Genomic DNA, 144179 nt, shown 5'->3' with positions numbered 1-144179 from the left:
ACCAGAGGAAGATCAAAGGTAAGTGACTAACTTGAATGCTATTTCTAACTTTTGTGACACCTCTCCTTGGTTGGAAAATGGCTGTATGGTTTTCTGTGGGTAGGCGCTGCCCTAACATAATCGCATGGTGTGCTTTCGTCGTAAAGCCTTTTTGAAATCTGACACAGCGGTTAGATTAACAAGATGTTTATCTTTAATCCTATGTATAAAACTTGTATTTTTCATCAATGTTTATGGTGAGTATTTCTGTAATTTCATTTGGCTCTCTGAAATTTCACCGGATGCTTGTTTTAAACAATGATTACTGTACATAACGCGCCAATTTCAACTGGGGGTTTTGGACATAATCGAACAAAACACACATTTATTTTGTAACATGAAGTCCTGTGAGTGCCATCTGATGAAGATCAAAGGTTAGTGATTAATTTAATCGCTATTTCTGACTTTTGTGAGCCCTCTCCTTGGCTGGTAAATGGCTGTATGGTTTTCTGTGACAAGGCGCTGACGTAACATAATAAGATGGTGTGCTTTCGCCGTAAAGCCTTTTTGAAATCATACACTGTGGTAGGATTTACAAGAAGTTTATCTTTAAAATGGTGTATAATACTTGTATGTTTGAGGAATTGTGAAATTTGGATTTCTGTTGTTTTGAATTTGTCGCCCTGCAATTTCACTTGCTGTTTTCGAGGTTGGACGCTACCGTCCCGCCGGTGTCAGACAGGTTAAAGCATCAGACAAGTTCAGTACGTATATTTGATTTTATAAAAACACATGGGGCAATTGGCAGAAAGAACAGATGACTCTTGGTTGACCAAGATGTATTTTAGTTGGGGACGGAACTAGAACATGATTTTGGGGCTCCCAGGTGGCGCAGAGGACACTGCATCTCAGGGCTTGAGGCGCCACCACAGACACCCTGGATCAAATCCAGGCTGTATCACAACCGACCGTGATTGGGAGTCCCATAGGGCGGCGCACAATTGGCCCAGCGTCGTCCGGGGTAGGCAGTCATTGTAAATAAGAATTTGTTCATAACTGACTTGCCTAGTTAAATAAAGATTACATTTTTTTACACATCCGCCAAGGCACCAACTTTGAGAAGGTTTTAAAGCAAATGTTTCAAACCAATTCATGAATGTAATTGAATCTAGGTATGTCTTGCCTTTAATGTAAGGGCGTGAAAAAAAAATTGGCTGAACATTATACAATGACTTAACAACAGCTCTAATCATTTGCCTCCACAGGACATCTTCACAGGCAGTTCTAGAATATACTATATATCCTAGAAACCTGGTTAAACTATCATTATGACATCATGGATGAATTCTAGAATATACTATATAGCCTAGAAACCTGGTTAAACTATCATTATGACATCATGGATGGCCAGTCCTTGTATTCATAGTGTAGTGAATTCAGGAGGTAGCCCTGAGCTGAAGTCAAACTTGGGTCCAACGACTGTCAAGTCAACACCATATAATTGTTATGCCAAGATGTCTGAACTTCTTGACGAGGTCGCTAGGTGTTGGGTTACGGTTTCTACAATAGCGTTCTCTATGAATGTGAGAGTGGTTACACTTCTCCCATCCCTCAGCTGTTTATCAAACCAAGTCTCTGGGCAGCCATTTTGTTGCTGTTTAAAAAAAACACACAACCCAGCAATCTGCAGTTCAAACAATAGCATGGCAGATTTGTCATTCCACCACTGTTTTGGTAATACAATGATTATGGGGTTGGAGAAATGTTACATGGTTTCTAAACATTAGAGTAAAAAAAAAACTTATTTGGGGATCTGATGGGGTACAACAGTTGAACTAAGCTCATGAAGCATGTGTTATATTGTTCAAGAATCATTTAAAAGTCACAATATGGATGTAGCAATTGCAGATTTCCGCTTTAACACCAAACATCAGTTTAACAACTGCAGAGTTTGTGCCTCTGTTTTTAAGACAGTACTTACTAGTGTTAATCGGGGAACGGTTTCTCAAAACCGTCTTATGGCTGAATTCATCCTTAGAACCATTGGATGCCTTAAGATGCGTTTGGAAAACCGGGCCCAGATATCCAGGTTCCTCCTCTCCTTTTACTGTAACATCCTCCTCTTTCACTCTGAACGCGTCCTCCTCTTCTTTCACAGTAACGGCCTCACTCTCTACTTCTTGTTTTACTGTGATATCCTCCTCTTCTTTAGCAGGGGAGTAGCTTAGTGACCGCATGGTCGAGGATGTTAGCTAGCTAGGCTAATGTTAATTTAACCAGCCCGCTAGCTGACTAATAACAACACCGTACATATGAAATTAAATCGGATAACTAACTAGACGACAGAAGTGGGTTTAAAACACAATGGCTAATATACACTAAAACGTCTAAAGAGCTTATTGGCTCGGCTACTTTGTCTAGCAAGCTACCGAGGTGTCTGACGAACTGTTGTTGCTGCTGTTGAAAGAAGCGTTCCGTCCACTAGATTATACGTCACACCAACAGCATAAACTTAAATTCCCAGACCGCCATCTGTTGACTGGAGTGGGTAAACGCAGTTGAGTAAAATGTATATTTTATCTTCAGACAAGTTAAAGTGTAGGAAGCATTAGTTTTTACCCACCAGTGTAACAATACAGTGTGGTTAAAGACTTAGTAAGCTAGTTGTAGGTAGTCACGAGACGGTTACCTGTAAGTACAAACACTTATGTTTTCGCGTAATTACAAATTAATTAACTATGGGACTCCCAATCACGGCCTGTTATGATACAGCCTGGATTTGAACCAGGGTCTGTAGTGACGCCTCTAGCACTGAGATGCCGTACCTTAGACCGCTGCGCTGCTCGTGTGTTAACATTACACTAGGTGTAATACACTCAGTGATAAAGGTATGGGATTCTGGGTAATCCCCAGCAGATTTTTGGAGAATTTGAAAATTGAGTGGTCCTGGGATAGAAATGTATAAAGTTGACATTACATCATAAAATCCACGTTTTACATCGTACATTAGAATGTTATGTTTTAGTAACTACTGTTGTTGGTTTGGTGTCAAATAAGCCTCTTTATATGTTATTTGCCGAATCTCAGTTTTCCATGTGGGTTTTATGCTAAAGTTCCCTCTTTCAAGTTGATATCTAACTGGAAAATGCATCTTCTTTAGGAGTGCTATTTTTACCCTGTTGACTACTGATCATTCATCCACACTGTGTGTCTCATCAATGCAGGTAATTTATGGCAAATGTATAAAGTATATGTTTTATAAACTCATGAACACCAGCCAGTTTATTAGCCCGGTTTTGTTAGTTTAGGTGTATTATACTTCTTCGCCAACAGAGAGGGACATTTAGTCATTTTCCAGTTTTATTTGATATATTTTGATACTAAAATGGGTTACAGTTTATTCTGATGTAGTGAATATGAGACACATGGAAACAATTGATTAATTTAATATAGTAAATTAGGAATTAGTAGGAATTGTTAAATCCACTATACGATCACAATGACTTTGATAGACATTTCAATTGTTTTTTTTGTTAGTATATTATAGTGCAGATTTATGGAAAATTGCTGTGGGAGTGCTATTTATATCCCGTCACTACTGATCATTCATCCATACTGTGTGTGTCCCATCATTGCAGCTTTGGAAATAAATTAACTATCCATTCATTGCTGTGTTGACTCACTGACTTGAGAGAAGGGACGAGGAAGGTCACACTAGCTCAATATCTAGCTCAAGCTTGCAAAAGTTTTTACATTTAGATTTTTGGGGATTTTTATTGAATATTGAATATTATTAACATACAATATACTTGCAGTGAAGCCACTCAACAACTACATCACACCAGTCACCCAACAGACTCCCATTCAGAGCGACACACAGAAGCATCCAGGGTCAATGCCCTGCTCACCGATCTACCACCAGGCCAAAAATCGTGAACCCGAACCCTCCAAGATCCCCAATAGCTGTCCCTCAACCATTCGAGAACCCTCCCACAGTCCCCCCTCAGGAAGAAAAATTTAAAATACAATTAATTCCATTCCCCACCCCCAAGAACCCCCCAATGCACCAACAACCAAGAGAATGAACTAAAGAGAAAAAAGGAAAAGACAGAAGAAAACAGCAAACAACAATTTAAAAATAATAAAACAAAATAATACATTTAAAACAAAGGACATCAATGACAACTAAAATCATAACAGCAATGCCAACTGTATATGTTTGTGTGCATGTCTGGCACTATTACATGTATGTGTGTGTTCTTGTCTGTGTTTAATTGAATGAGAGTGTGTGTATATGCATGTGTTCAAACACCTACATGGCATCAGCCTCAGGCAAACCGGCATTAGTTGTAAAAACGCTGCCACTTAGTGTCATTCAAATGTACTTTTTATTATGTTTTTTTTTTTTTGACTTTTATCTTTTGACCATCATTCTATCTCCTATCATCTATCATCTATCTATCACGAGGAAGTCACCTGGAAAGCATTTCAATTTACAGGTGTGCCTTGTTAAATGTTAATTTGCGGAATTTCTTTCTTTCTTAATGCATTTGAGCCAATCAGTTGTGTTGTGACAAGGTAGGGGTTGTATACAGAAGATAGCCATATTTGCTGAAAGACCAAGTCTATATTTTGGCAAGAACAGCTCAAAAAGCTAAAAAGAAATGACAGTCCATCATTACTTTAACACATGAAGGTCAGTCAATGCGGAAACTTTCAAGACCTTTGAAAGACTCTTCAAGTGCAAGTCGCAAAAACCATCAATCACTATGATGAAGCTGGCTTTCATGAGGATTGCCACAGGAAAGGAAGATCCAGAGTTACCTCTGCTGCAGAAGATAAGTTCATTATAGTTAACTGTGAAGACACCACAACTGTGCCTATGAGATGGTTTGGTATGAATCGGACTGCAGAGTGAAGGAAATGCAGCCAACAAGTGCTCAGCATATGTGGGAACTCCTTCAAGACTGTTGGAAAAGCATTCCAGGTGAAGCTGGTTGAGAGAATACAAAGAGTGTGCAAAGCTGTCATCAAGGCAAAGGGCGGCTACTTTGAAGAATTTCAAATATAAAATATATTTTGATTTGTTTAACACATTTTTGGTTACTACATGATTCCATATGAGTTATTTCATATTTGTGTTGTCTTCACTATTATTCTACAATGTCGACAATAGTTAAAATAAAGAAAAAAACATTGAATTTGTAGGTGTGTCCAAACAATTGACCGGTACCTTGTATGCATTGTGGAGGAGAACTGATCCTCGATCTGTACAAAGACATAACATCTACAGCAGGAACAACTGTCTGTGTTAAAAAGGCCCAGCTGGATTGAATTGAGCTATTTAAAATGACATATTTGAATGTTAAAAAATGTGTTATGTTAGTCAATACAAGACAGGGTCTGTGGAGGCTTGGCATATTAGTGGGAGATTTGGGGGAATAGTGATAGATTTTTGGAGGGACCCTTGTCCATACAGCCAATCAGTGAGCAGCTTCCCTTCCCCCACACCGCAGGCAGTTCTGTTACTCACAACACTTCCCCTGCTTTCCATAACAGTGGTGTAGCTTCCCCTGCTTTCCATAACAATGGTGTAGCTTTCCCTGCTTTCGTCAACAATGGAGTAGCTTCCCCTGCTTTCCTCAACAATGGAGTAGCTTCCCCTGCTTTCATCAACAATGGAGTAGCTTCCCCTGCTTTCATCAACATTGGAGTAGCTTCCCCTGCTTTCATCAACAATGGAGTAGCTTCCCCTGCTTTCAGAAACAATGGAGTAGCTTCCCCTGCTTTCATCAACAATGGAGTAGCTTCCCCTGCTTTCATCAACAATGGAGCAGCTTCCCCCGCTTTCATCAACAATGGAGCAGCTTCCCCCGCTTTCATCAACAATGGAGCAGCTTCCCCTGCTTTCATCATAGCATAGACCCATGTGATTTGGTTACTTTTCAGTCACATGTGCATACGGGAGAGGGGTGTTTGATATCTGCAGGTCAATGCAACTGAGAAATATGATCCTTGTAATTATTCTATGTGAATTTCAGCAGTGGTAATGATTGTGAAATATTTTGTTCATTTCATGAGAGCAACATGATAATTAATGATTTCCGGACACAACTCATGTTATTCTGGTTAAACAATGAGAGACAAGTTGATTAAGGAGTGGGGATTTTTTTTTACAATTAGGAAATAATATGTTATGTTTTACTCGTACCTCAGCCAGCATTGTGAAAGGTCATGAAATAATATGTCATGTTTTACTCGTACCTCAGCCAGCATTGTGAATGGTTAGGAAATAATATGTCATGTTTTACTCGTACCTCAGCCAGCATTGTGAATGGTTAGGAAATAATATGTCATGTTTTACTCGTACCTCAGCCAGCATTGTGAATGGTTAGGAAATAATATGTCATGTTTTACTCGTACCTCAGCCGGCATTGTGAATGGTGTCTGAGGTGGTGACATACTAGACCGGGGCAGTAAATCTAATACTTAGTTGTTTTTAGTCATGCATGAAAGGGCTGAGGTGGTTCTGTGGTTATAAGTTACTGACCTTGGAATACATTTCTGGCCATGTTGACAGGGTCTGAATCAAACCTATTGTCCACCTGGTACACTGTCAGGGTCTGAATCAAACCCAATATTAAAAGGGGAAGATTGGTCAAGAGGGTGATGATTATTGTTGTTCTACTGCCTGATTGTTATGCAACAACACTGTTTACAAAAGCTTTGATAAAGAACAAGAAGGCCCACACACTGTTTACAAAAGCTTTGTTAAATCAGCACAACAGTTTTCAGCTGTGCTAACATAATTGCAAAAAGGTTTTCTAATGATCAATTAACCTTTTAAAATGATCATCTTGGATAAGCTAACACAACGTGCCATTGGAACACAGGAGTGATGGTTGCTGATAATGGGCCTCTGTACGCCTATGGAGATTGTCCATAAAAAATCTGCCGTTTCCAGCCACAATAGTCATTTACAACATTAACAATGTCTACACTGTATCTCTGATCAATTTGATGTTATTTTAATGGACAAAAAAACGTGTTTTTCTTTCAAAAACAAGGACATTTCTAAGTGACCCCAAACTTTTGAACGGTAGTTTACATCATGATGTATTGTTACACCATGTAGGAGCAGTATAGACCTAGGCTGTTCATTATATACATCTACATGATGTATTTTTACACCATGTAGGAGCAGTATAAACCTAGTCTGTTCATTATATACATCGACGTGATGTATTGTTACACCATGTTGGAGCAGTATAGACCTACAGTAGCTAGCTACATATTTAGATTTAGTGTTACATAATGAAACTGCCTTAAATGGGCTGTAGTAAACATGTTTTATTTGCACTAATTAAACAACACATTCCTGTCTTTGTATGTCTCAATATAATGGTATTATTTAATTAAATCCATTAAAAATATTCTTTATCTGCGTTTCCCCTACAGTCAGCAAACGGCGATGTGCGTCTTTCAGGCGACGCTGCTAGCGTGACGTATAATCTAGTGGACGGTTCTTCAGAAACAGCTCGTCAACCACCTCGGTAGCTTGCTATCCAACATAGCCGAAAGATTCAAGCTATTTATACGCTTTCGGTCTATATTAGCTACTGTGTTTTAGACACACTTCTGTCGTATCTACTTGTTAACCTATTTAATATTACGTTATTTTGTATTAGTTAAGTTAGCACTGGCCTAGTTGCTAATGATAGCTACCTAACATCCCCGACCATGAACTCCCTAAACTACTCCCCTCCTGTTAAAGAAGAGGAGGTCTGCTGGACGGAGAAAGAAGCTCTGGGGCTGAACATTGTTGTGAAAGAGGAGGAGGAGGATGTTACAGTAAAACAAGTAGAGGGTGAGGCTGTTACCGTGAAAGAAAAAGAGAAAGACGTTTCAGTGAAAGAAGAGGAAGACGCGTTCAGAGTGAAAGAGGAGGAAGGGGAGATTACTGTCACATTGGAGGAAGAAGAGGAGGTTGGAGATCTGTTTAATACCAGTAAGTACCGTCTCTGCAGTCGTTGAACCAATATGCAGTAAAGGGGTTTTACACGTTAATGTTGTTCTGTAGGAATGGCTGAAGCTACACTGTAACATGTAGAACATCAAGAGTGGACCATCAACAAAACGTGAACAATTGATCAAATGCATCTAATGACAATGCCTGAAATACTGTAGTCCTCAATATCTCCTATTAGATTAGCCCAATATGTAGTCTTAAAGGGGCAATCAGCAGTTGTTACATCCATTTTGGGACTTATACATTAATGATCTGTACCCATTGTTTCTTGAAGAAATCACTTATAAATGCCTCATGAGCTTAGTTCAACTGTCATACCCCATCAGAACCCAAAATATAAGCTTTTTTTTACTCCAATGTTTATCAGTAAATGTAAACAAACACTGTATATCCTCAATATGATTAATTGATTTAATTGAGTCTCAAGCATTTCTAAAACATTTAAATGTAATTCTTAAATTCAGAATAAGTAACGTAACAAAATGTGTAAAAAGGGAAGCGGTCTGAACTTAATGAATGCACTAGGGCCCCAACTAAAACAAATTTTAGGTCAACCAAGAATCATCTTTTCTTTCTACCAACCGATTGGTAGAAATATTATAACGTGTATTTTTCCATATATAGACACACCCCATGTGTTTTAATTAAATCAACTATATGTACTGAACTGGTCTGATGCTTTAAGCACGCTGTTTGATTAAATAATTAAGACACACAAATAACTCGGGAGCCAGAGATCAAGATAGCCTAACCACCAGAAAAAACCTCTTCCTCCTCCCGGACGCACCGGAGTGGCTATAGTGGCTAATGCCCTTGTCCCGACGCTAGCACCAGTTAGCCTCGAGCCAGGCGCCCAGCTAGCTTTGTAACGACTACCAAACGGCTTCCCTGGTTTATATTTTGCTGTTCACTGGACCTTATGATCACTTGGCTACATAGCTGATGCCTGCTGGACTGTTCATTAATCACGGTACTCCATTTTGTTTATTTTGTTTATCTGTCGGCCCCAGCCTCGAACTCAGGCCCTGTGTGTAGTTAACTGACCCTCTCTGCCCATTCATTGCCATTTTACCTGTTGTTGTTGTTGTCTTACCCGTTGTTGTCTTAACTAGCTCACCCAATCAACACCTCTGATTGCTTTATGCCTCGCTTTATGTCTCTCTAATGTCAATATGCCTTGTATACTGTTTAGGGTAGTTATCATTGTTTTATTTTACTGCGGAGCCCCTAGTCCCACTCATCATGCCTCAGAGAACTCTTTTGTCCCACCTCCCACACATGTGGTGACCTCACCTAGCATAACTGGTGCCTCCAGAGATGCAACCTCTCTTATCATCACTCAATGCCTAGGTTTACCTCCACTGTACACGCACCCTACCATACCCCCGTCTGTACGTTATGCCTTGAATCTATCCTACCACGCCCAGAAATCTGCTCCTTTTATTCTCTGTTCCCAACACACTAGACTACCAGTTCTGATAGCCTTTAGCCGTACCCTCATCCTAGTCCTCTGTTCCTCTGGTGATGTAGAGATTAACCCAGGCCCTGCGTGTCCCCAGGCGCTCTCCTTTGTTGACTTCTGTAACCGTAAAAGCCTTGGTTTCATGCATGTTAACATCAGAAGCCTCCTCCCTAAGTTTGTTTTACTCACTGCTTTAGCACACTCCACCAACCTTGATGTCCTTGCCGTGTCTGAATCCTGGCTTTGGAAGGCCACCAAAAATTCGGAAATTTCCATCCTCAACTACATTTTCCGTCAAGGTAGAACTGCCAAAGTGGGAGGAGTTGCTATCTACTGCAGAGATGGACTAAAAAGTTCTGTAATACTTTCCAGGTCTAAGCCCAAACAGTTTGAGCTTCTAATTTAAAAAAATGATCTCCAGAAATAAGTCTTGCACTGTTGCCGCCTGTTACAGATCCCCCTCAGCTCCCAGCTGTGCCCTGGACACCATATGTGAATTGATTGTCCCCCCATCTATCTTCAGAGTTCGTTCTGTTAAGTGACCTAAACTGGGATGCCTGGTTGTTCTTTAAAAGTAATTTCCTCACCACCTTAAATAAGCATGCCCCTTTCAAAAAATGTACAATTAAGAACAGATATAGCCCTTGGTTCACTCCAGACCTGACTGCCCTCGACCACCACAAAAACATTCTGTGGCGTACTGCACTAGCATCGAATAGTCCCCGCGATATGCAACTTTTCAGAGAAGTCAGGAACCAATACACACAGTCAGTTAGGAAAGCAAAAGCTAGCTTTTTCAAACAGAAATTTGCGTCCTGTAGCTCTAACTCCAAAAAGTTCTGGGACACTGTAAAGTCCATGGAGAATAAGAGCACCTCATCCCAGCTGCCCACTGCACTGAGGCTAGGAAACACTGTCACCACCGATAAATCCATGATAATTGAGAATTTCAATAAGCATTTCTATACGGCTGGCCATGCTTTCCTCCTGGCTACCCCAACCCCGGCCACAGCTCCCCACCCCCCGCAGTCACTTGCCCAAGCCTCCCCAGTTTCTCCTTCACCCAAATCCAGATAGCTGATGTTCTGAAAGAGTTGCAAAACCTAGACCCGTACAAATCAGCTGGGCTAGACATTCTGGACCCTCTCTTTCTCAAAATATCCGCCACCAATGTGGCAATCCCTATTGCTAGTCTGTTCAACCTCTCTTTCGTATCGTCCGAGATTCCTAAAGATTGGAACACTTCCGCGGTCATCTCCCTCTTCAAAGGGGGTGACACTCTAGACCCAAACTGTTACAGACCAATATCAATCCTGCCCTACCTTTTCTAAAGTCTTCGAAAGCCAAGTTAACAAACAGATCACTGACCATTTTGAATCCCACCGTACCTTCTCCACTGTGCAATCCGGTTTCCGAGCTGGTCACGAGTGCACCTCAGCCAATCTCAAGGTACTAAACGATATCATAACCGCTGTTGTGTCTTTACAATCATTAAACTGAAGACTTCGTTTTTATCAAAGATTCTCTGTAATTAGTTACTCGATTAAACTGAATAATCATTTAACTGTAATTAACTAGGAAATTGGGGCACCAAGGAAAGTATTCAGATTACAAAGTTCTAATTTCCCAATATAACCTTTCAGATATTTTCATATCTGATCAAAAGTCTTCTAATTTAATGATTTATTTATTTTAGTCTCATTCCAAACGTTGTAAATTGTTGGTTATCTGCACGAATCCAGTCTTCACTGAGTCATCCATACATCAATTGTCTTAAATATTTTTTTTATTACTAAGTAATTCACAGAAATGCATAAACAAAAAGTAAATATGGTTACATGAAATGATAGAATGTGGGCTGAACCGGCATGGCGGCTTGTTAGACAAAGGGGCAATGTAGGTCGACTAAGAAGTCCCTACAGAGTTAATTATAACAATTAAAATGCTAATCCCTTACACATGAACGCTCACTCATTCGCGAACAATTGCAATCAATATATATATTTACGCTCAGTCTGTCGTCTTGATTGCTGGTGAAAAGTATTTATTTTGTAGAATTGTCCGTCTCTCTCCCTGTCTTGATTAGAGGGGATAGTTCAAAGTGACATTCGTTATAGAATGGATGTTTCGGCGGTTGTCGTTCTTCGAGTTCAATGATACCGAATTCCTACCTGCAGACTAGTAATCAATATCAAAGACTTGTTCTTATTCTGTCGGTATCAATAGTCTAAAAGTTTAACCACGTGGTATGGTTAAAAGATTCAACATTGGTCTACAATCTTTGTCCTCCCCTAATGGAGAAAAACATGGTCTACTGATAATTTCTCAAAGTTGGGTGTTATTCGGAATGGCAGAAAAGGGGCTGTCCCAGGAGGCCTGACCCTAACCGGGCTCAGGGGCGGTCCTCTGATTTAGTTCAAATCAAAAGGGAATTGTATTTTTCTTCATTAAACAGTCCACAACCATATTACACAATTATACAAACAGTATCATACTCACTCGTTCATCTTATACAACAATTAGATGTAAACCTCATATCTGAGGCTATTATGTAAACAGCGTAATGGTAATGTGGCCACACCATCTCCCATGAGCTTCCCAAAGTTGTAACAAACGGACCAGTTCGTAGCTGGATTCTTCACCGACCTTTTATACTTTCTCCGGAACATGAAATTTGTTTGAGTTCTGTGAGGTGGAAGCAATTCCTTTGTCCTCTGTGAAAGTTTACCCTATCTCTAATACTGTGTGGCCATGAGGCAGGGTCTTCTAAGGCATTTACGACCTCTGACCACATTAGTCTGGTTGTAGAAGCAGAGAGCGGGGGATGGTACTCGCTGTACTCAAAGAGGGCAACGTCATGACACCGCCATCGATAAGAGACAATACAGTGTCGCTGTCTTCATCAACCTGGCCAAGGCTTTCGACTCTGTCAATCACCGTATTCTTAACAGCCTTAGTTTCTCAAATGACTGACTCGCCTGGTTCACCAACTACTTCTCAGACAGAGTTTAGTGTGTCAAATTGAAGGGCCTGTTGTATGGCCCGCCACAGGTCTCATCGCGCACCAGCGACTCAAGGAGATCCCTACCGACCAATCCCTCCCTAACCCGGACGACGCTAGGCCATTTGTGCGTCGCCCCACGGACCTCCCGGTCGCGGCCGGTTACGACAGAGCCTGGGCGCGTACCCAGGGACTCTGATGGCACAGCTGGCGCGGCAGTACAGCGCCCTTAACCACTGCGCCACCCGGGAGGCCCTAGGGGGGCAGTATTGAGTAGCTTGGATGAATAAGGTGCCCAGAGTAAACTGCCTGCTACTCTGTCCCAGATGCTAATATATGCATATTATTATTAGTATTGGATAGAAAACACTGAAGTTTCTAAAACGGTTTGAATGATGTCTGTGAGTATAACAGAACTCATATGGCAGGCGAAAACCTGAGACAAATCCAACCAGGAAGTGGGAAATCTGAGGTTTGTAGTTTAATTTAAGTGATTGCCTATCCTGTGTATATGGGGCCAGATTGCACTTCCCAAGGATTCCAACAGCCTTTAGAAAGTTGTTTGAGGCTTCTATTGTGGAAGGGGGTCGAATAAGAGCTGTTTCAACAATGGACTAGGCTGTGGCCAATCAGTTGTTTACTGCGCGGCGTGACAACCTAGTCGCGCATTGTGCCTTTGGAATAGTGAACTAAACACACGAACAAAACGGAGGTATTTTGGACAAATATGGACGTAATCAAACAAAACAAACATTTCTTGTGGGAGTCCTGGGAGTGCATTCCGACGAAGATCAGCAAAAGTAAGTGAAGATTTATAATGCTATTTATGACTTTTGTTGACTCCACAATTTGGCGGTTAACTGTATGGCTTGCTTTTGTTGCTGAACGCTGTTCTCAGATTATTTAATATTGTGCTTTTGCTGTAAAGCTTTTTGAAATCTGACACAGCTGTTGCATTAAGAATAAGTTTATCTTTAATTCTATGTAAAACATGTATATTTCATCAACGTTTGATGAGTATTTCTGTTATTTGATGTGGCTCTCTGCAATTTCTCCGGATATTTTGGAGGCATTTCTGAACATGGCGCCAATGTAAACTGAGGTTTTTGGATATAAATATAAACTTGATCGAACAAAACATACATGTATTGTGTAAGATTGAATCCTAGGAGTGTCATCTGATGAAGATCGTCAAAGGTTATTGATTAATTTATCTATATTTCTGCTTTTTGTGACACCTCTCTTTGGTTGGAAAATGGCTGAATGCTTTCTGTGACTAGTTGCTGACCTAACATATGTTCTGCTTTCGCCGAAAAGCCTTTTTGAAATCGGACACTGTGGTTGGATTAACGAGAAGTGTATCTTTATGGTGTAAAATACTTGTAATGATTGAGGAATTTCAATTATGATATTTCTGTTGTTTTGAAATTTCCGCCCTTCACTTTCACTGGCTGTTGGCGAGGTGGGACGCTAGCGTCCCGAACGATCCCAGAGAGGTTAACCTTTCTAGGGCAGGGAACCCCTCGACAACATTCCGCTAAAAAGGCAGCTTGCGAAATTCAAAAATATTTGTTTGAAATATGTAACTTTCACACATTAACAAGTCCAATACAGCAAATGAAAGATAAACATCTTGTTAATCTACCCATCGTGTCCGGGAAAAAAAATGCTTTACAACGAAAGTACAACATATGTTAGGTCATAGCCAAGTAAAAAAAACACAGCCGTTTTTCCAGCCAAAGATAGGAGTCACAAAAAGCAGAAATAAAGATAAAATGAATCACTAACCTTTGATGATCTTCATCAGATGACACTCATAGGACTTCATGTTACACAATACATGTATGTTTTGTTCGATAATGTGCATATTTATATCCAAAAATCTCAGTTTACATTGGCGCGTTACATGCAGTCATTTTTTTATTCCAAAACATCCGGTGATTTTGCAGAAAGACTCATAATAAACATTGATAAAAGATACAACTGTTATTTACAGAATTAAATATAGACTTCTCCTTAATGCGACCGCTGTGTCAGATTTCAAAAAAACTTTACTGGAAAAAAAGTATAATCTGAGAACGACGCTCAGAACCCAAAACAGCCAGAGGAATATCCACCATTTTGGAGTCAAAAGAAGTTAGAAATTACACCATAAATATTCACTTACCTTTGATCTTCATCAGAAGGCACTCCCAGGAATCCTAGTTCGACAATAAATGACTGATTTGTTCCATAAAGTCCATAATATATGTCCAAATAGCCACTTGTTGTTAGCGTGTTCAGCCCAGTAATCCATCTTCATGAGGCATAGGCACTTCGTCCAGACAAAAACGCGGAAAGTTCCGTCACAGTCCTTTAGAAACATGTCAAACGATGTATGGAATCAATCTTTAGGATGTTTTAAACATAAAATATCAATAATGTTCCAACCTGAGAATTCCTTTGTCTGAAGAAAAGCACTGGAACGAGAGGTAACTCTGTCGGGAGCGCCCGTCATGAGACCAAGGCACTCTGCCAGTCCACTGACTCAGAGGTCTCATTAGCCCCTCCTTTATAGTAGAAGCCTCATTCAAGTTTCTAAAGACTGTTGACATTTAGTGGAAGCCGTAGGAAGTGCAACTTTATCCATATCTCAATGTGTATTCGGTAAGCCAAGCTTTAAAAAACCACAAACCTCAGATGTCCTACTGCCTGGTTGGATTTTTCTCAGGTTTTTGCCATACTCACAGACATCATTCAAACAGTTTTAGAAACTTCAGAGTGTTTTCTATCCAATACTAATAATAATATGCATATATTAGCATCTGGGACAGAGTAGGAGGCAGTTCACTCTGAGCACGCTATTAATCCAAAAGTGAAAATGCTGCCCCCTATCCCAAAAAGGTTAACCTCCAAACAAGCTTCAATGCCATACAACACTCTTCCGTGGCCTTCAACTGCTCTTAAACACTAGTAAAACTAAATGTATGCTTTTCAACCGATCGTTGCCCGTACCTGCCCGTCCAGCATCACTACTCTGGACGGTTCTGACTTAGAATATGTGGACAACGGTAAATACCTAATTGTCTTGCTAGACTGTAAACTCTCCTTCCAGACTAATATTAAGCATTTCCAATCCAAAATTAAATCTAGAATTGGCTTCCTATTTTGCAACAAAGCCTCCTTCACTCACGCTGCCGAACATATCCTCGCAAAACTGACTATCCTACCGATCCTTGACTTCAGTGATGTCATTTTCAAAATAGCCTCCAACACTCTACACAGCAAACTGGATGCAGTCTATCACAGTGCCATCCGTTTTGTCACCAAAGCTTCATGTACCACTGCTCTCGTCGGCTGGCCCTCGCTACATATTCGTCTCCAAACCCACTGGCTCCAGGTCATCTATAAGTCTTTGCTAGGCCGCCTTAACTCAGCTCACTGGTCACCATAGCAACACCCACCCATAGCACGTGCTCCAGGAAATATATCTCACTGGTCATCCCCAAAGCCAACACCTACTTTGGCTGCCTTTCCTTCCAGTTCTCTGCTGCCAATGACTGGAACGAATTGCAAAAATCACTGAAGCTAAAGACTCTCCCTCACTAACTTTAAGCATCAGCTATCTGAGCAGCTTGCCGATCTCTGCAGCTGTACACAGCCCATCTGTAAATAGCCCATCCAACAATCTACTTCATCCCCATGTTTTTATTGACTTTTTTTGCTCTTTTGCACACCAGTATTTCTACTTGCACATCATCATCTGCACATCCATCACTCCAGTGTTTATTTGTAATTACTTTGCTACTATGGCCTATTTATTGCCTTACCTTCTTACTCCATTTGCACACACTTGTGTTATTGACTGTACGTTTGTTTATCCCAAGTGTATGTAACTCTGTTGTTTTTTTGTCGCACTGCTTTGCTTTATCTTGACATTCAAACGAGCCTTACAATTATAATCCAAAGTAGTGTGAAATGTACTCATAAGCAACCTGGAAATGGAGATTACTCCCCTGCGTTTTCCCCCATTCACATTCAGAATACATTGTGAAAAACTATAATCTTTGCTCACCATTTTGCTCCAGGCAGATATACTTCATCCATAACTATCGGTTTCCTCATTAGCAGGGAGGTGTTTCTGCAATCAACTTGTGTGCTAATCGCCCTCGTCCTGCAACTTTATTAACCACAGAAAGGGGCCTATATTGGAGACCAAAAGTCAATGAATAACTTATTTCTAGTCTACAATCATCAATGTTACTACTAATGTGAAAACAAGACAAAATATGACTATTGTTGCTCATTTTAAGACATTTGTCAAATAATTTTAACATTCATTACAGACGTCAATTGTTGTACAACATCATGACTACGCTGTTGGTATCACCTTTTACAGTGGATTACCGCTGTTGTGGGCCTTTAACCATCTGTCTGACTTTGTTGTTCACACAGGAGAGAGACGGGACTACCGTGGGTCCTCTGGGGAGCCTCAACAACATCATGATGCTGACGAGGCAGAGCAGAGTCTCTCTACATCAGAACACCTCAATAAACACCAGCAGAGACCCACACGGAAGAGAATTCACTGCTGCTCTGACTGTGGGAAGAGATTCACCTCCTCATCAGGCATTAAAATCACCAGAGAATACACACAGGAGAGAAACCTTATAGTTGTGATCAATGTGGGAAGAGTTTTACTACATCTGGCTCTCTGACTCTCCATCAGAGAACACACACAGGAGAGAAACCGTATATATGTGATCAATGTGGGAAGAGTTTTGTTCGATCTGACCAGCTGACATTACACCAGAGAACACACACAGGAGATAAATCTTATAGCTGTGGTCAATGTGGGAAGAGATTTGTTACATCTAGCTCTCTGACATTACACCAGAGAACACACACAAGAGAGAAATCTTATAGCTGTGATCAATGTGGGAAGAGTTTTACTACATCTGACTCTACATCAGAGAACACACACAGGAAAGAAATCTTATTGCTGTGATCAATGTGGGAAGAGTTTTGGTCAATCTGGCAGTCTGACTGTACACAAGAGAACACACACAGCAGAGAAACCTCTTAGCTTTGACCAGAGATAATCTGATAAATAATCTCTGATCAAATATCAGAAAATACATACATGGAGTTGTTTCATGATATCAATGAATTAATGTCACAATGTAGAATGTTTTAACATTGCAGTAGGAGTATCTTAATGTCACAATGTAGAACCCAAAATGCCATTTCAGCAGGAGAGTGAGATCCTGCTGGCCTTTGATGGGGAGAACATCCACGCCCTCGAGGACGTCCCCATGGGACTTGGGGTTCTGCTAGGGCTGTATTTCTTTTATTTTCCCTTAAATTTCTCAAAAATGTCAGAAAAACACTTATGTTCTTAAGTTACTGTGTTTTGGGGTGAAGTTACCAGGGCCGGTCACAAAGATGGCAAACTTCCTAACATAACTAAGTGAATATGATATACACACTAAAGCTGAAAAATCTGCATTTAGCATCACGTCTACAATATTGTTAGTTTACCTATGATTCATTTTTAATTAGTTGTTTTTATTGTACATCATTATTTAAAAAATGTTTAAATGTCATTAAAAGCACTAAACAAAGTAAATGTATTATTTATTATGGTCTGACATGTCTGCAGAAATGTTGCAATTTTGTAATGTGTTTTTGTACAGTGCCTTGCGAAAGGATTCGGCCCCCTTGAACTTTGCAACCTTTTGCCACATTTCAGGCTTCAAACAAAGATATAAAACTGTATTTTTTGTGAAGAATCAACAACAAAGTGGGACACAATCATGAAGTGGAACGACATTTATTGGATATTTCAAACTTTTTTAACAAATCAAAAACTGAAAAATTGGGCGTGCAAAATTATTCAGCCCCCTTAAGTTAATACTTTGTAGCGCCACCTTTTGCTGCGATTACAGCTGTAAGTCGCTTGGGGTTTGTCTCTATCAGTTTTGCACATCGAGAGACTGACATTTTTTCCCATTCCTCCTTGCAAAACAGCTCGAGCTCAGTGAGGTTGGATGCAGAGCATTTGTGAACAGCAGTTTTCAGTTCTTTCCACAGATTCTCGATTGGATTCAGGTCTGGACTTTGACTTGGCCATTCTAACACCTGGATATGTTTATTTTTGAACCATTCCATTGTAGATTTTGCTTTATGTTTTGGTTCATTGTCTTGTTGGAAGACAAATCTCCGTCCCAGTCTCAGGTCTTTTTCAGACTTTTTTCTTCCAGAATGGTCCTGTATTTGGCTCCATCCATCTTCCCATCAATTTTAACCATCTTCCCTGTCCCTGCTGAAGAAAAGCAGGCCCAAACCATGATGCTGCCACCACCATGTTTGACAGTGGGGATAGTGTGTTCAGGGTGATGAGCTGTGTTGCTTTTACGCCAAACATAACGTTTTGCATTGTTGCCAAAAAGTTCAATTTTGGTTTCATCTGACCAGAGCACCTTCTTCCACATGTTTGGTGTGTCTCCCAGGTGGCTTGTGGCAAACTTTAAACAACACTTTTTATGGATATCTTTAAGAAATGGCTTTCTTCTTGCCACTCTTCCATAAAGGCCAGATTTGTGCAATATACGACTGATTGTTGTCCTATGGACAGAGTCTCCCACCTCAGCTGTAGATCTCTGCAGTTCATCCAGAGTGATCATGGGCCTCTTGGCTGCATCTCTGATCAGTCTTCTCCTTGTATGAGCTGAAAGTTTAGAGGGACGGCCAGGTCTTGGTAGATTTGCAGTGGTCTGATACTCCTTCCATTTCAATATTATCGCTTGCACAGTGCTCCTTGGGATGTTTAAAGCTTGGGAAATATTTTTGTATCCAAATCTGGCTTTAAACTTCTTCACAACAGTATCTCGGACCTGCCTGGTGTGTTCCTTGTTCTTCATGATGCTCTCTGCGCTTTTGACGGACCTCTGAGACTATCACAGTGCAGGTGCATTTATACAGAGACTTGATTACACACAGGTGGATTGTATTTATCATCATTAGTCATTTAGGTCAACATTGGATCATTCAGAGATCCTCACTGAACTTCTGGAGAGAGTTTGCTGCACTGAAAGTAAAGGGGCTGAATAATTTTTCAGTTTTTGATTTGTTAAAAAAGTTTGAAATATCCAATAAATGTCGTTCCACTTCATGATTGTGTCCCACTTGTTGTTGATTCTTCACAAAAAAATACAGTTTTATATCTTTATGTTTGAAGCCTGAAATGTGGCAAAAGGTCGCAAAGTTCAAGGGGGCCGAATACTTTCGCAAGGCACTGTAATTGCTTTTAAATATTAATTCACATTTGTGGTGCCACTAAATAAAAAATTATTTAAGTCAATATTGTTATAATGGAGGGAGGTTCTTCGAGGAACCATTATAAGGGGTTCTTCAAAGAACTTATAGGGCTTCCCACAAAAGGTTCTTCAAATAACTTTTAGGGGTTCCCCCACATCTTCAATTTGAAGAACCTCTAAAGGATACTCCAGGAACCTTTACTTTTTAGAGTGTATATTGATGAAAGTCACCTTGTCCGTGAGACATTTACAGAGTTATACACAGCCCAATTTGCGATGACTATTTTGGGGGTGAAATGGCAGCCACAACAGACAGACCTGATATCGCCCATAATTCGACGTCACGCGCTGAGTGGAAATGACCAAATTACCTATTTAGCTACACTTTGTAGTACATTTTAGTACAGTTTTCAAAGGGAGTAATTGGTTTTTAGGGGCAGTCGCTTTGAAGCTATTTGTCAAAGTATTTTCTCAACTGCGATACCAACTCCAGTCAGCAGATGGCGATGTGCATCTTTCAGGTGATTCTGCCACTGAAACGTATAATCTAGTGGACAAAACGCTTCTTCAACATCAACAGTTAGTCAGCCACCTTGCTTCACTCAAACTTTATGGAAGAATGTTTATTCAATAAATCTAGTAAACACCTCTCATACAAGGAAGACACCCCCCCCCCCCCCCTCCCCAGGCCTTAAGGTCAGTTGTATTTCAAATATAGTACCCAGACGGAGAAAATCCAAGAAGCGTGTAGATTCTTGTAGAAGTGTAAATTCTTGGTTATCTGCAAGAACCCTGGCTAACAAGTTGAATCAGCAATACAAAATTGGGTTTAATTATTTATTTACTAAATACGTAACTAATCACACAGAATTCACATACACACAATTAATCATAACTTGATTACAAGTTACGTCATAAAGGAAAACATCCCTAGCTGACGGAACAGATATGACAGCTGGTTACACAAAGAAAAGGGGATTGGGTTTGAGTGAAAGAGCGGGAAGACTGAGGAACAAAAGGAGAAGTGATGTCTCTATCGGGCCGTAGGCAGCTACTCGATCGTAAATACAGTATCTTATGCATTCTAAATTACCGCCCATTTGGAAAAGGAAAATGCAATAAATATTTACTCTGAGCTGCGCTTTGATGGGTTGGTTGTAGATGGATGGCCGTGATGCCCAACAGAGTCCTTTGTCCATTGAAGAGTGTCTCTGGTGGTGAACGGGAAACGTTGTAATGTCGTCGTTGGGTGGTAGACGGGATACCCTGTCTGTCCTTTCCTAGCCCACGTTTTTAGCTGCTGTTGCTAACTCAACGGCTAGCAGGTATCACTTCTGTAGTGAATAAGAGCTAAAAGTTCATACAATTCGCAACCAAAGCTCACGCTGAGGTTGGCTTCATTCTGTAGTTATCTGAACCATTCTGACATCGGATCGTCATCCTAATGTACCCGGAACAGGAAGTTCTGTTGTCGTCAAGGCTTTATATAGGAAGGGAGAAGAGGGCATGTTTGAAAAGTTTTATAGCCCATTTTCCTTCACAGAGGCGGGCCACTGAGTGAGCAGCCCTAATTTATGAAAACCCACATCTCACATTTTAGAAGCTAAAATCACATTTCATCCCGTCACAAATAATGTCATATTAAAACATTTAAATTGAACAACAATTCCATGTGAATCCGATAACTCTGATGTGTAGACTTTCCACTGTACAGTTTGTCATCTTATCATTGATGAGAATGTCTCAGATGACAACCGAACTGACATCATATTCATTAAGTACCATTGCATATGTTCAATTGTTCGGATTACCAGAATATAGTTCATTTCCCCCCCACATTCTGACGTTCCCAGAATCTCTATGTTAACCAAGGGTATTTTAAATGTAACCTCAGTAGGTTAGAGAGAGGAAAATGGGGGGGAAGAGGTATTTATGACTGTCATAAACCTAACCCCCAGGCCAATGTCATGACACTAGTAATCATTATACACACATACAATTCATCATATTTTCATATAAAGCGTAAGAAAATCTCAGCTACTCACGACAACCATTCCATTTGCCTTTTCAAGGACTCTCCGCCGCTACACAGCAGCTCTCCAAACATACTCCCAGCAGAACAAAAAATAAACTTTTGTTGGATCCCCAACAGTTCACTAACTTCCCAGAGACCACGGCAAAATCAAGCCTCCCAGGAACTTTAGATCTTCCGCTGCTTTCTAAAATATCATCCCGCTTATTATCCAAATTTCAATCATCTGATTGAGCATATTTCTATATGTTACTATCCAAACGTCAGATTAAGACTCATTTCCACATTCACACAACACAATGCTATTTTCAAACATACCTAATCAATTAGTTGTTTTTCAACAATATTTTAACCTGCAGGAATATTTTCACATTTATATGTCATGGTTAGTTCCTAGGATAATGTAACTCATACATTTACATCTTTCAATACTTCTGAAATTGGGTGCAGATTTAAAACAACTCAAGGTTTAAAACAATTACAGGTGCACCTTACTATCTTATACTATATCATAAATGGTCTTAACTACTAAACACAGATTCTAGTTTTCATCCAGCTCACACAGATAGCTGACTGGGTCCTGTTTACACCTCCACACAGAAATACACACTCAGAGCCTACAAGGCTTTTCTAAAAACTCCACTTTACGTGTTTCGCTCACCTCTTTCTTTTTATAAAATGACGTTTGAGGTGTCTGCAGGTGTTTATTGGGGTGTTCTGATCTGGAGAGACTCTTCTCTGCCTCTTCAGCATCATGAAGTTGTTGAGGCTCCCCAAAGGATCCACGATAGTCCCGTATCTCTCCTGTGTGAACAACAAAGTCAGACAGATGATTAAAGGCCCACAACAGCGGTAATCCACTGTAAAAGGTGATGCCAACAGCATAGCCATGATGTTGTACAACAATTGACGTCTGTAATGAATGTTAAAATTATTTGACAATTGTCTTAAAATGAGCAAGAATAGTCATATTTTGTCTTGTTTTCACATTAGTAGTAACATCTAAGATTGTAGGCTAGAAATAAGATATTGATGTTGTTGAAACTTGTTGACGGAATTTTGTTAATATTGACTAAATAATGTATACATTAGACATAGAGTTATAACTCACAGAGTTATATGTTGTCTGTTAAGGAATATGTTGGTACATAGGCAAAGAGGAAGGGTCAACAGACAACTCGTGATCACAGTGAAACTAACAACAGGAAATATGTCTGGTCCCCAACCAGGGAGGGGAGAAACCGTTGGGTGTGCAGTAGATTGTGTAACATATGGTAGCAGAAGATAAGCAATGTGTATGTGTTGGAATGGAATTGAAAAGCAGCTTTGTCATTGTCTGAGAGGGGGAGGGACATTTATGACGAAATGAGAGGTATATAAACCAATGTACAGGAAATGATAGGCAGAGCTCTTGAGAATATACGTCACTCACTATTTTTGGCTGGTCTCCGTCTGTTTCATTTCCCCTAGAACCTTACAAACGCTGGGTACAGACTGAGTATTTTAATTGAATTGGTTAATGAATACATAAGAACTAAATTCATCTAACAAAACTCTAAACAGTGTGCCAGACAACTTTTGATCTCTAATATAGGCCCCTTTCTGTGTTTGCTAAAATTGCGGCACGAGGGCAATTTGATTGCAGAAACTCCTCCCTGCTAATGAGGAAACCAATAGTTATGGATGTACTATATCTGCCTGGAGCAAAAATGGTGAGCAAAGATTTTAGTTTTTCACAAAGTATTCTGAATGTGAATGGGGGAAAACTCTGGGGAGTAACCTCCATTTCCAGGTTGCTCATGAGTACATTTCACACTACTTTGGATTATAATTGTAAGGCTCAATTGAATGTCCTAATTTAATATAAGGTATGCTATAGTATTATGAATTATGTGTAATTATTGAAGAACCGCGTTAATGACAGTATCCATTTGGGTGTTGTCAATGAAGTTAAGATTTTATTTTTTATTTCACCTTTATTTAACCAGGACGGCCAGTAGAGAACAAGTTCTCATTTACAACTGCGACCTGGCCAAGATATAGCAAAGCAGTGCAACAAAAACAACACCGAATTACACGTGGGATAAACAAACGTACAGTCAATAACACAATAGAAAAATCTATATAGTGTGTGCAAATGGAGTACGGAGGTAAGGCCATAGTAGCGTAGAAATTACAATTGAGCAAATTAACACTGGAGAGATAGATGTGCAGATGATGATGTGCAAGTAGAAATACTGGTGTGCAAAAGAGCAAATGAAGTTAATAAAAACATTGGGATGAGGTAGGTAGTTGGATGGTCTATTTACAGATGGGCTGTGTACAGCTGCAGCGATCAGTAAGCTGCTCAGATAGCTGACGCTTAAAGTTAGTGAGGGAGATATAAGTCTCCAACTTCAGTGATTTTTGCAATTCGTTCCAGTCATTGGCCGCGGTCAAACAACCACCCCTCATCACTGTCAAACGCTCCCTAAAACACTTCTGCAAGCAGGCCTTTCTAATCGACCTGGCCCAGGTAACCTGTAAGGATTTTGAACTCATCCCGTCAGTAGAGGATGCCTGGTTGTTCTTTAAAAGTAATTTCCTCACCACCTTAAATAAGCATGCCCCTTTTGAAAAATGTAGAACTAAGAACAGAGAGAGCCCTTGGTTCACTCCAGACCTGACTGCCCTCGACCAGCACAAAAACATCCTGTGGCGTACTGCACTAGCATCGAATAGTGACACTATGACACTATGACCCAAACTATTACAGACCTATATCCATCCTGCCCTGCCGTTCTAAAGTCTTCGAAAGCCAAGTTAACAAACAGATCACTGACCATTTTGAATCCCACCGTACCTTCTCTGCTGTGCAATCCGGTTTCCGAGCTGGTCACGGGTGCACCTCATCCACGCTCAAGGTACTAAACAATATCATAACCGCCATCGATAAAAGACAGTACTGTGCAGCCGTCTTCATCAACCTGGCCAAGGCTTTCGACTCTGTCAACCACCGTATTCTTATCGGCTGTGCAATCTGGTTTCCGAGCTGGTCACGGGTGCACCTCATCCACGCTCAAGGTACTAAACTATATCATAACCGCCATCGATAAAAGACAGTACTGTGCAGCCGTCTTCATCAACCTGGCCAAGGCTTTCGACTCTGTCAACCACCGTATTCTTATCGGCAGACTCTGCTGCCAATGACTGGAACGGCAGACTCTGCTGCCAATGACTGGAACGAATTGCAAAAATCGCTGAAGTTGGAGACATATCTCCCTCACTAACTTTAAGCATCAGCTATCTAAGCAGCTTACCTATCGCTGCAGCTGTACACAGCCCATCTGTAAATAGTCCATCCAACTGCCTACCTCATCCCCATGTTTTTATTTACTTTTTTTGCTCGTTTGCACACCAGTATTTCTACTTGCACATCTATCACTCTATCACATTTGTTAAATTGTAATTACTTCGCTACTATGGCCTATTTATTGCCTTACGTCCATACCCCATTTGCACACACTATATAAAGATTTTTCTATTGTTTTATTGACTGTACGTTTGTTTATCCCACTTGTAACTCTGTGTTGTTTTTGTCACACTGCTTTGCTTTATCGTGGCCAGGTTGCAGCTGTAAATGAGAACTCTTTCTCGACTGGCCTACCTGGTTAAATAAAGGTGAAATAAAAAAAATAAAAAATAATATTTGTCACTTTACTGACAACACCCAAATGGATACTGTCATTAACGCGGTTCTTCAATAATTACACATCATTCTTTATACTGTAGCTGTTTTGTTAGTCACATGTTCAACTATCATCAGCTGATCCAGGAAATAATTTTCTGAATGCCAGTCAAATGTCAAACATCACAACATGCAACAACAACCAAAGTGCTTCTTCATTCTCTACTCTGGTAAAGACAGTTATGCCGTGCTCCATGTTGGATCCAACATCCCTAACAAATTGATGTTTATAATGTTATTGTCTGCTTGATTTACAGTCGGGTCTCGTTAGTCTGTTTGGACACGGAGATACTTAGCTCATAATGTGTAGAGAACTGTTCCTTGATGGATAGACTATTGTACAACACACACAGCTATTTTCCTATATTTGTTCATAGGTGAAGTTTTGGGTCCTGCAGTAGGTTTGTGTTGTTGTTAGGTGAAGTTAGGGGTCCTACAGTAGGTCTATGTTGTGGTTAGGTGAAGTTATGGGTCCTACATTAGGTCTATGCTATTGTTAGGTGAAGTTTTGGGTCCTACAGTAGGTTTATGTTGTTGTTATGGGTCCTAGAGTACACTATTATGTCATGCAACAACAACAAAAGTGCTTCTTCGTTCATTACAGGTATATTTGTTGTTAGGTGAAGTTATGGGCCAATTTGTGACCAGAAAATACATACAGTACATGAAGGAGTTGTTTCAGGATTTCAATGAATTAATGTCACAATGTAGAATGTTTTAACATTGCAGTAGGAGTATTTTAATGATGTCACAATGTTGAAACCTAAACGTTTGCCCCCTTATGAATTGATTTCAAAATGATATGGATATTAGCCTCAGGGGAAAAATCCAGGCAAAAAATCCAGGCTCTGAAATGGAAGAGTACTATTTATGTGATTTAACAAAAATTGACAAATAAAAATATTGTTAAAATCAAATCAAATGTATTTATATAGCCCTTCTTACATCAGCTGATATCTCAAAGTACTGTACAGAAACCCAGCCTAAAACCCCAAACAGCAAGCAATGCAGGTGTAGAAGCACGGTGGCTAGGAAAAACACCCTAGAAAGGCCAAAACCTAGGAAGAAACCTAGAGAGGGACCAGGCTATGAGGGGTGGCCAGTCCTCTTCTGGCTGTGCCGGGTGGAGATTATAACAGAACATGGACAAGATGTTCAAATATTCATAAATGACCAGCATGGTCAATTAATAATAATCACAGTAGTTGTCAAGGGTACAGCAAGTCAGCACCTCAGGAGTAAATGTCAGTTGGCTTATCATAGCCAATCATTAGGAGTATCTCTACCGCTCCTACTGTCTCTAGAGAGTTGAAAACAGCAGGTCTGGGACAGGTAGCACGTCCGGTGAACAGGTCAGGGTTCATAGCCGCAGGCAGAACAGTTGAAACTGGAGCAGCAGCACGGCCAAGTGGACTGGGGGCAGAAAGGAGTCATCATGCCAGGTAGTACTGAGGCATGGTCCTAGGGCTCAGGTCCTCCGAGAGAGAGAAAGAAAGACAGAATTAGAGAGAGCATACTTAAATTCACACAGAAAAACAGATAAGACAGGAGAAGTACTCCACATATATCAAACTGACCCAGACTGATCCTAGCCCCCCGACACATAAACTACTGCAGCATAAATACTGGAGGCTGAGACAGGAGGGATAAGGAGACACTGTGGCCCCATCCGATGATACTCCCGGACAGGGCCAAACAGGAAGGATATAACCCCACCCACTTTGCCAAAGCACAGCCCCCACACCACTAGAGGGATATCTTCAACCACCAACTTACCATCCTGAGACAAGGCCGAGTATAGCCCACAAAGATCTCCGCCACGGCACAACCCAAGGGGGGGGCGTCAACCCAGACAGGAAGATCACGTCAGTGACTCAACCCACTCAAGTGACGCACCCCTCCTAGGGACCCCTCCTCTTTCTCTCCTATGAAAGAGCAACAGTAAGCCAGTGACTCAGCCCTTGTAATAGGGTTAGAGGAAGAGAATCCCAGTGCAGAGAGGGGAACCGGCCAGGCAGAGACAGCGGTTCGTTGCTCCAGAGCCTTTCCGTTCACCTTTACACTCCTGGGCCAGACTACACTCAATCATATGACCTACTGAAGAGATGAGTCTTCAGTAAAGACTTCAAGGTTGAGACCGAGTCTGCGTCTCTCACATGGGTAGGCAGACCATTCCATTAAAATGGAGCTCTATAGGAGAAAGCCCTGCCTCATGCTGTTTGCTTAGAAATTCTAGGGACAATTAGGAGTTGTGTTACACTTACCACGTTGGTGACCCACTTGAATCAAAATGCAACACTTCAAAATGTGGCAAGCTGTTTTCTACAAATTGTCCTCTAACCAGGGATGTACACATTACTCCCAGATTCCGTGTGGTTTTTGAGCTGTTAGTTTTAATAGGACGTGCACCCTCATCTCCGCTCTCGGCACAAATGATTTTAGCATGATATCGATGAGTGATGACAAATACGTGTTGCATTCCCTTGTTTAGCGACCCCTATATTTAAAAGCATCACTCACAAATGTAGCTGACTCTTCTGCAGGTTGTCCTCTAACCAGTGAGGTAAAATATATCTCCCAGGGAGGGGATAGGGGGGACGCCATGTGCGACTGACGTGTTTTCCGTTTGCTCCCGTGGTATTCTTAAAGTTTATGTGAATTTTGCAGCAGAACCGTATTTATTTTCAAATATTAATTTGGTGATCCCTTTCCGTAAAAACCAAAACTACTTTGCTTCCGAATGTCAGCATGTCGACCAAGCATAAGGCCAAAAGCATGACTGGCCTACAAGACCCGCTCTCATCACCGCCCTCTCCTGAGTCTGAGGGCCCGGGGACGCACACTTTACCCGGGGGTGCGGCTTGGCCTGGCGGCGCTGAAATGAACATTCTCGAGGCCATCAAACTACTACGCTCTGAGATAGTTGAAATGAAAACACAGGTGGTTGCTACGATTGAGACCAGAATACAGGAGGTTTCTGATACTTTAAAAGCAGATTTAACCATCCTGCGGAACGAGACTGTGCCAGCAATCACATTACTCAAAACAACAACTGCGTCACACACTACAACGATTGCAGCACTGGAGACCTCCGCTACTAATGTCTCCGACTTAACTACATCCCTGGAGGCTGAAGTTAAACGCCTAGCTATTTGAAAAAGGTGAAGGAGAGCTGTGTGAGTTTAGAGGGATTTTCTCGCCGCAATAATCTGAGACTTGTATCGGTCCCAGAGTCAGCGGAAATGCATCGCGCCACGGATTTCGTTTCAGGGCTGCTGAAGGATGTTCTTGCCTTAGATGAAAAGCCCCTGATTGATCGAGCCCACCGGTCGCTGCGCCCAAAGCCCCGGGATGGGGAGAGGCCCCGTGACATAATTCTTAGAGTGCACTTTTTTCATGAGAAGATGGAGATCCTCCGACGAGCCCGCAATATCACTCTGGGATTTCAAGCTTCTCCATCTACCAGGACTACTCCCCCACTGTTTCCAGGCAGCGCGCAGCTTTCAGACAGGCCAAACGAGTACTTCGGGACCATCCAAGTGTGAAGTATGGACTGCGATTCCCGGCCCGTTTATGGATATCTCATGAGGGTAAAGACTACACATTTGAATCTCCGGATGAGGCTATGGCTCACATTCAACGTCACATCAAGAAGTCTTGAATATGCTCACAGTTCAGCAACTGTTGCTTGCGAAATGTGGACAGTAAGTAACCCACCTGTGGTACAATTATGTTTAGATATAACAGGCTAGTCTTGTATAGTTGGCAAAACTATTCAGGCTTATTTGATGTGATCTAATGTTTTGATCATCTAGTGTGCGTGCCTTACAAGCATTCAGTCATTTTAATTTAATTGTATTAAGGTTTTACTTAACTCCTGTGTTTCTAGGCTGTCTCGCTCACCTATTTAGTTTGTTTACACAGTGTCTCAGTGACTCAAAATATTTTTGGTTATTTGTTTACTGCATCCGTTTGCATTGACCCAGTAAACAGTAAATGTCTCCCGAGGCTACACGGTTTTTGGGGTCTCACTTTAATTTTAAAAGTTTTGAGCGTCATTTATGCCCAGCAAACGTTCAACACGTAGTTTTTTGGTATTGGTTGTAAGCTGTCTCAGCGTCAACTAGACTACTATTATAATTACTATTATTTTTGATTGTCTTACTACGATTTCCTTACTTCAAATTAGATTTTTGGCTGAGAGCCTTTATACATTTTATGTATTTTCTCTCTCAATGCCTGTTATAAGACTGGGAATATAATTATATACATCTACAAGTGGTGCTTTTGTCATTCTGTTTGCACAAGGGATTCACCTTTTTTTTATTTGAAAAAAATACATACAAATCTTTATTTTTGCTGCTTGATCCACTAACAAAACGCGACTTTAAAGAGCGGGACTGTGGGTTTAGGTTTAAGACCGCACTCTCACAGACGTACTGTGCGAAGAGAACATGTTCTATTTAGGCTTATACCTCGTTTGGGGAGGTATTGTCTGGGATGGGGGGAGGGGGTGGGGTGGCAGGTTGAATTGTTCAGTTCTAATGTTGTCATTCTGTCTTTTTAGTTTTTTTTCTGTACTTTTTCCAAACATTTACCACCGTACATTATTACTCTGAGACAAGTTATTCTGGGGGTTTTGGGCGCTCATTGCTTTTCCATTCTATGCTCTAATGACAGGGTTGAATAACGGGAATGCCCAGAGGGGCCGAAATAATGCGATCAAGTACATTTCATGGAACACCAAAGGGGTTAATAACCCGGTGAAGCGTAAGAGGGTGTTGACACACTTAAAGGGTTTGAATGCAAATATTGCATTTCTACAAGAGACTCACTTGAGGACTGGTGAGCATTTTAGGATGTGTAAGGACTGGGTTGGTCAAGTGTTCCACTCAAACTTTCATAGTAAATCAAGAGGTGCTGCTATTCTGGTTGATAAAGGTACTCCCTTTGTAGCTTCTGAGGTTATTGCTGATCCTAAGGGACGATACGTCATAGTAACCGGTGAACTGTTTTCTACCCATCTTGTTTTGGCTAGTGTTTATGCTCCCAATTGGGATGACACAAGTTTAATTTCTTCCTTTCTGTCTGCTATTCCCAATTTAGATTCTCATTTGTTGATTTTAGGGGGGGATTTCAACTGTAAAATGTCCCCAGTTCTTGACAAGTCCTCACAAACAAATACAGGCCCATCTAAATGTGCCCTACTTATTCAATCCTTTCTTCAGAAATATGCTATGTTTGAGGCCTGGCGTTTCCTACATCCTACAGATAGACAGTATTCCTTTTATTCTCATGTTCATCAAACATACTTCCGGATTGACTACTTCTTTTTGGACAAAAAACTTCTGCCTAACCTTCGGCGGTGTACTTATGAGAGTATTGTTATCTCTGACCATTCACCATTAGTGCTTGAACTAGAGTTTCCCCAGCGACCTCCTATGTGTTATCAATGGCGTCTCAACCCCATTTTACTCTCAGATAAGGAGTTTGTAAATTTCCTTTCTTCTGAAATCACCTTATTCCTAGAAACTAATTCAACACCAGGTATGTCCTGCTCTACCATATGGGAGTCTCTCAAAGCATACCTATGTGGCCAAATTATTTCTTATACAGCCAACCAAAACAGAGTTCGCTCCCAGCGACTTCGGGACCTGAGCGAGTCCATAGCCACATTGGATGAGAAGTATGCTACGGATCCTTCCTCTGATCTGCATAAAGAGCGCCAACTACTCCAATCTGAATTTGATGAGCTTTCTACCAGGCAAGCTGAACAGTTACTCTTGCGAGCTCGATACAAAGTCTATGAACAAGGCAACAAGGCCAGTAAACTCCTTGCGCATCAGATCCGTAAATCTGAGGCCTCACGTTTAATCCCACAAATAAGGACCCCGTCTGGTGCCACCACAGTTATACATAAAGAGATCAATGATCAATTTAAACAATTTTACTCTGCGCTATACACCTCTGAATCCCCTCAAGACCCTTTGACTCCTCCTTTAATGGCTTGAATATGCCTTCAATTGATACAGACTCCCATGACTGTCTAGAAGAAGAATTTACGCTTGAGGAGATTGCAACAGCAGTATCCGCAATGAAAAGTGGTAAATCACCGGGTCCGGACGGTTTTCCAACCGAATTTTACAGGATGTTTTCTGGTCTGCTTTGCCCATTCTTGTCTCGACTATTTGCAGAGTGCCTTAATACTTCAAAGCTACCGCCTAGTCTTTATCAGGCTTCAATTTCATTACTACTAAAGAAAAACAAAGACCCCCTGGAATGTGGATCCTATCGCCCAATCTCGCTTTTAAACTGTGATTACAAAATCCTAGCTAAGCTTTTAGCCATCCGTATGGAAGGCTTGCTGCACCAAGTAATACACTCCAGCAGACTGGCTTTGTGAGAAATAGGCATTTATTTTTCAATATTAGGCGCCTTATGAATATACTGTACTCCCCAGCGTCGGGGGACCCGGAGGTGGTGGTCTCACTTGATGCCGAAAAAGCGTTTGACCGCGTTGAGTGGAATTACCTAACAGCTGCCCTTTCTAGATTTGGCTTTGGCCCCAAATTCATTGCGTGGATAAAGATTCTTTATTTTTCCCCATGGCTTCGGTACGGACTAATAACTTGTCCTCTGACTATTTTCTCTTGCACCGCGGATCCAGACAGGGTTGTCCACTCTTCCCCTTGTTGTTTGCTTTGGCAATCGAGCCTCTCGCCATTGCACTACGCTCTAATGATGCCATTCAAGGTATAATCAGGGCGGGCTGGGAGCAGAAAGTCCCGCTATATGCTGACAACCTCCTTTTGTTTATCTCCAACCCCGATACCTCATTGCCACGTGCCCTATCTGTTCTTAAAAAGTTTGAATCAATCTCAGGGTACAAGCTGAATCTAGGCAAGAGTGAGCTTTTTCCGGTAAGTTCTCAGTTTAGGATTGTCCGGGATCAATTCACCTACTTGGGAATAAAAGTGACAAGGAAATATTCAAATTTGTTTCAGGAAAACTTTGTTGCTCTAGCAGACAGCTTGAAACAATCTTTTACTTTTTGGAATTTGCTACCCCTTTCTCTTATCGGAAGGATTAATGTCATTAAAATGAATGTGTTGCCCAAATGTTTATATTTATTTCAATGTTTACTCATTTTTATTCCAAAATCTTTTTTTATTTCACTGGATCAAACATTCATGCATTTTATTTGGGATGGCAAGGTACCACGGATTGGTAGAAAACATTTACAGAAGCCTAGGTCATTGGGGGGTTTAGCTCTACCAAATCTTTAGACATACTACTGGGCTGCAAATTTCAGAGCCGTTCTGTACTGGCTGCAGACTGATCCTACTGGCCCTAGACCACTCTGGGTCCAGATGGAGTCTGAATCGTGTAAACCTGCAGCACTTTCCTCTGTGTTGTGCTCGTCTCTCCCAGTGTCCCTAGGCAAAAGGTGTGCCAACCCAATTGTAAAGCAGTCTCTTAAAATTTGGAATCAGTTCCGTTTAGCCTTTAGCCTCCGAGGCTTTTCTCTATCAGGCCCAATCAATCAGAACATTTTATTTCCTCCATCTTTGAATGATGGGGCTTTTGGCATTTGGCACTCACTAGGCCTCTCCTCGCTAGCCCAATTATTATTTGATGATACATTTGCCTCTTTTTCTCAGCTGCAGGAAAAGTTCAATCTCCCCCAATCCCACTTTTTCCGCTATCTCCAGACTAGAAACTTTGTCAGAGCTAACACACCTGGATTTCCCAATAGGCCTGCGAATACAGCTATAGAGAGCATCTTGGAGTTGAACAATTTCAGATGTATATGCAATCATTCATGACTTACAGAACCCTTCTTTGGTGCCTTGAAAGACTCGATGGGAAAAGGATTTGGGGGAGGAACTTGGGGAGGACGCCTGGGAATCTGTGCTGCACAGGGTGCACTCTTTTAGTCCTCTTTTAGCACTAGACACAGCCTCATTCAATTCAAGGTGGTTCACCGTATCCACTGGTCGGGGGCCAAACTTGGAAGAATATTCTCTGATTTTGATCCTACCTGTGTCAGATGTAAAGTGGAACCAGCCACACTGTTGCATATGTTTTGGGGCTGTCATAAACTGTCAGGTTTCTGGGAATTAATATTTAAATGTTTCTCTGATATATATGACACTGTTATATATCCGTCTCCCCTTACAGCCCTTTTTGGAGTACTGCCCATGGGTACCCCCCTATCAAGAATCCAGTCGGACACTGTTGCTTATACAACTCTTTTAGCTAGACGGCTAATACTACAGAACTGGAAGATGGCAGCTCCCCCATCTTATAAATATTGGGTGAGAGATGTGTTGTGCTCTCTGAAACTAGAAAAAATTCAATTCACGTGGGAACCCCAAACTGTTTAATGAGGCTTGGGCTCCATTCCGGTCTTACTTTAAACAGTCCATCATCTGATGGCATTCCAATTAAAACTAAAATAAGTCTGTATTTGACCCCCCTGTGACTTAAGGGTTGGAGGAGCTTGAAGTGTGAGCTTGTTTTTCCCAGTTATTTTTACATTTTGTTCACACCTACATGAATAATCATTCTATTTATTTTATTTTAAAGCATTGTAAACTTTATTTTTGGTCCAGTGGATGGTCGGTGTGTGGCCATGACTGTCTGTGAGTGGTTGCATTTCTCCACCCTTGACTGTTTACAGGAACAATGGTGAGGTGTTTGCTCTGTCCTTGTACTATAGATTGCCCTTTAACCTCTGTAGCCTTCTGCCTGGTGTGTTTAACTTGTCTAAAGTATGGTATCTTTAAAGCTATTTTTTTATTTGTATTTTAATTTGTATTTTTTTTCTAGTTGAGTATATTATTTATATTGCATTGTCTTGTCTGTGTGTGTGTGTAAAACTTAATAAACAGAGTTTAAAAAAAATATATATATATATATCTCCCATTTCTGTGTGTTTCTTTGTTGTTGTGTCAGTTTCAACAGCACATACAACCTGATTTCCCCTCTAAACGATATCAGTGATTTATTGCTACTTGTCAAACAACAGCGTTGTTGGTGCTTGTGCAGTTTATAAGGAGCTTGTTTTAAAAAATACAAGTAATACGATTATTGTAGCAGATGTTTGTGTATATAGCACATGTTAGGTTTTCAATTTATCCCAAACTGTTTCTGCATATTGGTTATTGATTTTGACAAGTTAAAACTGTGTTTTGACATTGGGCTATCCCACCAAGCAAAATGTCATTGAAAAGACATTGAAAATATGACTATGCAACCAAATATTTCACATTTACATTTCATGTAACATTTGGTAGTGATATTTATTCATGCAACAAACTGACAATTTTTTGGTACAATTATATTAACATTGTTGGCCTGTTTTTAGAATATCATGGTTCATTCTCAGATGTGCCAAACCAAATGTACTAGAGCATGACATTTGGGACTGGGCCCTGATCCAACAACATGCCTATCGAGTGAACCCTGAAAAGAGAGAGAAGCTCCGCAGTGAGGTGGAAAGTTACTACGGATATCGCAGGAGTTTCCTCTTGAAATCAAACATGTCCGTGGCAAGGACAACTTGGTTGCTGATTATCTCTGGGGTGGGCAGTCAAAAAGATTTATGTTTTGCGTTTAGCCAGTGTGTTACCATGATCACAATTTATTTTGAGTTTTATCTGTTATTATTATCCGTATTGAAACTGCACTGTTGGTTAGGGGCTCGTAAGGAAGCATTTTGCTGTTGTATTCGGCGCATGTGACTAATACAATTTTATTTGAGTTTTGTTTGGGCTCGTTCCAAGGTGAGGAGAGTTCTAGAAGCTAGTGAGTTTTAGGAAGACGAGAGTTCTAGAAACTAGTGAGTTTTAGGATTCTGTAGAAAGAAAAAGGAGAAAAAAATAATATGATAGTTTATTTTTATTTAGGAATGTGTTTTTTCTTGTTTTTAATTGTAGACAGTCAGTAGACACCATGTTTATATTGGTGAAGGTGAAGCATTGTAGTTGATTATAATGTAAAATGGAAATTATTTTCTGTTGGTGGTGCGCAAACTTGTCCAACAAAAATATAGGACATATTTGTTGTCTTAAGGGGGAAGGTGTTACAGGCTTTGGTTTTTCCATTTATGTTTTGAGGTTGGACTTTAGAACGTGTAGCTCGTTAGCACGTGTAGCTCGTTTGCAGTGATTGGTGTCACCTCGTTAGTCAGTATGTGTTACACCTTCCAGTGGACACCCCCATAGTGTCTTTCAGAGCCCCTCCTAATTGCATCCAATTAATATTTTAATCAATGGAATTTCCTTAATGTTCATTAGTCTTTCAGTTGTTAATCTTCTGTTTGTTGTGTACTAAATATTTTTGTTTATTTTCATTTTTTTTTCTTCCTGTGAAGCCATTGTGTTGCATTCATGTCTGAAATGTGCTGTGTTGAACCCAACGACTGACCAATAAACAGACTCTTGGTCCCACAGCTCTGCTCATGTCATGTTCTGTGGCCTTGCCATTCCATTTCTTGACTGCCCCTGCAACACAGAAATAAACACATTTAGTCATATTATATAAAACATTAAAAGTAATGGATATGGAGTGTCTATGGCCTCAGTTACACCTGGCACCTAAATGTGACTTCTGTCATCTGATCACTCCAAACTGCATTAGGTTCAGATCTACCAAGATGGGCCTTTGACAGTCTGGACACAGCCAGGCCACTGAATATGAATAAACAACGTAAAGAGTTGGGGTGAATGAGTGGGGAAAAGTACATTCTACACAAATGACCTTCATAATAGCAAAGAAGAAATGTGTTTGCCTGAGGGGAAATTAAATTTCATACAGCCAAAAGTGGTTAGAAATTACACCAATATCAGTGGACAATTTGCACTAATGTAATATGTAAATAAACATAGATGATGGAACATATTCCCCTTTGCTGATGTGATGAACCACTAAGGGGACATAAATATTTACCATCTAAACCATGTGTGACCTCTCTGGCTGTAGAAGTGTTCTTCCTGAACAGTCCCTCAACAGATCTCTGACTGAGCTCCACCCTCATTGGGTCTTCAGAGGTGAGGAAGGCTGAGGAGGGATGGAAGGATGAATGGATCAGTCAGTCAATAAAGTGCAGAGCTGCTGTCTGACAAAATCACTATTTTAGTAGTTCATTAAAGTAAATAAGGCTTTATGACTGCTGAATACCAACTATCAATCACTTAGATTGTGTAATTTCAGGTATCGATACATCCTTGGGACTTGAAGTTGACATTTAAAATGGTTAAGTTAGGGGTTAAGGTTAGCGTTTAGGGTAGGGATGTCCCAAGAATCCCAGATAGCATTGACCATTGTGCATTTGTAACCGATGTGAAATAGCTAACTAGTTAGCGGGGTGTGCGCTAATAGCGATGGTAACGATGTTTCGTGGGAGGCAGTTGTTGATGTGCGCAGAGTCCCTGCTTTGAGCCCAGGTAGGGGCAAGGAGATGGACGGAAGCTATACTGTTACACATTCTTCGGTCTCTTTTATGTAGCAGGTGTAAAAGAAACACAGACAAGACAAGTAGGCGCTCAGGTCATTACGGTCATTGTAGTTTAAAAAAATAGCATCTAATTATGCGTAACTGTATGTGGGGTTGTTAGAGAAGAATGTGATTGTCAGCCCTAACAATACATTCTAGCACCTCATCAGATTCTGAAAAAGTATTCATTGATGACATGTTCCTTCTTTCCAGGGGACAGCAGAGGAACTTCATCGATTCCACTCCATCAATACAAGCAGTGAACATCTGAAATTCACCCTCACCTTTGATGAGCATTAAATAAGTTACACGATGGTTGGACGATACTTTTCTCATCAATCATCTTAAATATTATACTTAAAAACTGGAAATCAACCAATCCTCCATTGTTAACGCAATAGAAAGGTCAAATGCTTTATTATCTAAAAACGTAAAGTGCTGGGCGACGGTGAGAAATAAAATGGTGCAGTTTGAGGCCATGTGGCGGAGAGTGATGCAGGAGCTGGAGAAGGGGGTGTGTTCTAGTGGGTCTGAGCAAACTTGTCCAATAGAAATATAGGATATATTTGTTGTCTTAAGGGGGAAGGTGTTACAGGCTTTGGTTTTTCCATTTATGTTTTGAGGTTGGACTTTAGCACGTCTAGCTCGTTAGCACGTAGGACGCACTGATTGGTGTCACCTCGTTAGTCAGTATGTGTTACACCTGTGCTGGCTTGTCCATCTCGTTAGTGGGAAGGTGTTTCACCTGAGATGGTCCAGGTTCTATTTATGAGTGTCTGGCCCAATGCTCCAGTTGTCTTGATAGATGTGGAGTCAACACCTTTAGTTGCTCCACCTTTTTGGTTAAAGATGTTTTCATTTCAGGTTGAAGCTTCTTTCTGAAGAGAGCTTTTTTTGAAGAAGAAAAATGAATACAAACAAGCAAACCTGGTCGGTTCCGGGGATTGGTATAGCAAATACCGTAAGATTTTCATGGACTGAAAAGGAGATGGAACCTTGGGGCAGGGAAACTTTTGGAAGGACCATATTGATGGGATGCCTCAGGATAGAAGTGAAGGAAGTACTCTGCCTCCAAGGCAACCCAAATGAAAAGGGTTTTGATGTGACGTTTCACAAGCAAGAGAAACATGATGATGTATTGAAGATGGCAAAGGAAGCGGAAAGAAAAGGACCCCTGTGCCATTATGCGGTGACCAGCCTGGCAAAGAACAACTTCAGGGTGGTCACCGTAAACATGTACAATCCGCACGTGAAGGATGAAGAAGTGAGGGCCTTTCTGGGGAGATACATGGACAATGTCTCCTCAGCGAGGTACCTCAGGGACTCCCTGGGTTTCTGGAACGGGAGGAGAGGGTTCCAGGCGTTACTCAGGGAGTCCCCGAAGAGTGTGGATGGCTACCTCCATCCTCCGGCGATGTTCTCCCTGGGGGCTGACAGGGGAACACTCTACTATGCACGTCAGCCCCCGTTCTGCAGGCGTTGTATGGCCTACGGCCATATCCTGGCCCCGTGCAGCGCCAAGAAATGTTGTTTTTGTGGGTCGGAAGAGCACGAGGCCAAGGAGTGTGACGAGCCCAAGGCTTGCCACGGGTGTGGCTCAAGAGCACACCTGTGGCGTGATTGCCCGGCTCGTCACAGGTCATACGCGTCTGCAGCTGGGGGGGGGAGTGGGGGATGGGGGGAGGAAAGAAAGGACGCGTGCGGATTGCATGGATGGCACAGGGGAAAAGACGGCGCAGGAAGAAGATGGGAAGAAGGATGAGGTGGGAAGAAAGAGGCGAGGAGAAGAAAAGAATGGAACAGAAGGAGAGAAGAAAAAGGGGACGGAAGAAGGTGGAGGAGCTGAGAAGAGGGAGAAGGGGACAGTGGTACGAGAAGGAGTGGAAGAGGGAACGGGGACAGTGTCGGAGAAGGAGGGAGGAGTGGAGGTGGGAGGGGAGGGGGTGGGAGGGGGGAGATGGGGGGAAGGAGTGGGGGGACAGCCTGGCAGGCTTCCTCGAGGTCGAAATGAGGGATTTGGTGGAGGAATTAGCGGGGATGGGACGTTGTGTCTCCCCGCTACCTCCTTCACCAAAGAAGAAAGGGATAAAGAGGGGGAGCTTGGCAGGAAGTGAGAGGGAGGGGGGTGTGGAGGGGGAGGGGGGGGGTTAAGAGAGTGGCGGGGGGGGGAGGGGAGGGTAATTTGTCCTCCTGGTTTGCCTCAGCCCCTTGCATTTTAGTGGATGACTCCAGTGAGGGGTTGGTGGGTTGTTTGCTAGAGGGATCCCAACTCCTGTTTGGGGAGATGGGGTCCCCTACATGCAGCCCCGAGGCAAACAGGGAGGGGGGGATGGTGGGTGGGGAGGGAGGACCCAACACACTGCCTGGATCATGGGTTGGGATGGAGGACGGGGGGGCGTCAGGAGAGGAGAGGACGTCCCCGCCGGTGGAGATGGACCAGGGGAGCATCGGGTGAGTCTCCTGGTTTTTCTTTGGGTTTTGGGGTTTTTATTTGTTGTAAATAATAATTAAATGAATAGTTCTGTTTCTTTTTTTAGTCTAAATGTTAGGGGGTTAAGGGATAATGTTAAAAGGAGGGTGTTTTTTTGTTATTTAGAGGGTGTGGGGTTTGATTTCTGTTTTTTACAGGAGGTTCACCTGAGGGATGGTGGGGATGTGTGTAGATTTAAGAGGGAGTGGGATAAGGGGGGATCTTTTTGGGGCATAGGAGGGGTGCACTCAACAGGAGTAGGGATTTTGTGTGGGCATAGAGAGGTTAAAATAGAGAACACTTTTGTAATAATGCAGGGTAGAGTTTTGGGGATAGATGTTAAGTTTAGAGAAGCTAGATATAGGTTAATTGGGGTGTATGGGCCACAGGTGGCGGCAGACAGGAGGGAGATGGTGGACTGTCTGGCGCCCCTGTGTGTTACAAACAGGCACTTGGTGACAGGAGGAGACTTTAATATAGATTTAGGGGTAGGCGGTGATAGCAGTGCAGGTGCCATCTCTGGGCTAATGGCTTGCCATGGTCTGGTTGATGGTGGCCTGCACACTACTCCGGCAATGGTCGGTCCTACATGGCGCAACTCCAGGGGGGTTGCGCGGAGGTTCGACTACATTTTTGTATCCAGGTCTTTGGGTCAGTTGTCTGGGCGGCTGTTGCCTGTTTTCTTCACGGATCACGACGGGGTGTTCCTGCAGGTGGGGTCGCCAGTCTGCCTCTTCGGTAGGGGGTACTGGAAGTTAGATCGGGATATACTGGAGGAGCAGGCTTTCGTTGACGCATTTTTTTGTTTCTTTCGGAGGCTTGACGGCCTCCGGTCCATGTGCGAGGGGGTGTTAGAGTGGTGGGATTTAGTCAAGGGGAGGATAAGGGCTTTTATAATAGGATATTGTAGAAGGATAAAAAGGGAGGAAAGGAGGGAGGTGGATTTTGGGGTATACTTGGACCAGTGGTTCTCGAAGTCTTGAAGGCCATCCTTGAGACGGGGGTCCCGGGGGGAACAATGGCTGTTGGTGTGCTGTCACTTTTTTATAAGAAGGGGGAAGCAACTGACCTTGGCAACTGGCGGCCATTGACCATGCTGTGCGTAGATTACAAGATTCTTGCAAAGGTTTTAGCAGACCGGTTGCGCACAGCCCTTCCCTACGTCGTCCACGAGGATCAGACGTGCGGGGTAGAGGGCCGCTCTATAAGATGGAACCTACAGTTGATCAGGGATTCCATCGCTTGGGTTGAAGATAGAGGGCTGCCTTTAATGGTAGCAGCGCTAGATCAGGCGAAAGCTTTTGATCGCGTGAATAGATCTTTTCTATTCAGGGTGTTAGGTAGATTAGGATTTGGGGAGAAGTTTATAGGATGGATCCGTACTTTATATGTCGGAGCGGGGTGTCGAGTTAGTGTAAATAGTCACTTAGGTGACATTTTTGACCTCTCGTCTGGGGTCAGGCAGGGATGCCCACTCTCGGCTCTCCTCTTCGTTCTGTACATGGAGCCTCTGGGGGCTGCCATTAGGGCAGACACAGGGGTGGAAGGCTTGTTGATCCCTGGAAGCGGTGGGCTGCGTGTTAAGATGACGCAGTACGCCGACGACACTTCCTTGCTGTTGTGCAAGGACTCGTGCCTGACAAGGTCCCTTGCCATCTTTGGGGATTTCACCCGAGCGTCGGGAGCAGTTCTGAACCATGCAAAGTCTTCCGTCAAGTTTTTCGGAAGATGGCGCGGTAGAACGGATGTGCCTGGGGGGTTATCTCTCTGTGAAGGGGCCCTGAGGATTCTCGGGGTTCATTTTGAGACCTCCGGCTCAGCGACGCTAAACTGGAACATGCGTATCGCAGTGGTACAGAGGAAGCTAGCAATGTGGAAGGCTAGGTATTTGTCTTTTATGGGCAAAGTCCTGGTCCTAAAGGTGGATGTGTTGCCGTCTCTTTTGTATGTGGCATACATCTACCCATTGCCGGCTTGTCTGAGGAGGCCTCTAGTGAGGCTTGTGTTTCAGTTTATGTGGAGTGGCAGGTGCGAGTGGGTCGCCAGGGCACGCATGATCTGTCCCATCGGGGAGGGAGGTAGGGGGGGTACCACATTTCCCCCTCAAGCTGGACGCCATTTTTGTTTCTTTCTTGTTGACGGAGCTTGCTCGTCCGGTTATACACCCGTCCGGTTACCTCCTGCGGGTGTTCTTCTTGTATAAGGCGAGAAGCGTAATTGTGTGGTCTAACGCGGGTCCTCGGGCGGAACAGCTGCCGTGGCATTTTGGCCATGCGGCCAAGTGGCTGCGTGCGCCCCCCTCGAGCTTGAAGTTGCCCGAGTAGGTTTAGACCACAGGCACCTGTACGAGGAGGTCAGGCAGGCAGGGAGTCCTGCGCCTGTAGCGGGCATCTCGTCAGTGGTCTGGGAGGGAGTGCAGGCGCGGGGCCTGGACAACAGGCTCAAGGACCTGAATTGGTTGGGCCTCCATAAGTGCTTGCCGGTACGTGCCATCTTGTACCGGTATAGTTTGGTGCAATCCCCCACCTGTCCAAGATCCTCTTGTGGCAGGGAGGAGACTGTGCGCCATGCCTTCTGGGACTGTGCCTTTGCCGGACTAGTCTGGGCTAGGGCACGGGTAATGCTAGGTGTGGTTAGGAGTGATTTTGTTTTGACATGGGCTAGGCTAGAGAGAGGCGTAGGGAGAGCAAAGGGAACGGATAGGGACAGGTTTCTGCTGTGGCTTCTCATGAGTCTCTTTAAAAAGGGACTGTGGGAAGCCAGGCAGAATTTAGTCAAGACAGGGAGAGATTGGGGGGTGGAAGGGATAGTGAGAAGGGTGGAAGGTGATTTGAGGGGGAAGATGAAGAGGGAGGAGAGGAAGTGGGGGAAGCATGCGGCACGGGAGAGGTGGAAAGGGGGTTTAGGGCTGGGAGTGTTAGAGTGAGTTTGGTAAGGGGATAGATTAGGGAAGGGGAGATAGGGAAAGGGTTAGGTATTGGTTAGGTATGACGGGGAGGGACGATGCTCCCCTGAGGTTTGTTTTTGTTTGATGTTTTTGTAAATAGAATTAATTAAGAATGAATGAGAATTATGATTTTGTAATAGTATGAATGGTATTGATTGTAATAAATTATTTTAACCACCTTTTTGGTTTGCTTCTTGTCTTTAAGTTTGGTGTGGGTTTTTCTTTTGTTTGCCTCTTCTTGGGCAGATTTCGTGGGTCTCATGGTTGGTGTCTTTTAGGTCCCAGTTGTTGTTACTAGTCAACTTTCAGTCGACACCCCCATAGTGTCTTTCAGAACCCCTCCTAAAAAACAAGCTTATATTTTGGTTTGGATATTGCATCCAATTAGTATTTTAATCAATGGCATTTCATTGGTCTTTCAGTTGTTAATCTTCTGTTTTTTTATCCTGTTATGTTTGTACTAAATATTTCTGTTTATTTTCATAGTTTTTTCCTGTGAAGCCATTGTGTTGCATCCATGTCTGAAATGTGCTGTATAAATAAAGCTTGATTTGATTTCAACAAATGAACCCAATGATCGACCAATCAACACACTCCTGGTCCCTCTCCGTATGAAAAACTGTATCAATCCCATGTCAAAGAATTAAACTGAAACAAACAAATGGATCAAACAGATCAATCCCACTTTTCAAGCCTGTTGAAGGCGTGGTGGACTGGTAAACACCACCCCCGTCTCTACCAGGGGCTTGAGGTGGTCTCCCACAGCTCTGCTTATGTCATGTTCTGTGGCCTTGCTGTTCTTGTTCTTGACTGCCCCTTCAACACAGAAACAAATTTTGTCATATTATATAAAACATTCAAAGTAATGGATATGGAGCATCTATGGCCTCACTTACCCCTGGCACTTAAATGTGACTTCTGTCATCTGATCACACCAAGCTGCATTAGGTTCAGGTCTGCCAGGATGGGCATTGTGTTCGGAATTTGAGTCTGGCCACCGAATATTCATAAGCAATGTAAAGAGATGTGGGGAAAAGTACATTTGACACAAATTACCTTCATAATATCAAAGAACAAATGAATGTGCCTGAGCGGAAATTAACTTTCATACAGCCAAAAGTGGTGAGAAATTACACCAATATCAGTGGACAATTTGCAAATACAAATAGATGATGGAACATATTTGTTAAAGGAATTAAATTGCTCTATGTTTTAATACCCAATTAAAATGAAACACTCTGTCAATTCATAAGGATTTATAAGACCCTTATTCTATAATAATAGACAGAGCTCAGTCTTAAAGTCAATCAGCAGAGTTTATTCACGAGAGTACTGAATACGATACAGTTTACCACAGGTTATAAACTGAAAATGACGTCATTAGTTTCAACACCAACCCGTGCCATCTCCGTTTCCAGTACAAAGGCTGTATCTCAAGCCTTCCCACATCCGTCTCCCTACCAATTTAATATAATTTCAGAGTCAAGGTTTTCTCGTGTAGATAAGCATTCTAGCCAGTCTGAAGATATTGTTCATTAATTTGTACCAAGGAACAGATAGTCATTGTTCTAACTCTTGACCACATTCACACACATTATATTCAGTACTGGGATCAAGTAAGAAAATTCATACATATACAGTAACATAATAGTATTCTGATTAGTACATATACAGTAACATAATAGTATTCTGATTAGTACATCCTGATTGAAATGTATACATAATTAGTCATTATAGATAGAAATTCCCTTAACAATATTCCCCTTTGCTTACATGATGAACCCCTGTACCTGTACACAACCAATCTGTAAATAGCAGCCTCATCCCCATGTTATTACTTACCCTCTTGCTCTTTTGCACCCCAGTATCTCTACTTGCACGTCATCATCTGCACATCTATCACTCTAGTATTAATGCTAAATTGTAATTATTTTCGCCTCTAGGGCCTATTTATTGTATTGCCTTACCTCCCTACTCTTCTACATTTGCAGACACACTACATAGATTTTTCAATTTTTCTTTTGTGTTATTGACTGTACGTTTGTTTATGTGTAACTCTGTTGTTGTTTGTGTCGCACTGAGAACTAAATGAGAACTTGTTCTCAACTGGCCTACCTGGTTAAATAATAAATAAAAAATAAATAAAAAGGGGACATGAATATTTACCATCTAAATTATTTTTTACCTCTCACCTCTCTGGCTGTAGAAGTGTTCTTCCTAACCAGTCCCTCAACAGCTCTCTGACTGAGCTCCACCCTCACTGGGTCTTCAGAGGAGAGGAAGGCTGAGGAGGGATGGAAGGATGAATGGATCAGTCAGTCAGTCAATAAAGTGTAGAGCTGCTGTCTGACAAAATCACTATTTTAGTAGTTCATTGAAGTAAATAAGGCTTTATGACTGCTGAATACCAACTTTCAATCACTTAGATCATGTATTTTCAAGTAGAGATACATCCTTGGGACGTCCCTAGCCCATTGAATTAGACTTTTAAAAGGGTTAAGGTTAGGGTTTAGGGTAGGGATGTCCCAAGGATCCCAGATAGCATTGACCATTGTGCATTATTCTGTCTCTTTTACATAGCAGGTGTAAAAGAAACACAGACAAGACAAGTAGGTGCGCAGGTCAATATGATCGTTTTAGTTTAAAAATAGCATCTAATTGTGCCAATCTGTATGTGGGTTGTTTGAGAAGAATGTGATTGTCAGCCCTAGCAAACCATTCTAGCACCTCATCAGGCTCTGAAAAAGTCTTCATTGATGACGTATTCCTTCTATTCCAGGGGACAGCAGAGGAACTTCATCAATTCCACTCCTTCATCAAGACATGCAGTGAACATCTGAAATTCACCCTCACCTTTGATGCGCATGAAACAAGTTATCTGGACATTTTGATTAAGAGGGAGGGGAGTTGCTTTAGCACAGACCTATACAGGAAGCCAACGGACAGGAATTCCCTGTCTGTCTGAGATACATTGGTATCGAACATGTTAAGACTCCTAGGGGAGTGGTGTCACGTGATGCAGCGAAGCTAAGAAATAGCTCCCGATAAATCTTTAACAAACTTGTACTAAAACTCGATAACTTCACCCATACTGATTACTACACTTTAGCGAAGTGTGGTGATATGCCTACAAGTCAAAAAAAGACAAGGGAAGCACCGAAACAGGCCAAGAGTCGGCGAAGAACCTCTGACCATGGCCTCCTCGGAAAAACAAGATGGCCTTATTACTGCTAGCTGAGCTGTGTCCCACTACCCTGCCTTATTACTGCTTATTACTGCTAGCTGGGCTGTGCCCCACTACCCTGCCTTATTACTGCTAGCTGGGCTGTGTCCCACTACCCTGCCTTATTACTGCTAGCTGGGCTGTGCCCCACTACCCTGCCTTATTCCTGCAGAACTAGTAGGACTGCTTTGCTGGATTATACTGACTGACGGATCAAAGAGGTCAGATCCAATGTAAACATAGCTTACTGACGGATCAATGAGGTCAGATCCCAATACCCATGTAAACATTGCTTACTGACAGATCAATGAGGTTAGATCCCCTGTAAACATAGCTTACTGACAGATCAATGAGGTCAGATCCCATGTAAACATAGCTTACTGACAGATCAATGAGGTAAGATCCCAATACCCATGTAAACATAGCTTACTGACAGATCAATGAGGCCAGATCCCAATACCCATGTAAACATAGCTTACTGACAGATCAATGAGGTCAGATCCCAATACCCATGTAAACATAGCTTACTGACAGATCAATGAGGTCAGATCCCAATACCCATGTAAACATAGCTTACTGACAGATCAATGAGGTCAGATCCCAATACCTATGTAAACATAGCTTACTGACAGATCAATGAGGTCAGATCCCAATACCTATGTATTGCGAACAGGTTGATTGTAGCGGTAGTCGTTTCGATGGTGACGTACTTTACAGTTATTTTGACCACGGTGTTTATTGGAGTCGTGGTTTCCTGGAAGAAACCGTTGTTGTGCATCATCTTTCAATGCTCCAATATCTGATAATGACCAAACCTGTATAGGCTATTTGGGAATTAAACTTTAATCAACCTGAAAGCGTTGCTTCATAGTAGAAAAATCTGTTGGGTTGGTAGAATGTGGAAAGACCCACCTCATTGGATAATATTCCCTGTAGTAGAAATATCTGTTGGATTGGTAGAATGTGGAAGTAGATTTTAAATTTATATTTATTACAAATCTGAAGTTGTCTGACTATTATATTATTATTTAATGAAAGAAATGTAAAAATGCACTTTTTGTCTGGAAATAAAATAAACATTTATCTGCGTTACCCACTCCAGTCAACAGATGGCGATGTGTGTCTTTCAGGCAATGCTATCAGCGTGAAGTATGATCTTGGAAAGTCTACACATTCTAGTTATCACTAGTTGTGCAATTTAAATGTTTAAATATGATTTTAGCTTCGAAATTTTAGCTTCGAAATGATATAATTGTTTTCAATAAGTGAACTGGGCTCAATCAGTGGCCACGCCCAAGTGAACAGACATTAGTTGAGAACTATGAAACACGCCCTTCTCTCCCCCACTACAAAAGCCCATTGACGGAAGTCAACCTCATGTTCCAGATGAGGGCTACACAGGAAGCATGAATTTCGAATCTAGCCAGAATATAGTACGAGCTGAGCTGAGGCAACTTGGTAAGAACTTTGAATTCTTATTCACTGAAGAAGAAGTGATACATCCTAAACAGCGAGTTATCAGCTGCAGCTGGAAACCTATGTGGCCTAGGAAAGGACAGACAAGCTCCTGAGAACAACAGGGTACAACGTATCCGTTTTATGACACTACGACCAGACAGATTCTACAAGGGATGGGGGCGATCTCTGCTGGGCAAACCAGTCTTCCATCTTCGACCCATCATGACACAGGTACAAGAATGTCAATATACTTTTATAATATTCTACAGGAAGGCCGCCCAAACCGGGTGATTTCCCTGCTTTCATAGATAAAATGGCGGCTCTATCCTCCTCTTGTTATAGTCCAAATTAAATTACTCTCTTTTTTTATCATCAATAACGTACCTGAAAAAGGGGAGAAATAATCACGAGAGTGATACGATATCATTTCCTCAATGAGAACTTTTAGTTCAATGAGGAAAGACCGCGATTTCCCCGGGAACTTGGGTGGAGACCAGAGCAATCGATCTCAGGCTCATAGATTAAGAGCATTTAGTAGACAGATTAACACTTCTACCCTTCCATTAGGCACCACAAAATAAAGTAATCAATATAACGTTTACACATTCCTCTCACAATTCGTACCCTTTGTACGCTTGACGGATTTGAACTATATAACACAATTATATGAATGTTATCAATCTCTATCAACTAATACTGAATGCATGATCTTTTTAACCTTAGATGTTTTAAGATCCTCACATACTATGAACTTACTAATACTTTTTAATGTATAACAGGCTATGAATATTACCAATAACCTGTCACACATGGTGTTGAGTCTAAATCTACCCTTCTATCCTCACACTTTCGGAGTTTATATCAACATATAACTCTACTATAGCATGATCTGTGAGGGCGGCGGGCATTGAACATTATGCCAGTACACCCATGACTGCGGGACATTGAGGAAAATGTCTCATTGGGCCAGCTGATGGGCCCTGGGCAAATCTCTTGTACTGGAAGTACTCTGACATGACTTCCTCTGGTGTAATCATGCCTTAGTCAAGAGCTCCTTGTAAAAGACAACCAAACTCCTCCTGACCATACTGACTGAAGGCCTCTCTGACTAAGAACCACACAGAGACCTGCATTTTGTAGTCGGTTTAATAATACTTGTGAAAACTGACTTCAGGTGATTGAGGGATCTAGTCTTGATTAAACGTCATAGGAAGTTTTATCATGTGGAGGTTTCATTCAGGTCTCTGTTTAATTAAATCATCTGTTTGTCTCTGACAGGAGAGAGACCAGACTCTCCTTCTGACAGCAGGAAGAGTCCTTCAGGGAAACCAGACCCTGAGACGTCCAAACCAGCAGGACGACATCACTGCCCCCAGTGTGGAAAGAGTTTTACTCAGTTAGGGAGCCTGAGAACACACAAGAGAATACACACTGGAGAGAAGCCTTACCACTGTTCCCAATGTGGAATGACGTTTACCCAGTTAGGGAGCCTGCAAATGCATGAGAGGAACACACAGGGGAAAAACTTTTCCAATGTTCCTATTGTGGAAAGAGTTGTACCCAGTTAGGGAGCCCGAAGGAGCATGAGAGAAGACACACTGGAGAAAAGCCTTACCAATGTTCCCATTGTGGAAAGCATTTTGCACAGTTAGGAAACCTGAACCAGCATGAGAGGACACACACAGGAAAAATGACGTACCACTGCTCCCACTGTGGAAAGAGAGTTACCCGGTTAAGGTACCTGAAAGAGCATGAAAGAATAGATACAAATATGCCGGAGGAGAAGCCATACCACAGCTTTCATTGTGGAAAAACATTTTCCCAGTCAGAGGACCTGAAAACACATGAGAGAGGCTGTGTTCTGAATTGTGTTTTTGACTGAGAATGTGTGTTTTTGTTTGGGCTGTCAGACTTGAGATAACTTTGTGTAATGTTAGTGTACTATTTTTTTATTGCGATTAATCCATTGTCTGAAAGTGTTGAAAATACACTGAAAGCATCCAAAATGCATACTATATACCGCTAAAATCTACAATTTCATGTAAAAACAAGATAACATGGAGGTTAAATAAAGTGCGCTTTATCAAAGTAACATATTGTGACCCGTCCACTGAGGGGCGCTGTAGATTCAGAATATCCATAACAACTACAGGTCAAACAGGGAAATGGTTCACATCGTTTTTCCACCATTCATTTTCCCACAGGGCTGTGTTTTGTTTAGGCTCACCCTGGTGTGACGTTTTGATAACCATGTGAATCTCTCTAGGACAAGGTGACTGAGGGCACACCATGTGTTGTGAATCTGTTGTAATGTTTTTAATATTGTATAACTGCCTTTATTTTGCTGTACCCCAGGAAGAGTAGCTGCTGCCTTGGCAGGAACTAATGGAGATCCTTTATTCACGGATTCGAAAATGCTAATTAGCATCAAAGTAGACGACATGCAAGACTACTACTACTAATAATAAACTTCTTCCATTAAGTATGATGGAGGCCACTAAGACTACAAATCCCTGCTGCTCCACGGATTCAGACTACACATAATAATAATAACAAACTTCTTCCATTAAGTATGATGGAGGCCACTAAGACTACAAATCCCTGCAGCTCCATGGATTCAGACTACACATAATAATAATAACAAACTTCTTCCATTAAGTATGATGGAGGCCACTAAGACTACAAATCCCTGCAGCTCCATGGATTCAGACTACACATAATAATAATAACAAACTTCTTCCATTAGGTATGATGGAGGCCACTAAGCCTATAAATCCCTGCAGCTCCACGGATTCAGACTACAAATAATAATAATTATAATAAACTCCTTCCAAAAAGTGTGATGGAGGTCACTATGTTCTTGGGGACCTTTAATGCTGCAGAAATGTTTTTGGTACCCGTCCCCAGATTTGTGCCTTGCCACAATCCTGTCTTGGAGCTCTACGGACAATTCCTTTGACCTCATGGCTTGGTTACCTGTGGGACCATATATAGACAGGTGTGTGCATTTCCAAATCATGTCCAATCAATTGAATTTACCACAAGTGGCCTCCAATCAAGTTGTAGAAACATCTCAAGGATGATCAATGGAATCGGGGTGCATCTGAGCTCAATTTCGAGTCTCATAGCAAAGGGTCTGAATACGTGCATAATTGTAAAAAAACAACTGTTTTTGGTTTGTCATTATGGGGTATTGTGATGTCATTATGGGGTATTGTGATGTCATTATGGGGTATTGTGATGTCGTTATGGGGTATTGTGATGTCATTATGGTGTATTGTGATGTCATTATGGGGAATTGTGTGTAGATTGATGAGGGAAAAAATCTTCCATTTTAGAATAAGGCTGTAATGTAACAAAATGTGTAAAAAGTGAAGGGGTCTGAATACATTACGAATGCACTGTATACCCCTGGTAGACTTTTCTATCACTGGGAGAGTTTTCTACCGTTGGCAGATTCTTCTTCTGCTGGCAGAATGTTGGCAGAGTTTTCTACCATTGGCAGTTTTGTACAGTCATGTGATATGTGGTATAGAAAACTCCAATCTTAGGAGAGTACATGAGAGGCACTATACTGTGTGTCTGCAGGTGTCTATCTGGTCAAAACCACTGATACTGGTGCCCCTCCACCCTCTGGTGGGATGTCGACAGAGAAACCAAGATTTGTGTGTATTGGGTATATGTTGTGAAATTGTTTGATATTACTTGTTAGATATTACTGCACTGTCAGAGCTAAAACCACAAGCATTTCACAACACCCGCAATAACATCTGCTAAACACGTGTATGTGACCAATAAAATGTGATTTGGATTTGGATTTGAAAATAAACATCCTATTTATCAAAGGTGCTTTTGCCTGGAGTCAAAATGACTCCAAATTTGAATTTGTTAAAAGTCCATATTGATACTGAAACACTAAACCATATTTAGATTTATTAAGAACAAGTTGATTGACAAAGTCATGAAAAATTGGAAGAATTGAATAAACCACATTTTGGCTATAATAAAAGATATGCCTCTGGGGTCAAAATGATCCATGTCAGATGTATGGCTAAATAAAAATATGTAGTGGGTGTAAAGTTTGTTTTAAATTCTAAAACGAATCAATCAACACATGCTTCTCTTTGAACAACTTAATATAATAATCAACTTTTATGAAATAAATGAAAAATAAACGTTTGGTTCCTCAACTGCGTTGCCCACTCCAGTCAGCTGGTGGAGATGTGAGTTTTTTAGGTTCCGGCGACGCTGCCAGTGTGACGTGTTATCTAGTGGACGGGACGCTCCTTCAACAACAACAACAGCTAGTCAGACACCTCCGTAGCTTTCTAGCAAACATAGCAGCAACACTCACGCTCTTTACACTGTTTTGGTGTATAGTAGTCGCTGTGTATGAAACACACTTCTGTTGTATGTACTTGATGGCCCATTTAATTATATATTTACGTTGTTTGTCAGCTAGCTGGTTTGCTAAATTAGCTTAGAACTAGTCTAGTCGCTAATGCTAGCTAGCTAACATCCTCGACCATGAGTTCACTAAGCTACTCTTCTCCTGTTAAAGAAGAGGTGGTCTGCTGGACGGAGAAAGAAGCTCTTGTGAAAGAGGAGGAGGAAGAGGAGGCTGTTACAATACAAAAACAAGTAGAGGGTGAGGCTGTTACAGTGAAAGAAGAAGAGAAAGACGTTTCAGTGAAAGAAGAGGAAGACGCGTTCAGAGTGAACGAGGAGGAGGATGTTACAGTAAAAGAAGAGGAGAAAGAGGAGGATGCAGTTTTTGGAGTGAAAGAGGAGGAGGGGAAGATGACTGTCACATTGGAGGAAGAAGAGGATGTTGGAGATCTGTTAAATACCAGTAAGTACCGTCTTTACAGTCGTTGAACCAATATGAAGTAAAGGGGTTCTACACTTTAATGTTGTTCTGTAGGAATGGCTGAAGCTTCACTTTAAGGTGTAGAACATTCAGGCATTGTCAATGCATCCATTGACAATGCCTGAAGTACTGTAGTTCTCAATATCTCCTATTAGTTTAGCCCAATATGTAGTCTTAAAGGGGCAATCAGCAGTTGTTACATCCATTGTGGGACTTATACATTAATGATATGTACTCATTGTTTCTTGAAGAAATCACTTATAAATGCCTCATGAGCTTTGTTCAACTGTTGTACCCCATCAGAATCTGAAAAAAAAACAATGTAAACCAACACTGTATAGCCTCAACATGGTTAAAACTATAATGTTGATATCATGGATGGTCAGTCCTTGCATCCATAGGTCTGTCTATGAATTTGAAAGTAATTACATTTCTCCAGACCCATCATCATCTTATTACCAAAACAGTGGTGGAATGACAGATTTGTTATTGTTTGAACAGCAGATTGCTGGGTTGTGTGGGTTTTTTAAACAGCAACAAAATGACTGCCCAGAGACTTGGTTTGGTAAACAGCTGAAGGATGGGGGAAGGAGAAGTGTAACCACTCTCAAATTCATAGAGAAAGCTATTGTAGCAACTGTAACCCAACACCTAGCGACCTCGTCATGAAGTTCAGACATCTTGGCGTAACAGTTATAAGGTGTTGACTTGACAGTCAGTGGACCCAGGTTTGAGTCCACCTCAGGCCTACTCCCTGAATTCACTACACTATGAATACAAGGACTGGCTATCCATGAGTTCATAATGAAAGTTTTAACCAGATTTTGAGGCTATATAGTATATTCTAGAATTCATCCATGATGTCATAATGATAGTTTAACCAGGTTTCTAGGCTATATAGTATATTCTATAATTGCCAGTGAAGATTTCTTGTGGGTGTCAAATTATTAGAGCTGTTGATAAGTCATTGTATAATATTCAGCCATTTTTTTTTCATGCCATTACATTAAAGGCAAGACATACCTAGATTCAGTTACATTCATGAATTGGTTTGAAACCTTTGTTTTAATCCCTTCTCAAAGTTGGTGCCTTGACGGATTTGTAAAAAACAGTTTGTCATAAAACACTATTTTTTACATTTATTTAAATGTAACCTTTTTTTAACTAGGCAAGTCAATTAAGAACAAATTCTTATTTACAATGACTGCCTACCCTGGGCGACACTGGGCCAATTGTGTGCCGCCCTATGGGACTCCCAATAACGGCCGGAATCAAACAAGGGTGTCTGTAGTGAAGCCTCAAGCACTAAGATGCAGTGTCTTAGACCGCTGCGCCACTCATGAGCCCCAAAATCATGTTCTAGTGCTGTCCCCAACTAAAATATATCTTGGTCAACCAAGAGTCATCTGTTCTTTCCATCAATCGCCCCATGTGTTTTAATAAAATCAACTATATGTATGTAACTTGTCTGATGCTTTAACCAGCTGTTTTGTGATTAAATAATTACAGATACACAAATTACTAGAGGGAGCCAGTCATCAATATAACCTAACCAGAAGATGAAAATTATACAAATCTTAAAGTAACTTTTATTGCCATTATGACATCATGGATGAATTCTAGTTGCCAACTATGTAAAAATAGCCGACATAAAGCCTACAAATAAAAACACTGCAGCCTGCAGGTAGAAAATATCCTGATTAAAAATAAATATTCTATAAATCACATTGGCTGCACATGCCCTGTCGACAACGAACTTGAAACATTCCATCAACTGGGTCAGCCGAAACTCCCAATAGCAAGCTTGCGACATTGTATAAAATATTCTGGGGCCTCAGTTTCCCAGTGAATTCGGGACAGACACAGCTGCTTTAGGCTATTTTTGCAAAGGATAAGAAGTAATCTTAAATACCGGATCTTGTTGTCGGACATTTTTTGTATTCAGATCTCTGAAATGCACTCTAACTATGTAGCATTTATTGTCTCCTTATGTTACGCTGGGAAAACAGTTTTCATGGGCACAGAAATCCTAAATCATTTCAGAGTTTGGATTTCGCAATGGTTTAAACCGAGAGTCATCTGAAGTTGATTGACAGCACCCAAATGGATACTGTCATTAACGTGGTTCTTCAATAACTACACATAGTTCTTAATACTGTAGCTGTTTAGTTACAGTCACATGTTCAACTATCATCAGCTGATTCAAGAAATCATTTTCTAAATGCCAGTCAAATGACAAACATCATGACATAGGTATATTTGTTGTTTGGTGACCTTATGGGTCCTACAGTAGGTCTATGTTATTGTTAGGTGAAGTTATGGGTCCTACAGTAGGTTTATGTTGTTGTTAGGTGAAGTTATGGGTCCTACAGTAGGTCTATGTTATTGTTAGGTGAAGTTATGGGCCAATTTGGCAAACACTTACAAACCCTCATTGTCAGGCTGATGGCAAAGCTAGCCAAAGTACAATTCTGGTTGAAGTGTTTTTTAAAAGTTTAAAGCAGTTGATTTGCGACAGTAACACAAACATATTAAGTAGGAGATTCAAGCGAGCTTTACAATTATAATCCAAAGTTGTGTGAAATGCACTCATAAGCAACCTAGAAATGGAGTTTACTCCCATGAGTTTTCCCCCATTCACATTCAGAATACATTGTGAAAAACTCAAATCTTTGCTCACCGTTTTTGCTCCAGGCAGATATACTACATCCATAACTAGTGGTTTCCTCATGACCATATATACTACAGCCATAACTAGTGGTTTCCTCATTACCAGATATACTACATCCATAACTATCGGTTTCCTCATTACCAGATATACTACATCCATAACTAGCTGTTTCCTCATTACCAGATATACTACATCCATAACTAGTGGTTTCCTCATTAGCAGATATACTACATCCATAACTAGTGGTTTCCTCATTACCAGATGTACTACATCCATAACTAGTGGTTTCCTCATTACCAGATATACTACATCCATAACTATCGGTTTCCTCATTACCAGATATACTACATCCATAACTAGCTGTTTCCTCATTACCAGATATACTACATCCATAACTAGTGGTTTCCTCATTAGCAGATATACTACATCCATAACTAGTGGTTTCCTCATTACCAGATATACTACATCCATAACTAGTGGTTTCCAAATGAGCAGATATACTACATCCATAACTAGTGGTTTCCTCATTACCAGATATACTACATCCATAACTAGTGGTTTCCTCATTAGCTTGGAGGAGTTTCTGCAATCAAATTGCCCTCGTGCCGCAATTTTAGAAAACACAGAAAGGGGCCGGTATTGGAGACCAAAAGTCTTCTGGCACACTGCTTAGAGTTTCAACAACATTATTTCTAGTTGTTAGATGTTACTTCTATTGTGAAAACAAGACAAAATATGACTTCTTGCTCATTTTAAGACAATTGTCAAATAATTGTAACATTCATTACAGACATCATTTGTCGTACAACATCATGGCTACGCTGTTGGCATCACCTTTTACAGTGTATTTTTTTCACGTTGGTGAACTAGTAAATAGACAGAGCTTAATTAGGGCTAGGCCCCTTTTTTCTCAATTTCTGCCTGAATGACGTGCCCAATGTAAACTGCCTGTTGCTCAGGCCCTGAAGCCAGGATATGCATATAATTGGTACCATTGGAAAGACAACACTTTGTAGAAATGTTAAAATAATATAGGAGAATAACACACTAGATATGGTAGAAGAAAATCAAAAGAAAAACCAACCAGATATTTTTTACATTTTTGAGAGACCATCCTCTTAGAATTGCAACAGAAAAGGCATACTGAAAATTAAATCCCTGGATGCAGTTCCTATGGCTTCCACAAGGTGTCAGCAGTCTATGTTCAAGGTTGCAGGCTTGTAACTTCCAAAACGAATAAGAAATATCAGTTTTAGTACAGGGACACAGTCTTGGAAATTCGTGTTTGCGCGCGACATGAAGACAGGACGCACCTGCTAAAGTCGGTTTCCTATTGAACATACTTCTTTCCGTAAGAAATATTATAGTTTAATTACATTTAGGGACATTTACTTATATCTGAGGAGTAAATAGAAACATATTTTGACTTGTTGAAACAAAGTTTAGGGTTTAGCTTTTTGGATTCCTTTGTCTGCATGTTGAACGAGTGGATTACTCAACAATTGTTAACAGACAGATTATTTGAAATCAAATCAAATCAAATTGGAGGTGATATGGTCCTTGACTAGTCTCTCAAAGCACTTCATGATGACGGAAGTGAGTAGTCGTTTAGCTCAGTTACCTTCGATTTCTTGGGAACAGGAACAATGGTGGCCCTCTTGAAGCATGTGGGAACAGCAGACTGGGATAGGGATTGATTGAATATGTCCGTAAACACACCAGCCAGCTGGTCTGCGCATGCTCTGAGGGCGCGACTGGGGATGCCGTCTGGGCCTGCAGCCTTGCGAGGGTTAACACGTTTAAATGTTTTACTCACCTCGGCTGCAGTGAAGGAGAGGCCGCATGTTTTGGTTGCAGGCCGTGTCAGTGGCACTGTATTGTCCTCAAAGCGGGCAAAAAAAGTTATTTAGTCTGCCTGGGAGCAAGACATCCTGGTCTGTGACGGGGCTGGTTTTCTTTTTGTAATCCGTGATTGACTGTAGACCTTGCCACATACCTCTTGTGTCTGAGCCGTTGAATTGAGATTCTACTTTGTCTCTATACTGACGCTTAGCTTGTTTGATTGCCTTGCGGAGGGAATAGCTGCACTGTTTGTATTCGGTCATGTTTCCGTTCACCTTGCCCTGATTAAAAGCAGTGGTTCGCGCTTTCAGTTTCACGCGAATGCTGCCATCAATCCACAGTTTCTTGTTTGGGAATGTTTTAATCGTTGCTATGGGAACGACATCTTCAACGCACATTCTAATGAACTCGCACACAGAATCAGCGTATTCGTCAATGTTGTTGTCTGCAATACGAAACATATCCCAGTCCACGTGATGGAAGCAGTCTTGGAGTGTGGAATCAGATTGGTCGGACCAGCGTTGAACAGACCTCAGCGTGGGAGCTTCTTGTTTTAGTTTCTGTCTGTAGGCAGGGATCAACAAAATGGAGTCGTGGTCAGCTTTTCCGAAAGGAGGGCGGGGCAGGGCCTTATATGCGTCGCGGAAGTTAGAATAGCAGTGATCCAAGGTTTTTCCAGCCCTGGTTGCGCAATCGATATGCTGATACAATTTAGGGAGTCTTGTTTTCAGATTAGCCTTGTTAAAATCCCCAGCTACAATGAATGCAGCCTCAGGATGTATGGATTCCAGTTTGCAAAGAGTCAAATAAAGTTTGTTCAGAGCCATCGATGTGTCTGCTTGGGGGGGAATATATACGGCTGTGATTATAATCGAAGAGAATTCCCTTGGTAGATAATGCGGTCGACATTTGATTGTGAGGAATCCTAAATCAGGTGAACAGAAGGACTTGAGTTCCTGTATGCTTTTGTGACCACACCACGTCTCGTTAGCCATAAGGCATACGCCCCCGCCCCTCTTCTTACCAGAAAGATGTTTGTTAATGTCGGCGCGATGCGTGGAGAAACCAGCTGAATGCACCGACTCCGACTGCGTCTCTCCAGTGAGCCATGTTTCCGTGAGGCAAAGAACGTTACAGTCTCTGATGTCCCTCTGGAATGCTACCCTTGCTCGGATTTCATCAACCTTGTTGTCAAGAGACTGGACATTGGCGAGAAGTATACTGGGGAGTGGTGCACGATGTGCCCGTCTCCGGAGTCTGACCAGAAGACCGCTACGTTTCCCTCTTTTATGAAGTCGTTTTTTTGGGTCGCCTGCTGGGATCCATTCCGTTGTCCTGGGTGAAAGGCAGAACACAGGATCCGCTTCGCGAAAGTCATATTCTTGGTCGTACTGATGGTGAGTTGACGCTGCTCTTATATTCAGTAGTTCTTCTCGACTGTATGTAATGAAACCTAAGATGACCTGGGGTACTAATGTAAGAAATAACACGTAAAAAAACAAAAAACTGTATAGTTTCCTAGGAACTATAATTCACTGTATCACAATTCCAGTGGGTCAGAAATGTACATACACTAAGTTGACTGTGCCTTTAAACATCTTGGAAAATTCCTGAAAATGATGTCATGGCTTTAGAATCTTCTGATAGGCTAATTGACATCAAGTTAATTGGATGTGTACCTGTGGATGTATTTCAAGGCCTACCTTGACACTCAGTGCCTCTTTGCTTGACATCATGGGAAAATCTAAAGAAATCAGCCAAGATCTCAGAAAAACAATTGTAGACCTCCACAAGTCTGGTTCATCCTTGGGAGCAATATCCAAATGCTTGAGGGTACCATGTTCATCTGTACAAACTGTAGTTTGCAAGTATAAACACCATTTGACCATGCAGCCGTCATACCTCTCAGGAAGGAGACGCGTTCTGTCTCCTAGAGATGAACGTACATTGGTTTCGAAAAGTGCAAATCAATCCCAGAACAACAGCAAAGGACTGTGTGAAGATGCTGGAGAAAACGGGTACAAAAGTATTTATATCCACAGTAAAACGAGTCCTATATCGACGTATATCGACGTAACCTGAAAGGCCTCTCAGCAGGGAAGAAGCCACTTCTCCAAAAACCGCCATAAAAAAAGCCAGACTACGGTTTGCAACTGCACATGGGGACAAAGATTGTTCTTTGTGGAGAAATGTCCTCTGGTCGGATGAAACAAAAACAGAACTGCTTGGCCATAATGACCATCGTTATGTTTGGAGGAAAAAGGGAGACGCTTGCAAGCCGAAGAACACTATCCCAACCGTGAAGCATGGGGGTGGCAGCATCATGTTGTGGGGGTGCTTTGCTGCAGGAGGGACTGGTGCACTTCACAAAATGGATGTCATCATGAGGACGAGAAAATGATGTGGATATGTTGAAGCAACATCTCAAGACATCAGTCAGGAAGTTAAAGCTTGGTTGCAAATGGATCTTCCAAATGGACAATGACCACAAGCATGCTTCCAAAGTTGTGGCAAAATGGCTTAAGGACAACAAAGTCAAGGTATTGGAGTGACCATCACAAGGTCCTGACCTCAATCCTATAGAAAATGTGTGGGCAGAACTGAAAAGTGTGTGCGAGCAAGGAGGCCTACAAACCTGACTCAGTTACACTAGCTCTGTCAGGAGGAATGGGCCAACATTCACCCACCTTATTGTGGAAGCTTGTGGAAGGCTACCCGAAATGTTTGACTGAAGTTAAACAGTTTAAAGGCAAAGCTACCAAATACTAATTGAGTGTATGTAAACTTCTGACCCACTGGGAGTGTGATGAAAGAAATAAAAGCTAAAATAAATAATTATCTCTACTATTATTCTGACATTTCATATTCTTTTAATAAAGTGGTGACCCTAACTGACCTAAAACAGGGAATTTTTTACTAGGATTAAATGTCAGGAATTGAGTTTAAACTGAGTTTAAATGTTTTGGGCTAAGGTGAATGTAAACTTCCAACTTCAACTGTATATGTACCTAAATGTTTAATATCCATAATTGTTATGATTAAACATTTGAATTGCGCGCCCTCCAGTTTCACTGGAAGTTGTCACTCTAGCGGGACGCCTCGGCTTAAGAATGTGAGTTTAAATAGACTGAAGAAGTTCATGTGAGTTTCCTTGAGTAGCATCCTGATCTTGCACTGATAGTGTGCTGTAATATTCAGAATACATTTTGAAAAACTTAAATCTTCACTCACCATTTTTGCTCCAGGTACACTACTGACGATGCGCTCCCAAAATTTCACCAGGCTCACTGTTCATAACTCTTGGAAGTGCTTGCACAAAGGACAGTAACATCTCATCCTGTGTTCTTGGAATCTGAAAAACTAAAATCTTCACTCACCATTTTTGCTCCAGGCAGATATACTACATCCATAACTAGTGGTTTCCTAATTCGCAGGGAGGAGTTTCTGCAAACAAATTGTGTGTGCATTGCCCTCGTGGCGCAATTTTAGCAAACACAGAAAGGGTCCTAAATTGGAAACCAAAAGTATTTTGGCACACTGCTTAGGATTTCAACAACTTTAATAACTTTTTCCTAGCCTACAATAATCAAAGTTACTACTAATGTGAAAACAAGATGAAAATATGACTGTTCTTTCTCATTTTAAGACATTTGTTAAATAATTTGAGCATTCATTACAGACATCAATTGTTGTATAACATCATGGCTACGCTGTTGGCATCACCTTTTACAGTGGATTTCTGCTGTTGTGGCCCTGTAACCATCTGTCTGACTTTGTTGTTCACACAGGAGAGAGACGTGACTATTGTGGATCCTCTGGGGAGCCTCAACAACCTCATGATGCTGACAAGGCAGAGAAGAGTCTCTCCACATTAGAACACCTCAAGAAACACCAGCAGAGATCCAAAGGGAAGAGAACTCACTGCTGCTCTGATTGTGGGAAGAGTTTCACCTCCTCAGGCATTACAATTCATCAGAGAATCCACACAGGAGAGAAACCTTTTAGCTGTACTCAATGTGGGAAGAGTTTTACTCAGTCAACCAGCCTGATATCACACCAGAGAATCCACACAGGAGAGAAACCTTTTAGCTGTACTCAATGTGGGAAGAGTTTTACTCAGTCAACCATCCTGATATCACACCAGAGAACACACACAGGTGTAAAACCCTATAGCTGTGCTCATTGTGGGAAGAGATTCACCTCCTCAAAAGTCGTTAATGTACATCAAAAAATCCATACAGGAGAGAAACCTTTTAGCTGCTCTGACTGTGGAAAGAGTTTTCTACTCTCAGGACAATTAAAATCACACCAGAGAACACACACAGGAGAGAAAACCTGTAGCTGTGATGAATGTGGGAAGAGTTACACTACATTTAACAATCTGATGGTACACCAGAGAACACACACAGGAGAGAAACCATATTGCTGTGGTCAATGTGGGAAGAGTTTCACTCAGCCACATACCCTGATATCACACCAGAGAACACACACAGGTGAGAAACCTTATTGCTGTGGTCAATGTGGGAAGAGTTTTACTCAGCCACATACCCTGAAATCACACCAGAGAACACACACAGGAGAGAAACCTTATAGCTGTGATCAATGTGGGAAGCATTTTACTCAGTCAAGCCACTTGATAGCACACCAGAGAACACACACAGGAGAGAAACCTCATAGCTGTGCTCAATGTGGGAAGAGTTTTACTACATCTTGCCAGCTAACTACTCACCAGAGAACACACACAGGAAATAATCCTTATAGCTGTACTCAATGTGGGAAGAGTTTTACTCAGTCAAGCCACCTGATATCACACCAGAGAACACATACAGGAGAGAAACCTTATGGCTGTGATAAATGTGACAAGAGATACTCTGATAAAAGATATCTGATTAAACATCAGAAAATACATGCATGAAGGAGTTTTTTCATTATATCAAACATTGTAGAAGGAGTATTTGTTTGTTGATTGTCTCAAGGTTGGGCAGTCAAACAGTTTTGTGTTTTGCTTTTAGCCAGTGCATCACTATTTCTTTTGACTGCAAGTTTTTCCGTATTGGAGATGAGTTTTGTTTGGGCTCGTTCCAAGTGGACGCTATTGAGTTTTAGGAAAACTAGAGTTCTAGAAGCTAGTGAGTTTTAGGAAGATGAGAGTTCTAGAAGCTAGTGAGTTTTAGGAAGATGAGAGTTCTAGAAGCTAGTGGAGTTTTTTTACTACATTCGTTTTAGGATTCTATAGAAACAAAAAGGTGAGAAATAACACTATTGTATATTATTATTTAGAAATAAACTTTTTTTTCTTGTTTTTAATTGTTGACAGCCAGTAGACACCATCTTAATATTGTAGAAAGTGAAGCATTGTAGTTGATTATAATGTGAAATGGAAGTTGTTTTCTGTTGGTGGTGAGCAATCTTGTCCAACAAAAATATAGGATATATTTCTTGTTGTCTTAAAGGGGGAAGGTGTTACTGGCTTTAGTTTTTCTTTTATGTTTTGAGGTTGGACTTTAGCACGTCTAGCTCGTAGGGCGCACTGATTGGTGTCACCTCGTTAGTCAGGATGTGTTACACCAGTTCTTTTGTTTGCCCAGTGCTCCAGTTGTCTTGATAGATGTGGAGAGTCAACACCTTTAGTTGATCCACCTTTTTGGTTTGCTTCCTGTCTTTAAGTTTGTGGGTTATTATTTTGTTCTCCTATTCTTGGGCAGATTTAGAGGGTCTCATGGTGGGTGTCTTTTATGTTCCAGTTGTTGTTACTAGTCAACTTTCAGAGGACACTGAGAGCAAAAATTGCAAGATTATGTTATAATACTTTTATTGCATCAAATGGTTGTTTTATGCAACAGAATAGAGGGTTCTTAGAACTATTGTGTCTGTGTGTTCTACTGAGGATGGGCCTCTAGGAGAAAACACTGACAGGAGATTTACAGTGTCTTTTGGGTGATGATATCTAAAGAGACTGCATTCCAGAGCATGAGATAATGTTTTTTTCTATATGGTACCAGGGAGAGATGACCTCAGGGCCAGACCCTGGTCTCTACACAAAGAGTACTGTTTTTACAGCAGATACTGTCTGCTGTGAATTATAAGTACCTTTCATACAAATCTTAATCTTGTGACCCGTTCTATACATCTGTTGTTCGTCATGTAGATTGAAAGGGGTGTATCTTGGCTGTAAAAGACCTTTGTACTTATGTCTCGTGGCTCTCAACGAATCATCTGGGGGTGATTCGTCGACCAGCCATCATTATCGTAGAGCACTCAATTGATTAACTTTTATATGTGTACGTTGTATTGCCTGCTTCCTTATTAAGTGAATAAAGATTTAGTTTAAGAATAACTCTGACTTGTGTGATAAGTTTGTCTCCTCAATTGATATTAAAGAAATTAACCACATTTGGCGATGGGGATGTGAATCTTCACTTGGTGACCGCTCCTGACGACCTTGGTAAATGGTGCACCAGGGATCCCTCAAACATGGGATCTCAGGGAGACCACACTTTGGGAATGGAGCAGATGGACCCACCTTTGATCTGAGAGGCAGCGAGCCGAGTGGATACCACATCTCAAACCTAGTTTTAAAAAAAAGAGATGAGCGAAACACTCAAAGTGTAGTTTTTAGAAAAGCCTCGTAGGCTCTGAGTGTGTATTACTGTGTGAGGGGGGCACCTTGGAGGTGTAAACAGGGCCCATTCAAGAGGCTCTGAGTGTGTATTCCTGTGTGAGGGAGGCACCTTTGGAGGTGTAAACAGAGCCCAGGTTCTGAGTGTGTATTCCTGTATTTTCCCAGTATGGGAGGAGTTGCTAGATTTATTGAATAAACCTTTTTCCATAAAGTTAGAGTGAACAAAGGTGGCTGACTAACTGTTGATGTTGAAGAAGCATCCCGTCCACTAGATGATACGTCACAGTGCCAGAATCACCTGAAAGACGCACATCGCCATCTGCTGACTGGAGTTGGTATCGCAGTTGAGAAAATAATTTCAGACAAAAAGCGACTGCCCCTAAAAACCAACGACTCCCTTTGAAAACGGGCAATGTGGCATCAGAAACATTTATTACAGTGTAAAAATGTACTACAAAGTGTAGCTAAATAGAATATCTTTGGTCATTCCCACTCAGCACGTGACGTCCAGGGACGTTGAATTATGGGGCGATATCAGTTCTGTCTGTTGTGGCCTCTATTTTGCCCCAAATTAGCCATCCCAAATTGGGCTGTGTATAACTATGTAAATGTCTCTCGGACAAGGTGACTTTTATCAATATACACTATAAAAAGTAAAGGATCCTGTAGTATCCTGTAGGGGTTCGTCAAATTGAAACTGTGGGGGAACCCCTATAAGTTCTTTGAAGAACCCATTATAATGGTTGCTCAAAGAACCTTTTGGGGTTCATTTTTTTAAACTCCCTGTCCACCCTCCCTCCATTATATATATTTTTTAATAGTAATAATAACAAAATTGATTTTAATAATTAATTGTTTATTTAGTGGCACCACAAATGTGAATTAATATTTACAAAACAATTTACCAAACAAAACACATTACAAAATTTCAACATTTCTGCAGACATGTCAGACCATAATAAATAATACATTTACTTTGTATAGTGCTTTTCATGACATTTAAAAAAATAAAAACAATAATGTACAATAAAAACAACACACATTAAAAATGAATCATTTTTTTTATTTTTTTTATTTTACCTTTATTTAACCAGGCAAGTCAGTTAAGAACAAATTCTTATTTTCAATGACGGCCTGGGAACAGTGGGTTAACTGCCTGTTCAGGGGCAGAACGACAGATTTTGTACCTTGTCAGCTCGGGGGTTTGAACTCGCAACCTTCCGGTTACTAGTCCAACGCTCTAACCACTAGGCTACCCTGCCGCCCCATCATAGGTAAACTAACAATATTGTAGATTGATGATAAATACAGATTTTTCAGCTTTAGTGTGTATATCATATCCACTTAGTTATGTTAGGAAGTTTGCCATCTTTATGACCGGCACTGGTAACTTCACCCCAACTTCTCTTATCCCCAGAACACAGTAACTTAAGAACAAAAGTGTTTTTCTGACATTTTTGGGAAATTTAAGGGATAATAAAAAATCCAGCCCTAGCAGAGCCCCAAGTCCCATGGGGACGTCCTCGAGGGCGTGGATGTTCTCCCCATCAAAGGCCAGCGGGATTTCACTCTCATGGTGATGTGCAGTAAAGGAGTGAAGAGCGGTGAAATCTGTGTCAACAAAAGTTAGAAAAGATGAATACACATACAATTAACAAAGACCATCACAAATGTTCAGCTGTAGTTTTATATCAGCATGCACACCTATGTTTATGAAGAAACAGATGATTGGTGCATAAGCATACCTTGACACGGACATAAAGGCCACTCGGGTCCTCATTGAAGAGGTTGGGCAAGAGCAGAATCGCTGCTGTGGTCTCCAGTCCTAGTAAAGTAAAGCAATGATCTTACTACACTTGCTAATTTTTTTTTACAAAATACATTAGAGAAAGGGAAGGAGTAAGAGCAAATCCCTCTTCTGTTTTGTCCTTCAGGGAGTGTCAAAATAGCAGGATGATGTCCTCCCCCCTGCCTCACCTCTCTACCTCTGATAGTCCTTGAATTGTCTTTTTGCACACCTATGTTGACCTTGAATTATTTTTTTGTCTACATTCATTTCATGGACTTGATTAATTTCTGAGAAGATCTGAAAAGATAATTTGTATGCTAATAGATTTCAGTTTGTATTGACTGCTATGTAGGTTTAATGTACACTTCAAATGCAGCTGTCCTACAACAGGTTGCTGCTCCAACCTTCTTGATCCCAGTTGCATTGTGTCCATGTTTTGTCCTATAAGAATTTCAAAGGAAGAGAAAATGCGTCAAAGAATAGTCTTACAAGCATAATAAATATAGATAAAATATATATTGAAAGATAAATGGTATCGACATACAATGTAATGTAAAATAGCAGAACATATTGGAGAAAGCACTAGCCAATATAGTAGTGCCATACAGTAACAGTACTGCCATACAGGCCTAATGTCACATTTCAAGAAATCTTTGTACACAAATTGTTCAATATTTTATCAGGCTGACTTGAAAGATTATTATGCAACATTTTGCTGCGTGGCAATACTGTGTTTGGATTCTGATGGGCATTTATACAAAAGAGGAAGTCTAGACACTGTATTTATACCATTATGCATTTGAATCCCATCTACAGCTACCATTTAAGATATTAATTTCTCTCCACAAGGGGGCGGACATGTAACGTTTCCAAAATGGGATAGTATTGAACATGAAACGTTTCCAAAATGGGACAGTATTGTCCATGTTACGTTTCCAAAATGGGATAGTATTGAACATGAAACATTTCCAAAATGGGATAGTATTCAACATGTAACGTTATGCCCCCTTGTGAGGAAGACCTCCATTGACGATTCAGTTCGTTGTAACATCCCGCCTGGACAGGTCACCGTCCTTAGTTAGTTAGTTAGTTAGTTAGTTAACGTTAGTTAGTTCATTCTCACAAAAATGAGAACTGCTCTAGATTGTGAACTTACATTAATGAAGTGTAAAGCCATGTTGGCTTTATGGAAACTATATACAATATATGGGAAAGAATATAGTTGAGGCAAATAATCCAAACCTAGTTGTGCCTAGTTAGGACATAACGTTATCTAGCTAGATAACGGTACTGTACTGTAGCTCATACAACGCCGACGGTCAAACCCGGCTTTCTAATATTTACGGTAATTAACTATAGTAACGTTATGGAAGATATTCACAGAAAACCATCATTGTCTTCGTTATTCATTATTAGTATGTTATATTATTATATAAATTATTTCGAGACATATTCAGAGCCAAACATCAACCCAATTTAACCTCTTTAACTTGTTGTCGCATCCAAACTTGTCACCATCGTTTTCAGTTGTAATTGCGAAGTTCCCGGAAGAAGTCCAGCAACAACGGAGGTTCCTCGATGAACCCACCTTCTAACAAGTTCTTTGAAGAACCTTTTGGGGCTTTTTTTCATTGACCAAGAACCCTACGGTTCTTAGGGGATCTGAGAACAACTCCAGTTGAACCCTTCATTTTTAGAGTGTAGTCGGCACTATTTACTCTCAGATTCAAAACATGCTGATTAGCATCAACGATCAAGTCAGCTTCTGCTGCTCCAATACAGTATGAGGTGAGAGGGTGAACTGATGTTGAACCGAGCAGTCAGCTGTTGCTCCAATACAGTACGAAGTGAGACGGTGAACTGATGTTGAACTGGGCAGTCAGCTGCTGCTGCTCCAATACAGTATGAGGTGAGACAGTGAACTGATGTTGATCTGGGCAGACAGTTATTCATTCTGTACTATGAGTCTGGTCTATCATTGTAAGTATTGAAAAAGCCTACTGCACATTATGGTGGAAATTCTAACCAATCAGCATAGACTTTGTCATCTCTTCAAACAATCAACCTTTATTTGATAAGAATTGCAATAATGTAGCTGGTCAACCCTACACTCTGAGGTGGAAGGCAGAGAGCTCCATGACACAAGGAGTTCAGAAGCCTTATATAGTGAAACTATCTTGTGCATATAGAAAACAGGTGATTTTGGTATGTGTCCGTGTGTGGAGAACGAGACACAGACTAACTGTGAATTGGTCATCTCGTTCTGTAGCAACAGCTAGTTATTCTAGTTTTCCAGTGAGGTGTCAAAACAAGAGGAAATCACTCTAGACACTGTTCCTCTGAAGTAGATCAACGGTTCCCTGACTTGGGCCGAGTGCCTTTGGCTTGTCTGTCCAGAGGGTGTGTGGTTGCAGACCCACACAAACATACACATAAACTTCTCAACCTTAAAGATCATTCAACACATTAGAAGTCATATCAACATAAAAAAAAGAGGTTAACATAGATTTTTCAACATTGCACAGAGATAAATCACATTCCAATGTAACAGTATGACTTTAGTCCGTCCCCTCGCCCCAATTGGCCAAATTGGCCCATAACTTCACCTAACAACAAATAAAGGAAAATAGCTCTGTGTGTTGTACAATAGCCTATCCATCAAGGAACAGTTCTCTACACATTATGACCAAAGTTGGGATGTTGGATCCAACATGGAGCACGGCATAACTGTCTTTACCAGAGAAGCACTTTGGTTGCATGTTGCATGTCGTGATGTTTGTCATGCGACTGTCATTCAGAAAATGATTTCCTCGATCAGCTGATGATAGTTGAACATGTGACTAAAATAAAGTTAGGATATTTTTTTCACCTTTATTTAACCAGGTTGGCAAGTTGAGAACAAGTTCTCATTTACAACAAGATAAAGCAAAGCAGTGCGACAAAAACAACACAGAGTTACACATGAGATAAACAAACGAACAGTCAATAACACAATAGAAAAATCTATATAGTGTGTGCAAATGGAGTACGGAAGTAAGGCAAAAAATAGATCATAGTAGCGAAGTAATTACAATTTAGCAAATGAACACCGGAGAGATAGATGTGCAGATGATGATGTGCAAGTAGAAATACTGGTGTGCAAAATAGCACAAAAAAAAAAGAAAAACATGGGGATGAGGTAGGAAGTTGGATGGGCTATTTACAGATGGGCTGTGTACAGCTGCAGCGATCGGTAAACTGCTCAGATAGCTGATGCTTAAAGTTAGTGAGGGAGATATAAGTCTCCAACTTCAGCGATTTTTGCAATTCGTTCCAGTCATTGTCAGCAGAGAACTGGAAGGAAAGGCGGCCAAAGGAGATGTTGGCTTTGGGGATGACCAGTGAGAAACACCTCTTGGAGCGCATGCTATGGGTAGGTGTTGCTATGGTTACCAATGAGCTGAGTTAAGGCGGAGCTTTACCTAGCAAAGACATATAGATGACCTGGAGCCAGTGGGTTTGGCGACGAATATGTAGTGAGGGTCAGCCGACAAGAGCATACAGGTCGCAGTGGTGGGTGGTATATGGGGCTTTGGTGACAAAACGGATGGCACTGTGATAGACTGCATCCAGTTTTCTGAGTAGAGTGTTGGAGGCTATTTTGAAAATGACATCGCCGAAGTTAAGCATCGATAGGATAGTCAGTTTTACGAGGGTGTTTGGCAGCGTGAGTGAAGGAGGCTTTGTTGCGAAATAGGAAGCCGGTTCTAGAATTAATTTTGGATTGGAGATGCTAAATATTAGTCTGGAAGGAGAGTTTATAGTCTAAGTTTATAGACACCGAGGTATTGTATGTTATCCACATATTCTAAGTAGGAACGTCCAGAGTAGTGATGCTAGTCGGGCGGGTGTGGTTAGCGATCGGTTGTTGATTGATCGGTTGTTATTATCGGCTATTGAGTCTGACGATAAGAATACGGTGATTGACAGAGTCGAAAGCCTTGGCCAGGTCAATGAAGACGGCTGCACAGTACTGTCTTTTATCGATGGCGGTTATGATATCGTTTAGTACCTTGAGCGGGGTTGAGGTGCACCCGTGGCCAGCTCGTAAACCGGATTGCACAGCGGAGAAGGTACGGTGGGATTCGAAATGGTCAGTGATCTGTTTGTTAACTTGGCTTTCGAAGACTTTAGAAAAGGCAGGGCAGGATGGATATTGGTCTGTAACAGTTTGGGTCTAGAGTGTCACCCCTTTTGAAGAGGGGGATGACCACGGCAGCTTTCCAATTTTTAGGAATCTCGGACGATACGAAAGAGAGGTTGAACAGACTAGTAATACGGGTTGCCACAATGGCGGCAGATAATTTTAGAAAGAGAGGGTCCAGATTATCTAGCCCAGCTGATTTGTATGGGTCCAGGTTTTGCAGCTCTTTCAGAACATCAGCTATCTGGAATTGGGTGAAGGAGAAGCTGGGGAGGCTTGGGGAAGTAGCTGCGGGGGGTAGGGAGCTGTTGGCCGGGGTTGGGGTAGCCAGGAGGAAAGCATGGGACAGCCGTAGAGAAATGCTTATTGAAATTCTCAGTGTTTCCTAGCCTCAGAGCAGTGGGCAGCTGGGAGGATGTGCTCTTATTCTCCATGGACTTTACAGTGTCCCAAAAGTTTTTGGAGTTAGAGCTACAGGATGCAAATTTCTGTTTGAAAAAGCTAGCCTTTGCTTTCCTAACTGACTGTGTGTATTGGTTCCTGACGTCTGTGAAAAGAAGCATATCGCGGGGACTATACGATGCTAGTGCAGTACGCCACAGGATGTTCTTGTGCTGGTCGAGGGAAGTCAGGTCTGGAGTGAACCAAGGGCTATATATATCTGTTTTTAGTTCTACATTTTTTGAAAGGGGCATGCTTATTTCAGATGGTGAGGAAATTACAATTAATGAACAACCAGGCATCCCCTACTGAAGGGATAAGGTCAAAATCCTTCCAGGATACCCGGGCCAGGTCGATTAGAAAGACCTGCTTGCAGAAGAGTTTTAGGGACAGTGATGAGGGGTGGTGTTGTAATAACATATTAAAACATGTAATGACGCATTCACTGACTGTTGTTAAACACACTGATAACCCATGAATATACACTGCTCAAAACCCTTTGGGATGGGCTACAAAGACAAAGAACTCTGTCAAGAACCAATGGGATACTGACAACAGGCTGGAGAGGACTGTCTATCACCTACGAACAACCAACCAGGAGCCAGGACTACTAGAATCTACCTACGTCATTTCAATGTATAAATGTACTGCCCAAATATGTGGGACGCCCTCTTTTTCCGAAAACTCCCTAAGGGTTGGACGATAGGAGCCGTGCTGCACGTTTGCCAGTTATCACTATGCTCGATTAAAAGCCTCAAATATACCGTATCCGCCTTGTCCAGAGTCTCATCTTGGTCTTGTTTCTCCAATAACAAATCATTGACAGTGGTCGATTGACCGCGGACCCATAACGGATCTCGCTGAGATCCTGATTGAAAACAGCAGAGGTGTATTTGGAGGGCTGGTTGGTCAGGATAATATCTATGAGGGTGCCCATGTTTACGGATTTAGGATTGTACCTGGTGGGTTCCTTGATAATTTGTGTGAGATTGAGGGCATCTAGCTTGGATTGTAGGACGGCCGGGGTGTTACGCATATCCCAGGTTAGGTCACTTAATAGAACGAACTCTGAAGATAGAAAGGGGACAATCAATTCACATATGGTGTCCAGGGCACAGCTGGGAGCTGAAGTCTATAACAGGTGGCAACAGCGAGAGACTTATTTCTGGAGAGATTCATTTTTTTAATTAGAAGCTCGAACTGTTTGGGCATGGACCTGGAAAGTATGACAGAACGTTGCAGGCCATCTCTGCAGTAGATTGCAACTCCTCTCTTTTTGACAGTTCTATCTTGAAGTAAAATGTTGTGGTTGAGGATGGACATTTCAGAATGTTTGGTTGCCTTCCTAAGCCAGGATTCAGACACGGCAAGGACATCAAGGTTGGCGGAGTGTGCTTAAGCAGTGAGTAAAACAAACTTAGGGAGGAGGCTTCTGATGTTAACATGCATGAAACCAAGGCTTTTACGGTTACAGAAGTCAACAAATGAGAGTGCCTGGGGACACACAGGGCTTGGGTTAATCTCTACATCACCAGAGGAACAGAGGAGTAGGATGAGGGTACGGCTAAAGGCTATCAGAACTGGTCGTCTCGTGCGTTGGGAACAGAGAATAAAAGGAGCAGGTTTCTGGGCGTGGTAGGATAGATTCAATGCATAATGTACCGACAGGGGCATGATAGGGTGCGTGTACAGTGGAGGTAAACCTAGGCATTGAGTGACGATAATAGAGGTTGCATCTCTGGAGGCACTAGTTATGCTAGGTGAGGTCTCTGAGCCATGTTGCGTGGGACTAGGGGCTCCGCAGTAAAATAAAACAATGATAACTACCCTAAACAACAGTATACAAGGCATGTTGACATTAGAGAGAGACATAAAGCGAGGCACAAAGCAATCACAGGTGTTGATTGGGAGAGCTAGCTAACACAACAACGGGTAAGACAACAATAGTTAATTAGCTAAGACAACAGGTAAAATGGCAATGAATGGGCAGTGAGGGTCAGTTAACTACACACAGGGCCTGAGTTCGAGGCTGTGGCCGACGGATAAACAAAATAAGCATAATAGAGACCCGTGATTAATGAACAATCCAGCAGGCATCAGCTATGTAGCCAAGTGATAATAGGGTCCAGTGAATAGGAATATATGAACCAGGGAAGCCGTTAGGTAGTCATTACTACGCTAGCCGGGAGATGCGCCTGGATTGAGGCTAACTGGTGATAGCTTCGGGACAAGGGCGTCACCGACGTCCTGCAAAGACCGGTTGAGGGCACATCGGACAGAATTACGTCGGCAGACCAGTCGTGATGGATCGGCGGGGCTCCGTGTTGACAAAGGGTGCAGGCCAATTGGCAAAAGAGGTATTGTAGCTGGAGTAATTTTGTTTGCTAGCCGGGAGATGCACTTGGTGCGAGGCTAACTGGTGCTAGCTTCGGGACAAGGGCGTTAACCACTATAGCCACTCCGGTGCAAAGATCCAGAGCTTACAGCAGGAATTCGGTGATGTAGAGGCTTCTAGTCGTCTTAGTGAAGAGTCTGGGAGTCATCAGCTGTGTAGCCGAGTGATCATAGGGTCCACTGAGCAGGCTGGGAGATGGGCCTGGCTCAAGGCTAGCTTCGAGGCTGGGCCACTCGTGGCAGCTAGCTAGCTGCGATTATCCGGTGTATTGGTCCAGAGCGGGAATACGGCAAGAATAAGGTGATGTAGTGGAGAAAAACGGCAGGAACACGGTGATGTAGTGGAGAAAAACAGTCCGATATGCTCAGGGTTGACATTGGGCTGTGCAGAATGGCAGGTATTATCCAGGCTAAAAGCGTCTGGTGTCTGAGCTAAAAAGGTAAAGGCCACTAGCAGTGGCTAACAATGACTAAATAGCTAGTAGCTAATTTGCTGGTTAGCTTCTGATGGCTAGCTGCTGATGGAGGTTCTACCTATAAGGAGATCTATAGCAGATCCGTATCACATAGGGTGATGCGGGATGCCGGAAGGTACAGTGCCTTGCGAAAGTATTCGGCCCCCTTGAACTTTGCGACCTTTTGCCACATTTCAGGCTTCAAACATAAAGATATAAAACTGTATTTTTTTGTGAAGAATCAACAACAAGTGGGACACAATCATGAAGTGGAACGACATTTATTGGATATTTCAAACTTTTTTAACAAATCAAAAACGGAAAAATTGGGCGTGCAAAATTATTCAGCCCTCTTAAGTTAATACTTTGTAGCGCCACCTTTTGCTGCGATTACAGCTGTAAGTCGCTTGGGGTATGTCTCTATCAGTTTTGCACATCGAGAGACTGACATTTTTTCCCATTCCTCCTTGCAAAACAGCTCGAGCTCAGTGAGGTTGGATGCAGAGCATTTGTGAACAGCAGTTTTCAGTTCTTTCCACAGATTCTCGATTGGATTCAGGTCTGGACTTTGACTTGGCCATTCTAGCACCTGGATATGTTTATTTTTGAACCATTCCATTGTAGATTTTGCTTTATGTTTTGGTTCATTGTCTTGTTGGAAGACAAATCTCAGCAGCACAGTGCTCCTTGGGATGTTTAAAGCTTGGGAAATCTTTTTGTATCCAAATCCGGCTTTAAACTTCTTCACAACAGTATCTCGGACCTGCCTGGTGTGTTCCTTGTTCTTCATGATGCTCTCTGCGCTTTTGACGGACCTCTGAGACTATCACAGTGCAGGTGCATTTATACAGAGACTTGATTACACACAGGTGGATTGTATTTATCATCATTAGTCATTTAGGTCAACATTGGATCATTCAGAGATCCTCACTGAACTTCTGGAGAGAGTTTGCTGCACTGAAAGTAAAGGGGCTGAATAATTTTGCACGCCCAATTTTTCAGTTTATGATTTGTTAAAAAAGTTTGAAATATCCAATAAATGTCGTTCCACTTCATGATTGTGTCCCACTTGTTGTTGATTCTTCACAAAAAAATACAGTTTTATATCTTTATGTTTGAAGCCTGAAATGTGGCAAAAGGTCGCAAAGTTCAAGGGGGCCGAATACTTTCGCAAGGCACTGTGTATTTAATTTAAACATGGAAAAAAATATTGAAATATTTTGCAATATATACAAAAAATTACGAAAAAACCCCATAACATTTACAAAAGCAAACACGTCATACTGCAACGCCATCTTGGATTGCAAGATGACTCAGTTAAAAATCATTGGATATAGCAAACTCTGAAATTATTTAGTATTTCTGTGCCCATGAAAACTGTTTTCCCAGCGTAACATAAGGAGCCACTAAATGATACATAGTTCGAGTGCATTTCAGAATACAAAAAACTGTCCCACAGCAAGATCCCTTATTGAAGTTGAAGTTCATCATATGACAAGCGTAACGTTAAGACTATAACTACTGTTCCCTGAAGGAGGGAAACTAGGTACAACATACTATTAAATTCACGCCTCGCTGGAAGCCCCGCCTTCCACAGGTGATCCGGGTTTATTCCTTAAATTTAATACCGCTCTTCACCGACCCAGGAAGGAGTGGGGCAAAACAGGTTTTGCGCCTCGTTTCCCTCCTTCAGGGAACAGTAATTATAGTGTTAGGTTCTAATTTTTCAGATTAAATAACTCACGGACAATAGAGAAGCTTAACCAAGTTCAATTCTTCCCAAAGGGTCGTTACAGCCGTAGTTCAGACAAAAACATGTTCTCACCATCACAAGTGTATATTCCACACTTTGGACACTCCTCCTTCTCTCCAATCCTTACATATTCTGGTTCGACAGGAAGAGGGTAACAGGATACTAAACCCTTATTACTCCCTTAAGGGGATCTGACCTGACCTCAACCCCTCCTTCGCCTAATCCACAGATGTCCATCCGCTTCCCTTATAGCAATCCTGTATTCTCCTCCCGTCCACCCAGCACATTCCACAGCCACTCTGTCTTTCTACAGATCTCACTCCTTTATATACTCTGCGTCTGATCTATCATGGTTTTAATATCTCAATGTTAAAAGTTTAGCCCGAATCCAGTCATAAAATTACACTCCCTTTCAGTCGGTCAACTTCGGGTAAAACATACTATGGGAAAATACAATCATTCCCCATGCTGACCTAAACGGATACTAAATTAAACGGCCCCTGGCAGACTACCCAGACCTTACTTCACAAAATGTCAATTTATTAATTGTATTTTGTTTGAAACACTCCTGTCAATGTTGAGTAAGGACACACACCCAATTACGCATATAGAAGTAGGACTAGTCTACCTTGCCTGAGCGCAAATGTAGGCCTATAAATGTGCCCATTTGGGGATCTGATAGTATTTCTGATTGTCTTAACGCACCACCACTAATGAGTTCTGGAGCTTCTCAAAGTAATGCTTTATTCACCTCAAACAGCAAATAAACAAAGTCTGGTCAAAATCAATTGCAAATGAGAATAGTTCCTCAAAGTACTTGAAACATTTTTCCAGCTCTCGCCCTTTCGATAACCACTCGACACGAAAGGGAAAAACGTAATACGCTGATCCAGTGGAAATGTCAAAATACCTGATTCCTTCTTATCCCTTTCACAAATAGCCTACAGCTGTGTCTGTCCAGATCTCACTGGCCCAGAATATTTTATACAATGTTGCAAGCTTGCTATCTCGAGTTTTGGGCCGACCCAGTTGATAGTTGATCCAATGTTTCCAGTTCGTTGCAGACAGGCCATGTGTAGCCAATGAGATTTATATGATATTTATTTATCAGGATATTTTATACATGCAGGCTGCAATGTTAGCATTTTTTAGCTTTATGTAGTTTTTTTTTAAATTTTAGCAACGGCAACAAAAAAAAAACTTTACAAATTTAATTTAAATAGAATTTAGATTAACCACAGAGAATGATGTTGAGATAAAGACTAATAATTATTATTACTATTATAAATTAAATGAAACTGTTCCAATAAAATGTGAATATGAAAATCCTAACTGGCACCAGATCAGTAAAAATGGTCAGATAACTTGGCAAAGGTTGCTTACTGCTGGTGTAGTCTATTACCAGAAACTATAGTAGCATAACGACTGCTGGTGTAGCCTATTACCAGAAACTATAGGAGCATAACGACTGCTGGTGTAGTCTATTACCATAAACTATAGTAGCATAACGACTCCTGGTGTAGCGTATTACCAGTAACTATAGGAGCATAACGACTGCTGGTGTAGCCTATTACCAGAAACTATAGGAGCATAACGACTGCTGGTGTAGCCTATTAATAGAAACTATAGGAGCATAACGACTGCTGGTGTAGCCTATTAATATAAACTATAGGAGCATAACGACTGCTGGTGTAGCCTATTACCAGAAACTATAGGAGCATAACGACTGCTGGTGTAGCCTATTACCAGAAACTATAGGAGCATAACGACTGCTGGTGTAGCCTATTAATAGAAACTATAGGAGCATAACGACTGCTGGTGTAGCCTATTAATAGAAACTATAGGAGCATAACGACTGCTGGTGTAGCCTATTACCAGAAACTATAGGAGAATAACGACTGCTGGTGTAGTCTATTACCAGAAACTATAGGAGCATAACATCAGAATTTACGAAGGCCAGCAGCAGGAGGAGTAGGCTAGGAAGAGGTTTCTTCTGATGGTTATCTTGTTTCAGAGGGGTGTCATCAATAGCCCATAATGACAACAGATAATGAACAGAAATACCTTATTTACATAAGTAATCAGACCCTTTGCTATGAGACTCGAAATTGCTTTCAGGTGTATCTTGTTTCCAAATCATCATTGAGATGTATCTACAACTTGTTCAGAGTCCACCTGTGGTAAATTCAATTGATTTGATATGATTTGGATAGCACACACCTGTCAATATAAGGTCCCACAGTTGACTGTGCATGTCAGAGAAAAAAACAAGCAATGAGGTCGAAGAAATGTCCGTAGAGCTCCAAGACAGGATTATGTCGAGGCACAGATCTGGGGAAGGGTACCAAAAAAATTCTGCAGCATTGAAGGTCCCCAAGAACACAGTGACCTCCATCATTCTTAAATGGAAAACTCTTCCTAGAGCTGGTCACCCAGCCAAACTGAGCGATTGGAGGAGAGGGGCCTTGGTCAGGGAGGTGACCAAAAACCTGATGGTCACTCTGACAGCGCTCCAGAGTTCCTCTGTGGAGATGAGATAACTTTTCAGAAGGCCAGCAGCAGCAGGAGGAGGAAAAGTTTTTTTCTGATGGTTAGGCTATCTTGATCTCTGGCTCCCGAGTCATTTATGTGTCTTAATTATTTCATCAAACAGTGTGCTTAAAGCATCAGACCAGTTCAGTACATATAGTTGATTTAATTAAAACACATAGGGTGTGTCTATATATGGAAAAATACACGTTATAACATTTCTACCAATCGGTTGGTAGAAAGAAAATACAATTCTTTCAACACATTTTGTTACGTTACTTATTCTAAATTAGATTTTTTTTTAAAAGAATTAAATGAAAATGTTAAATACTTTAGAAATTCTTGAGACTCAATGAATCATGTTTTGAGGATATACAGTGTTGGTTTACATTTACTGATAAACATTGGAGTAAAAAAATCTTATATTTTGGGTTCTGATGGGGTACGACAGTTGAACTAAGCTCATGAGGCATTTATAAGTGATTTATTCAAGAAACAATCTAAGGTTAAAAAGATCATGCATTCAGTATTAGTTGATAGAGATTGATAACATTCATATAATTGTGTTATATAGTTCAAATCCGTCAAGCGTACAAAGGGTACGAATTGTGAGAGGAATGTGTAAACGTTATATTGATTACTTTATTTTGTGGTGCCTAATGGAAGGGTAGAAGTGTTAATCTGTCTACTAAATGCTCTTAATCTATGAGCCTGAGATCGATTGCTCTGGTCTCCACCCAAGTTCCCGGGGAAATCGCGGTCTTTCCTCATTGCACTAAAAGTTCTCATTGAGGAAATGATATCGTATCACTCTCGTGATTATTTCTCCCCTTTTTCAGGTACGTTATTGATGATAAAAAATAGTGATTTAAATTTGGACTATAGCAGAAGAGGAGGCTAGAGCCGCCATTTTATCTGTGAAAGCAGGGAAATCACCCGGTCTGGACGGCCTTCCTGTAGAATATTATAAAAGTATATTAACATTCTTGTAACTGTGTCATGATGGGTCGAAAATGGAAGATTGGTTTGCCCAGCAGAGATCGCCCTCGTCCCTTGTAGAATCTGTCTGGTCGTAGTGTCATAAAACGGATATGTTGTACCCTGTCGTTCTCAGGAGATTGTCTGTCATATCCTAGGCCACATACGTTTACAGCTGCATGCAGCTGATAACTCAACGTTTAGGATGTATCAGTTCTTCTTCAGTGAATAAGAGTTCAAAGTTCTTACCAAGTTGCCTCAACTCAGTTCGTACTATATTCTGGCTGGAGTCGAAATTCATCCTTCCAGCGTAACCCTCATCTGGAACATAGGGTTGACTTCTGTCAATGGCCTTTTGTAGTGGGGGAGAGAAGGACGTGTTTCATAGTACTCAACCAATGTCTGTTCACTTGGGCGTGGCCACTGATTGAGCCCAGTTTACTTTGAAAACAATTCTCTCATTTAGAACCTAAAATTACATTTCATATTTAAACATTTAAATTGCACAACTAGTGATAACTAGAATGTGTAGACTTTCCAAGATCATAAGTCACGCTGATAGCATTGCCTGAAAGACGCACATCACCATCTGTTGACTGGAGTGGGTAACGCAGATAAATGTTTATTTTATTTCCAGACAAAAAGTGCATTTTTACATTTCTTTCATTAAATAAAAGTGTGGTAGTGGGGCACAGCCCAGCTAGCAGTTATAAGGCAGGGTAGTGGGACACAGCCCAGCTAGCAGTAATAAGGCCATCTTGTGTTTCGAGGAGGCCATGGTCAGAGGTTCTTCGCCGACTCTTGGCCTGTTTCGGTGCTTCCCTTGTCTTTTTTTTGACTCGTAGGCATATCACCACACTTCGCTAAAGTGTAGTAATCAGTATGCGTGAAGTTATCGAGTTTTAGTACAAGTTTGTTAAAGATTTATCGGGAGCTCTTTCTTAGCTTCGCAACATCACGTGACACCACTCCCCTAGGAGTCTTAACATGTTTGATACCAATGTATCTCAGACAGCTAGGGTGGAAGCCGTCTCCGCGTAACAGGGAATTCCTGTCCTTTGGCTTCCTGTATAGGTCTGTGCTAAAGCCACTCCCTCTTAATCAAAATGTCCAGATAACTTGTTTCATGCATCAAAGGTGAGGGTGAATTTCAGATGTTCACTGCATGTCTTGATGGAGGAGTAGAATTGATGAAGTTCCTCTGCTGTCCCCTGGAATAGAAGGAACACGTCATCAATTAAGACTTTTTCAGAGCCTGATGAGGTGCTAGAATGGATTGTTAGGGCTGACAATCACATTCTTCTCAAACAACCCCACATACAGATTGGCACAACTTGGGACATCCCTACACAAAACCCTAACCTTAACCCTTTTAAAAGTCTAATTCAATGGGCTAGGGACGTCCCAAGGATGTATCCCTACTTGAAAATACATGATCTAAGTGATTGATAGTTGGTATTCAGCAGTAATAAACCCTTATTTACTTTAATGAACTACTAAAATAGTGATTTTGTCAGACAGCAGCTCTACACTTTATTGACTGACTGACTGATCCATTCATCCTTCCATCCCTCCTCAGCCTTCCTCTCCTCTGAAGACTCAGAGAGCTGTTGAGGGACTGGTTAGGAAGAACACTTCTACAGCCAGAGAGGTGAGAGGTAAAAAATAATTTAGATGGTAAATATTCATGTCCCCTTTTTATTTATTTTTTATTTATTATTTAACCAGTTAGGCCAGTTGAGAACAAGTTCTCATTTAGTTCTCAGTGCGACACAAACAACAACAGAGTTACACATAAACAAACGTACAGTCAATAACACAAAAGAAAAATTTAAAAATCTTTGTAGTGTGTGCAAATGTAGAAGAGTAGGGAGGTAAGGCAATACAATAAATAGGCCCTAGAGGCAAAAATAATTACAATTTATCATTAATACTAGAGTGATAGATGTGCAGATGATGACGTGCAAGTAGAGATACTAGGGTGCAAAAGAGCAAGAGGGTAAGTAATAACATGGGGATGAGGTAGTCGGCTGCTATTTACAGATAGGCTGTGTACAGGTACAGCGGTTCATTACGTAAGCAAAGGGGAATATGTTCCATCATCTATTTGTATTTACATTAGTGCAAATTGTCCACTGATATTGGTGTTATTTCTCACCACTTTTGGCTGTATGAAAGTTAATTTCCCCTCAGACACACATTTGTTCTTTATAAAGGTCATTTGTGTCAAATGTACTTTTCCACACTCATTCACCCCATCTCTTTACATTGCTTATGAATATTCGGTGGCCAGACTCATATTCCGAACACAATGCCCATCCTGGCAGATCTGAACCTAATGCAGCTTGGTGTGATCAGATGACAGAAGTAACATTTAGGTGCCAGGGGTAACTGAGGCCATAGATGCTCCATATCCATTACTTTGAATGTTTTATATAATATGACTAAATGTGTTTCTGTGTTGCAGGGGCAGTCAAGAACAAGAACAGCAAGGCCACAGAACATGACATAAGCAGAGCTGTGGGAGACCACCTCAAGCGCCTGGTAGAGCCAGGGGTGGTGTTTACCACTCCTTCAGCAGGCTGGAAATGTGGGATTGATCTGTTTGATCCATTTGTTTGTTTCAGTTTAATTATTTGACATGGGATTGATACGGTTTTTCATACGGAGAGGGACCAGGAGTCTGTTGATTGGTCGATCATTGGGTTCATTTGTTGAAATCAAATCAAGCTTGATTTATACAGCACATTTTAGACATGGATGCAACACAATGGCTTCACAGGAAAAAAACAATGAAAATAAACAGAAATATTTAGTACAAACATAACAGGATAAAAAAACAGAAGATTAACAACTGAAAGACCAATGAAAATGCCATTGATTAAAATACTAATTGGATGCAATATCCAACCCAAAATATAAGCTTGTTTTTTAGGAGGGGTTCTGAAAGACACTATGGGGGTGTCGACTGAAAGTTGACTAGTAACAACAACTGGGACCTAAAAGACACCAACCATGAGACCTACTAAATCTGCCCAAGAAGAGGCAAACAAAAGAAAAACCCACACCAAACTTAAAGACAGGAATCAAACCAAAAAGGTGGTTAAAATAATTTATTACAATCAATACCATTCATACTATTACAAAATCATAATTCTCATTCATTCTTAATTAATTCTATTTACAAAAACATCAAACAAAAACAAACCTCAGGGGAGCATCGTCCCTCCCCGTCATACCTAACCAATACCTAACCCTTTCCCTATCTCCCCTTCCCTAATCTATCCCCTTACCAAACTCACTCTAACACTCCCAGCCCTAAACCCCCTTTCCACCTCTCCCGTGCCGCATGCTTCCCCCACTTCCTCTCCTCCCTCTTCATCTTCCCCCTCAAATCACCTTCCACCCTTCTCACTATCCCTTCCACCCCCCAATCTCTCCCTGTCTTGACTAAATTCTGCCTGGCTTCCCACAGTCCCTTTTTAAAGAGACTCATGAGAAGCCACAGCAGAAACCTGTCCCTATCCGTTCCCTTTGCTCTCCCTACGCCTCTCTCTAGCCTAGCCCATGTCGAAACAAAATCACTCCTAACCACACCTAGCATTACCCGTGCCCTAGCCCAGACTAGTCCGGCAAAGGCACAGTCCCAGAAGGCATGGCGCACAGTCTCCTCCCTGCCACAAGAGGATCTTGGACAGGTGGGGGATTGCACCAAACTATACCGGTAGAAGATGGCACGTACCGGCAAGCACTTATGGAGGCCCAACCAATTCAGGTCCTTGAGCCTGTTGTCCAGGCCCCGCGCCTGCACTCCCTCCCAGACCACTGACGAGATGCCCGCTACAGGCGCAGGACTCCCTGCCTGCCTGACCTCCTCGTACAGGTGCCTGTGGTCTAAACCTACTCGGGCAACTTCAACCTCGGGGTGCGCACGCAGCCACCTGGCCGCATGGCCAAAATGCCACGGCAGCTGTTCCGCCCGAGGACCCGCGTTAGACCACACCATTACGCTTCTCGCCTTATACGAGAAGAACACCCGCAGGAGGTAACCGGACGGGTGTATAACCGGACGAGCAAGCTCCGTCAACAAGAAAGAAACCAAAATGGTGTCCAGCTTGAGGGGGAAATGTGGTACCCCCTACCTCCCTCCCCGATGGGACAGATCATGCGTGCCCTGGCGACCCACTCGCACCTGCCACTCCACATAAACTGAAACACAAGCCTCACTAGAGGCCTCCTCAGACAAGCCGGCAATGGGTAGATGTATGCCACATACAAAAGAGACGGCAACACATCCACCTTTAGGACCAGGACTTTGCCCATAAAAGACAAATACCTAGCCTTCCACATTGCTAGCTTCCTCTGTACCACTGCGATACGCATGTTCCAGTTTAGCGTCGCTGAGCCGGAGGTCTCAAAATGAACCCAGAGAATCCTCAGGGCCCCTTCACAGAGAGATAACCCCCCAGGCACATCCGTTCTACCGCGCCATCTTCCGAAAAACTTGACGGAAGACTTTGCATGGTTCAGAACTGCTCCCGACGCTCGGGTGAAATCCCCAAAGATGGCAAGGGACCTTGTCAGGCACGAGTCCTTGCACAACAGCAAGGAAGTGTCGTCAGAGTACTGCATCATATGAACACGCAGCCCACCGCTTCCAGGGATCAACAAGCCTTCCACCCCTGTGTCTGCCCTAATGGCAGCCCCCAGAGGCTCCATGTACAGAACGAAGAGGAGAGCCGAGAGTGGGCATCCCTGCCTGACCCCAGACGAGAGGTCAAAAACGTCACCTAAGTGACTATTTACACTAACTCGACACCCCGCTCCGACATATAAACTACGGATCCATCCTATAAACTTCTCCCCAAATCCTATTCTACCTAACACCCTGAATAGAAAAGATCTATTCACGCGATCAAAAGCTTTCGCCTGATCTAGCGCTGCTACCATTAAAGGCAGCCCTCTATCTTCAACCCAAGCGATGGAATCCCTGATCAACTGTAGGTTCCATCTTATAGAGCGGCCCTCTACCCCGCACGTCTGATCCTCGTGGACGACGTAGGGAAGGGCTGTGCGCAACCGGTCTGCTAAAACCTTTGCAAGAATCTTGTAATCTACGCACAGCATGGTCAATGGCCGCCAGTTGCCAAGGTCAGTTGCTTCCCCCTTCTTATAAAGAAGTGACAGCACACCAACAGCCATTGATCCCCCCGGGACCCCCGTCTCAAGGATGGCCTTCAAGACTTCGAGAACCACTGGTCCAAGTATACCCCAAAACTTGAGGTAAAACTCAGCCGGCAGCCCATCCATCCCAGGCACCTTCCCTTTTCCCATCCTCCTAAGAGCGCTCTCAACCTCTTCTAGTGAGATCTGGGCCTCCATCACGTCTCTAATGTCCTCTGGCAACCGCCGGGACAAGTGTTCTAAAAACACGTTTCCCTGCTCTACATCTATTTCCCTTTCCTTAAATAAACCTTGGAAATGAACAGTTGTCACCCTGACCATTTCCTCTGGTTTACTTACTATACTACCATTTTCTTCCCTAACTCCCTTCATTACCTTCCTACTCTGTCTGGCCCTAACCGACTTAAAGAAGATAGCGGAACAAGTCTCATTATGTTCTAGAAAGCCACTATGCGCACGCTCCAGGAACGCTCCTGCAGCTCCCTGAGCTGCGCCTTTAGGGCTGCGAATCTCTCCCAGTCAATCGACCCGCCGAGGTTGCCTGCCTCGTACTCGAGTTCAATTAACCTTTGGATACGATCCACCTCCCTCCTTTCCTCCCTTTTTTTCCTTCTACAATATCCTATTATAAAAGCCCTTATCCTCCCCTTGACTAAATCCCACCACTCTAACACCCCCTCGCACATGGACCGGAGGCCGTCAAGCCTCCGAAAGAAACAAAAAAATGCATCAACGAAAGCCTGCTCCTCCAATATATCCCGATCTAACTTCCAGTACCCCCTACCGAAGAGGCAGACTGGCGACCCCACCTGCAGGAACACCCCGTCGTGATCTGTGAAGAAAACAGGCAACAGTCGCCCAGACAACTGACCCAAAGACCTGGATACAAAAATGTAGTCGAGCCTCCGCGCAACCCCCCTGGAGTTGCGCCATGTAGGACCGACCATTGCCGGAGTAGTGTGCAGGCCACCATCAACCAGACCATGGCAAGCCATTAGCCCAGAGATGGCACCTGCACTGCTATCACCGCCTAACCCTAAATCTATATTAAAGTCTCCTCCTATCACCAAGTGCCTGTTTGTAACACACAGGGGCGCCAGACAGTCCACCATCTCCCTCCTGTCTGCCGCCACCTGTGGCCCATACACCCCAATTAACCTATATCTAGCTTCTCTAAACTTAACATCTATCCCCAAAACTCTACCCTGCATTATTACAAAAGTGTTCTCTATTTTAACCTCTCTATGCCCACACAAAATCCCTACTCCTGTTGAGTGCACCCCTCCTATGCCCCAAAAAGATTCCCCCTTATCCCACTCCCTCTTAAATCTACACACATCCCCACCATCCCTCAGGTGAGCCTCCTGTAAAAAACAGAAATCAAACCCCACACCCTCTAAATAACAAAAAACCGCCCTCCTTTTAACATTATCCCTTAAGCCCCTAACATTTAGACTAAAAAAAGAAACAGAACTATTCATTTAAATATTTACAACAAATAAAAACCCCAAAACCCAAAGAAAAACCAGGAGACTCACCCGATGCTCCCCTGGTCCATCTCCACCGGCGGGGACGTCCTCTCCTCTCCTGACGCCCCCCCGTCCTCCATCCCAACCCATGATCCAGGCAGTGTGTTGGGTCCTCCCTCCCCACCCACCATCCCCCCCTCCCTGTTTGCCTCGGGGCTGCATATAGGGGACCCCATCTCCCCAAACAGGAGTTGGGATCCCTCTAGCAAACAACCCACCGACCCCTCACTGGAGTCATCCACTAAAATGCAAGGGGCTGAGGCAAACCGGGAGGACAAATTACCCCCCCCCCGCCACTCTCTTAACCCCCCCCTCCCCCTCCACACCCCCCTCCCTCTCACTTCCTGCCAAGCTCCCCCTCTTTATCCCTTTCTTCTTTGGTGAAGGAGGTAGCGGGGAGACACAACGTCCCATCCCCACTAACCCCTCCACCAAATCCCTCATTTCGACCTCGAGGAAGCCCGGCAGGCTGTCCCCCCACTCCTTCCCCCCATCTCCCAACCCTACCACCTCCCCTCCTCCCTCCTTCTCCGTCACTGTCCCCGTTCCCTCTTCCACTCCTTCTCGTACGACTGTCCCCTTCTCCCTCTTCTCAGCTCCTCCACCTTCTTCCGTCCCCTTTTTCTTCTCTCCTTCTGTTCCATTCTTTTCTTCTCCTCGCCTCTTTCTTCCCACCTCATCCTTCTTCCCATCTTCTTCCTGCGCCGTCTTTTCCCCTGTGCCATCCATGCAATCCGCACGCGTCCTTTCTTTCCTCCCCCCATCCCCCGCTCCCCCCCCAGCTGCAGACGCGTATGACCTGTGACGAGCCGGGCAATCACGCCACAGGTGTGCTCTTGAGCCACACCCGTGGCAAGCCTTGGGCTCGTCACATTCCTTGGCCTCGTGCTCTTCCGACCCACAAAATCGACACCTCTTGGCACTGCACGAGGCCAGGATATGGCCGTAGGCCATACAACGCCTGCAGAACGGGGGCTGACGGGCATAGTAGAGTGTTCCCCTGTCAGCCCCCAGGGAGAACATCGCCGGAGGATGGAGGTAGCCATCCACACTCTTCGGGGACTCCCTGAGTAACGCCTGGAACCCTCTTCTCCCGTTCCAGAAACCCAGGGAGTCCCTGAGGTACCTCGCTGAGGAGACATTGTCCATGTACCTCCCCAGAAAGGCCCTCACCTCTTCATCTTTCACGTGCGGATTGTACATGGTTACGGTGACCACCCTGAAGTTGTTCTTCGCCAGGCTGGTCACCGCATAATGGCACAGGGGTCCCGTTTTCTCCGCTTCCTTTGCCATCTTCATTACTTCGTCGTGTTTTTCTTCTTTGTGAAACGTCACATCGAAAGCCTTCTCATTCGGGTTCCCTTGAAGGCAGAGCACTTCCTTCACCTCTATCCTGAGGCATCCCATCAAAATAGTCCTTCCAAATGTCTCTCTACTCCACGGCTCCATCTCATTTTCAGTCCAGGCAAATCGTAAGGTATTTGCCATACCAATCCCCGGAACCGATCTTGTTTGCTTGTATTGATTCATTTTAAAAAATAAGCTCTCTTCAGAAAGAAGCTTCAACTTGGAATGAAAACATATTTTAATCAAAAAGGTGGAGCAACTAAAGGTGTTGACTCTCCACATCTATCAAAACAACTGGAGCACTAAGCCAGACACTCATAAATAGAACCTGGACCAGCTCAGGTGAAACACCTTCCCACTAACGAGAAGGACAAGCCAGCACAGGTGTAACACATACTGACTAACGAGGTGACACCAATCAGTGCGTCCTACGTGCTAACGAGCTAGACGCGCTAAAGTCCAACCTCAAAACATAAATGGAAAAACCAAAGCCTGTAACACCTTCCCCCTTAAGACAACAAATATATCCTATATTCCTGTTGGACAAGTTTGCTCACCACCAGAAAACAACTTCCGTTTTACATTATAATCAACTACAATGCTTCACCTTCACCAATATAAACATAGTGTCTACTGGCTATCAACAATTAAAAACAAGAAAAAAAACAGGTATTTCTAATTAATAATATACAATAATATATTTTCTCATTTTTCTTTATAAAGAATCCTAAAACTCACTAGTTTATAGAACTATCGTCTTCCTAAAACTCACTTGCTTCTAGAACTCTCATCCCCTTGGAACGAGCCCAAACAAAACTCATCTCTAATACGGAAAAACATGCAGTCAAAATAAATTGTGATTCATGGCAACTCACTGACGAAACACAAAACTTGTTGACTGCCAACCTTAAGACGATCAGCAACCAAGTTGTCCTTAACACGGACATGTCTGATTTCAAGAGGAAACTCCTCCAATATCCGTAGTAACTCTCCACCTCACTGCGGAGCTTCTCTCTCTTTTCAGGGTTCACTCGATAGGCATGTTGTTGGATCGGGGCCCAGTCCCCAATGTCATGCATTTGGGTTGGCACATCTGAGAATGAATCTTGATATTCTAAAAGAAGGGTAACACCAATATAATTTTATCTAAAAGCAGGGCAACAATGTCAATATAATTGTACCCAAAAATGGTCAGCTGGTTGCATAAATAATTTTGATTACTAAATGTTACATAAATTGTAAATATGAAAATCAAAACCAAATGTTCACCCCATTGTTAATATGGGTTGGCAATAATTCACTTAATGGTGAGGCATGGAATAAAAAAATAATGTAATGTTTGAAATATGAGTAGGTGATTTGAAGCATGCTTCTTCAGTAGTGGAATAAAGACAATTAGCAAAAAGTGTTGTCAAGAAATACTGGAGTGATGTTTGATTGGTCTATATTCAATTTTATGAACAATTTATTATACTGCATCCATGTGTATATACACACAAACATCTGCAACAATTATCATGTTACAAGTATTTTCTTCAACTTGTAGAAAACAGCTAGCTACATTTTGAAGTGTTGCATTTTGGTTCAAGCTCTTTTGTTAGTCACTTTTTGTTCAATAATACCCTTTCAATTCAGAGCCTGGATTTTCCCCTGAGGCTAATATCCATATCATGCTGCAATCAATTGAGCAGGGCAAACGATAAGGTAGAACATCATTAAAATACTCATACTACAATGTTAAAACATTCTACATTGTGACATCATTAAAATACTCCTACTAATGTTAAAACATTCTACATTGTGACATCATTAAAAATACTCCTACTAATGTTAAAACATTCTACATTGTGACATTATTTCATTGATATCATGAAACAACTCCTTCATGTATTTTCTGATGTTTAATCAGAGATATTTTATCAGAGTATCTCTTGTCACATATATTACAGCTATGAGGTTTCTCTCCTGTGTGTGTTCTCTGGTGTGAAGTCAGCTGGCTAGATGTAGTAAAACTCTTCCCACATTGATTACAACTATAAGGTTTCTCTCCTGTGTGTGTTCTCTGGTGTGAAGTCAGCTGGCTAGATGAAGGAAAACTCTTCCCACATTGATCACAGCTATAAGGCTTCTCTCCTGTGTGTGTTCTCTGGTGTCGAATTAGATGGCTTGATGTAGGAAAATTATTCCCACATTGATTACAGCTATAAGGTTTCTCTCCTGTGTGTGTTCACTGGTGTGAAGTCAGCTGACTAGATGTAGGAAAACTCTTCCCACATTGATCACAGTTATAAGGCTTCTCTCCTGTGTGTGTTCTCTGGTGTCGAATCAGATGGCTTGATGTATGAAAATTCTTCCCACATTGATTACAGCTATAAGGTTTCTCTCCTGTGTGTGTTCTCTGGTGTGAAGTCAGCTGGTGAGATGTAGTAAAACTCTTCCCACATTGATCACAGATATAAGGTTTCTCTCCCGTGTGAATTCTCATGTGTATTTTTAGTGAATCTGATCTTAAGAAACCCTTCCTGCAGTTCGAGCAGCTATAAGATGTCTTTCCAGTGTGAATTCTCATGTGTATTTTTAGTGAATCTGATCTTAAGAAACCCTTCCCGCAGTCAGAGCAGCAGTATGGTTTCTCTCCTGTGGATCTCTGCTGATGTTTCTTGAGGTGTTTTGATGTGGAGAGACTCTTCTCTGCCTCATCAGCATCATGAGGTTGTTGAGGCCCCCCAGATGATCCAGGATAGTCACGTCTCTCTCCTGTGTGAACAAAACGTCAAACAGATGGTTTAAGGCCCACAACAGCAAAAATCCACTGTAAAAAGGTGATGCCAACAGCGTAGCCATTATGTTGTACAAACAATGACGTCAACTTTTGGTCTCCAATATAGGCACTTTTCTGTAGGTCTATTTTGTTGTTAGGTGAAGTTATGGGTCCTACAGTAGGTCTATGGTATTGGTATAACTAGGGATTTCTGCATTAGCATGGAGGAGTTTCTGCAACCAAATTGCGTTTTAGCAAACAGAGGGCAGAGAGCGATGCAGAGAACGATGCACCTATTTGGGGATGTCTGATAGTATTTACGCACCCCCACTAATGATTTGTGGAGCTTCTCAAAGTAATTTTTTCTTCACCTCAAACAGCAAGTAAACAAAGTCTTACTAAAATCAATTGGCGAATGACAATAGTTCCTCAAAGTATTTGTAAAATATTTCCAGTTCTCCCTCTTGATAACCACTCGACATGAAAGGGAAAAGTGTAATAATCTGATCCAGTGGAAATGTCATAAAATACCTGATTACTTCTTATCCCTTACACAAATAGCCTACAGCTGTATCTGTCCCAAACTCACTGGCGCGGGAAACTTTGAGGGCCCAGAATATTTTATATCAAGTTTCAGACCGACGGGTGATAGTTGATACACTGTTTCAAGTTCTGTGTAGACAGGCCATGCACAGCCAATGTGATTTATTTTTATCTGGATATTTTCTAGCGGTTTTTATTTGTTGGCTTTATGTAGGCCATTTTTATGTAGTTGGCAATGGCAATAAAAGTTATTTAAATTTGTATAATTTTCACTTCGATTTATATAGAATATAGATTAATCACAGATAATGATTTTGAGGTAAAGACTTATAATAATTATTACTATTATAAATTAAATGAAACTATTCCAGTAAAATGTGAAAATGAAAATCATAACTGCCACCAGATCAGTAGAAATGGGAAGATAAATTGGCACTACAAATGGAAAAGGTTGCCGACTGCTGTTGTAGTCTGTTGTTTCCATGATTACTGGAAACTTCAGGAGCATAACGTCAGAATTTTCGAAGGCCAGCAGCAGCGTGAGGAGGAAGAGTTTTTTTTGTTATGGCATCTTGATCTCTGGTTCCCTCAAGTCATTTGTGTGTCTCAATTATTTAATGAAACGGGGGATTCCTATGTTGATGATGTAAAGAATATTTGCTGCTCTGTGGTGTGTAATGAGGAGCAACCAGACGCTGCTCGCATTTATGAAATTGCTTATTCCAGTTACTAATAACCATACACCCATTAAGAAAATGATTGTCGAAACTTAAATCTCCTTGGATTGATGAGGAATTGAAAAATGGTATGGTTGAAAAGGATGAGGCAAAAGGAATGGCAAATAAGTCTGGCTGTACAACTGATTGGCAAACATCCTGCAAATTGAGAAATCATGTGACTAAACTGAATAAAAAAAAAGGAAAACGACACAATGAAACAAAGATAAATGACAAAGAATGATAGTAAAAAGCTTTTGAGAACCTTGCATACAATTTTGGGAAAAAATTAACTGAATCAGATGGCTCATTCATCACAAAGCCCACTACTTTTATGATTTTTTCATTGGCAAGATTAGCAAACTTAGGCATGACATACCAGCAGCAAACGCTGACACTCCACATCCAAGTATATCTGACCAAATTATGAGACAAGCATTGTAATTTAGAATTCTGTAAAGTCAGCGTGGAAGAGGTGAAAAAAAATATTGTTGTCTATCAACAATGACAAGCCACCGGGGTCTGACAATCTAAATGCAAAATTAATGAGGATAATAGGGGACTACATTGCCACTCCTATTTTCCGTATCTTTAATTTAAGCCTACTAGAGAGCGTGTGCCCTCAGGCCTGGAGTGAAGCTAAAGTCATTCGGCATGTCCTATGCTCTGCATAGTTAGCTCCAGGTAAAACGTTGCACTTATTCAGCCATTCTGTGACCAAAAACAAGCTACATAATGGACAGCACCAAAATAAACGGACTCTGGAAATGACAAAGCGCCTCGTAACCTTTCTGGAAATGTGTCAAACGGACCCCTTCTGTGGTAACAGACTGGGACGATTTGTAATCAAATCTAATTCCCAGGAACAGGGTTCAAATTAAACAGAAACCGTGTGGGATAATAACATGGCCGTGTCCAACCCTGCTTGTGTCCAACCCTGCTTGTTCCCTCGACTCCACTACCAACCACCAATCTCCAACAGGGCCCTTAACCTGTATCACTAGAAATGTCATAGTGAGCTACAGGTAGGAATCAGCAATGAATCCCAATAATGAGCCAACTATGGGAGGGGTAACCCTTTGTGGACAAATCTCTCAACGTATTACTGCTACCCTGGGGAGATTGATATATCCATTGAACACCATGGAACACCGGCTCCGACCCACATCGGATGTGGCAGAGCTTGCAAACTATTAAAGACTACAAAGTGAAGCACAGCCGATAGCTGCCCAGTGACACGAGCCTACAAGACGAGCTCAATGACTTCTATGCTCGCTTCAAGGAAAGTAACACTGAAACATGCATGACAGCATCAGCTGTTCCAGACGATTTTGTGATCACACTCTCCGCAGCCGATGTGAGTAAGACCTTTAAACAGGTTAACATTCACAAGGCCACAGGGCCAAACGGATTACCAGGACATGTACTCCAAGCATGCGCTGACCAACTGGCAAGGGTCTTCACTGACATTTTCATCCCCTGTCTGAGTCTGTAATACCAAGATGTTTCAAGCAGACCACCACAGTCCCTGTGCCCAAGAATACTAAGATAACCGACCCATAGCACTCACATCTGTAGCTATGAAGTGCTTTGAAAGGCTGGTCATGGCTCACATCAACACCATTATCCCAGAAACTCTAGACCCACTCCAATTTGCATACTGCCCCAATAGATCCACAGATGATGCAATCTCTATTGCACTCCACACTGCACTTTCCCACCTGAACAAAAGGAACATCCATGTGAGAATGATATTCATCAACTACAGCTCAGAGTTCAACACCATAGTGTCCTCAAAGCTCATCACTAAGCTAAGGACCCTGGGACTAAACACTGAGCAAACCCACATTCTCATCGAAGGGGTTATAGTGGAGCAGTTGAAAGCTTCAAGTTCCTTGGTATCCACATCCTTGGTGTCCACATTATAGGCTTAGTTAACTGGTGAACTGTTGAAATCATGGAAACATAATGACGATTCTAATTCTGGATTTGGAATAGAATGTGCAGCATCTGGAATATTGTTGTTTGACATGACTACCAATTAATAAACCAGGGAGGAATTACTGACAGAGTAGGAGCATGGTGGAGACGTCCAAGAGAGGAAAATCAGGAAGGGAAATGACAGCAAGTAGTGCAGACAAAGGGATAACAAGTTGGTGAAACAACAGATGTGTTGGAATGAGAACAATATAGATGGAATGAGAACAATATAGATGCTACTTTGAGAACACAAACTCACATATTTCACAGCACAGAGTGAGGGAGTCCAGGGGATGACTGGAGGAGCAATGGAGGAAGCATTGTAGGATTCTCTTGGCGTGAGTACAGTTGGTGAGACCGAGTGGACGATGGTGAAGAACAGTGGAGTGAAAAGGGCTAAAGTTGGTAATGAACAGCAGTTTAGTGTCTGAGTGGGAATCATCAGCAAGGATGTTTTTGTGGGTGACCTGTTAATGGTCTCAAAGATAGTGAAGGATGAATTGGGTGAAGTGGAATCGGTTCGAGTGACCAGGAGCGGTATGATTCTGATTGCGTGTCAACAGCGCAAAAGGAGAAAGCTTTGTGTGGTTTAGGTTACACATTTCAGGTAGACGCACGTTGATTAAAATGAATGATAGACGGAAGGTTTTACTGTGGTTTGGTGAAGTGGCTCTCCCATCTTATGTAAAACCTGGGTAAGTGAGATATACAGTGGGCAGAAGAAGTATTTGATAACCTGCAAAATCGGCAGTGTTTCCTACTTACAAAGCATGTAGACGTCTGTAATTTTCATCATAGGTACACTTCAACTGTGAGAGACGGAATCTAAATCAAAAATCCAGAAAATGACATTGTATGATTTAAGTAATTAATTTGCATTTTTTGCTTGACATAAGTATTTGATCACCTACCAACCAGTAAGAATTCCAGCTCTCACAGACCTGTTAGTTTTTCCTTTAAGAATCCTTCCTATTCTCCACTCATTACCTGTATTAACTGCACCTGTTTGAATTCGTTACCTGTATAAAAGACACCTGTCCACACAATCAAAGAGACTCCAACCTCTCCACAATGGCCAAGACTAGAGAGCTGTGTAAGGACATCAGGGATAAAATTGTAGACCTGCACAAGGCTGGGATGGGCTACAGGACAATAGGCAAGCAGCTTGGTGAGAAGGCAACAACTGTTGGCGTAATTATTAGAAAATGGAAGAAGTTCAAGAGGACTGTCAATCACCCTCAGTCTGGGGCTCCATGCAAGATCTCACTTCATGGGGCATCAATGATCATGAGGAAGGTGAGGGATCAGCACAGAACTACACGGCAGGACCTGGTCAATGACCTGAAGAGAGCTGGGACCACAGTCTCAAAGAAAACCATTAGTAACACACTACGACGTCATGGATTAAAATCCTGCAGCGCACGCAAGGTCCCCCTGCTCAAGCCAGCGCATGTCCAGGCCCGTCTGAAGTTTGCCAATGACCATCTGGATGATCCAGAGGCGGAATGGGAGAAGGTCATGTGGTCTGATGAGACAAAAATAGAGCTATTTGGTCTAAACTCCACTCTCAGTGTTTGGAGGAAGAAGAAGGATGAGTACAACCCCAAGAACACCATCCCAACGGTGAAGCACGGAGGTGGAAACAACATTCTTTGGGGATGCTTTTCTGCAAAGGGGACAGGACGACTGCACCGTATTGAGGGGAGGATGGATGGGGCCATGTATCATGAGATCTTGGCCAACAACCTCATTCCCTCAGTAAGAGCATTGAAGATGGGTCGTGGCTGGGTCTTCCAGCATGACAACGACCCGAAACACAGTACGGAGTGGCTCCGTAAGAAGCATCTCAAGGTCCTGGAGTGGCTTAGCCAGTCTCCAGACCTGAACCCAATAGAAAATCTTTGGAGGTCCGTATTGCCCAGTGACAGACCTGAAACCTGAAGGATCTGGAGAAGGTCTGTGTGGAGGAGTGGGCCAAAATCCCTGCTGCAGTGTGTGCAAACCTGGTCAAGAACTACAGGAATCGTATGATCACTAATTGCAAACAAGGTTTCTGTACCAAATATTAAGTTCTGCTTTTCTGATGTATCAAATACTTATGTCATGCAATAAAATGCAAATGAATTACTTAAAAATCATACAAGGTGATTTTCTGGATTTTTGTTTTAGATTCTGTCTCTCACAGTTTAAGTGTACCTATGATAAAAAATGACATGCTTTGTAAGTGTGAAAACCTGCAAAATCGTCAGTGTATCAAATACTTGTTCTCCCCACTGTACAGAAGCACTTTGGACATGTGGCAAGTGTTTGTCGAAGGAATGAATATGTCGTAGTCAGATGAAGCATGTTGTAATTGTAATGGGAATCACGTTCCCGGAGTGCCCTGTAAGGATGAAGGATGTCACAGTAGCTAGGATGATCAGGCCCATCCAGCAGGTGTCCTATGTGGAGGCAGTGAAAATAGCTGAAGGAGTAGAGAGGAGATGGCAGTTCATGTCCCACAGTGAAGCCATGCAGGAGAAGGATCCCAACACACTAATTGTGAACAAGGTGGACTTTGTTGTGTTTAAAACTAGCAGTTTCCGCATTAGCATGAAGGAGTTTCTACAACAAAATTGCGTTTACATTGCCCTTACTGCCGCAGTGATAAATTGCATTAATAATAAACTAATAAAACATCTAAGAAGCTAGACATCATTGTGAAGGCGGCAAATCGATTTCTGGATCTCCAGGACTTCAGACAAAATGTTACAGGGAGGACTGAATGAAGACGTTCCCCCCTCCCAGGTTCCTGAACCTGTGTAGGGATCTGAAGTATCATTTTTCGTTTGAAATTTAGGGTAGTGGAGTGAATTTGGTTCGTGTTTGTTTTTTATTTTACATAATTAGTATGATTTGTTTATCCCAATTTCTTTTCATTTTGGTTATTTTTTACAACCCCGTACAGTAGGTGGCAGCAATACACCTGATGAGTGTAGTCTGACAATAAACCTCAGAGAAGAAGACCTGGTAGGAACCAAAGTGTTGGTTAATGTTTCCAGTTGACCCGAATTAGATGTTACATTACATGTTGTTTTCTTACTTCATGTAGCCGGCTAGCTAGCCAACATATTCATACTTCTCTTATTCCTCTCTGATAAGATACCGCTGCACAAACATGCTTATCTAGGCCTACACCAGCACTGGTACCAGGCTAGAGTTTAGCTGCTAACATTATTTGAGCAACACCTTGCTAAGAAAAGACAATCTTTCCCCTTTAATGTAACGGCATGAAAAGAAATGCCAGAATATTATACAATGACTTCTCAACAGCTCTAACAATTTGACCAACAGGAAATCTACAATGGCAGTTATAGAAAGACCCATTGACCCATTTACTATATAACCATTGATTCTTGAAGAATATAACTTATAAATGCCTCAAATGTTTCAGCCGTATTACCAGAAACCAAAACATAAGCTCGTATAACACCACTGTTTGTAAACTAATACTATATGGCTGAGGAGTAGGGTCAATCCAAGCGTTCTGACCTCACAATGACAGTAAAGCACCCAAGCCAACAGGCTAACGTTGGATAGCTTGCTAGACACAAATCAGAGAAAACCTCACTCTTACCATTTTAATTGCCCTAGCAGAGCTGGTTAGGCTGGTTTCATGTCATCCAGAGCGTTGGTGACTAACTGTGCTGCTGGCAATAATTTAATTTGAGCTTTTTTGCAGATGTTTACTGACACCTGGACATATTCAACGGGTGTTGAGCGTTATTAAATTCATCAGTTATGGGTGTTGAGCGTTATTAAATTCATCAGTTATTCTGCGCTCTAATCAAGTCAATAAACGTTGTGTAGTTAGTTAGAATATAGTTACTATACTGGCAAGTTTGATGTATAAGTAGCCAACTAACGTTAGGTAGTTAGCTGACATACTGGTACATACTGCTGTAAAGATATTCTATGCGTTTTGTAAGGACAGTGTAGCTAACATAACGTGTAACGTAACTTATTTGAAAAGTCATTATTTTATTACATTGCTCAACATTTGTCATAATTATTTAAAGCAGTTAATTTGTATCCGCTCTCGTTGAACTTCGGCTGCATATTTTCCTCCATTTTCTTCAAATCTGAAAACGATGTGAAGCCACGCCTATTTCCTGAAGAATTGCATTATGGCCCCTAAAGAACTGCGTGTATACGTCATATTTTGGCGAATTTAGTACGACATCCGTGAACTTTTGGCATACCAAATATATCATCCTATATACTCAATTAACGTCACAAATAGTAGTTAGTATGAGTATTCTAACACAGATCAGGTCTCTGGGCAGCCATTTTGTTTCTGTTTAAAAACTAGGCTGGTCCTTTAAAAAAGCCACACAACAATCAATCAACCAATCTGCAGTTCAAACAATAACAAAGCTGTAATTCCACCACTGTTTTGGTAATAAGATGGAGAAATTTAACTTTTCGCAAATTCACAGACAGACCTATGGATGAAAGTACTGACCATCCATGATATCAACATTATAGTTTTAACCATGTTGAGGCTATACAGTGTTGGTTTACATTGTTTCTAAACATTGGAGTAAAAAAAGCTTATTTGGGGTTCTGATGGGGTACAACAGTTGAACTAAGCTCATGAGGCATGTGTTATATTCTTCAAGAATCAATGCCTATAAATAAATAATTTAAAAAGTCAAAATATGGATGTAGCAATTGCAAATATCCCCTTTAACACCACACATCAGTTCAACAACCGCAGAGTTTGTGCTTCTGTTTTTAAGACAGTACTTACTAGTGTTAATCAGGGCCTGTTCATCGTTAGAACCATTGGATGCCTTAAGATGAGTTTGTGAAACCGGGCCCAGATATCCAGGTCCCTCCTCTTCTTCATTTTTCAATGTGACAGTTACCTCCCCCTCCTCTTCTTTCACTGAAACATCTTCTTCCTCCTCTTTAACTCTGAACGCATCTTCCTCTTCTTTAACTGAAACGTCTTTCTCTTCTTCTTTCACTGTAACAGCCTCACTCTCTACTTGTTTTTGTATTGTAACAGCCTCCTCTTCCTCCTCCTCTTTCACGAGAGCTTCTTTCTCCATCCAGCAGACCTCTTCTTCTTCAGCAGGAACGGGGTTAAGTTTGAGACTGGAGCTATGAGGCATGTACTGAAGTCGCTAAGCGGTATAATTCAAAGCAGTGTCACTTTATCAGCAGCACGTGATTAATGACGTCTAAAGATTCAATTCGTCGAACAACCACCTGATTGGTTTGGTATTGATGAATTTGGGCTCGTTCGACATTGCAGCCGACAGTGCAGGTCACCGTTTACTACCCACAACGCAGCATGGATTTGATGCTCTCGAACACGTGATTTAATATAATATATTAAATGAGATAAAGGCTACGCTGCTACGGTGTGCGGGACTTCAGCTATAAACATGTGGCTGTTCTAAATTCTGTGTCGCTCAAAGCCTTGAATAATGAACCCATTTTTGACACAATTGTCTGGAAAGAGATAATGCTTCAGGAAGCTTTGTTTCCCCATCACTACTTTTCAGCATGTTTTCTGTGAATTAGACTACGGGAGTTTTGTAACTTTTCCCACCTTGGCTTACTGTTAGTTGGTCTCGCAGACCATAACCGCGCTGGTTGGCAACACTGGTTAGGCTAATAGCTAGTTGGTTAAATAGCTAATGTCAGCTGGCTGGCTAAGATAACTGCATATAGCTAACATTCTTTGATATATGGTTAGATGGCGTTATGTATTTCCAAAACGTTGGTTTACTTTAATCACTCAAGTCATGAGTGCAAACGATTGGTTTAATTTTAAGTTATTTATGTTGTAGTTAACATCATAGGGAATAGGCTGGTCCTCCATATAACTTCACACCTGACTTTGGCATTCTTCTAAATTCTGATTGGTTTTATGTAAAAGCTGTAACTTTGCATTGGGACTAAAAAATATTTCATTTGATCTTTTATAAACAATACAAAACATACAAATTACAATATCATACAAACATTAACTACATCACACCTGCCCAGACCCACTAGAACACACCCCCATCTCCATTAACTACACCACACCTGCCCAGACCCACTAGAACACACCCCCATCTCCATTAACTACATCACACCTGCCCAGACCCACTAGAACACACCTCCATCTCCATTAACTACATCACACCTGCCCAGACCCACTAGAACACATCTCCATTAACTACATCACACCTGCCCAGACCCATTAGAACACCTCCATCTCCATTAACTACATCACACCTGCCCAGACCCACTAGAACACACCTCCTTCTCCAGCATCACTGTCCGCCACATGGCCTCAAATTTGATTTCTCACCTTAAGTATAATATTTAAGATGATTGATGAGAAAAGTATCGTCCAACCATCGGATAACTTGTTTCATGCGCATTAAAGGTGAAGGTGAATTTCAGATGTTCACTGCTTGTATCGATGTTCCTCTGCTGTGCCCTGGAATAGAATGAAGACTTTTTAGAACCTGATGAGGTGCTAGAATGGATTGTTAAGGCTGACAATCACATTCTTCTCTAACAACCCCACATACAGTTACGCATAATTAGATGCTATTTTTTAAAAACTACATTGACCATAATGACCTGAGCGCCTACTTGTCTTGTCTATGTTTCTTTTACACCTGCTATGTAAAAGAGACCGAAGAACAGTATAGTTCCGTCCCTCTCCTCACCCATACTTGGGGTGGAACCAGGGACTCTGCACACATCAACAACTGCCTCCCACTTAACATCGTTACCATCGCTATTAGCACGCACCCCACTAACTAGCTAGCCATTCCACATCGGTTACAAATGCACAATGGTCAATGCAATCTGGGATCCTTGGGACATCTCTACCCTAAACCCTCACCTTAACCCCTAACTTAACCATTTTAAATGTCAACTTCAATGGGCTAAGGACGTCCCAAGGATGTATCTCTATCTGAAAATACACAATCTAAGTGATTGATAGTTGGTATTCAGCAGTCATAAAGCCTTATTTACTTTAATGAACTACTAAAATAGTGATTTTGTCAGGCAGCAGCTCTACACTTTATTGACTGACTGATCCATTCATCCTTCCATCCCTCCTCAGCCTTCCTCTCCTCTGAAGACCCAGTGAGGGTGGAGCTCAGTCAAAGAGCTGTTGAGGGACTGGTTAGGAAGAACACTACAGCCAGAGCGGTGAGAGGTCACACATGATATAGATGGTAAATATTTATGTCCCCTTAGCGGTTCATCACGTCAGCAAAAGGTAATATGTTCCATCTATGTTTATATACATTAGTGCAAATTGTCCACTGATATTGGTGTAATTTCTCACCCCTTTTGGCTATATGAAAGTTAATTTCCCCTCAGACACAAACATTTGTTCATTGATATTATGGTCATTTGTGTCAAATGTATATTGCCCCACTTATTCACCCCATCTCTTTACATTGCTTATTTATATTCAGTGGCCTGACTGCATCCAGACTCTGTCAAAGGCCCATCCTGGTTGTTCTGAACCTAATGCAGCTTGGAGTGATCACTGAGTCACTGAGGCAGTAGATGCTCCATATTCATTAGTGTTTTGTATAATATGACTAAATGTGTTTCTGTGTTACAGGGGCAGTCAAGAAATGGAACTGCAAGGCCACAGAACATGACATAAGCAGAGGTGTGGGAGACCACCTCAAGCCCCTGGTGGAGCCGGGGGTGGTGTTTACTACTCCACCACACCTTCAGCAGGCTGGAAAAGTGGGATTTATCCATTTGTTTATTTCAGTTCTCAGTAGTTGAGTCCTTCATCGTATTGTTGATTTCAAATACTAATTTTCAACAAAATGGTTGGTTGAAAAGTGATAAACATACCTTGCACTATATTGATATAGTGGAAGATATACTGAATATATACTGTTTTTCATACTAAGATGGACCAAGAGTCTGTTGATTGTCGGTCATTGGGTTAATTTGTTTTTTTAATGTTTAAATCAAGCTGTATTTATATAGTACATTTCAAACATGGATGCAACACAATGGGTTCACAGGAAAAAATATATTTCACACAACATAAAAGGATAAAAAAAACTGAAGAATAACAACTGACAGACTAATGAGCACCCTAAGGAAATGCCATTGTTTTACTACATTGTTGTTACATTCCCCAGCAAGAAAAACAGAAAAGTCACTTAAATAGGAGGAACTAACTAAGAGTCACTGACAACCACAACTAAACAGGTGGGGTTTTAGGATGGGTTGTGAAAGACACTATGGGGGTGTCCACTGAAAGTTGACTAGTAACAACAACTGGGACCTAAATGACACTAACCCTGAGACCCACTAAATTTGCCCAAGAAGAGGCAACAAAGGAATAACCCACACCAAAGACAGGACACAAACCAAAAAAGTAGAGCAGCTAAAGATGTTGACTCTCCACATCAATCAAGACAACTGGAGCACTGGGCCAGACATTCTTAAATAGAACCTGGACCAGCTCAGGTGAAACACCTTCCCACTAACGAGATGGACAAGCCAGCACAGGTGTAACACATACTGGCTAACGAGGTGACACCAATCAGTGCGCCCAACGTCCTAACAAGCCAGACGTGCTAAAGTCCAACCTCAAAACATAAATGGAAAAACCAAAGCCTGGAACACCTTCCCCTTTTTAAGACAACAAATATATCCTATATTTTTGTTGGACAAGTTTGCTCACAACCAACAGAAAACAACTTCCATTTCACATTATAATCAACTACGATGCTCCACCTTCTACAATATAAACATGGCTATAATACTGGATGTCAACAATTAAAAACAAGAAAAAACACATTTCTAAATATATATATTTTTCTGAAAAACTCACTAGCTTCCAGAACTCTCGTCCCCTTGGAATGAGCCCAAACAAAACTCATATCCAATACGGAAAAACATGCAGTCAAAATAAATTGTGATCCATGGCAACTCACTGGCTAAACGCAAAACGTTTTGACTGCACCCCCCTGAAGACAATCAGTAACCAAGTTGTCCTTGCCACGGACATGTCTGATTTCAAGAGGAAACTCCTGCAAAGTCCATAGTGACTTTCCACCTCACTGCGGAGCTTCTCTCTCTTTTCAGGGTTCACTCGATAGGCATGTTTTTGGATCAGGGCCCAGTCCCCAATGTCATGCTCTAGTACATTTGGGTTGGCACATCTGAGAATGACCCCTGATATTCTAAAAGCAGGGCAACAATGATTATAGACCAATTTATTATACTGCGACCATATGTATAGGCTGCAAGTATGTTTAAATTACATTTTCTTTTCAACTTTCAATTTCAACTAAAACCAAACTTATATTGTACGTTGGACAAAGTCTTATTTTCAACAACATTTTGCTAGGTGGGATAGCCCCAATGTCACAGTTTTAACGTGTCCAAATCAATAGTCCAAATGCAGAAAAAGTTTGTGGTAAATTGAAAACCTAAACACAAAATGTTCTATATACACAAACATCTGCCAAAATAATCACATTTCTTGGATTTTTTAAAACAAGCACCTTATAAACTGCAAAATCGATTAGGGGGGAAATCAGGTTGTATGTGCTGTTGAAACTAACAACACACACAAAAAAAAAACGGAAATGGGAGATATATTTGACCTCACTGGTTAGAGGACAACCTGCAGAAGACAGAAGTCAGCTACATTTGGGAGTGATATATTTAAATTTAGGGGTCACTAAACAAAGGAACGCAACACTTATTTGTCATAACTCATCGATATCATGCTAAAATAATTTGTGCGAGAGGAGGGAGATGAGGTTGCACGTACTGTTAAAACTAACAGCTCAAAACCACACGGAATCTGGGAGAATTGTGTACATCCCTGGTTAGAGGACAATTTGTAGAAAACAGCTCGCCACATTTTGAAGTGTTGCATTTTGATTCAAGTGGGTCATCAATGTGGTAAGTGTAACAACTCTTTTTGTTAGTCACTTTTTGTTAAATCACATTAATAGTAACTCTTCCATTTCAGAGCCTGGATTTTCCCCCTGAGGATAATATCCATATCATGTTGAAATCAATAGAACAGGGGACAAACGTTTAGGGTTCTACATTGTGACATCATGAAAATACTCATACTACAATGTTACAACACTCTACATTGTGACGTCATTTCATTGATATCATGAAACAACTCCTTCATGTATGTATTTTCTGATGTTTGATCAGAGATCTTTTTTTCAGAGAATCTCTGGTCACACTGATCACAGCCATGAGGTTTCTCTCATGTGTGTGTTCTCTGGGGTATCTTCAGAGAGCTAGATTGAACAAAACTCTTCCCACATTGATCACAGCTATAATATTTCTCTCCTGTGTGTGTTCTCTGGTGCGATATCAGGCCGTTTGGCTGAGTAAAACTCTTCCCACATTGAGTACAGCTATAAGGTTTCTCTCCTGTGTGTGTTCTCCGGTGAATCTTCAGTTCCCCAGATTGAACAAAACTCTTCCCACATACAGTACAGCTATAATATTTCTCTCCTGTGTGTCTTCTTTGGTGTATCTTCACCAGGCTAGATGTAAAAAAAAAAAAAAAGAACTTCCCACATTGAGTACAGCTATAAGAATTATCTTCTGTGTGTGTTCTCTGGTGAAGAGTAAGAGTAAGACTGCTCGACCCAGTAAAACTCTTCCCACATTCATCACAGCTATAAGATTTCTCTCCTGTGTGTGTTCTCTGGTGTGATATCATGCTGCTTAGCTTAGTAAAACTCTTCCCACATTGATCACAGCTATAAGTTTTCTCTCCTGTGTGTATTATCTGGTGTGATATCAGTTGCATAGCTGAATAAAACCCTTCCCACATTGAGTACAGGAATAAGGTTTCTCTACTGTGTGGATTCTCTGATTAATTGTAATGCCTGCTGATGAGGTGAATGTCTTCCCACAGTCAGAGCGGTGAATTATCTTCCCTGTGGGTCTCTGCTGGTGTTTCTTGAGTTCCGATCTGGAGAGACTCTTCTCTGCCTCGTCAGCATCATGAGGTTGTTGAGGCTCCCCAGAGGATCCACGATAGTCACGTCTCTCTCCTGTGTGAATGAGAAAGGCATAAAGATGGTTAAAGGCCCACAACAGCAGAAATCCACTGTAAAAGGTGATGTCAACAGCGAAGCCATGATTTTGTACAACAATTGACATATGTAATGAATGTTAAAATTATTTGACAATTGTCTTAAAATGAGCAAGAAGTCATATTTTGTCTTGTTTTCACATTAGTAGTAACATTCTGAATGGGTGAAACTCAGGGAAGTAACCTCCATTTCCAGGTTGCTTATGAGTGCATTTCACACTACTTTGGATTATAATTGTAATTTGAATGTCCTGCTTAATATAATGTTTGTGTCATCATCGCAAATCAACTGCTTTGTACTTTAAAAAAACTTCCAAACAGTAAAATGCTTCTTGGCTTTTTCATCAGCCTGACAATGAGGGTTTGTACACTGTTTGCCAAATTGGCCCATAACTTCACCTAACAATAACATTGACCTACTGTAGAACCCATAACTTCACCTAACAAATATATGAAAATAACTCTGTGTGTTGTACAACAGCGTATCCATCAAGGAACAGTTCTCTACACATTATGAGCTAAGTATCTCTGTTAGTCTGTTTGGACACGAGACCCTACTATAAATCAAGCAGACAAAAACATTATAAACATCAATTTGTTAGGGATGTTGGATCCAACGTGGAGCACTGCATAACTGTCTTGACCAGAGTGAAGAATGAAGAAGCACTTTGGTTGTTGTTGCATGTTGTGATGTTTGTCATTTGACTGGCATTCAGGAAATTATTTCCTGGATCAGCTGGCACACTGACAGGGTCTAAATCAAACCTAATGTCCACCTGGCACACTGGCAGGGTCTGAATCAAACCCAATGACCACCTGGCACACTGGCAGGGTCTGAATCAAACCCAACGTTAAGGGGAGGGAAGATTGGTCAAGAGGGTGATGATTATTGTTGTTCTACTGCCTGACTGTTATGCAACAACACTGTTTACAAATCTTTTGTTAAAGAACAAGAAGACATGCACACTGTTTACAAAAGCTTTGTTAAAGAACAAGTTGTTGTTTGTGTCTCACTGCTGGCCAGGTCACAGTTGTAAATGAGAACTTGTTCTCAACTGGCTACCTGGTTAAACTATCATTTTGACATCATGACCTCCTGGTTAAATAAAGGTGCATTTTTTTATTAAAAAAAAAAAAAAATATTTACAACATTAACAATGTCTACACTGTATTTCTGATCAATTTTATGTTATTATAATGGTTTAAAAAAGTGCATTCTTTAAAAATAAGGACATTTCTAAGTGACCCCAAACTTTTGAACGGTAGTGCATGTAACGGATGTGAAATGGCTATCAAGTTAACCGTGGTGCGCGCTAATAGCGTTTCAATCGGTGACGTCACTTGCTCTGAGACCTTGAAGTCGTGGTTCCCCTTGCTCTGCAAGAGCCGCGGCTTTTGTGGAGCGATGGGTAACGATGCTTCGAGGGTAACTGTTGATGAGGGGACGGACCAAAGTTATACTGTTACATACACATCTACGTGATGTATTGTTACACCTTGTAGGAGAAGTATAGACCTAGTCTGTTCATTATATACATCTACATGATGTATTGTTACACCATGTAGGAGCAGTATAGACCTAGTCTGTTCATTATATACATCTACATGATGTATTGGTAAACCACGTAGGAGCAGTATAGACCGACAGGAGCGAGCTACTTATTTAGATTTATTTTGACTTAATGAAACTGTCTTAAGTTCTGTAGTAAACATGTTTTTATTCGCACTAATCAATCAACACTTTCTTGTCTTTGTATGTGTTAATATAATAGTATTATTTAATTAAATCCATTTAAAATAAACTTTGTCTGAATATAAAATATGATCCTCAACTGCGTTTCCTCTCCAGTCAGCAGACGGCGATGTGCGTCTTTCAGGCGACGCAGCCACGTATAATCTAGTGGACGGTTCTTCAGAAACAGCTCGTCAACCACCTCGGTAGCTTGCTAACCAACATAGCCGAAAGATTCAAGCTATTTATACGCTTTCGATGTATATAAGCTACTCTGTTTTAGACACACCTCTGTCGTATCTACTTGTTAACCTATTTAATTTCATATTACATTATTTTGTATTAGTCAGCTATAGTAGCTGGCTGATTAAGTTAGCACTAGCCTTGTCGCTAATGATAGATAACTAACATCCCCGACCATGAACTCCCTAAACTACTCCCCTCCTGTTAAAGAAGAGGAGGTCTGCTGGACGGAGGAAGAGGGTCTGTGGCAGAACATTGTTGTGGAAAAGGAGGATGTTACTGTAAAACAAGAAATAGAGGGTGAGGCTGTTACAGTGAAAGAAGAAGAGAAAGACGTTTCAGTGAAAGAAGAGGAAGACGCGTTCAGAGTGAACGAGGAGGAGGAGGATGTTACAGTAAAAGAAGAGAAGGAGGAGGATGCAATTTTTGGAGTGAAAGAGGAGGAAGGGGAGATCACTGTCACACTGGAGGAAGAAGAGGAGGTTGGAGATCTGTTTAACACCAGTAAGTACCGTCTCTGCAGTCGTTGAACCAATATACAGTAAATGGGTTCTACACTTTAATGTTGTTCTGTAGGAATGGCTGAAGCTACACTGTAACGTGTAGAACATCAAGAGTGGACCATCAACAATACGTTAACAATTGATCAAATGCATCCAATGACAATGCCTGAAATACTGTAGTCCTCATTATCTCCTATTAGATTAGCCCAAGATGTAGTCTTAAAGGGGCAATCAGCAGTTGTTACATCCATTTTGGGACTGACACATTAATGATATGTACCCATTGTTTCTTGAAGAAATCACTTATAAATGCCTCATGAGCTTAGTTCAACTGTCGTACCCAATCAGAACCCAAAAATATACGTTTTATTTTACTCCAATGTTTATCAGTAAATGTAAAAAAACAAACACTGTATATCCTCAAAACATAATTCATTGATTTAATTGAGTCTCAAGCATTTTCTTTTTACCAACCGATTGGTAGAAATGTTATAACTTATATTTTTCCTTATATAGACACACCCCATGTGTTTTAATGAAATCAACTATATGTACTGAGCTGGTCTGATGCTTTAAGCACGCTGTTTGATGAAATAATTAAGACACACAAATGACTCGGGAGCCAGAGATCAAGATAGCCTAACCATCAGAAAAAAACTCTTCCTCCCCCCTCTGCTGCTGGCCTTCGTATATTCTGATGTTATGCTCCTGAAGTTTCTGGTAATAGGCTACACCAGCAGTCATTATGCTCCCAAAGTTTCTGGTAATAGGCTACACCAGCAGTCGTTATGCTCCTATAGTTTCTGGTAATAGACCACCAGCAGTCGTTATGCTCCTATAGTTTCTGGTAATAGGCTACACCAGCAGTCGTTATGCTACTATAGTTTCTGGTAATAGACTACACCAGCAGTCATTATGCTCCTATAGTTTCTGGTAATAGGCCACACCAGCAGTCAGCAACCTTTTCCATTTGGTGCCAAGTTATCTGACCATTTCTACTGATCTGGTGCCAGTTAGGATTTTCATATTCACATTTTATTGGAACAGTTTCATTTAATTTATTCATAATTATTATAATAGTCTTTTTCTCAACATCATTTTCTGTGTTTAATCTATATTCTATTTAAATGAAAATTATAAAGCAAATTTTTTATTCCCGTTGCTAAGTAAAAAAACAAAAAAAACTACATAAAGCTAAAAAATGCTAACATTGCAGCCTGCATGTATAAAATATCCTGATAAATAAATATCATATAAATCTCATTGGTTACACATGGCCTGTCTGCAACGAACTGCAAACATTGGATCAACTATCAACTGGGTCGGCCCAAAACTCGAGATAGCAAGCTTGCAACATTGTATAAAATATTCTGGGCCCTGAGTTTCCCGCGCCAGTGAGTTCTCGACCGACACAGTTGTAGGCTATTTGTGAAAGGGATAAGAAGTAATCAGGTATTTTGATATTTCCACTGGATCAGAGCATTATGTTTTTCCCTTTCGTGCCGAGTGGTTATCGAAAGGGTGAGAGCTGGAAATATTTTTCAAATACTTTGAGGAACTATTCTCATGAAAGAGGAAGAGGATGTTACAGTAAAAGAAGAGGAGGAAGAGAAAGAGGAGGATGCAGGGGAGGAGGGGGAGATGACTGTCACATTGAAAGAAGACGACGAGGAGGAGACAGAAGATCTGATTAAGACCAGTAAGTACTTTCTTAATAACAGGATCACAACCTCTGTTAGCCCAATAATGGACGAAAGAAGTCTGACGTGACTCAATATAGTCCAAGGACCAGACATGTTCTGCTTTGAGGCGAATTGTCTCCAAAACAGACAAATACTACATTTAAATGTGAATCGATTCTCAATTTTTGTATAGCTCCAGAAACCTAAATTTCTCTACTTTCATATCACATCAGAAATAATTGCACAAATATACTCTTACTGCAGAACACTGCTCTAACCGGTTTTAACACAGTTGCAGCCGACAGTGTTTTTCAGCGACAACACCTTTGTGGCGTCCGTATTCCGTTTACACACAGGTGTTAGAAGTCGCTGATAGCTAATTAGGCCAGGTGTGCCTCTGTCTTTCATCTGTCTTACATCTGTTTTCCTCAAACACGCTGTAACATGGAACTATGGCCATGTGGGAACAGTAACCCTATAAAGGTAGCAATTAAACCTTTTGGGCTTTACAATTATGGAGACATTTACAGCATTTTTTTGGGGGGGGGGGGGGGGGTTGGAATTAAGTGGGTTAAAATGATCCTGGAAGTGATACATGTTTGACGGAGGGACATGTCAAAATGCTGACTTTGGTCATTCTAGAAAGCTTTTATTCATATAAAAAATGTATTGAATTCTCCAATCCTTCGACTGTACTACCGACGTGATCCGCCCAAAGTTTTTTTTCCAACTTGCTCCCCTAAATCGCAACGTCCCCTGAATGCCCATCTGCTAGCCTCCTAGCCCCGGCCCGCTAGCTGTCTGAATCGCCGTGTCTCCAGCTCGCCCAGCTACTCACTGGACCCTATCATCACTCGGCTACATATGCCTCTCCCTAATGTCAATATACCTTGTCCATTGCTGTTTTGGTTAGTAATTATTGCCTTATTTCACTGTAGAGCCTTTAGCCCTGCTCAATATGCCATAACCAACCATTTAGTTCCACCTCCCACACATGTGGTGACCTCACCTGGTTTAAATGATGTGTCTAGAGACAATATCTCTCTCATCGTCACTCAATGCCTAGGTTCACCCCCACTGTATTCACATCCTACCATACCTTTGTCTGTACATTATGCTTTGAATCTATTCTACCGTGCCCAGAAACCTGCTCCTCGTACTCTCTGTTCCGAATGTACTAGACGACCTGTACTTGTAGCCATTAGCCATACCCTTATCCTACTCCTCCTATGTTCCTCTGGTGATGTGGAGGTTAATCAAAGCCCTGCAGTGCATAGCTCCACTCCCATGTCTGCAGAGTTCTGTCTTACTATCCAGGTCTGTGCCCAAACAATTTGAGCTTCTACTTTTAAAAATCCATCTTTCAAGAAACAAGTCTCTCATCATTGCCGCCTGCTATAGACCACCTTCTGCCCTCAGCTGTTCCTGGACACCATATGTGAATTGATTGCCCCCCGTCTATCTTCACTTCTTGTGCTGTTAGGTGACCAAAACTGGGACATGCTTAACACCCCAGCCATCCTACAATCTAAGCTTGAAGCCCTCAATCTCACACAAATTATCAATGAACCTACCAGGTACAACCCCAAATCCATAAACACGGGCACCCTCATAGATATCATTCTGACCAAACTGCCCTCCAAATATACCTCTGCTGTCTTCAACCAGGATCTCAGCAATCCTGCCTCATTGACTGTGTGCGTAATGGGTCTGCGGTCAAACGACCACCCCTCATCACTGTCAAACACTCCCTAAAACACTTTAGCGAGCAGGCCTTTCTAATCGACCTGGCCTGGGTATCCTGGAAGGATATTGACCTCATTCCGACAGTAGAGGATGCCTGGTTATTCTTTAAAAGTGCTTTCCTCACCATCTTAAATAAACATGCCCCATTCAAAAAAAGTTGAACCAGGAACAGATATAGCTCTTGGTTCACTCCAGACCTGACTGCCCTTGACCAGCACAAAAACATCCTGTGGCGTACTGCACTAGCATCGAATAGCCCCCGCGATATGCAACTTTTCAAGGAAGTTAGGAACCAATATACACAGGCAGTTAGGAAAGCAAAGGCTAGCTTTTTCAAACAGAAATGTGCAACCTGTAGCACAAACTCCAAAAAGTTCTGGGACACTGTGAAGTCCATGGAGAATAAGAGCACCTCCTTCCAGCTGCCTACTGCACTGAGGCTAGGAAACACTGTCACCACCGATAAATCCATGATAATCGAGAATTTCAAGAAGCATTTTTCTACGGCTGGCCATGCTTTCCACCTGGCTACCCCTACCCCGGTCAACAGCCCTGCACCCCTCACAGCAACTTGCCCAAGCCTCCCCATTTCTCTTTCACCCAAATCCAGATAGCTGATGTTCTGAAAGAGCTGCCAAATCTGGACCCCTATAAATCAGCCTGGCTAGACAATTTGGACCCTCTCTTTCTAAAATGATCTGCTGAAATTGTCCAACCTCTCTTTCGTATCGTCTGAGATCCCCAAAGATTGTATAGCTGCCGCGGTCATCCCCCTCTTCAAAGGGGGAGACACTCTAGACCCAAACTGCTACAGACTTATATCTATCCTACTTTGCCTTTCTAAGGTCTTCGAAAGCTAGCAGATCACCAACCATTTCGAATCCCACTGTACCTTCTCCGCTATGCAATCGGCAGACTCAGCAGCCTTGGTTTCTCAAATGACTGCCTTGCCTGGTTCACCAACTACTTCTCAGACAGAGTTCCATGTGTCAAATCGGAGGGCCTGTTGTCCGGACCTCTGTCCGTCTCTATGGGGGTGCCACAGGGTTCAATTTTCTGGGCCGACTCTATTCTCTGTATACATCAATGATGTCGCTCTAGCTGCTGGTGATTTTCTGATCCACCTCTACGCAGACAACACCATTCTGTACCCCCGTCTATCTTCATAATGACATTGTAATGAATACATTATGGGTCGATATGACAGCAGTCAAATATAGTCAGTTATTGTCAGCTCGTGCTTACATGGTACATGGTGTTCACGCAACGACATCGGTTGGAGTGCGTCACCCGATGGACTACATCTGATGGACTAAACCTGATAGTATAACAATAGTAGTGATGGTCTTCCACAGCTTCAGATGATAAGGTGTTGTTCAGTCAGGCAGTTCAGAAAGGCTGTGCAGTAGTTTAAAAGGAGGGTGCAGCGATGTCACAGAAGGGAGCAGCGATGTCACAGAAGGGAGCAGCGATGTCACAGAAGGGAGCAGCGATGTCACAGAGGGAGCAGCATCAGTCAGCTACTCAGACCGGAGCTCTTCACCAGGCTCCTCCTCTAACATGGAGCCAGTTTTATCATGTAGAAGTTTTATTCAGGTCTCTAATAATTATTTAACTAAATAATCTGTTTGTCTTTGGCAGGAGAGAGACCAGACGCTCACTCTGACAGTGGAAAGAGTCCTTCAGGGGGACCAGACCCAGTGACACCCAAACCAGCGAGACGACACCACTGCTCCCAATGTGAAAAGAGATTTTCCCTATCATGGGACCTAAAACGGCATGAGAGGATACACACAGGAGAAAGGCCTTTCCAATGTTCCCAGTGTGGAAAGAGTTTGACTTTGTTAGGAAACCTGAGGGAGCATAAGAGAATACACTCTGGAGAGAAACCGTACAACTGTTCCCAGTGTGGAAAGAATTTTGCCTGGTTAGGGAGCATAAAGCAACATGAGAGGATACACACACAAGAAAAGCCCTACCAATGCTCCCTGTGTGGAAAGAGTTTTATCAATTTAAGACATCTGAATAAGCATACAATAATACATGCACAGGAAGAGAAGACATACCACTGCTCTCAGTGTGGAAAGACATTTTCCCAGTCAGAGGACCTTAAATCACATGAGAGAATAGAGAGACTTTGTTCTGACTTGTGTTTTTGACCTGAGAATGTGTTTTGGTTTATGCCAAATGAAATCCTATTGTTTATATGAAATCATTAACAAAATAGACCTACTTATGTTTAAGTTTTCATCTGGAGACCTGATCATGTCTAAACTCAGATTAAATACAATTTGGAGTTTTGTTTTGATTATGAACTTTAATGGATACAACTATAAACCCTCTATTGTTCATTATATTTTGGGGATATTATTATATAGATTAATGTAGTTTTGGATTTCTTGATTTTAACGTTTATCCTCTTGAATGTGATGTGATCTGGCTTTTCACTAAATCAATTGTATTACATGATTTAGATATTTCACCATGTAAATTATTGAATCGATTAATAGAATGTGCATTTCTTGATTTTGAACTTTGAAATCTCTTGAATTTAGTCGTTTTTGTTTCATTGAGTTAATTTGTTTACTAGTCGTCAAGCTAAAGGACGATGAAAATGTGATGGTGTTTTTATAACAACCTTGATAAGTTGTTGACATGAAAAACATGAATGTTCCCATCAATTCCACTATGTAGAAGTAGTTTAGAGAGTTGTTTATTTTGAAATGATCTTTTTGTTTGACTGAATCAGAATTTGCATAGAATACAGATGTGTAGTAGATGTGAAGTTTATTTAAAATTCTCACTAATCGATCAACAATAACTTGTCTTTCTAAGTCTCAATATAATATAAAACTTTTGAAAGAAATGAAAAATAAATTAAACATTGCCTGTATCCACTCCAGTCAGCAGATGGCGATGTGCGTCTTTCAGGCGATGCTTCTAGCGTGACATAATCTAGAGGATGAGATGCTTCTTCTTTAAAAAAAAACATCTGCTCTTTTTGGTCTTAATTTAAGGTTAGAGTTAGACAGGTTAACTGACATGACGAAAACAATGTGTGTGCATCCATGGGGCAGAAGTCAGTGTGCTGTTGTGATTCTGGATGGCCAGATAGCTATGAACAATGACAAGAAGCTGCCATGTGGGGAATCGTAGGTGGCTCGTTTCACATAGTTTTATCTTGTCCTTGATACATGTCTCGTTTTGAGGTGTTTTGACTGACGGCACATCTATGTTAAACTTCGCTAGCTGGCAAACCAACTGTAACAATGTATCTGAGAGACAACAGGTGCTCATTGTGCCAATTTATTTGTTTTCAATCAATAATTTGAGAAATATAGTGTACATGTTGTCAATAATCTAGACCAACCCCGTCTATTTTGCCCCATATTTGAGCACGTGTTGGGTTTGTTGCTAAACCCATCTATAATTACCAAGATAGCGTAGCAGTGAAGACGTGTTTGTTTTGTCCTCTCGTGTACTTTTTTATTTTTCATATATTTTGTATATATATTTCAATTTTTTTTCAATTTATTTTCAGTCTCTTTTCGATTTTTTTTATCCGATTATACCTTCCGGTAACCTGCCTCACCCAATGTGATACGGAATCGCTATTATTTTCAGTTTTAGAACACATTCAAGAATCTCCAGAAGCTAACCAGCTAATTAGCTACAAGCTATTTAGTCATTGTTAGCCACTGCTAGCGGCTTTTAAATTCTGCACAGATACCAGCCCTGTTTTTAGCCTGGATAATACTCGCTAGTCTACCAATATCGGACTGTCTCCACAACAATGCCGGATTCCTGCCGTAATCCCTGGACCACTACTTCTGATCTTCACAGCTAGCTTTCACTCACCGTGGCACCCAGTACCGAAGCTATCCCTGAGGCCCAACTCCCGGCCTACTCAGCTGTTCACCCGAACCCCACTCATACACGGCTAGAGCCCCAAACTCCACCGGATCCTTGCTGTAAACTCTGGACCTTGGCACCGGATCACCGCTGCTACTGATTGGATATAGTGGCTAACGCCACTACCACGAAGCTAGCACCAGTTAACCGTGAGCCAGGCACATCTCCCGGCTAGCAAACTAAATTCCACAATACCTCTTTCGCCATCTGGCTTGGATTCTCCTCTAGACACGGTGCCCCGCCGCACCACCACGACTGGTCTGCCAACGAATACTCCATCCGCTGTGCCTTCATCCGGCCTCCGTCGGAGCAGATGCTCCTACTAGCCCAGGGCTACTAACTTTAAACGCTGTGTCGCTAGCGTAGTGGCGGCTCCCCTGTTCCATCTACTGCTGCCCCCTGGACACTATGATCACTTGGCTTCATAGCTGATACATGCTGGACTGTCCATTAATCACGGTACTCCATTCTGTTTATTTTTTATCGGTCGGCCCCAGCCGTGAACTCAGGCTCTGTGTGTAGTTAATCCGACCCTCTCTGCCTAGTCATCGCCATTTTACCTGCTGTTGTTGTGTTAGCTGATTAGCTGTTGTTGTGTTAGCTGATTAGCTGTTGTTTTAGCTAGCTCTCCCAATCAACACCTGCGATTACTTTATGCCTCGCTGTATGTCTCTCTCAAATGTCAATATGCTTTGTATACTGTTGTTCAGGTTAGTTATCATTGTTTTAGTTTACAATGGACCCCCTAATTCCACTCTTCATACCTCTGATACCTCCTTTGTCCCACCTCCCACACATGCGTTGACCTCACCCATTACAACCAGCATGTCCAGAGACACAACCTTTCTTCTCATCACCCAGTGCCTGGGCTTACCTCCGCTGTACCCGCACCCCACCATACCCCTGTCTGCGCATTATTCCCTGAATATATTCTACCACGCCCAGAAATCTGCTCCTTTTATTCTTTGTCCCCAACGCTCTAGGCGACCAGTTTTGATAGCCTTTAGCCGCACCCTCATCCTACTCCTCCTCTGTTCTGCGGGTGATGTGGAGGTAAACCCAGGCCCTGCATGTCCCCAGGCACCCTCATTTGTTGACTTCTGTGATCGAAAAAACCTTGGTTTCATGCATGTAAACATCAGAAGCCTCCTACCTAAGTTTGTTTTACTCACTGCTTTAGCACACTCTGCCAACCCTGATGTCCTTGCTGTGTCTGAATCCTGGCTTAGGAAGGCCACCAAAAATTATGAGATTTCCATACCCAACTATAACATTTTCCGTCAGGATAGAACTGCCAAAGGGGGAGGAGTTAGCCTGCAAAGTAATGTCATACTTTCCAGGTCCATACCCAAACAGTTCGAACTTCTAATTAAAAAAATTAATCTCTCCAGAAATAAGTCTCTCACTGTAGCCGCCTGCTACCGATCCTCCTCAGCTCCCAGCTGTGCCCTGGACACCATTTGTGAATTGATCGCCCCCCATCTAGCTTCAGAGTTTGTTCTGTTAGGTGACCTAAACTGGGATATGCTTAACACCCCAGCAGTCCTACAATCTAAGCTAGATGCCCTCAATCTCACACAAATCATCAAGGAACCCACCAGGTACAACCGTAAGTCTGTAAACAAGGGCACCCTCATAGACGTTATCCTGACCAACTGGCCCTCCAAATACACCTCTTCAATCAGGATCTCAGCGATCACTGCCTCATTGCCTGTATCCGCTACGGGTCCGCAGTCAAACGACCACCCCTAATTACTGTCAAACGCTCCCTAAAACACTTCTGCGAGCAGGCCTTTCTAATCGACCTGGCCCGGGTATCCTGGAAGGATATTGACCTCATTCCGTCAGTAGAGGATGCCTGGTCATTCTTTAAAAGTAACTTCCTCACCATCTTAGATAAGCATGCTCCGTTCAAAAAATGCAGAACTAAGAACAGACCTGACTGGCCTCGACCAGCACAAAAACATTCTGTGGCGGACTGCAATAGCATTGAATAGTCCCCGCGATATGCAACTGTTCAGGGAAGTCAGGAACCAATACACGCAGTCAGTCAGGAATGCAAAGGCCAGCTTTTTCAAGCAGAAATTTGCATCCTGTAGCTCTAACTCCAAAATGTTCTGGGACACTGTAAAGTCCATGGAGAACAAGAGCACCTCCTCCCAGCTGGCTCCATCACTAACTTTAAGCATCAGCTGTCATAACAGCGTACCGGTCATTGAACCTGTACTCAGCCCATCTGTAAATAGCCCACCCAACTACCTCATCCCCATATTGTTTTTTTTTTACACCTTTGCACCCCAGTATCTCTACTTGCACATTCATCTTTTGCACATCTATCACTCCAGTGTTAATGCTAAATTGTAATTATTTTGCCACTATGGCCTATTTATTTCCTTAACTCCCCAATCTTACTACATTTGCACACACTGTATATAGATTTTTCTATTGTGTTATTGACTGTATGTTTGTTTAACCCATGTGTAACTGCGTTGTTTGTGTCGCATTTCTTTGCTTTATCTTGGTCAGGTGGAAGTTGTAAATGAGAACTTGTTTTCAACTGGCCTACCTGGTTAAATAAAGGTGGAATATAAAAATACATACAAGTGCCTTTGGAAAGTATTCAGACCCCTTGACTTTTTCCACATTTTCTTACTAATGACGAAGCGATAACAGGTTTTTAGAAATGCAAATATACTATTATTTATTCAGACTCTTTATGAGCCTTGAAATTGATCTCAGGTGCATCCTGTTTCTATTGATCATCCTTGAGATGTTTCTACAACTTGGAGTCCACCTGTGGTAAATTGAATTCATTGGACATGATATGGAAAGGCTGTCTATATAAGCTCCCACAGTTGAAAGCGCATGTCAGAGCAAAAACCAAGCCATGAGGTCGAAGGAATGGTCCGTAGAGCTCCGAGACAGGATTGTGTCGAGGCACAGATCTGGGGAAGGGTACCAACACAATTATGCAGCATTGAAGGGCCCCAAGAACACAGTGGCCTCCATCATTCTTAAATGGAAGAAGTTTGGAACCACCAAGACTCTTCCTAGACCTGGCCGCCTGGCCAAACTGAGCAATCGGGGGAGAAGGGCCTTGGTCAGGGAGGTGACCAAGAACCCGATGGTCACTCTGACAGAGCTCCAGAGTTCCTCTGTGGAGATGGGAGAGCCTTTCAGAAGGACAACCATCTCTACAGAACTCCAACAATCAGGTATTTTATTGTAGAGTGGCCAGATGGAAGTCACTCCTCAGTAAAAGGCACATGACTACTACTGCTGCTGAGTCAGGTCATTTGCAACTCGCCTCTGCCATGTCTGTAAGCTAAAGTATTGTCCATGGGCTCAAATAACTAATGTAAATGTAATACAACTGTTATGTACGCCTCTTGGAGGAGGGAACATAACACCTTGCTATAACTCAACTCCCCGTGGAGTGAAAAAAGGTATGATATTGTAGGGGCGGATAAGGATGACAGAGACAGAGAATATTACTGTTTACAGGGAATTTATTCTTCCTTCACACGGTAATGTGGGGAAAAGGGGCTAGATGGAACCAAAGCAAAGAAAGTTAAAGTTCCCCCTCTCCTACCTTACCTGCCTACCCACTGGTTGCCTGGCACCCTAACCAAAATACGGGGGGTGGTCCGCCCAGGTCTTACCTAGTGTGCATAGACGGAGTACATACTATGGGTATATGTATGCCCTCAGGCCTCTTGCTTAAACACTCCCACGGTGCCCCCCCCTCGGGGAAAAAACGAAGCCAAATAATTAACCCAACTTAGTGAACAATTTTAATAAATCAAAAACACTAGGTACTATGGTATACACATACCTCTACAGGAGCGGCTACAAAACACTTTCTAACCAATTTACCAGACCAACAACCAACACAGGACATACAATGAAGCTCTCCCTCTTAACAAAGGAACACTGGCTTTTCAAGCTGCAGAAGGAGTTGGTAATTGCAGAAAACTTTATCCCCTGACAAGAGGGCAGGGTCAGAACTCCAATTAGTGATGGGCCGACCAATCAGCTGCTTTGGAATCCAGGAAGCTATTTCCGGAAATTACACGCATACACAAAACACAGAAACTGGGGAATGTAACATAACTGTAAAGGAAATGTAATACAACTGTTAAGTTAAAAAAAGCTATAAGGTGAACAATAGATAAGAAATAAAAACAACAGTAAAAAGACAGCGAAAAATAACAGTAGAGAGGCTATATACAGTAGAGAGGCTATATACAGTAGGGAGGCTACACGGTAGAGGCTATATACAGTAGTGAGGCTATAGAGTAGAGGCTATACAGTAGAGGCTATACAGTAGAGGCTATATAAAGTAGAGGCTATACAGTAGAGAGGCTATATACAGTAGAGAGGTGTTATACAGTAGAGGCTATATACAGTAGAGGCTATATACAGTAGAGGCTATACAGTAGAGGCTATATACAGTAGAGAGGCGTTATACAGTAGAGAGGCTATATACAGTAGAGAGGCTATATACAGTAGAGGATGTATACAGTAGAGAGGTGTTATACAGTAGAGGCTATATACAGTAGAGGTGTTATACAGTAGAGAGGTGTTATGCAGTAGAGAGGCTATATACAGTAGAGAGGCGTTATACAGTAGAGAGGCGTTATACAGTAGAGAGGCGTTATACAGTAGAGAGGCTATATACAGTAGAGAGGCTATACAGTGGGGCAAAAAAGTATTTAGTCTGCCACCAATTGTGCAAGTTCTCCCACTTAAAAAGATGAGAGAGGCCTGTAATTTTCATCATAGGTACACTTCAACTATGACAGACAAAGTGAGAGAAAAAAATCCAGAAAATCACATTGTAGGATTTTTAATGAATTTATTTGCAAATTATTGTGGAAAATAAGTATTTGGTTATTGGTTATTTTGTTTCCAGTTTCAGAGATTTTTGTAGTTCGTTCCAGTATTGGCAGCAGAGAACTGGAAGGAGAGGCGGCCAAAGGAAGAATTGCTTACATACAGACCTAATATCATATTTCAAGATATCTTGGTACACAAATTGTTCAATATGTTATCAGGCTGACTTGAAAGATTATATGCAACATTTTGCTGCATGGCAATGTAACGTTTCCAAAATGGGATAGTATTGTCCATGTAACGTTTCCAAAATGGGATAGTATTGTACATGTAAACTTTCCAAAATGGGATAGTATTGTACATGTAACGTTTCCAAAATGGGATAGTATTGTACATGTAACGTTTCCAAAATGGGACAGTATTGTCCATGTAACGTTTCCAAAATGGGATAGTATTGTCCATGTAACGTTTCCAAAATGGGAGAGTAATTGTCCATGTAACGTTACGCCCCCTTGTGAGTTAATAGTATTGCATGCTGTAGCAGGCTATATAAAGAGGAAGACCTCCATTGACGATTCAGTTCGTTGTAACATCTCGTCTGGACAGGTCACCGTCCTTAGTTAGTTAGTTAACGTTAGCTAGATAATTATCACAAAAGTGAGAACTGCTCTAGATTGGAAACTTACTTTAATCAGCGTAAAGCCATGTTGGAAACTATATATAATATATGGGAAATAATATAGTTGAGAGAAATAATCCAAACCTAGTTGTGCCTAGTTAGGCCATAACCTTATCTAGCTAGATAACGGTACTGTACTGTAGCTCATACAACACCGACGGTCAAACCCGGCTTTCTAATATTTACGGTAATTAACTATAGTAACGTTATGGAAGATATTCACAGAAAACCACCATTGTCTTCGTTATTCATTAGTATGTTATATTATTATAATAAATTATGTCGATACATATTCAGAGCCAAACATCAACCCAACTTAACCTTTTTAACTGTTGTCTCATCCAAAATTGTCACCATCGTTTTCAGTTGTAATTGCGAAGTTCCCGGAAGAAGTCCAGCAACAATGGAGGTTCCTCGATGAACCCACCTTCTAACAAGTTCTTCGAAGAACCTTTTGGGGCTATTTTTCATTGACCAAGAACCCTACGGTTCTTAGGGGATCTGAGAACAACTCCAGTTGAACCCTTCATTTTTAGAGTGTAGTCGGCACTATTTACTCTCAGATTCAAAACATGATGATTAGCATCAACGATCAAGTCAGCTGCTGCTGCTCCAATATAGTATGAGGTGAGACGGGGAACTGATGTTGAACAGGGCAGTCAGCTGCTGCTGCTCCAATACATTATTAGGTGAGATGGTGAACTAACGTTGAACCGAGCAGTCAGCTGCTGCTGCTCCAATACAATATGAGGTGAGACAGTGAACTGACGTTGAATCATAATGATTAAGTTAATTAGTGAAACTGTTAAAAAAGTTTATATGGCATATTAAATATATTACGTTATTGATATCATATAGGAACATCAGGGAATATTGTACATTATAATCGCATCAACATTCATTATTGTTTCATTCAATTTCACATAATATGGATATTTTGTATTTAAAAGTACAGAAGTCAGAACCCATCACCTGCTATGTAAAAGAGACAGAAGAATGCACAATGGTCAATGATTTCTGGGATCCTTGGGACATCCCTACCCTAAACCCTAACCTTAACCCCTAACCTTAACCATTTTAAATGTCAACTTCAATGGGCCAGGGACTTCCCAAAGATGTATCTCTACCTGAAAATACATGATCTAAGTGATAGATAGTTGGTATTCAGCAGTCATAAAGCCTTATTTACTTTAATGAACTACTAAAATAGTGATTTTGTCAGACAGCAGCTATACACTTTATTGACTGACTGATCCATTCATCCTCCATCCCTCCTCAGCCTTCCTCTTCTCTGAAGACCCAGTGAGAGTGGAGCTCAGTCAGGGAGCTGTTGAGGAACTGGTTAGGAAGAACACTTCTACAGCCAGAGAGGTGACAAATGGTTTAGATGATAAATATTTATGTCCCCTTAGCGGTTCATCACGTCAGCAAAAGGGCATATGTTCCATCTATGTTTATTTACATTTGTGCAATTTGTCCACTGATATTGGTGTAATTTCTCACCCCTTTTGGCTGTATGAAAGTGAATTGCCCCTCAGGCACACACATTTGTTCTTTGAAATTATGAAGGTCATTTGTGTCAAATGTACTTTTCCCCACATCTCTTTACATTGCTTATGTATATTCGGTGGTCTGACTGCATCCAGAATATGTCAAAGGCCCATCCTGGTAGATCTGAACCTAATGCAGCTTGGAGTGATTGGATGACAGAAGTCACATTTAGGTACCAGGTGTAACTGAGGCCGTAGATGCTCCATATCCATTACATTGAATGTTTTAAATATGACTAAATGTGTTTCTGTGTTGCAGGGGCAGTCAAGAAATTGAACAGCAAGGCCACAGAACATGACATAAGCAGAGTTGTGGGAGACCACCTCAAGCCCCTGGTAGAGCCAGGGGTGGTGTTTACCATTCCTCCACACCTTCAGCAGGCTTGAAAAGTGGGATTGATACTGATTTTCATACTAAGAGGGACCAAGAGTCTGTTGATTGGTCAATAATTGGGTTCATTTGTTGAAATCAAATCAAGCGTCATTTATACAGCACATTTCAGACATGGATGCAACACAATGGCTTCACAGAAAAAAAAAACATTTAAAAAAAATATAGAAACTAGAAACTGAAAGACTAATGGGCACCCTAAGGAAATGCCATTGATTAAAATATTAATTGGATGCAATATCCAACCCAAAATATAAGCTTGTTTTTTAGGAGGGCCTCTGAAAGACACTATGGGGGTGTCCATTGAAAATTGATTGGTAACAACAACTGGGACATAAAAGACACCCACCATGAGTGTTACGGTTTTCTACTATCTCCTCCTCAGACGAAGAGGTGTAGCAAGTATCGGACCAAAACGCAGCGTGGTTGATTCGATACATCTTTAATAAAGACGGAACACGAACAAAACAATAAACGTAACATGAAAGCCTATCTGGTGACAGGAACAATCAACCACAAAACACTCAAAGAATATGGCTGCCTAAATATGGTTCCCAATCAGAGACAACGATAATCACCTGCCTCTAATTGAGAACCAATTCAGACAGCCATAGACTTACCTAGAAAACCCCACTAAGCCACAATCCCAATACGTATGAAAATCCCAAGACAAAACACCCCAAATAAAAAAAAACATGCCACACCCTGGCCTGACCAAAAAAATGAAGATAAACACAAAATACTTCGACCACGGCGTGACAATGAGACCCACTAAATCTGCCCAAGAAGAGACAAACAAATGAAAAACCCACACCAAACTCAAAGACAGGAAGTGGTTAAAATAATTTATTACAATCAATACCATTCATACTATTACAAAATCATAATTCTCATTCATTCTTAATTAATTATATTTACAAAAACATCAAACAAAAACAAACCTCAGGGGAGCATCGTCCCTCCCCGTCATACCTAACCCTTTCCCTATCTCCCCTTCCCTAATCTATCCCCTTACCAAACTCACTCTAACACTCCCAGCCCTAAACCCCCTTTCCACCTCTCCCGTGCCGCATGCTTCCCCCACTTCCTCTCCTCCCTCTTCATCTTCCCCCTCAAATCACCTTCCACCCTTCACACTATCCCTTCCACCCCCCAATCTCTCCCTGTCTTGACTAAATTCTGCCTGGCTTCCCACAGTCCCTTTTTAAAGAGACTCATGAGAAGCCAGAGCAGAAACCTGTCCCTATCCGTTCCCTTTGCTCTCCCTACGCCTCTCTCTAGTCTAGCCCATGTCAAAACAAAATCACTCCTAACCACACCTAGCATTACCCGTGCCCTAGCCCAGACTAGTCCGGCAAAGGCACAGTCCCAGAAGGCATGGCGCACAGTCTCCTCCCTGCCACAAGAGGATCTTGGACAGGTGGGGGATTGCACCAAACTATACCGGTACAAGATGGCACGTACCGGCAAGCACTTATGGAGGCCCAACCAATTCAGGTCCTTGAGCCTGTTGTCCAGGCCCCGCGCCTGCACTCCCTCCCAGACCACTGACGAGATGCCCGCTACAGGCGCAGGACTCCCTGCCTGCCTGACCTCCTCGTACAGGTGCCTGTGGTCTAAACCTACTCGGGCAACTTCAACCTCTGGGTGCGCACGCAGCCACTTGGCCGCATGGCCAAAATGCCACGGCAGCTGTTCCGCCCGAGGACCCGCGTTAGACCACACCATTACGCTTCTCGCCTTATACGAGAAGAACACCCGCAGGAGGTAACCGGACGGGTGTATAACCGGACGAGCAAGCTCCGTCAACAAGAAAGAAACAAAAATGGCGTCCAGCTTGAGGGGGAAATGTGGTACCCCCCTACCTCCCTCCCCGATGGGACAGATCATGCGTGCCCTGGCGACCCACTCGCACCTGCCACTCCACATAAACTGAAACACAAGCCTCACTAGAGGCCTCCTCAGACAAGCCGGCAATGGGTAGACACATACAAAAGAGACGGCAACACATCCACCTTTAGGACCAGGACTTTGCCCATAAAAGACAAATACCTAGCCTTCCACATTGCTAGCTTCCTCTGTACCACTGCGATACGCATGTTCCAGTTTAGCGTCGCTGAGCCGGAGGTCTCAAAATGAACCCCGAGAATCCTCAGGGCCCCTTCACAGAGAGATAACCCCCCAGGCACATCCGTTCTACCGCGCCATCTTCCGAAAAACTTGACGGAAGACTTTGCATGGTTCAGAACTGCTCCCGACGCTCGGGTGAAATCCCCAAAGATGGCAAGGGACCTTGTCAGGCACGAGTCCTTGCACAACAGCAAGGAAGTGTCGTCAGCGTACTGCGTCATCTTAACACGCAGCCCACCGCTTCCAGGGATCAACAAGCCTTCCACCCCTGTGTCTGCCCTAATGGCAGCCCCCAGAGGCTCCATGTACAGAACGAAGAGGAGAGCCGAGAGTGGGCAACCCTGCCTGACCCCAGACGAGAGGTCAAAAACGTCACCTAAGTGACTATTTACACTAACTCGACACCCCGCTCCGACATATAAAGTACGGATCCATCCTATAAACTTCTCCCCAAATCCTAATCTACCTAACAGCCTGAATAGAAAAGATCTATTCACGCGATCAAAAGCTTTCGCCTGATCTAGCGCTGCTACCATTAAAGGCAGCCCTCTATCTTCAACCCAAGCGATGGAATCCCTGATCAACTGTAGGTTCCATCTTATAGAGCGGCCCTCTACCCCGCACGTCTGATCCTCGTGGACGACGTAGGGAAGGGCTGTGCGCAACCGGTCTGCTAAAACCTTTGCAAGAATCTTGTAATCTACGCACAGCATGGTTAATGGCCGCCAGTTGCCAAGGTCAGTTGCTTCCCCCTTCTTATAAAGAAGTGACAGCACACCAACAGCCATTGATCCCCCCGGGACCCCCGTCTCAAGGATGGCCTTCAAGACTTCGAGAACCACTGGTCCAAGTATACCCCAAAACTTGAGGTAAAACTCAGCCGGCAGCCCATCCATCCCAGGCACCTTCCCTTTTCCCATCCTCCTAAGAGCGCTCTCAACCTCTTCTAGTGAGATCTGGGCCTCCATCACGTCTCTAATGTCCTCTGGCAACCGCCGGGACAAGTGTTCTAAAAACACGTTTCCCTGCTCTACATCTATTTCCCTTTCCTTAAATAAACCTTGGAAATGATCAGTTGTCACCCTGACCATTTCCTCTGGTTTACTTACTATACTACCATTTTCTTCCCTAACTCCCTGCATTACCTTCCTACTCTGTCTGGCCCTAACCGACTTAAAGAACATAGCGGAACAAGTCTCATTATGTTCTAGAAAGCCACTATGCGCACGCTCCAGGAAAGCTTGAGCCTTCTGCTCCTGCAGCTCCCTGAGCTGCGCCTTTAGGGCTGCGAATCTCTCCCAGTCAATCGACCCGCCGAGGTTGCCTGCCTCGTACTCGAGTTCAATTAACCTTTGGATACGATCCACCTCCCTCCTTTCCTCCCTTTTTTTCCTTCTACAATATCCTATTATAAAAGCCCTTATCCTCCCCTTGACTAAATCCCACCACTCTAACACCCCCTCGCACATGGACCGGAGGCCGTCAAGCCTCCAAAAGAAACAAAAAAATGCGTCAACGAAAGCCTGCTCCTCCAGTATATCCCGATCTAACTTCCAGTACCCCCTACCGAAGAGGCAGACTGGCGACCCCACCTGCAGGAACACCCCGTCGTGATCCATGAAGAAAACAGGCAACAGCCGCCCAGACAACTGACCCAAAGACCTGGATACAAAAATGTAGTCGAGCCTCCGCGCAACCCCCCTGGAGTTGCGCCATGTAGGACCGACCATTGCCGGAGTAGTGTGCAGCCCACCATCAACCAGACCATGGCAAGCCATTAGCCCAGAGATGGCACCTGCACTGCTATCACCGCCTACCCCTAAATCTATATTAAAGTCTCCTCCTATCACCAAGTGCCTGTTTGTCACACACAGGGGCGCCAGACAGTCCACGATCTCCCTCCTGTCTGCCGCCACCTGTGGCCCATACACCCCAAATAACCTATATCTAGCTTCTCTAAACTTAACATCTATCCCCAAAACTCTACCCTGCATTATTACAAAAGTGTTCTCTCTTTTAACCTCTCTATGCCCACACAAAATCCCTACTCCTGTTGAGTGCACCCCTCCTATGCCCCAAAAAGATTCCCCCTTATCCCACTCCCTCTTAAATCTACACACATCCCCACCATCCCTCAGGTGAACCTCCTGTAAAAAACAGAAATCAAACCCCACACCCTCTAAATAACAAAAAGCCGCCCTCCTTTTAACATTATCCCTTAACCCCCTAACATTTAGTCTAAAATGTTAATTATTTACAACAAATAAAAACCCCAAAACCCAAAGAAAAACCAGGAGACTCACCCGATGCTCCCCTGGTCCATCTCCACCGGCGGGGACGTCCTCTCCTCTCCTGACGCCCCCCCGTCCTCCATCCCAACCCATGATCCAGGCAGTGTGTTGGGTCCTCCCTCCCCACCCACCATCCCCCCCTCCCTGTTTGCCTCGGGGCTGCATGTAGGGGACCCCATCTCCCCAAACAGGAGTTGGGATCCCTCTAGCAAACAACCCACCGACCCCTCACTGGAGTCATCCACTAAAATGCAAGGGGCTGAGGCAAACCGGGAGGACAAATTACCCTCCCCCCCCCCCCCCCCCCGCCACTCTTTTAACCCCCCCTCCCCCTCCACACCCCGCCACCCTCTCACTTCCTGCCAAGCTCCCCCTCTTTATCCCTTTCTTCTTTGGTGAAGGAGGTAGCGGGGAGACACAACGTCCCATCCCCGCTAACTCCTCCACCAAATCCCTCATTTCGACCTCGAGGAAGCCTGGCAGGCTGTCCCCCCACTCCTTCCCCCCATCCCCCCCCTCCCACCCCCACCTCCACTCCTCCCTCCTTCTCCGTCACTGTCCCCGTTCCCTCTTCCACTCCTTCTCGTACCACTGTCCCCTTCTCCCTCTTCTCAGCTCCTCCACCTTCTTCCGTCCCCTTTTTCTTCTCTCCTTCTGTTCCATTCTTTTCTTCTCCTCGCCTCTTTCTTCCCACCTCATCCTTCTTCCCATCTTCTTCCTGCGCCGTCTTTTCCCCTGTGCCATCCATGCAATCCGCACGCGTCCTTTCTTTCCTCCCCCCATCCCCCGCTCCCCCCCCAGCTGCAGACGCGTATTACCTGTGACGAGCCGGGCAATCACGCCACAGGTGTGCTCTTGAGCCACACCCGTGGCAAGCCTTGGGCTCGTCACACTCCTTGGCCTCGTGCTCTTCCGACCCACAAAAACGACATTTCTTGGCGCTGCACGAGGCCAGGATATGGCCGTAGGCCATAAAACGCCTGCAGAACGGGGGCTGACGTGCATAGTAGAGTGTTCCCCTGTCAGCCCCCAGGGAGAACATCGCCGAAGGATGGAGGTAGCCATCCACACTCTTCGGGGACTCCCTGAGTAACGCCTGGAACCCTCTCCTCCCGTTCCAGAAACCCAGGGAGTCCCTGAGGTACCTCGCTGAGGAGACATTGTCCATGTATCTCCCCAGAAAGGCCCTCACTTCTTCATCCTTCACGTGCGGATTGTACATGTTTACGGTGACCACCCTGAAGTTGTTCTTTGCCAGGCTGGTCACCGCATTATGGCACAGGGGTCCTTTTCTTTCCGCTTCCTTTGCCATCTTCAATACATCATCATGTTTCTCTTGCTTGTGAAACGTCACATCAAAACCCTTTTCATTTGGGTTGCCTTGAAGGCAGAGTACTTCCTTCACCTCTATCCTGAGGCATCCCATCAATATGGTCCTTCCAAAAGTTTCCCTGCCCCAAGGTTCCATCTCCTTATCAGTCCATGAAAATCTTACGGTATTTGCTATACCAATCCCCGGAACCGACCAGGTTTGCTTGTTTGTATTCATTTTTCTTCTTCAAAAAAAAGCTCTCTTCAGAAAGAAGCTTCAACCTGAAATGAAAACATCTTAAACCAAAAAGGTGGCGCAACTAAAGGTGTTGACTCTCCACATCTATCAGACAACTGGAGCACTGGGCCAGACACTCTTAAATAGAACCTGGACCAGCTCAGGTGAAACACCTTCCCACTAACGAGATGGACAAGCCAGCACAGGTGTAACACATACTGACTAACGAGGTGACACCAATCAGTGCACCGAAGACACATTTCAGTTGAATGCATTCATTTGTACAACTGACTAGGTATCCCTTTTCCTACGTGCTAAACAAACAAAAAAGAGCCAGAACTCCAGAACTCAAACAAAACTCATCTCCAATACGGAAAAACTTGCAGTCAAAATAAATTGTGATCCATGGTAACGCACTGGCAAACACTAAACTTTTTGACTGCCCACCCTTGAGACAATCAGCAACCAAGTTGTCCTTACCACAGACATGTCTGATTTCAAGAGGAAGCTCCTGCAATATCCTTAGTAACTTTCCACCTCACTGTGGAGCTTCTCTCTCTTTTCAGGGTTCACTCGATAGGCATGTCGTTGGATCGGGGCCCAGTCCCCAATGTCATGCTCTAGTACATTTGGGTTGGCACATCTGAGAATGAACCATGATATTCTAAAAGCAGGGTAACAATGCCAATATAATTGCAACCAAAAATGGTCAGTTGGTTGCATAAATAATCATGATTGCTAAATATTACATGAATTGTAAATATAAAATATCAACACCAAATGTACACCCCTTTGTTCATTAAAACTAACAGTTAAAAAACCACACGGAATCTGGGAATAATGTAAACATCACTGGTTAGAAGACAACTTGTAGAAAACAGCTAGCTACATATTGATTCAAGTGGGTCACCAATGCTGTAAGTGCAACACAACTCTTTTTTTGTTAGTCACTTTTTGTTAGACCACATAAATAGTACACTTTTCAATTCAGAGCCTGGATTTTTCCACTGAGGCTAAAATCAATAGAACATGGGACAAACATTTAGGGTTCTACATTGTGACATCATTAAAATACTCCTACTACAATGTTAAAACATTCTACATTGTGACATTATTTCATTGATATCATGAAACAACTCCTTCATGTATGTATTTTCTGATGTTTGATCAGAATTTTTTTATCTGAGTATCTCCCGTCACATTGAACACAGCTATAAGGTTTCTCTCCTGTGTGTGTTCTCTGGTGTGATATCAGGCTGAATGACTGACTGTAAGTCTTCCCACATTGTTTACAGTTATACGATTTCTCTCCTGTGTGTGTTCTCTGATGTTTAGTCAGACTGCTAGATGTGATCAATGTGGGAATAGATATGTTACATCTATAAGATTTCTCTCCTGTGTGTATTCTCTGGTGTGATTCTAAACATCCTGAAGAAACAAAACTCTTTCCACAGTCAGAGCAGCTGCATTGTCAGCATCATGAGGTCGTTGAGGCTCCCCAGAGGATCCAAGATAGTCACGGCTCTCTCCTGTGTGAACAACAAAGTCAGACAGATGGTTAAAGGCCCACAACATCAGAAATCCACTAAAAGGTGATGCCAACAGCATAGCCATGATGTTGTCCAACAATTGGCGTATGAAATGAATGTTACAATTATTTGACAATTGTCTTAAGACAGTCAAGTAAGAAAGTCCTATTTTGTCTTGTTTTCACATCAGTAGCAACATCGATGATTGTAGGCTAGAATAGAGTTATTAAAGTTGTTGAAGTCCTAAGCATTGCGCCAGACGACTTGATCTCAATATAAGCCCCTTTCTGTGTTTGCTAAAATTGCAGCATGAGGGCGATGGGCACGCAGTTTGATTGCAGAAACCCCTCTCTGCCTATGAGGAAACCAATAGTTATGGATGTAGTATTTCTGGTAATGAGGAAACCACTAGTTATGGAGCAAAAATGGTGAGCAAAGATTTTAGTTTTTCACAAAGTATTCTGAATATTACAGTGGAAGATCAGGAGTGCTACTGAAGGAAACTCACATTAAGCTCTGTGTCTATTTACTAATTCACCACCATGGCGGAAAACTCAGGAGAGTTCTCATAGGCTGACAGCAAATATAGCCTCCATTTACAGGTTGATTATGAGTGTATTTCACATTACTTTTGGATTATAATTGTAAGGCTCGTTTGAATGGCCTGTGTGTTATTGTGTTATTGTTGCAAATCAACTTCTTCATACTTAAGAAACACTTAAACCAGTAAAATGCTCTTTGGCTAGCTTTGCCATCAGCCTGACAATGAGGGTTCGTCCACTAAGTGTTTAACAAATTGGCCCATAACCTCACCTAACAATAACATAAACCTACTGTAGGACCCATAACTTCACCTAACAGTGACAAAGACCGACTGTGGGACCCATAACTTCACCTAACAACATAGACCTACTGTAGGACCCACAACATCATATACCTACTGTAGGACCCATAACTTCACCTCAACCTCCCCCTGACAGCAACAACCATCTTATCAAATACATTACTGCCAAGATAATGGAAATCCATTTTAACGCCAAGATAATGGAATTCATTGCCCTTGACAATCAACCGTTCTCTGTCGTGGAGGATGTGGGCTTTCGCCGACTGTTCGAGCACCTGTACACACTCCCAAGTGGGCGTTATTTTACAGATGTTGCCCTACCGGAGTTACAGTCTTGTTAAAACTCATATCCATGAGCTACTTGCTATTTGCGTCACCGCTATTCGCTACAGGCGTCACCGCTGTTCGCTACGGGCGTCACCGCTATTCGCTACGTGCGTCACCTCTATTCGCTACGGGCGTCACCGCTATTCGCTACGTGCGTCACCGCTATTAGCTGCGGGCGTCACCGCTGTTCGCTACGGGCGTCACCGCTGTTCGCTACGGGCGTCACCGCTGTTCGCTACGGGCGTCACTGCGTTCGCTACGGGCGTCACCGCTATTCGCTACGTGCGTCACCTCTATTCGCTACGGGCGTCACCGCTATTCGCTACGTGCGTCACCGCTATTAGCTACGGGCGTCACCGCTGTTCGCTACGGGCGTCACCGCTGTTCGCTACGGCGTCACCGCTGTTCGCTACGGCGTCACCGCTGTTCGCTACGGCGTCACCGCTGTTCGCTACGGCGTCACCGCTGTTCGCTACGGGCGTCACTGCTGTTCGCTACGGGCGTCACCGCTTTCGCTACGTGCGTCACCACTATTCGTTACGGGCGTCACCACTATTCGCTACAGGCGTCACTGCTATTAGCGCCACTGCTATTAGCGCCACGACTGACATTTGAACCAGTGATGTCAGCCCTATGAGCATTATCAGTCTGGCATCACAGTGGGTCCACCAGGATTTCCTACTGAGGAAAGCCGTATTGCTCCAGAACGAGCTGGTTCTCATACCGCTGCTGCCATTTCAATGGAAACGTGTTGGAAACTTGAACTTTTATTCATTTGGGCATGGTCTCTAACCTAACCCGGCTTAACTTTCCTTGTTCAGGTCTCATTTTTAGCCATTTTACTCATTGCTATAGCCAGGACATTGTGATTAGGAAACTATGAGAACCACACAAAGTCCAGGGGGTGACCACACTCTACCACTTCGGGTCAGATTAGTTGGTACAATGTAAGACAGTCTCGTGTTCCAATTGTTTGTTTTAGTAGCATGAATCGTTCCTGTTCACACCGAGGTGAAGAGTGGAATAATTAAAGGAATGAATCCGAGTCTGATGCTCATCACCTGTGGAAGACGGGACTTCCAGCCTGTTGATGATTTCATTGGCCTTTTCAGGTGTGATTTTAGATTCTTCAACCAAAGTCGCGACTCGCCATAGTATGTTGTACCAAAGTTGACTGAGCCTTAAGGGAACTACACTGCCATAAATACAAGGAACGTCAAGTAGTGTTTTATTTAAAGAATATATATACAAATCCGGCAAGGCACCAACTTTGAGAAGGGTTTAATACAAAGGTTTCAAACAATTTATACATTTTATGGAATATAGGTATATCTCGCCTTTAATGTAATGGCATTGAAAATAAATAGAAAAAAGGCGAATAGCTGTGTTTGGATAACCATACTAACATACTGTGTACTACATACGTTATGAGTATATACTATTAGTTAATTTTATTTATTATATAATTTTAGTATACTGTAACTACATACTTAATGAGTATATACTACATACTATTAGTTAATTGTAGTATATTGTAACTACATACATAATGAGTATAAACTACATACTACTAGTTCATTGTAGTATACTGTAACTACATACTTAATGAGTATATACTACATACTATTAGTTGATTGTAGTATACTGTAACTACATACTTAATGAGTATATACTACATACTATTATTTAATTGTAGTAAACTGTAACCAAACCGTTTCCTTTCAGTTGAGCACTCTTCTCCTGTCTACCGGAAGTTCCTGCTGTTGCTATGCAACCTCTTGCTAGCTAGTTAGCATAACACATTACTAGTTAAGACATTTGAAGACTTCGGGTGCGTTTTTAAATTCAATATTGAATACCATTTTAGCTGGTTAGGCAGTTATGTTATCCAGAGTGACTGTAACTGTGCTGCTGTAAAAACATTTAAATTACAAAAAAAATTTGCCTCCATTTCCTGACACCTGGACATATTGAACGGGTGTTGAGCGCTAGTAAATTCATTATTCTGCTCTCTGGTACTCAGACGAGAGAGCTCTGAAATCGGAGTAGAAAGACAGAGAGGATTTATGAAAGCAACCGAATGTCCATTGAGAAAGCACACCTATACCATTTAGCAAAGAATGACGGGAATAATCAAGTCAATAAACGTTGGGTAGTTAGTTAGATAGAGTATAGTTAATATACTGGCAAGTTTGATGTATAAGTAGCCAACTAATGTTAGGTAGCTAGTTAACATACCGGTACATACTGCTGTAATAACATGCTAACAAATTATCAGCCAAAATAACGTGTAAGGTAACTTATTTGAAAAGCCATTACTTTATTACATTGCTCAACATTTTCTTAACATTTGTCATAATTAGTTAAAGCAATGAATTTGTATCGGTTCTCGTTGGACTTCGGCTGAATATTTTCCGCCATTTACTTAAAATCTGAAAACGATGTGAAGCCACGCCCATTTCCTGAAACACGCAGCCCTAACGTACTGAGTGTTTACGTCATATTTTGGCGAATTTAGTACGACATCCGGGAACTTTTGGCATACTAACTATATCATTGCAATTTACAGCAGAGATAGCCTGCAGAGTTCTGTCCTACTATCCAGGTCTGTACCCAAACAATTTGAACTTCTACTTTTGAAAATACACCTCTCTAAAAACAAGTCTCTCACCGTTGCTCTTGCTATAGACCACCCTCTGCCCCAGCTGTGCTCTGGACACCATATGTGAACTGATTGTCCCAATCTATCTTCAGAGCTCATTCTGCTAGGTGACCTAAACTGGGACATGCTTAACATCCCGGCCATCCTACAATCTAAGCTTGTTACCAACGAACCTACCAACAAATTACCAACGAACACGGGCACCCTCATAGATAATCATCCTATCCAACTTGCCCTCTAAATACACCTCTGCTGTCTTCAAACAAGATCTCAGCGACCAATGCCTCAATGAATGCATCCGTAATGGGTCAGCTGTCAAACGACCTCCCCTCATCACTATCAAACGCTCCCTGAAACACTTCAGCGAGCAGGCCTTTCTAATCGACTTGGCCCGGGTATCCTGGAAGGATATTGACCTCATCCCTGGTTTTTCTTTAAAAATGCCTTCCTCGCTATTTTAAATAAGCATGCCCCATTCAAGAAGTTTAGAACCAGGAACAGATATAGCCCTGGGATCTCTCCAGACCTGACTGCCCGTGACCAGCACAAAAACATCCTGTGGCGTTCTGCATTAGCATCGAACAGCCCCTGTGATATGCAACTTTTCAGGGAAGTTAGGAACCAATATACACAGGCAGTTAGGAAAGCCAAGGCTAGCTTTTTCAAGCAGAAATTTGCTTCCTGCAACAGAGACTCAAAAAAGTTCTGGGACACTGTAAAGTCCATGGAGAATAAGAGCACCTCCCAGCAGCCCACTGCACTGAGGCTAGGTAACACGGTCGCCACCGATAAATCCACTATCATTGAGAATTTCAATAAGCATTTTTCTACAGCTGGCCATGCTTTCCACCTGGCTACCCCTACCCCGGTCAACAGCACTGCACCCCCCACAGCAACTCGCCCAAGCCTCCCCGATTTCTCTTTCTCCCAAATCCAGTCAGCTGATGTTCTGAAAGAGCTGCAAAACCTGGACCCTACAAATCAGCCGGTCAAGACAATCTGGACCCTTTCTTTCTAAAATTATCTGCTGAAATTGTTGCAACCCCTATTACTAGCCTGTTAAACCTCTCTTATGTGTCATCTGAGATTCCCAAAGATTTGAAAGCAGCTGCGGTCATACCTCTATTCAAAAGGGGGGACACTTTTGACCCAAACTGCTACAGAACTATATCTATCCTACCATGCCTATCTAAGGTCTTCGAAAACCAAGTTAACAAACAGATTACCGACCATTTCGAATCCCACCGTACCTTCCCTGCTATGCAATCTGGTTTCAGAACTGGTCATGGGTGCACCTCAGGCACACTCAAGGTCCTAAACGATATCATAACTGCCATCAATAAGAATACTGTGCAGCCGTATTCATTGACCTGGAACGACAGGGCCTTGATAGACCATTTCCGATGCAGCCTCAGGAAGGACGTCTGCAGGGAGCTAGCGTGTCAGGACACCACCCTCACGCTGGATGAACTCATCGACATGGCCATCCATCTCGACAACCTGCTGGCTGCCCACATGCGTTCGGAACAGGTCCTGTCGTTTCCACCTCGCAGCCCTTCTGCTCCTATCCCTATGGAGTTAGGGGGGGCGGCTTCGAGGGGGACCGGAGGAGGAGTGTCTGGAGGAACTCGTCTGGGAGTCGGGAGGGCAGGCGGAGCACTACTCGATCACCCCAGGTGAGTCAGAACCAGACTCACCCAGAGCTTCCTGTCGGTCATATGTATGTGTTAACCTCTTTCCCTGGGTTTTCTCCCTCTCTACAGCATAAGGCGCTAGTCGATTCAGGCGCAGCTGGGAATTTCATGGATCGGGGGCTCGCGTTAAGGCTAGGGATTCCCCTTGTGTCGTTAGACCTACCTTTCCCGTGCACTCCTTACATAGCCGACCATTAGGGTCAGGAGTGGTCAGGGAGGCCACGGTGCTGCTGGACATGGTAACCCAGGGGAGTCATAAGGCTAGCTCAGCACAACCCGGTGATTTCCTGGCGACAGGGGGCTCTTAAGGGGTGGTAGAGGAGTGTTCAGGCAGGTGTATAGGAGTTGCCGTTGGTGCGACTACGGTGGAGAGTCCAGACCAGGTTTCCACCATGCGCATAGCCAAATCGGCATATTCAGAGGCAATCACCTTCAGTAAAAAAGAGGGCGACCCAATTACCACCCCATCGTCGAGGGGACTGCGCGATAGACCTCCTGGAGAACGCTGCACTTCCTAGGAGTCACGTGTATCCATTGTACCAGGAGGAGACAGTAGCTATGGAGACATATGTTGCTGAATCGCTGGGACAGGGGTACATTCGGCCCTCCGCATCACCCGTCTCCTCAAGCTTCTTTTTTGTGAAGAAGAAGGAGGGAGGTCTGCGTCCGTGCATTGATTATCGAGGTCTAAATTCCATCACAGTGGGGTTTAGTTACCCACTACCTCTCATCGCTACGGCGGTGGAATCATTTCACGGGGCGCGCTTCTTCACAAACTGGACCTGAGGAGTGCGTATAATCTGGTGTGTATCCGGGGAGGAGATGAGTGGAAAACCGCATTTAGTACTACATCTGGCCATTATGAGTACCATGTCATGCTTTATGGGTTGAACAAATCTCCAGCCGCCTTCCAATCCTTTGTAGATGAGATTCTCCGAGACCTGCTCGGGCAGGGAGTGGTAGCGTTCATCGATGACATCTTGATCTATTCTGCCACACGCGCGGCGCATGTGTCTCTGGTGCGTAAGGTACTTGGGCGACTGCTGGAGCATGACCTATATTGCAAGGCGGAGAAATGTGTGTTCTTCAAACAGGCCGTTTCCTTCCTGGGTTATCGTATTTCCACCTCCAGGGTGGTGATGGAGGGTGACCGCGTTACAGCCGTGCGTAATTGGCCGACTTCGACCATGGTGAAAGAGGTGCAGCGGTTTTTAGGGTTTGCCAATTACTACCAGAGGTTTATCCTGGGTTTTGGTTAGGTGGCTCTTCGCAAGCACAGCGCTGTTTATGACTTCAAGCCTGTCAGCCTAATGGCTGGTGTAACCAATGTGAAATGGTTAGCTAGTTAGCGGGGTGCGCGCTAATAGTGTTTCAAACGTCACTTGCTCTGAGACTTGAGTAGTTATCCCCTTGCTCTGCAAGGGCCGCGTCTTTTGTGGAGCGATGGGTAACGCTGCTTCGAGTGTGGCTGTTGTCGATGTGTTCCTGGTTCGAGCCCAGGTAGGGGCGAGGAGAGGGACGGAAGCTATACTGTTACACTGTCAATACTATTGTGCCTATAAGAACATCCAATAGTCAAAGGTATATGAAATACAAATGGTATAGAGAGAAATAGTCCTATAAATACTATATTAACTACAACCTAAAATCTCTTTCCTTGGAATATTGAAGTTTCATGTTAAAAGGATCCACCAACTTTCATATGTTTTCATGTTCTGAGCAAAGAACTCAAACGTTAGCTTTTTTACATGGCACATATTGCACTTTTACTTCTCCAACACTTTGTTTTTGCATTATTTAAACCAAATTGAACATGTTTCATTATTTATTTGAGGCTAAATAGATTTTTATTGATGTATTATATTAAGTTAAAATAAGTGTTCATTCAGTATTGTTGTAATTGTCATTATTACAAATACATTTTTTTTTTTAATCGGCCGATTAATCGGTATCGGCTTTTGTTTTGGTCCTCCAATAATCGGTATCGGTATCGGTGTTGAAAAATCATAATCGGTCGACCCCTAGTCTGGTTAGACTGTAAACTCTCCTTCCAGACTCACATCAAACATCTCCAATCAAAAGTTAAATCTAGAATTGGCTTCCTATTTTGCAACAAAGCATCCTTCACTCATGCTGCCAAACATACTCTCGTAAAACTGACCATCCTACCGATCCTCGACTTCGGCGATGTCATTTACAAAATAGCCTCCAGCACCCTACTCAACAAATTGGATGCAGTCTATCACAGTGCCATCCATTTTGTCACCAAAGCCCCATATACTACCCACCACTGCGACCTGTACGCTCTCGTTGGCTGGCCCTCGCTTCATACTCGTCGCCAAACCCACTGGCTCCAGGTCATCTACAAGACCCTGCTAGGTAGTAAGTCCTGCCTTAGTAAGTCCTGCCTTATCTCAGCTCGCTGGTCACCATTGCAGCACCCACCCGTAGCACGCTCTCCAGAAGGTAAATCTCACTGGTCACCCCCAAAGCCAATTCCTCCTTTGGCCACCTCTTGTTACAGGAATTAAATTCCTTTATGTTTAATTTAACCAATTAAATTAAACACTCTGCCCACTCCTAAGAATTTGTAAGACCCTTATTTGCATAAAATGGACAGAGACCAGTCTCAAAATCAATCAGTAGCGTTTATTCTCGAGAGTACTGAACACGATACAATTTACCACAGGTTATAAACTGAAAATAACGTCATTAGTTTTCGAACTGTCCCGTCTCTGGTACAATGGCAGTATAGTTCTCAAGCCTTTCACCAATTTACATAATGTATGACTGAGCCAAGGTCTTCCTGTGTAGATAAGCATTCTAGCCAGTCGGACGATAAGTTCATTCATTTCTACCAAGGAACAGACAGTCATTGTTCTAATTCTTGATTATAATTACACACATTATATTCAGTACTAGGATTAAAATAAAATTCATACATATACAGTAACATAACAGTATTCTGATTGAAGGATGCAGTTTTTGGAGTGAAGAAGGAAGGGGAGATTACTGTCACATTGAAAGACGAAGAGGTGGAGATAGGAGATCTGATTAACACCAGTAAGTACCGCCTTAAATGTGTTTTTTACTTTGGATATTCGGAGTTGGCTCGTCAATACCTCTAAAACGGAGGGCCCTACTATGATGACTGATATGTCTAGAATCAGAAGACGTAGACAACAAGCTACCCCTTGTTTTCTCCGTTCCATTTCCAAAAAGTGACTAAACATATATATTTGAGAAGGGTCTATCTGCTGACCGCAGACTGGGGGGCACAGCATGTAGTGATTTTCATGTAGTGATGATTTACTACACACCGTGCCCCCCAATAGTGCCATGTGAGAGTTGGGTTGGCCACACCGAAGATTATGGATATACTGACAAGATGTCTCTCTGCCCAAACAAGGGGAGTCGTTGTCGACAAAGCGGCACTGAGGGTTCTCTAGCTCCCGCCTACCCTTTCTTTGGATTGGTGGATACTTCTTATTATTGTAATCTATTTTTTTTAAAAATATATTCTATGAGGGTTGTTGACGTCAACCGCCTGTATTCAATGGAGATAGATGCTACATGCTAGTTACTAGCATGAATATGCATAGTGATCTGGAGACAACTCCTATAGTGTTTTATTAGAACACACTGTTCTATACAGTCCACCTGGTAGAGGTTCGTATCTGACAGAGATGAACACACCGTTCTATACAGTCCACATGGTAGAGGTGGCTAGAGAGAGCTACTAGCATTAATATCCATAGCAATCTGGAGACAACTCCTATAGTGTTTTTATCAAAGTTGTCGGTATGTCACGTGTCCACATAACAACTTAAGCACTACGAAACTTCTGTTGGATCAAGTAAACCTCACTCAGCAAATAAGCTGTTCATTTTGATGTTGACAAAATTCGACTCTTTGATTATTGTTTCCACTTGGATACAACCTACTGTTGGCATGACCTAGAGAGTTACAACCTACTGTAACCTACTGGCATTACCTAGAGAGATAAAACCACTTGGATACAACCTACTGGCTTGACCTACAGAGATCAAACCTACTGCGGCCTACTGGCATGACCTTGAGAGATACAACGTACTGTAGCCTACTGGCATGACCTAGAGAGATAAAAACCTACTGTAGGCTACTGGCATGACCTAGAGAGTTACAACCTACTGTAACCTACTGGCATGACCTAGAGAGATAAAATCACTTGGATACAACCTACTGGCTTAACCTACAGAGATCAAACCTACTGTGGCCTACTGGCATGACCTAGAGAGTTACAACCTACTGTAGCCTACTGGCATGACCTAGAAAGATAAAAACCTACTGTAGGCTACTGGCATGACCTAGATAGATCCAACCTACTGTAGCCTACTGGCATGACCTAGAGAGTTACAACCTACTGTAACCTACTGGCATGACCTAGAGAGATAAAATCACTTGGATACAACCTACTGGCTTAACCTACAGAGATCAAACCTACTGTGGCCTACTGGCATGACCTAGAGAGTTACAACCTACTGCAGCCTACTGGCATGACCTAGAGAGATATAACCACTTGGATACAACCTACTGGACCTACTGGCATGTCCTACAGAGATACAACCACTGGTATGCAAGCATTTCTAATCTTTTTTTTGTGATGTCATTATGGGGTATTGTAATGTCAGATTGAGCACTTTTTAAAATGTCATCTGTAAGGCTGTAAGGCTGTAAGGCTGTAACGTAAAAAAAATTGTAAAAAAGGGAAGGGGTCTGAATGCATATATGTTGTATGTTCTAGGGCTGTCCCAGCTGACAGTATGTTTCAGTGTTTCATCACAGTTGCAGCCTAAAGTATTTTTCAGTGTTTTAATGCAGTTGCAGCTGACAGTATGTTTCAGTAATTAATCACAGTTGCAGCCGACAGTATTTTTCAGTGTTTTAATGCAGTTGCAGCTGACAGTATGTTTCAGTGATTCATCATAGTTGCAGCCTACAGTATTTTTCAGTGTTTTAATGCAGTTGCAGCTGACAGTATGTTTCAGTGATTTATCACAGTTGCAGCCGACAGTTTGTTTTAGTGATTTAATACAGTTGCAGTTGACAGTATGTTTCAGTGTTTCATCACAGTTGCCGCCGACAGTATTTTCAGTGTTTTAATCCAGTTGCAGCTGACAGTATGTTTCAGTGATTTTTCACAGTTTCAGCCGACAGTATTTTTCAGTGTTTTAATGCAGTTGCAGCTGACCATATATTTCAGTGATTCATCACAGTTGCAGCCGACAGTATTTTTCAGTGTTTTAATGCAGTTGCAGCTGACAGTATGTTTCAGTAATTCATCACAGTTGCAGCCGACAGTATTTTTCAGTGTTTTAATGCAGTTGCAGCTGACAGTATGTTTCAGTGTTTGAATACAGTTCCAGCTGACAGTATGTTTCAGTGTCTTAATACAGATGCAGATGACAGTATGTTTCCGTGTTTCATCACAGTTGCAGCTGACAGTTTGTTTCAGTGATTATCACAGTTGCAGCTGACAGTATGTTTCAGTGTATTAATGCAGTTGCAGCTGACAGTATGATTCAGTGTTTCATCACAGTTGCCGCCGACAGTATTTTCAGTGTTTTAATCCAGTTGCAGCTGAAAGTATGTTTTAGTGATTTAAAACAGTTGCAGTTGACAGTATGTTTCAGTGATTCGTCACAGTTGTAGCCGACAGTATTTTTCAGTGTTTTAATGCAGTTGCAGCTGACAGTATGTTTCAGTGTTTCATCACAGTTGCAGCCTACAGTATTTTTCAGTGTTTTAATGCAGTTTTTGCTGACAGTTTTTTCAGTGTTTCATCACAGTTGCAGCCTACAGTATTTTTCAGTGTTATAATGCAGTTGCAGCTGACAGTATGTTTCAGTGTTTTAATCCAGTTGCAGCTGACAGTATGTTTTAGTGATTTAATACAATTGCAGTTGACAGTATGTTTCAGTGATTCGTCACAGTTGTAGCCGACAGTATTTTTCAGTGTTTTAATGCAGTTGCAGCTGACAGTATGTTTCAGTGTTTTAAATCAGTTGCAGCTGACAGTATTTTTCTGTGTTTCATAACAGTTGCAGCCTACAGTATTTTTCAGTGTTTTAATGCAGTTTTTGCTGACAGTTTTTTCAGTGTTTCATCACAGTTGCAGCTGACAGTATGTTTCAGTGTTTTAATCCAGTTGCAGCTGACAGTATGTTTTAGTGATTTAATACAATTGCAGTTGACAGTATGTTTCAGTGATTCGTCACAGTTGTAGCCGACAGTATTTTTCAGTGTTTTAATGCAGTTGCAGCTGACAGTATGTTTCAGTGTTTTAAATCAGTTGCAGCTGACAGTATTTTTCTGTGTTTCATAACAGTTGCAGCTGACTGTGTGTTTCAGTGTCTTAAAACAGATGCAGCTGACAGTATGTTTCCGTGTTTCTTCACAGTTGCAGCTGACAGTATGTTTCAGTGATTATCACAGTTGCAGCTGAGAGTATGTTTTAGTGTTTTAATGCAGTTGCAGCTGACAGTATGTTTCAGTGTTTTAAATCAGTTGCAGCTGACAGTATTTTTCTGTGTTTCATAACAGTTGCAGCTGACTGTGTGTTTCAGTGTCTTAAAACAGATGCAGCTGACAGTATGTTTCCGTGTTTCTTCACAGTTGCCGCTGACAGTATGTTTCAGTGATTATCACAGTTGCAGCTGAGAGTATGTTTTAGTGTTTTAATGCAGTTGCAGCTGACAGTATGTTTCAGTGTCTTAAAACAGATGCAGCTGACAGTATGTTTCCGTGTTTCTTCACAGTTGCAGCTGACAGTATGTTTCAGTGTTTCATCACAGTTGCCGCCGACAGTATTTTTCAGTGTTTAATGCAGTTGCAGCTGACAGTATGTTTCAGTGTTTCATCACAGTTGCAGCCTACAGTATTTTTCAGTGTTTTAATGCAGTTGCAGCTGACAGTATGTTTCAGTAATTCATCACAGTTGCAGCCGACAGTATTTTTCAGTGTTTTAATCCAGTTGCAGCTGACAGTATGTTTCAGTGATTCATCACAGTTGCAGCCGGCTGTATTTTTCAGTGTTTTAATGCAGTTGCAGCTGACAGTATGTTTCAGTAATTCATCACAGTTGCAGCCGACAGTATTTTTCAGTGTTTTAATGCAGTTGCAGCTGACAGTATGTTTCAGTGTTTTAATACAGTTGCAGCTGACAGTATGTTTCAGTGTCTTAATACAGATGCAGCTGACACTATGTTTCCGTGTTTCATCACAGTTGCAGCTGACAGTCTGTTTCAGTGATTATCACAGTTGCAGCTTACAGTATGTTTCTGTGTATTAATGCAGTTGCAACTGATAGTATGTTTCAGTGTTTCATTACAGTTGCAGCCTACAGTATTTTTCAGTGTTTTAATGCAGTTGCAGCTGACAGTATGTTTCAGTAATTCATCACAGTTGCAGCCGACAGTATTTTTCAGTGTTTTAATCCAGTTGCAGCTGACAGTATGTTTCAGTGATTCATCACAGTTGCAGCCGGCTGTATTTTTCAGTGTTTTAATGCAGTTGCAGCTGACAGTATGTTTCAGTAATTCATCACAGTTGCAGCCGACAGTATTTTTCAGTGTTTTAATGCAGTTGCAGCTGACAGTATGTTTCAGTGTTTTAATACAGTTGCAGGTGACAGTATGTTTCAGTGTCTTAATACAGATGCAGCTGACACTATGTTTCCGTGTTTCATCACAGTTGCAGCTGACAGTCTGTTTCAGTGATTATCACAGTTGCAGCTTACAGTATGTTTCTGTGTATTAATGCAGTTGCAACTGATAGTATGTTTCAGTGTTTCATTACAGTTGCAGCCTACAGTATTTTTCAGTGTTTTAATGCAGTTGCAGCTGACAGTATGTTTCAGTAATTCATCACAGTTGCTGCCGACAGTATTTTCAGTGTTTTAATCCAGTTGCAGCTGACAGTATGTTTTAGTGATTTAATACAGTTGCAGTTGACAGTATGTTTCAGTGATTCGTCACAGTTGTAGCCGACAGTATTTTTCAGTGTTTTAATGCAGTTACAGCTGACAGTATTTTTCAGTGTTTTAATGCAGTTGCAGCTGACAGTATGTTTCAGTGTTTTAAATCAGTTGCAGCTGACAGTATTTTTCCGTGTTTCATCACAGTTGCAGCTGACAGTATGTTTCAGTGTCTTAAAAAATATGCAGCTGACAGTATGTTTCAGTGATTATCACAGTTGCAGCTGAGAGTATGTTTTAGTGTTTTTATACAGTTTCAGCAGACAGTATCTTTCAGTGATTCATCACAGTTGCAGCCGACAATATTTTTCAGTGTTTTAATGCAGTTGCAGCTGACAGTATGTTTCAGTAATTCATCACAGTTGCAGCCGACAGTATTTTTCAGTGTTTTAATGCAGTTGCAGCTGACAGTATGTTTCAGTGTTTTAATACAGTTGCAGCTGACAGTATGTTTCAGTGTCTTAATACAGATGCAGCTGACACTATGTTTCCGTGTTTCATACAGTTGCAGCTGACAGTCTGTTTCAGTGATTATCACAGTTGCAGCTTACAGTATGTTTCTGTGTATTCATGCAGTTGCAGCTGACAGTATGTTTCAGTGTTTCATTACAGTTGCAGCCTACAGTATTTTTCAGTGTTTTAATGCAGTTGCAGCTGACAGTATGTTTCAGTAATTCATCACAGTTGCAGCCGACAGTATTTTTCAGTGTTTTAATGCAGTTGCAGCTGACAGTATGATTCAGTGTTTCATCACAGTTGCTGCCAACAGTATTTTCAGTGTTTTAATCCAGTTGCAGCTGACAGTATGTTTTAGTGATTTAATACAGTTGCAGTTGACAGTATGTTTCAGTGATTCGTCACAGTTGTAGCCGACAGTATTTTCAGTGTTTTAATGCAGTTACAGCTGACAGTATGTTTCAGTGTTTTAATGCAGTTGCAGCTGACAGTATTTTTCAGTGTTTAATCACATTTGCAGCCGACAGTATTTTTCAGTGTTTTAATGCAGTTGCAGCTGACAGTATGTTTCAGTGTTTTAAATCAGTTGCAGCTGACAGTATTTTTCCGTGTTTCATCACAGTTGCAGCTGACAGTATGTTTCAGTGTCTTAAAAAAGATGCAGCTGACAGTATGTTTCAGTGATTATCACAGTTGCAGCTGAGAGTATGTTTTAGTGTTTTTATACAGTTTCAGCAGACATTATCTTTCAGTGATTCATCACAGTTGCAGCCGACAATATTTTTCAGTGTTTTAATTTAGTTGCAGCTAAAAGTATGTTTCAGTGTTTCATTACAGTTGCAACCTACAGTATTTTTCAGTGTTTTAATGCAGTTGCAGCTGATAGTATGTTTCAGTAATTCATCACAGTTGCAGCCGACAGTATTTTTCAGTGTTTTAATGCAGTTGCAGCTGACAGTATGATTCAGTGTTTCATCACAGTTGCCGCCGACAGTATTTTCAGTGTTTTAATCCAGTTGCAGCTGACAGTATGTTTTAGTGATTTAATACAGTTGCAGTTGACAGTATGTTTCAGTGATTCGTCACAGTTGTAGCCGACAGTATTTTTCAGTGTTTTAATGCAGTTGCAGCTGACAGTATGTTTCAGTGATTCATCACAGTTGCAGCTGACAATATGTTTCAGTGATTATCACAGTTGCAGCTGAGAGTATGTTTTAGTGTTTTAATACAGTTGCAGCAGACAGTATGTTTCAGTGTTTTAATGCAGTTGCAGCTGACAGTATGTTTCAGTGATTCATCACAGTTGCAGCCGACAGTGTTTTTCAGTGTTTTAATGCAGTTGCAGCTGACAGTATGTTTCAGTGTTTTAATGCAGTTGCAGCTGACAGTATGTTTCAGTGATTCATCACAGTTGCAGCCGACAGTATTTTTCAGTGTTTTAATGCAGTTGCAGCTGACAGTATGTTTCAGTGTTTCTTCACAGTTGCAGCTGATAGTACGTTTCAGTGATTATCACAGTTGCAGCTGAGAGTATGTTTTAGTGTTTTAATGCAGTTGCAGCTGACAGTATTTTTCAGTGTTTCATCACAGTTGCAGCTGACATTATGTTTCAGTGTTTCATCACATTTGCAGCCGACAGTATTTTTCAGTGTTTTAATGCAGTTGCAGCTGACAGTATGTTTCAGTGTTTTAAATCAGTTGCAGCTGACAGTATATTTCCATGTTTCATAACAGTTGCAGCTGACAGTGTGTTTCAGTGTCTTAAAACAGATGCAGCTGACAGTATGTTTCCGTGTTTCTTCACAGTTGCAGTTGACAGTATGTTTCTGTGATTCATCACAGTTGCAGCCGACAATATTTTTCAGTGTTTTAATGCAGTTGCAGCTAACAGTATGTTTCAGTGTTTCATTACAGTTGCAGCCTACAGTATTTTCAGTGTTTTAATCCAGTTGCAGCTGACAGTATGTTTTAGTGATTTAATACAGTTGCAGTTGACAGTATGTTTCAGTGATTTATCACAGTTGCAGCCGACAATATTCTTCAGTGTTTTAATGCAGTTGCAGCTGACAGTATGTTTCAGTGATTCATCTCAGTTGCAGCCGACAGTATGTTTTAGTGTCTTAATACAGATGCAGCTGACAGTCTGTTTCCGTGTTTCTTCACAGTTGCAGCTGACAGTATTTTTCCGTGTTTCATAACAGTTGCAGCTGACAGTGTGTTTCAGTGTCTTAAAACAGATGCAGCTTACAGTATGTTTCAGTGATTATCACAGTTGCAGCTGACAGTATGTTTCAGTGTTTCATCACATTTGCAGCCGACAGTATTTTTCAGTGTTTTAATGCAGTTGCAGCTGACAGTATGTTCCCGTGTTTCTTCACAGTTGCAGCTGACAGTATGTTTCAGTGATTATCTCAGTTGCAGCTGAGAGTATGTTTTAGTGTTTTAATACAATTGCAGCCGACAGTATTTTTCAGTGTTTTAATGCAGTTGCAGCTGACAGTATGTTTCAGTGTTTCATCACATTTGCAGCCGACAGTATTTTTCAGTGTTTTAATGCAGTTGCAGCTGACAGTA

At 42.1% G+C, this 144179-nt stretch overlaps 4 protein-coding genes across 4 annotated transcripts; 3 read left to right on the top strand and 1 right to left on the bottom strand.

Annotated features, from left to right (window-relative positions):
• Window positions 1–7484: 7484 nt before the first annotated feature.
• Window positions 7485–18074, top strand: LOC139364509 (zinc finger protein 771-like). Its single transcript, XM_071101298.1, has 2 exons — window positions 7485–7987; window positions 16906–18074. Exons 1-2 carry the CDS (start codon window positions 7720–7722, stop codon window positions 17166–17168), a joined length of 531 nt encoding a protein of 176 aa, XP_070957399.1. The 5' UTR covers window positions 7485–7719; the 3' UTR covers window positions 17169–18074.
• Window positions 18075–51421: 33347 nt separating this feature from the next.
• LOC139423529 (gelsolin-related protein of 125 kDa-like) lies at window positions 51422–86751 on the top strand. The gene is made up of 3 exons (XM_071175130.1): window positions 51422–51978; window positions 80121–80243; window positions 86738–86751. Exons 1-3 carry the CDS (start codon window positions 51654–51656, stop codon window positions 86749–86751), a joined length of 462 nt encoding a protein of 153 aa, XP_071031231.1. The 5' UTR covers window positions 51422–51653.
• An 829-nt stretch (window positions 86752–87580) lies between these two features.
• Window positions 87581–96872, bottom strand: LOC139423528 (zinc finger protein 391-like). The gene is made up of 4 exons (XM_071175129.1): window positions 96479–96872; window positions 88283–88482; window positions 87945–88198; window positions 87581–87878 (listed from the first exon to the last, which is right to left on the bottom strand). Exons 1-4 carry the CDS (start codon window positions 96870–96872, stop codon window positions 87581–87583), a joined length of 1146 nt encoding a protein of 381 aa, XP_071031230.1.
• A 7877-nt stretch (window positions 96873–104749) lies between these two features.
• Window positions 104750–111559, top strand: LOC139364502 (gastrula zinc finger protein XlCGF7.1-like). The gene is made up of 2 exons (XM_071101291.1): window positions 104750–105314; window positions 110383–111559. The coding sequence occupies exons 1-2, from the start codon at window positions 104987–104989 to the stop codon at window positions 110898–110900; spliced, it is 846 nt and encodes a 281-aa protein (XP_070957392.1). The 5' UTR covers window positions 104750–104986; the 3' UTR covers window positions 110901–111559.
• The last annotated feature ends 32620 nt before the right edge of the window (window positions 111560–144179 follow it).

Source organism: Oncorhynchus clarkii, chromosome 13 (genome assembly GCF_045791955.1).
Source record: "Oncorhynchus clarkii lewisi isolate Uvic-CL-2024 chromosome 13, UVic_Ocla_1.0, whole genome shotgun sequence".
In the NCBI taxonomy this organism is placed as follows: domain Eukaryota; kingdom Metazoa; phylum Chordata; class Actinopteri; order Salmoniformes; family Salmonidae; genus Oncorhynchus; species Oncorhynchus clarkii.
This window is presented reverse-complemented; position numbering and strand designations above follow the sequence as displayed.

Coding starts and splice junctions, on each gene's coding strand:
- LOC139423529 (XM_071175130.1), top strand. CDS start 51,654: ATGAGTTCACTAAGCTACTCTTCTCCTGTTAAAGAAGAGGTGGTCTGC. Junction 51,979..80,120: donor TGGAGATCTGTTAAATACCA/GTAAGTACCGTC, acceptor TCTGTGTTGCAG/GGGCAGTCAAGAACAAGAAC.
- LOC139423528 (XM_071175129.1), bottom strand. CDS start 96,872: ATGCCTCATAGCTCCAGTCTCAAACTTAACCCCGTTCCTGCTGAAGAA. Junction 88,483..96,478: donor CTGTCTTAAAAACAGAAGCA/CAAACTCTGCGG, acceptor CTGTTTGACGTT/TTGTTCACACAGGAGAGAGA. Junction 87,879..87,944: donor AGTCAGCTGACTTCACACCA/GTGAACACACAC, acceptor TCCTACATCAAG/CCATCTAATTCGACACCAGA.
- LOC139364502 (XM_071101291.1), top strand. CDS start 104,987: ATGAACTCCCTAAACTACTCCCCTCCTGTTAAAGAAGAGGAGGTCTGC. Junction 105,315..110,382: donor TGGAGATCTGTTTAACACCA/GTAAGTACCGTC, acceptor TGTCTTTGGCAG/GAGAGAGACCAGACGCTCAC.
- LOC139364509 (XM_071101298.1), top strand. CDS start 7,720: ATGAACTCCCTAAACTACTCCCCTCCTGTTAAAGAAGAGGAGGTCTGC. Junction 7,988..16,905: donor TGGAGATCTGTTTAATACCA/GTAAGTACCGTC, acceptor TTGTTCACACAG/GAGAGAGACGGGACTACCGT.